At 50.4% G+C, this 140,573-nt stretch overlaps 5 protein-coding genes across 12 annotated transcripts; 1 reads left to right on the top strand and 4 right to left on the bottom strand.

Moving 5' to 3' along the window:
* Positions 1-5,097: 5,097 nt before the first annotated feature.
* On the bottom strand, positions 5,098-18,692 carry LOC106490851 (BPI fold-containing family B member 4-like). The gene is made up of 17 exons (XM_067307655.1): positions 18,619-18,692; positions 17,696-17,788; positions 16,885-17,015; positions 15,975-16,089; positions 15,303-15,407; positions 14,883-15,038; positions 13,341-13,404; positions 12,853-12,916; positions 11,898-11,989; positions 10,855-11,028; positions 10,009-10,062; positions 8,945-9,112; positions 8,768-8,835; positions 7,248-7,290; positions 6,666-6,729; positions 6,175-6,251; positions 5,098-5,556 (listed from the first exon to the last, which is right to left on the bottom strand). Exons 3-17 carry the CDS (start codon positions 16,994-16,996, stop codon positions 5,533-5,535), a joined length of 1,380 nt encoding a protein of 459 aa, XP_067163756.1. The 5' UTR covers positions 16,997-17,015; positions 17,696-17,788; positions 18,619-18,692; the 3' UTR covers positions 5,098-5,532.
* A 12,745-nt stretch (positions 18,693-31,437) lies between these two features.
* On the bottom strand, positions 31,438-64,973 carry LOC106490847 (BPI fold-containing family B member 3-like). Of its 5 annotated transcripts, none has more exons than XM_067307813.1 (19): positions 64,960-64,973; positions 59,766-59,869; positions 57,598-57,683; positions 55,340-55,470; positions 40,765-40,880; positions 40,145-40,235; positions 39,467-39,571; positions 38,916-39,071; positions 37,962-38,025; positions 37,408-37,471; positions 36,503-36,588; positions 36,067-36,243; positions 35,373-35,426; positions 34,730-34,900; positions 34,338-34,405; positions 34,175-34,217; positions 33,598-33,661; positions 32,944-33,023; positions 31,438-31,904 (listed from the first exon to the last, which is right to left on the bottom strand). In XM_067307813.1, the coding sequence occupies exons 5-19, from the start codon at positions 40,862-40,864 to the stop codon at positions 31,860-31,862; spliced, it is 1,368 nt and encodes a 455-aa protein (XP_067163914.1). In that variant the 5' UTR covers positions 40,865-40,880; positions 55,340-55,470; positions 57,598-57,683; positions 59,766-59,869; positions 64,960-64,973; the 3' UTR covers positions 31,438-31,859. The 5 variants fall into 5 exon arrangements, with proteins under 5 accessions (XP_067163914.1, XP_067163912.1, XP_067163913.1 ...); XM_067307811.1 differs by lacking the exon at positions 64,960-64,973 and adding an exon at positions 62,695-62,757; XM_067307812.1 differs by lacking the exon at positions 64,960-64,973 and having other exon boundaries at positions 59,766-59,872.
* Positions 64,974-65,843: 870 nt separating this feature from the next.
* Positions 65,844-76,278, bottom strand: MAPRE1 (microtubule associated protein RP/EB family member 1). The gene is made up of 7 exons (XM_067307683.1): positions 76,184-76,278; positions 75,280-75,403; positions 72,221-72,366; positions 70,801-71,005; positions 70,296-70,405; positions 69,463-69,615; positions 65,844-69,066 (listed from the first exon to the last, which is right to left on the bottom strand). Exons 2-7 carry the CDS (start codon positions 75,398-75,400, stop codon positions 69,010-69,012), a joined length of 792 nt encoding a protein of 263 aa, XP_067163784.1. The 5' UTR covers positions 75,401-75,403; positions 76,184-76,278; the 3' UTR covers positions 65,844-69,009.
* Positions 76,279-79,782: 3,504 nt separating this feature from the next.
* DNMT3B (DNA methyltransferase 3 beta) lies at positions 79,783-103,518 on the bottom strand. Of its 4 annotated transcripts, none has more exons than XM_067307648.1 (22): positions 103,452-103,518; positions 102,381-102,496; positions 101,543-101,891; positions 96,975-97,119; positions 95,651-95,757; positions 94,330-94,482; positions 93,703-93,909; positions 91,918-92,076; positions 90,666-90,773; positions 89,786-89,927; positions 89,047-89,175; positions 88,295-88,339; positions 87,766-87,845; positions 87,490-87,602; positions 87,055-87,238; positions 86,720-86,804; positions 86,022-86,167; positions 85,748-85,838; positions 85,498-85,596; positions 85,206-85,354; positions 84,396-84,481; positions 79,783-80,013 (listed from the first exon to the last, which is right to left on the bottom strand). In XM_067307648.1, exons 3-22 carry the CDS (start codon positions 101,645-101,647, stop codon positions 79,872-79,874), a joined length of 2,475 nt encoding a protein of 824 aa, XP_067163749.1. In that variant the 5' UTR covers positions 101,648-101,891; positions 102,381-102,496; positions 103,452-103,518; the 3' UTR covers positions 79,783-79,871. The 4 variants fall into 4 exon arrangements, with proteins under 4 accessions (XP_067163749.1, XP_067163752.1, XP_067163750.1 ...); XM_067307651.1 differs by having other exon boundaries at positions 101,639-101,891; XM_067307649.1 differs by having other exon boundaries at positions 101,543-101,870.
* Positions 103,519-111,323: 7,805 nt separating this feature from the next.
* On the top strand, positions 111,324-117,612 carry COMMD7 (COMM domain containing 7). The gene is made up of 9 exons (XM_067307826.1): positions 111,324-111,498; positions 113,230-113,283; positions 113,366-113,468; positions 115,101-115,157; positions 115,235-115,272; positions 115,863-115,953; positions 116,098-116,147; positions 116,652-116,700; positions 117,225-117,612. The coding sequence occupies exons 1-9, from the start codon at positions 111,415-111,417 to the stop codon at positions 117,299-117,301; spliced, it is 603 nt and encodes a 200-aa protein (XP_067163927.1). The 5' UTR covers positions 111,324-111,414; the 3' UTR covers positions 117,302-117,612.
* Positions 117,613-140,573: the final 22,961 nt, after the last annotated feature.

Below are 140,573 nucleotides of genomic sequence, written 5' to 3'. Positions count from 1 at the left end.
GGCAGTTGGTTAGTTTTTCACTGGGTCAGAAAAAAGAAAAAAAATCACTATCTGTGCAATGGTTTCTAATTTCAGACTTGAAGCCAATTATATTTTCAAAAAATACACTTTTGACAAAGCTTAGACACAGAGAAAGTGTTGAACAAAATGTGACTGTGTACGAGTACATGCAATGTTATGTGCACACAGAGGTATTTGCACACTGGGTTCTGCATGTTTGAGCACTGAACGGAAGCAAGTAGGTGCATTTGCCACTGACTTCAGTACTCTACTGTACTGACCAAAAGGTCCAAATACGTCTCTGCAGTGGACTCAAGAGGTTGCTCAAGCAAACTAAAAGAAAAAAATAAGGAATGGAAACACAAATAGACCTCAGTTTCCAAAACTGAACCTTGGGATGATAAGGCAGCTTTAGAGCAAGGCAGAGGCATGCCTGGGGAGCACATGGGCACACCGGGTTGTGGCAAGATTTCATTGATTATTGGATGCTTTTGGCAACTTTCTCCAGACATTCAGGATAATTTCATTGCTGTGTTGATGCCCAAAGAGCACCATTGTTGCTAACTCTGTAATTTTCACGAGCGCTATGATAGTGATGTCTCACTTAATATCCCAGCCCATGAAACCATACATTACACATACATCTGCTTTCACTTACAACAATTATGCACGTCATTTCTAGCCCTTGGAGTTGCTGAAAAGCACTTGAAAACCTCATATTTCAAAGGCTCAGAAATAGGAAAGCAAACAAAACAAGCCAAGCTGATTTATTACAAGGAGAAAAAAACCTGAAGGTTTATATGCCCAGCCTGGGGACCTGACTAATGATTTTAATGCCCGAAGTTGGCAATAGCAGAAACTGTTCCTAATACAGTTTGCTGGTAGAGCTACAACCATTATTCCTTGGCTAATAAATCTTAAACCAGTTCCCCAGAAGGAATAAGCTACAGTAGTAAAAAGATTTATTTATTTGCCAGAGGATGTTCTGGCTTTAGGCTCAACCACGCTGCTCTGCATCTTCAATATACAGCTGGGTTCACAGGAGCTGTATATCCAAACTCCTACCCCCACAGCCATGCCCACACAAGTCCTACCTGGAGATCAGCAACAGCCTCAGAAGCAGACCTATTTTATTTTGGAGGACTGGCATCTCTGCTTCTCCCTTGTGTCACCCGATTTAGGGAGCCCCTTTGCTCTACAGCACAGCTGCATCCTCATGAGGTGGCCAGTGTTTTCCCAAGCAGTCACTTTAGGTTCAACCTGGGGGGAGGGGGGAAAAAAAGCTGAAAAGAAGCATTTGTATGTGTCTTTGGCATAAACAAAATCCATAATTTTCTCGTGTAGTAGCCAAGGCTCCAGCAGGAAGATCCACTTAGCAATGCAAAGCTGCCCTTACTTACTAATGCACATAGAATGTCACATAACAGCTAAATGGTTCAAACACCAGAGAAATAAACAGGCGAGACCCTTCATCCAGCTCTATGAAGGAAACTTCCCAGAAGAGCACAGTGACACCAGCTGGCAGCTCCCCGCCCCATGCCAGGGTGCCCGTACCTGAGGAGCATGGCCCTTGGAAGCCCTCCTTCCCAACGGGGCACCAGAGACACCCAGGCTTCATCTCACCTCTGCCCAGGGCACAGCCCAAGTCTCAGTTTCTGCAGGGCATGACTTACCTGTCACCTTCAAAACCGATCCTAGAAGTCTCCCTTGGCCAAAACCACCATCCCAGCCTGCCCCGGTAGAGTCCTCCCCAGCTGCAAGGTTACAAAAATAGGAAACATTTCCAAGGACGTTCTGGAGGCAGAGCTGGAGCGGCCCTTTGTCTCTTGCACTGCCCAGGCAGAGCAGAGTCAGTCCTTCACAGCCTGGTTGCCAGAAACCCATTCTCATTTTCAGGCAGAAAATGATTTTCATACAGATTCCAGTTTCTTCAAATATACAAATTATCCATAAATATTTGCCAAGCACTCAGGACAGATCCTCAGCAATTATAACTCAGCCTAGCTCCATCGATTTCCTTGGAGCTATGCCACTTGTGTTAGGTGAAAATTCAGCTTATCACTTCCAGACAAAGGACCACTTGTAAACTGCTCCATTTTCCTCCTCTGTCACTGACAGCCTAAGTTACATGGGGCTGTATCGCCAACTACATGTCTTCTACAGAAAGAGAAGTATGGACTAAGAAGCAGTGGTAGCAAGCTCCCAGAGTGAATTTTCATCTTCACAAAAGACCACAGGAAAAGCACTGTGATTAGAGAGCTTGTTCCTAATTGCCCACAAGCCGCCCAAAGTAACAAATGGTGACAAGTCAAACCTGAAACTCGCCTTCCCAAACATGGATGCGATTCTAAGGTTTTCCGCTATTTGCTCTGGACCAACACTGAGCAGATGTCAAAGTACAGCTAGGTGGTTATTTCCATGATGTCAGCTAATCAGAGGACAGAGCTAGCAAGCTGTCCCAAGCACTTAACAGATGAATAGTAAAGAAAGATGTAATTGTGCGGACAGAGCCTGATGAATAGCTGGCATGCATTATAAATTAAGGGTAATTTACCCTGATTTGCAACAGGCAGAGGAAAGCTTTAGTTATGATATTCTAGAGACGCTTGATGGACTCACAATTATTGAAGGAGTGGTCCCATGAGAATGGATTAGGACACAAAGTAAAATGCTCAAAGCACACATCTTCATCCATTCTTCCTCCGGACTCCACAGCACCCGGGGCAACGGTGCCAGTCAGCCAAAAGACAACGGGCAGGATGCAGCAGCACCCAACTAACAATACCTGTGATAAAGCACAATTATTAATGGACACAAAACACCTTCTTGACAAGCAGAAGTCCTTTTCAGGAAATCAAGACCATCAGTTCTAGCATAACACAGGTTCCCCAGCCCAAACTCTTCGCCCAGCACAAGGAGGTGCTGGCACACTGCAAAAGGCATGTTTAATTGTTTTTTTCACCATTGACAGGACCTGGGTTTTATGAATCTGACTTACAGTGTCCTGCTCTAGATCTATTCCTGGTCCCACTAGTGATTCACAGTATTAGATTTACAAGTTACAAAAGTTACTTGCTACACTAAGGAACTGCTGCCTCTCTCTTTGGAAAAGGTTCCTTTGCTCCTTCCCATTGAACCTGGTGCTATAAATGACACAACAGACTCCAGGCCCCAAAGGAAATGCTGCTTTCAGATATACAAGAAGGTCAAGAAGGTTTCCCAGTTCTCTTTGGGATCCCGCAGGCTCACACACTCCTGCCCCCAGCTCTGTGAGAAAGCGTACTCTCTAATTACACACTTCCAGCTGTATTTTCTTTCTCAAGTCAAACAGAACCCTGAGATGGTGACAGATCACAGATTATTCTGCTAGTATGCCAACAAAATTAATCCCCCCACCCCCGCCCCAGCAAACCAGAAAGTACACAGAAGTGCTTGCTAAGAGTGTGCAAAAGAGGTGCTAAACTTTACTTACTGTACAATAGGTGTTTGCTTTGGAACCAGGACAAAACCTTCTTCATATAAACAAATCCCTTCCTGCAATAATGATGGATGAAGAGGCCAAGCTCACATGCTTCAGATTGCCCGATCAATCTAGTAGCTCCCAGATAGCATAAAGCAGCTAATAGAGATCTAATTGCCTATCTGGCTGTCCAGGTGTCACCGGGGCTGCACAGCTGGTCCTTCTGCCCGCTGGTTAGCGTGAGCCACATAACCCCAGTTACACCGACAGCAACCCCACCGCCAGCCCTGACGGCATCCCAGGCATCAGAGAGCAAAAGGAGAGGTGCCTCAAGTCTTCTCCTTGCTCATTAGCACGACCCGATCACCCATGTTGTTCCCCGTTGCTTAAATCCAGCCTCAGAAACTTTTCACCCTGCTTGGTTTAGTTTGTGACAGGACTGCCACTCAGCACGGTGCTCGAGAGGGAATTCCCTCCAACGTCACTACACGAGAGCGCGGTTTCTCCAACCTGGGACTGAGCACGGTCCATGTTATCAGCAGGTGAAAGGCCTTTGGAAAGCACAGTCCCACCAAGCGCACATCAGCCTGCACACCACCTAGGGCCTAGCAAGCAAAGCAGCCCTTCGGATTTGCTGAAAACTTGGTCTTCGGCATGGCTGTCGATTTTCACCCACCCAGAACACTTCCATAGTTACACAAGACATGACAGGCCATGTGATAAGGGTGCCCTATAGCAGATTTGACATGTAAAACAGCATAAGGAAAAGTTCGTTGCATGAATTGGGACAGCTGGAGGGTCCAGTGTGTTCAGCTGCATTGTGTAAGAAGGAGCTAAAATGTGTTGAGGATTCCTCTCCGCAACATCCCACTATGATGTTGCTGAAAACCAAGGGTTTGGCCATGCAGATATTTAACTGTTCTTACCTTTAAATGGAAATGCTGAAAAGGATATTGCCCTCACCTTCCATACAGCCAGTGGTAAAATTCATCCATCTATCACCCATGCATTAACAGTGACATACTTCCATTAGCTCTGGGAAAGCTAGTAATAATTAATAAGCTAGTAACAACATCTACTGCTGGGAAAAGAAAAAGGGCGTTTGAGAGATTTAAGACCTCCAATGTTTTCTACCCAAAAACATCTATTGTTTTGAAATCAAAAATGCTTAATTTCTTTTCCCCATGATGTGCAGAGATCAACTGACTATTACATTAGTCTAAGTAAACACGGACTATTACATGCGGATGAGCATCCTCCAGTGTTATCATACTTCTCTATTATCTGGTAATGGTGTTTCCCCCTCAGATTCTATTAGGAAATGCTTCACGATCTTTTGAAATTCAATTTCCTTCTGATTTCTGCTTGTGGATTAGCACCTGTTCAAAAGGAATACAATCAGTTACCTAGCCAGGAGTAGCTACTGAAAATCATGTGCTTTTTCCTCAAGAAGTTTGGGTGGAATAAGTTTTCAAACCAAATATTAAAATATCACTTGCCACAGAGCAACCAAATCCCATAGCAGGAGGCAGGACAGGTACTCTGCCTTGAAAAGCATTAGAAATAAGAACCTCATTCCAAGCACTAAAAAAGTAGGAACATTTATTAAAAGAGCTGCATGAAAAATGTATCCTGAGCCTCCTCCTGCTCAGAGCTTCATATTCTTCTGAACATGGATGGTGACATTTACTTAGAAAGCCACATGCAACAAGTTCTCATTATATCAAGAACATTTTTTCCTCAGGAACAAATTTTTCAAGGAATTTAACCATTCAACTGCAGCATCACATACAATTGCTATAACCGTGTCCTCTAAGTTATGCTAATTCACCAAATTAAATATTTGTACACCGAGCTGCCTATCTGTTTTTGGCTTATGCAAGTATCTTAGTACTCACGTGAGCCAGTTAGATTTAAAGTGCCTTTAAATGTGACCAAGAATCTTGAATCAAGTTTAGAAAAGGAAAGAAGATAATGCCAGTCTTAATGCTTCATCCTTGCTGGTCTTTCTTCCTTTTTTTCTGCCCAGTGGTACAATCAGAAAGACCTCTCCATGCCTTGTACTCCCCAGTTCACACAAAAATTGCCAACAGGCCCTGAAGAAGTGCAAAAAGTGACACATGTAAGTTATTTCCTGACTTTAAAGCTGTTGTGAACCAACGTCCTTCAGTAAATGATATAATGTCAGCAACATACAGTGAGCAGGAAACGCTCTTGCAAAAATTCTCACATTAAGCTTATAAAAAGGAGGGTACAATATCCTTCAGAAAGTATCAGAGAATATCCCAGCTCCTCTGGGATATCACCAGGCTGCAGAGGGCTGGGACTTGGTGTGATTCAAGACACTTTGACCAGTGCCACTTGAAAGGGCATGCTAGGCTCCATGGACCAACATCAGCAGCGTTGATCAGAGTTGCTCAGAGAGTTCTCAAGAAAGGAAAGACAGTCTGGACAGGGGAAATCAGGATCTACTCCCAGAAGGGCTGGACATGGCTCATTTTGTACCTTGCTTGAAAATGTGCATGGGCAGGAAGTACTCAGCAGTATTTTCTGACGGCACAATCCTTTCTTGAACTTCTAGGCTTAAAATCTATGGCTCTTGCACACTAAAACGCCACTGGGCAGGGTCCTATTGCAGGAGCCATGTGTTAGAAATAACCCCCATGACCTACACCGGTGCCTTGCAGGAGGAAAGAGCCTTTCCAAACACTTACCGCTGATATTTGAACATCCGCATTAATAAATGGAATGCCCAGCACGTTTGGTAGGGGGATTCCGACGCTCAGAAGACCTACAGGGAACAGACTGGTCCTTAAACACAGCGGGAAGGATGCATGCTGCTGTTTCACCCAGCTCCCCACCAAATTACAACCGTTGGTCCCAGCGAGGATGAAGGGAACAGAGCTTCAAGAGGCAGAGTGACTCAGAGCACCACTGCTCACAATGCATTTTGACTTTCCGTATGTTCTCTAGCAGTAGTTGTTGCCAGAGCCCTAAGGACTGACACTGGAGTAGATGCAAGACTAAAAGGCTAGCCTGGGGCTTTTAACTACAGCCCCCAAAGGGGGATTACAGACCTTTAACGACTCCAACTGGAGAGCTGAAGTGTCACTGCTACTTTCAAACATGCACGTGTACCCCTTCCCTCCTCCTCCAGGACTCAGTCAAAGAACTCTAAATTTTACAGCTATTCCAGTCACCTTACCATTGAGAAGTGGCAAGAACTTTTCCACCAGAAGAGTTCTGCAGTGTGGCTTGAGACTTGAGATCTGAACCAGAGAAGAAACAACACAATGAGAGGTCTGCCAGGCACACGACAGCAGTAAGCACTGCAGCTGGAAGACGGCCAGTCTTAAGGACTGGAAATAACTTCCTCCTAACACAGCAAAAGAACAAATACTCCCTGTCTTCTCTGAAGCAAATCTACTTTTCTTCCTCAATTTGTATTTGGTGCTTCCTTTGGGAAACCTTCTACCAGGTAAAACTCCTCCTGGAGTTCAGTGTAATCTTTGCCAAAGTAGGAGTGAATAAACACTGAACAGACTTCAGGCTTTACATTTGCATTATGAGAAAAGGCAAAAGCAAAAAAAAAAAAAAAAAAGAGGAATTGCTACAAAGTGTAACAGCTAACAACTAAGACCTTCAGCAGACAGAATCCATCACAACCCAGACATTTGTAACAACATCACGCAATGACATCATGTTTTCCTCTTTCCCCAGAGCTGCAGTGCACAGCACTTGGTCGCTCTAACCACGTACTGAGATTTGCTTGGTAAAAGAGACTTACGTTACTGATGCCAACATCAGAAGACTCCAGGGAGAGGGCAATGCTGCAGAAAAGGAAAGTAAACAGAACTTCAGACACCTAGTCATCTGGCCAGAGCTCGCAGATCCCAGATCCCTATTGTAAGACCACTGCAATCACCTAGCTCAGGTGATCATCTCAACCCACAGCCCAGGGACACCTAAACAGCATCATCCAGGCATCCACAAAGGGATTGCAGTATTTTAACACAAGAAGCAGACACTCCCACACTTACAAGGGAGCAATAAATAAATAAATAAATAAAAAGAATAAAATAAAAGCAATAAATCAACATTATAAGTTTAGTCTAGTTTTTATTTGCTTGTAAATAAAGCAGCATTGCAACAGTGCACACTAGTTGCCAGATTGTCCTTCCTTCTCCCGTGGCCAGGCAGTCATTCAACTTAGAAAAGCTCAGAAATAATTGACTGAGTCTATTCTCCTGCTTAGCCCAGGCCACACAACTTCCTCCAGAATCAGTGCCTGTTTGGCCAAGAGCAGAGCTTCTAGAAAAAGCATCCACTCCAGATTTAAAGATCACAAGTTCTGGAGAATTTGCTACAGCCCCTAACCTATCACTTCACTCACCTAATTATCACCATAGGTAAAACGTGTGCTTTGTTTCCACTTTGAATTTCTCCTTTCTACTTCCATTGAAGCTTGTTATATCTTTGTCTATTGAATTAAAGAGCCCTTTAATGCATTTCTATTCCCTATATTATTGCATACAAGCTATGCCAATGTTGCTTCTAAATCTAACTCTTTGACAAGCTAAATGGCCTGAATTCCTCGAACCTCACACTATAAGAAATGCTTTACAATCTTTAATCATACCTTGTCTGTCATTAATGATAGCACTTTCCTTTACTCCTTTATCACTCATGTCCAATACTGCCCAGAATCAAAGTCAAAATGACAGTCTCAAAATTATTCAGGTTACCTCATTTCTTCTTGTTATAAAACCAACACAGAGTTTTCTTCTAGTCTCCTAAAAAGTCTCCCACTGCTGCAATGTTTTTGAAAATCAGTAGTACCTGTCCACCTCATGACATCAGCCAGATATAAAATTCTTGGATTCAAGAAATCTGGGGTTCACAGACATTGAAAAATATTTTAAGTTAGCACTTGCTGCATTAATATTGCAATGGAGAGAATTTCATCAGCATTTAATAGCATTGCACTGTCTGGCTTTTTCACAGAAGTGTTTATGTAACAATCCTATTGTTTCTCCCTTAATTCAGATAGTTCTACCACTGCCATTTTGTCACAGAGGAATACTGTACTGCCATTAGCATTTGTAGTGTCCCTAATAAACCATTGTCCGGCACTCTTCTGGCCACCGGTTCCCAGAAAATTGTGTATCTGCATGTTGAACTCCAGGAAAGCTGGAGGTTCTCAGCACTGTTGAAAACCCACGACTAATTCAAGAGAGCAAGCAGAATTAGGCATTTGTGGCAGACTGCTTTCAGTACTCGCATATAACCGCTACGGAGACAGATTACCTGCTCAGGGACGGTGCGAGCAGCAGTCTTCTGCCAGTAATCGAAAAACGGACACTTAGACCAAGGTCCTGCAATCAGACAGTGAGGATTAGCCTGCAGAGATGCCATCATCCCAATTGACGGTCACTTAGCCAGCTGCACACTGCACCAGTTTGAGGTCTTTACATTAATACTTACTGCCTTCAGGAGCAGAAGGCTTAGGACAGATCCATCTAAACGTTGAATGAACAGCTGAATCATGACAGAAAGGTTGATAGTGGCTTTCTTTACTTCCAAGAGGAAAAGTGGGTTCCCAGAAAATGCAATCTCAATGCTCAGAGGATCAGTCCTAGGACAGCTGGAGCACTGCAGAAATTGGAGAGACACAGAGCTGGCCACCTTTGTGCACCAACACACCTGCCCAGCAGAACCTAAAGCTCAGCGTGAGAAGACCAACGGTCTGCAGGTGGACTCACACAGTCCCATAACTCTTTAGGGCCTCTCCTTTTGAGGTGCATGGATCTTGGACTAGCATTCCCCAGATTTACAGAGCAGAAAGGAATTTTTCAGAAGATTGCATGTAATTTTAGCAGCACGGAGAAAAATATGAAATAAATCCTAGATAAGAGAGGTAAATTAAACCTCAAGACTCTCACAGCAGGTTGTAAATTTGCTGATTGACTGGTTAGTACTATCTCTGCATGTTCCTGTAAATCCAGCAGCAAAAGCCAACACTCTTTGCTCTTGACAGTAACAGACTGAGGAAGCAAAGGTGGACACTCTCTAAGAGGGCTGTGGCCATACAGGGGGGTCCATGGTGCCTGACAGCAGGCCCAGGAAATGGGAGATGCAAGACATTTATTAGCTGTTTATGCCAACAACTGCAAGCTAAGAGGGAAGACCTTTCTTTTGCTTAGGGAATGGGAGAAAGTTGGCTACAGCTCAAGTGCCCCACAGGAGAACACAGATGTGAAGCAGAGGCTGCAGACAGCCCACAGCCTGCCCTCAAGGGGAGCTGGGTGGAAGCGTTGGTCATACAAGCCCCTTCAATTCATTCATGTCAGGAGGCCTTTAAGCAGGACAGTCTTGGGTTATACTGACGTGGCTTGGCCACAGCACGCATTCGACAGGGCGAAGAGGAGGGGAACAGAACACCAGAGACCTTAGTGGCAGCGCCCCAGCACATTCAGGTGGTTTCACTTGGATGGACTCAGACCCTGGTGATATTTACACAAACCCTCGCACCAGCGAAATTCACTCACCCTAGCAGCAACGAGGGTCATGACAGCTTCTCTCAGTTGTTTGGCACCAGAGAACTGTTGGAACAAAAGTGCAAACAGCCGAAATCAGTGCTCTCAATGGATTTCAGCAATACCCATCCTGCCAGGAGCCACTCCTCTGCATTTGTGTCACCATCTTCAGCCAGTTTGTTCACATTCTTGGGGCCAGTCCCAGAGTCCTCATTCATTCATTGTCCCCAGTGAAGTCAAGGGCAGATCAGTCACACACAGACCTATGTTAGGGCAGCACCTGCTGTTATCTAAGGCCTCAGTCTTTTCAAGTGTTCCACAACTGCTCAGGTGATTCTCAGTCAGTTGTTAAGGTGAGGCGAGAATAACCAGCAGCAGAAGACAACATAATCTAGAGGTGTTTAACATTTTTCAGTGTATAGACCTCTGATATTTTCCAGTGGAAGTGCAGACTAGAGGTATAGAAAATGCACATGTGTCGAGAATTGTGTTGCATATATGAAGTTGTTTTTCTTAGTGACATTTTGAAATGGAGTGTAGACCCCCAAGAGCCAAAGACATAACCAGTACACAACTGGATTCAACAGGCATCCCTGGACATGTCCACACAGAAATAAGAAAGGCTGATGATCGCATGCACTAGTACAGATTTGTGAAAAGAGCAGTAAAGATGCGCTGGGGCTTTAGCATGTACAAGTGAGCAAAGTATAGACTCATGTCCTCAGAAAGGCTGAATGTCGAATGCTAGCACAGGCTAAAACCCATGCCACAGCTTGCTACCTCAGCAGAGCTAAGGTCAAATGGATACGTATCCTCCTCACTTCCCCTAGCATGAAGCTCAGGCACTGCTGTACTCACAGCTTCTGGCATGCAGATAAACGTCTGAGACTGCTTCTGGATTATGAGGGACACAGCTGCATTGAGAAAGCTCTGGCGCAATCCCAAGACAAGAAGCTTGTCCATCAGAGGAGGCAAAGCAGAGGAGGATGAGTCATGGGGGATGATGCTGCCTCCCACCTGTTGCACTGCACCCTGCAAAGAGAGATGACAGAGTCTTCAAACCGACCTACAAAGCCATGAGGTCTGCCCAGACCTTTGAGACAGAGACTGCTGGGCTTATACCAGCTGAAACAGCCATCCTCTCATTAAGAACTTAGGGAAAGCATTGAACTCAGAGAAATTCTCTCTATATTTAATACATGAAAAGAGCTGATAAAGACCAGAGTGCATAACGGAGTCCTTCTTAGCTAACAAACTCACCCTGTCCAAATCACTATCTCACTGCTTCATTTCATCCTTGAGGTTTCACTCCAAAAACAAACGAGAGGTAAAGATGTTGCCAGCAGAGAGGTCATAACACTGCCTTTCCTCTTCTTCAGCACTCAGTCAAGCATGAACCATTGCTCTGACTCTACAATAAACCTGTACTGATACTATCAATTCACTAAGGACACTAGCTCTGACCATCATTGTGGCAGGCAAAAACTAATCCCTACGAAGACCTGCACTAAAGAATGAAGTAGAGCTGATTTTACAGACTGGAGCATTTGTTATTTAGCCTTTGCTATTCTTTATTGCTTATTCCCAATTCTCCTTGCTAGTTATTCACTTTTAATTATTTAAGCTTGCCTGTTTGAAAAGGGGGTTGTTTTTTTGTTTTGGGGGTTTGTGAACAGAAGAAGTGAAGGCTTGAAGAAAAGCACACAAAGTCACTTAGTGGTGGGTCTGCATCAGGGCCTAAATATTTAGCTAGCATTTCCAGAAGAAATCATTCATTTAGCTCTTCTATTTCATTGTACTGAAAGAAGACAATTCTCCCTAGGGGATCAAGATAAATAGTGCTGAAAGAAACCATGCTACAATCAAACTCTCAAGGTTTTGTTACCTAATATTTAACTTACATCTAAATCCAACCCAAGGAACAAGCCAGATGTAAACGGAAGGCTGGCGAGCTGATATTGAATCGTTCCTGCTGTACCAACTGGGATCACCGCTTCAGAGAGAAAACAAGCAATAAAACATTAGGAAATAAAAAGCAACACAAACTCCTTCTGTGATCCCTCAGGTCACCAACCAGGCCTCACACCCACAAGCAGATCTCAAGCATTCATTTCCATGGGATGCTCTGTAAAAGCGTTGCTACTCAAAAATGGGCAGAACATTAAGTCTTGTGGGATATGCATTTAGAATATAGCCCCTAAAAAGTGCCAAAGACAGTAAGCTAAATTCAAGGATAATATGTTAAAACAGCATAAGGAAGATCCAGGTGAGAGCAGTTCACTGGGACTGTTTAGGTGCGAATTCAGTGTTGAACAATATTCTTAAATATTCAGTGGATAGAGATTTAGTCTGGAACATGAGTATCTCGGGCCTCTTTACCTACCCATTTACAGATCTGAATGCCCACAAAGGGCAGGGTTGTTCTGGGATGCAGTACACAGCTGTTACTCCCAGTGAACACTCTGTACAGACAATCCCCGAGATACAAGCCAGGGAGCTGAAAAGGTTGCAGTAAGAAAAACAATTTACACGAAGGCTGCAAGAATGAAAACTACTACAGGCTCTAATTTATTCCATTTCCAGCTTTCACCAATGACTCCTGGATCCTCTCTCCTCTCCCCCCTCCCCACTCTCACCCCTCCCAGGAACCTCTTCAATCCATTTACTAATATATAATTTGAACCACTGCAGGTAACACATCTGAACTTAGCTTTGCGTTCAAGGGTGTTTAGGGAACTGCAAAAGTGACATCTCCCCGATAGACCTTATGGACTAGTCAGGGAAAAGTGCACTTCCCATCATGGGATTGTAGAGGAATGGGGAGAAGTAATACCGGAGCTTCCGCAAGAAACATACCATTGAGAGTGCCCAAGAGCTGGATGTTCACAAGATTGACGACTACATTGATCACAGAACACAGCTGCAACACAAAGCAGAAATGTGACCACACAGCCACCCTTCTCCACCCACCAGCCGTGAGCTGCCACCATACACCCTGACCAGACCCACTCACTCTAACCTAAATCCTCGGGGAAAAGTGCTCCATGGCATTAGGGTAGCAGGGTCTTTGTGAAGGATTTGGGAACAGCGGAGAACCCCTGGGGTTAGGAACTGCATCTAAGGGGACTGCTTCGATCTGAGCAATATTTAAGGGCATTGATCTGTTGGGAGAAATACTCCAGCAGTGACAAGACTGCCCATGGGCCCCCTGCAACATGGTGCATTCCACTAAAAACATGAGAAAGCGATGCAGAAAGATCATGTAGTACACTTGAGCATTGTAACATGTTGTTCCTGATATTTCTGCATTTCAACTATAAAAAGATGGCAATCTGTGGGCTTACCAAACCAGGCAGAGTTCCTGCCAACTGGTTATGCACTAAGTCATTTATTGATAGGGACAGTAAGCTGCAAGAAAAAGAGAAGAATGTATGAGAGCCAAAGCAACTCCCAATCAGTACAAACAGAGCTCCAGGACAGGAGACCAAAGGATCTCCAACCTTTGTTTTACACACTGCTACATCCTTTATCATCCCTTCAGAGACACTGCTGCAAGCAATACTGGAAAGAGAACAGGGTGCGCAGAAGGCAGGGAGGGTAGTGAACTGCTAGCCCCAAGGAGGGGAGAAGTTGGCTCATTTCTGAGAATTGAATGCTTCAGCAGTCAGGGTGTGCAGACACCGTTGTACCAAAGGGATGAACCTCTCACAATATTGCTTGAGCCTGGTCTTCTTGCTCTGGTATTTAAATCAGTGCTGTAGTTAAGGGAAGGTGGAGTTATTTTTAAACATCTCCATGTTAGTTATGCGAAACAAACAATTTACATGTGGGTTAACAAGAGGAGAAATCTGCTGTGTAACGTTCCAACAGTGCTGCTAAATAGATCACTCTGGGCTACATGCTGCCTGCAGGCAGCATAGAGCCATTTAGCTTTGATAATCAGTATATTTCTGGGCTATTGAGTTAGAACATAGAGCAGCATATTCTGCAAGACACAAACAGCAGGAATTACTAATCTATCTCATTATTTATGGCAGAATTTTGTCTATAGATGTATCTGAGGAACTGCTGTGAAGTAAATTGTGTACATACACACTCACTGTTACCCCACAAAGAATTCATTTCCTCTGCACAGGCATTTTAACTCTACTAGAGCTTAAAATATGGCCCCCAGAATGGGTGGGCTGTGTTCTTCTGGCCATTTATATAGAATCTTTCAAAGCAACTATTGCACTGATTAAAATATAATGCATAATTCTGGTGCAAAAACTAATTAGGAGAAATTCAAGGAAACAGAAAAGTGCATAATTCAAAACCGATAAAAGGAAATTTTTTTACAATAATTGATTTACCTGAGGCATTCATCAATACAAGAAGTCAGCAATGCCAAGAATTTAGTAAGACTGAGAAAGAGATGGGACACTTGCATGGAATTAAACATTGCCACAGAGGTCAGACCAAAAGTCTATATACCCGACATATTTTCTTGATAGCAGCCAAAGACTGAGTATAAAAACATGATGAGCAATTGGTGCTGTTTCCCCAGAACACTCTCCCTGCTGTATTATTCCTACCCCTTGGATACTAATTCATTAGTTAATTCTAAAGAAAGTGCATTGGAAGAGATATTAAACCTCATACTTCAGATCTCTAATTCAGGTAAGATTTCCGGGACAAGCAGGGCAGATTATCTCACATTTTCCAACAGCCATTTTTTTGCCATCTTCCACTGAAGCAACTGGTTTTGGCAATTGGAAATAAATTAGTTCTACTGAGGCCCGGCTCTACATCAGCTTAGCACTGTCTGAGTCCTGGCAGACTGTTTATTACTGGATAAAGAGTAGGGGATTGCTGGCAACGGAAAACATAAATCCACAGGCACTTACCCAGAAAGGAGCTTCACCTTTATGGCACCAAAAATACAGAGGCAGTCTTCAATAACAACCTGGACTGTTCCCGATTCATAATTCGTGCATTTAATGTTTGCAGTAATGGACATATCCGCTATGATATCAATTATTTCTGGGAGAAGACCAAGCAAGCTGAAAAAAGTAAACGAGTTAAACAGATTTAATCTCTCTGCCTCTGAAGAGAATATCAGAAAAGCCAGTAACAATGAACAGCACCTCCATTTACTGTAACTCATGACAAAAGCCAGAAGCCACCCTTTGTGCCTGTTCCACTGTGTGACTTTATTATAGGTAAAAAAAATATTTAGAAATCCATAAAAGATGCAAAATATCATGTAACAGAAAGCCTGTGGATAGGGGCTTCCTTTAACAAATACAATGAAACACAACATTCACCCGTTGCCTCTGAGCTCCAGCTTTGCAGCGATGGTCATCTGGACCCCAATTCCAGGCAGCAGCATCACTGACAGCTCGGGGAACTGAGCCTTGACAAGGTGCAATCTGTAGAAGAACAGCAAAAGCTGTGGCAAAGTGAAAGTGTCTTACAACAGCTAAGCAGCTTCAAGCACTAAGGAACCTACAGTGCCCACATCAGCACAGCCACTTTCAGCTATATGCACGGATATTTAAGCAAGAGATAGCAGCTCCAAGAGGAGACAGAGTCTGGAGCTGAAGCCCAAAAGAAGAAAATTGTTCTGAGTCTTGGAATCAGATTGAGATGGAAGCCACTCTTAAAAAAAAAAAAAAAAAAAAAAAAAAAAAAAAAAAAGAGTGGTCAGTTTTTTATCTCTGCTGAATCCTCTTTCCTCTCTCAGTGCTTTCAAGCATCTCAGATATCAACAGTAGTGTCAGAGCCATCATTCTGCATCTGGATCCACCACCTGCAACACACTTCACCACCCACTTTACCACCACATCAAAAACTCTTGTTGGGCTAGAATTTCAGTACCAACAGTATCAGCATCATATATGACTACTCAGGCCAATCACTGCAGCTGAAGCTTGGCTCTTGTCGCTTCCCTTGCTGGACAATGCAAATTCCCTAGGAAGCCTTCGCTCTCCACTTACCCAGTGATGCTGATGGGTGCATTCAGCAGACCCCCTTCATCCATGATGTTTGGGAGCACAAGGCTCTGGAGGTGCTGCTGGAGAAGCCCGTTCTGAAGTATGGCTCCTGAGAGAACTGGAAAACATCTCTGCATGAGGACAGACGCTTGTGGCAATGACCTCTCTCCACCCTTCAGACTCATAGCTTGGCAAAGTTGTTACACAGCACAGCCCCACCTCTTCCCAAAACTCCTTATTTGAGTGCATAAACACTGATAATCACACTGGGCACAATACTTTACAATGTGAACCAAAAAAAAAATAAAAGTCATAAAACAAAACTGTCCTTAGTGAATTAACCAGGAAAGGTAACAATACAGAGCATCCCAGACCTCTGACTTGAAGATTAGAGCACAACTGTGCACTAACAGAAATGACTGCTACCACACTCAGCAGGAACAGTGCTTGAACCTACAACTTTTGATTCCCATTTGTAAAGGGTTTAAAAGAAAAAAGTAGAAGTAACTGGAAATTAGTTGCTCTTTTTTTTGCTGAAGCATTGCAAATATTAGCATGGCTGTTAAACTTCATAGCAGTTGCTCAGTAAAAATCAGCTGCTCCATGACACAAATGGGAAACTAAGACAAAAAGAGGAAATAATCCACATGTGGCCCTAAGATTCTCTATGGCCATTTGGTGCTGAAACACGCCCCAATTCTGCATCCTAGAGACTTCCCTAAGAGTCCATGAATGCAACAATGGCTGTCAAAGGCTCTAGCAACGTCTGGAGCCATGAGGAACTATAAAAAGAAGAAAAAGAAAAAAGAAAAAGAAGAAAAAATAAAGATGAAGACAGTCAAGAGGTTTTATTCCACCTTCAAGGTCCCAAACAGCTTTCAAAATAAACATAACTCATGTTCTTGCTGTTTACCATTCCGCATTGCTCCTGGGCTGACTGCACAGGACAGACCAGGCAGTACTTCCTGAGACGGTGTCAGCAGGCCACAGAAAAAGAGAACTCCAAAAAGCTTGAACATCTTCATCTCCAAAGAGACCCTCCTGCTGGCAGGGGAAAAATGAGAGTAAGAAGTGGGAAAAAAACAAGCCTCTAAGAAGACAGCCGAGTCTCTGTACAAAGATACAGACCAAATGAGAGTTGTCCCCTCTACTCTTTATTAAGCTTGAATAAGACTGCTCGAACCTGTGGGAGGCAGGAACCCATTTGTGTTCAAATATGCGGACAGACTTCAAGTCTGGGTCAATAAAAACCCCTTATGTTTACTTTGTGACTTGCCCAAAATACCTTAGATGTTCACACAAAAGGGAACCAAACTGCTTTTCCTAGCAACTACCCTTAATTGATGTTTAATTAGTCATTACTTTCTATATCCTTTAGATGAGAAATTACACTTCTTTTGCAAGGATCTTTGCCAAGGGAAACATCTCAGGATTACTCTTATTCTTTTTAATTTTCAAAGGCAACAAACTAAAACTAAAGTAATAAAAATCATATAAGTTAATTCTATAGCTATAATTTAATCATTATTGACATAAATTTAATTATAAAGTTATAGACATAGAGAGATGATCAGCAGTTTGGTGCGCAGCAAAATCTCAAATTAAGGAAACCTAGCAATGAGCACACTATGCCTGTTCTTCAAGGATTATAATGCAATGACACTGTTTCCACATACTCTGCCCACCATTCAGCTTCACCAGACAGGCACACATGATGTTATTACCTGCATCAACTGTGGTGATCTGTGAAAGATTCTCAGGTCAGCTCTGCCTCTCTTAGAAGTAGTCAAGACTCTCTGCGTCTCCCCCTTTTGTTCCTGCAAATGAGATGGAAGAAGTTGCCCTTATATAAAAGTTGCAGCCAACCAGACACACCTTTTCCCCCACATCTAATAATCAGGCATTCCTCTATATTCTTGCTCTTTGCAAGCAACACCCAGCTGCCACCTGTATTGATTTATATGAAGTAACGTCACTACTGACTGTACTGAATGCTGTTTCTCTTCATGGTCCAGACTACTTACTTGGACACTGTTTTTTTCCTCTCTCAAAACAGATGCCCTGCAATGGTGGCCCCAGTGGGGAAATTCACATCTTGAGGTAACCAACTTTTTAGGAAATCATGAAGGAAATTACTGAAGGGTCTAAATGTGACAAAAGGCAGAATATGGATTGTCTGGATGAGGAAGACTGTGCACAGAGCTTCTGTTAAGCACGTGCAAACAATCAAAGAGGCTTAGAGTAGGAAATGATCTACTTTTCCCAGTCCCTGAGGAGCTGAGATTTATAACACTCATTCCTGTTTCAAGTGCAGCACTGGAAATATATTTTCTTTATAAAAAGCAACTTGGAAAGGTTGCAGAAACATGACAAATATTGGCTTTAAGACTGAGCTTCAAATTGATTTCAGTTGTATCTGTTAAGAGTTTCATGAATTGATTGCAAAAAATAAAGTTGCACCGAAATGTGTTAAAAACAACAATAAATATCATTTTGAATAAGTAATGCCTATGCTAGCTGAATGAGCTGAGGGCAGCAGAAACGTGTATTTCAAAGAAAAATAGCAGCTATCCAAAGAGAAAGATGTTTCTCTAAAAGGCTCCTAAGAGAACATTCCCCAGGCTCTCACACAGTCCCGAGTCTTTACCCAGAAGCAGTCGTTTCGCCTGGCCGCGGCGTAGCAGACACATCACGGCAGGACACCGGCAGGACGTGTCGGGGCCCTCCAGCAGCCCGCGCAGACAACACAAGGACGGCATCCTTGGCGTAGAGCTCTGGCTCAGCTTCGCGGAGTTTCCATTGTGCAGGGCCCTGGGAAGATCTTATCCGAGCACTTTGTTCTGGTCTGGTCACCCATGTTCAACAGGGATAAATTCAAACTGGAACTGGCAGAAAAGGGCTACTAAGAGGGTTAGGGAACTGAGGAGCCTGTCACAGGAGAGAAGAACGGTTGGCTTGTTTGGTCCAGCAGAACAAAGACTGGGTAGAGATATGATCGTTCTCCATAAACACAGGAGGGGGTAAACACCAAGAAGAGAGAGGATAGTTATTTAGGCTAATGGACAATGTTGGCACATGAACAAACATTAGTGAATAAATTCAGGCTGAAATTAGGAGAAAGCTGCTGCGACCACAGCAAGCTCTGGAATAGCTTTCCCATAGGAATACAAATGGCAGCAAAAAATAGTATTAAGATGCTATTCGACACTGCACAGTGTTTTCTCAAGGTAACAGAAAACTGCTCTCACTGAGCAGGGAGGTCCTTCTGTTTATGCTTCCAAGGCCTTATTCTATTACAGAAGCTCTGTATGAGCTTTTGTTTTATTTAATATACACTTAAACCTGGACTGCATTTGACCTGTTGATGACAGCCTAGTCCCAGAAACAGAGGATAAATTTAGCTACTCCAAGAAGCTTGGAGCAGCAGAATGAAGTCAAAAATTACTTTTTCCCCCAGAAGATACAGCCCATCCGTCCACTGCAATTGCGACTGCATTACTTGGTCAATACAAGGGCAATGAGGAAAAGGACACGGAGCAACGCTAGAGCCCACCTCCAGCATCTCCCAGAGCCAGAGCGCCAGGCAGGCCCTTCCCTGGAGGCGAAGTACTAAGAGCAACACGCGCGTGGTCTTCGCTGCCGGCCAGGCAGCCGGTCCCTCTCCAGCTCACCACAGCGTCCACATCTGACCAGCAGCTCAGCAGTTCTAGCCCTGCTTTTCCCATCTCCTCCCCAGAACTCTCAGGTTGATTTACACTTACCGATTTTATTGCTGACTTCACTGCTTGCCCTAATGTGTCTTTATCGCCTGGAACAACCTGCGTTTCCCTTGTTTTTGTTCCCTTTTGAAGAATCCCATTCAAATTTACAAGGCTGAGTGATCACCATAAACACCCAGAGTGAAGTCTCTGCTAGACTCTGCTCCGGCCTTGGACGTACTACAAGAGTATTTCTGCTACACTACTGGTAAAGGTCAGCTACTGAGCATATATAAAAGTAGATTTCCAAACTGGATTAGACACGCAGCTAGGTACACAACAAATATCTGAATTATTGTATATGCACAATATGGTTGCACGCACAAATCAGATAATCTTGCAGGTAAATGGCACGAGATAGACACCTGTGTCCACATCTGACACACATATATTGTAGTAACAGCAGCAAGCCTAAGCTGTAAGTAATGTAGTACATTTTATATATAGCTGTAGGTATTCCTTCTTGTTGAGCAATTTTTTTTTCCAGTCATATCCTTTGCTTCTCTCTCATTCACCTTTATTTCATTCTCTCATTGCAGCTGTGATTTAGATATCACTTACAAGAACATTGAATTTAGTTCTGCAGTGACAAGGGAATATATATTAAAATGAAGCATTGCAAGAAACGCTAGAAAAGACCATCACAGTACAAATACTGAACAGCAGAAAACCTATTGAAAGACTAATGTGAAGTGGAAAGACCCTACAGAGCAGCCTTCAGCGTTCTGAACTTTCCTAAAACTTGCAGCTCTGAAAGATGGCAGATTAAAAAACAGCAGGCAATTTAGAAGAGTAATATTTAAGTAAAAAAAGAATTATTTTCTATTAAATATGGTTATATTTTCTGATTTTTTCCTTTAGCATTCAGAATCACAAAAGTTTGGAGAGAAATTAGGAGCATTACAAACACGTCTTAAAGTAAAATATTAAGCAACATAAAGGGAAAAGAATTCAGAATCTTTCCTCCACAGTTTGAAAAACATCAGGGCATTCTGATGACAAGGTGCTGTTTTCCATACATTCTGGAGGCTTGCATGCTAGAGGAACACAAACTTTATTTATGTTTATGTGATGAATAAAAAGAAGAGTAACTTCAATCTGTAAAACTCCTTTTACAAGCAAATAGTAACTCCTTTTTAAGACACACACAAACTGAATCCTATCTCTCGAGGTGGAAAAAAAGCAACAAATCTGGTAGCATAAATTACAACCTATAATAGAGCAGACTGTCTTATACAAATATTCAGCACTTCCTAGTAAGTGACTGCTTTCAAATGGATGTCGTGAACATTAATAAAATTGCTCAGTTCAAATTTCAATGGAAAATAACTTCTCTGATGTCAACAAAATAAAGAAGCCAGCTCAAGAGAACAGTACTGTAGAAAAAAGAAAGCACTCGGGTAGGAAAAATAACATAGCAAACCTCAGACTCAGGCTACTAGAATAAACTCTGGGAAAAGAAAGAAAAAGTAATGAAGTAAGTTTTAAACACTATGACTGCATCCGGGCTGTGAATTTCCAGCCTGGTTTCAGAATGGTTAAAATTCCCTTTATGAATTGTTGTCCTCTGCCTGTCACTTCTACGGGGGAATATGGCAATGGTGGCAATACAGTAGCATTTGCACTGCAGTAAGTCTGATACCTTGGCCAGTGAGACGATCAGTGGCAATTCAGTCCAGAAACTGGAAAATAAATCCACGAAAAAATGTTTTGCTGCTGCTTCATTCACTCTGTCCTACTGCAAACAGTCACGCACAGTGGGGATTTTTTTTCCACACTTATTGAAGAAGTTGCCCAGAGAAATGGAAGGAGGGAACCTCTCTCTGAATTCTCTGATTCAGTGTAAAGCACTGAATTATGCTAACCAAAAGCCCTGCGTTAATAAAGCATTTTTGATGATAGCACATCTTTTGTCTTTTTTTAAGTTATTTGTATTCTTCTTTGGTTTGGGATGAATGAATCCTTCTAGAGCCAGGCCTACAGGGCCTTAAAAGCTAATTTCCAGCAACAGTATTTGTCAAACCATCTGCTAAAAATCCCCATGCCGTGTCCTAGAAAGGAGCTGCAGAGTTGTAGTAAGAATTGCTGAAGAAATCAAACTCTCCTCAAGCTTTGAGACCGGACTTTATCACAGGATTGTGGGAATCCCACAATTCCCACAGCCAAATTTACAGTTGTATTAGCAGTTTCCATTGTCAGCAGTCTACAAGGGCAGAGCAGCTCAATTAATGCTAATGACTCTTTACAACAATACTGAGCCTGCTGTATTGATTCCAGGCTCACCCTGACCCAGGACACGGAGCAATCTTCCGCTGAGCGCATGTACTGGGGACTTGTCGCATGCTGTGCGTAGGCAGACGTCAAAAGCATCCTCTTCGGATTTACTTGTGTCTGATCGCTCATCTGTGCAGTTTCCTACATACGGAATACTCAAGAAACAAACGTTATGTTGAGGAAGGATCGTGCAGAGAGCACAAGAAGGAAAAACAGGGAGAAGAGCACAAAACTCACTGCCAACAGTTCTAAGGAGCTGCCTGTCAAAAAGACCGAGAATGGCAGCATTGATTTCTGGATGCATCTGCAATGCTGAGCATAAACAGCAAGGCAGAGAGTAAAATCACTGCAATGAGATAACAACAAATCAATGTCTCTGGGAATTTTATAGACAGGAAACTTTCTGCTTCCAAGATGTGAACTGAAGCAAAATGAGTGGAACATTATCGGCTACTGAAAAGGGACAAACTCCATTAGCCAGACGCAACTGTGATGAGCTGCAGTGCAAGAACTGAGATAGAGAATCACAAGCATTTTGCAGACATGTCTTCAGGCCTTAACAAGATAGCAGAGCTCCACAATACAAGGCTGAAAGCTGCATCTTGTACCACAGGACTTACAGCACAAATCAAGCGACACCAGGTAGGAAAGTCTGGGAAGAGGCCTCAAGTACAGCCACGCTACAGACAAGAGATGTGATAATACAGACCCAGGCAAGCACTCCTTTGGACCACGCAGCATCTGCTACACTGGGCTGTGCTCCTTAGCAGCACCGCATCCCCGCCTGCAAATCCTTCCCCCAATACGAACACCAGATGCTTTGGGCAGGTGTTGGTTTTACTGAATTTTACAAGATTTAGTAGGTGCCTGTTGGTCACGGGGTTCCTCTGGAGACTGAGATGAGATCTAAAAGCTGTCTTGAACCACTCTCTGGACATCTTGTAGACATCCTGCATTTTGACTTTGTCAGGGCTGTCATACTGCAGGTTTCCCTAGGACATTCTTTTTCTTCCAGCACAAAAAAGACAAGCTTGGCTCCTTGCTGTGAATGGCCTGATGTTCAAGGGCCTGCTCAGATCAGCGGAAGCAGCCTTAACCTTCCTTTTGGACAGCCAGGAATCTCAGACAAAAGGCCATGGTGCGTGCACAGATTAGCTGCCCTGCATTTGGGGCACGTGGCCAGAAGAACCCCATGCAAGAGTTACCATGTGTCTGCAAGCAGCTGGTCTGCGCTGGGATCACCGCGCACGTGCTACATGCCGTGGGTGCACGTCTCCCTAGCAGAAACACAGCAGCAGACTTTTCAGCAATGCAGTCCGCATCTTAAAGTCAAATCTAGTCCCATCTTTTAAACAAATAAATACTGTACCTGCCTTCTTCCCATCGCTTCAAATCACTCGTGCTGCAAGCCCTGTGAACATCTCAATTCCTCTTCACTCTTCATTCTTCCAATTTATTTTTTGCCTTCCTTCCAGCCTGGAAAATGGATTTCTGTCCATTTTGTTGTCTAAGGAAATGTCTGGATCGCGGTGCCAACAGAGACTTTATTTAAAGACAGCTATTTCCATCTGTCTGAAAGAGAGCAACACAAAATCAAAGTAATGTTTCTATCTTGCCTCAGGTTTGGGAAAGCTTCACTTTACAAAAAGAAAAGCAATATCAAGCGAGATTTTCCTCGATGGTATCTCTTAATCCCAGGAAAGAATTAGCAGCAGCCTTTATTACAGACATATATCTTCCATAAGTGAAGATTTTTGGCTTTCTGGGTCGTTCTCAGCTTTTAGCAGAGATGCGGCACGGTGCCTTGGACTCACCATGGGCGCCGGCGAGGGAAGGAGCAGGGTGCTGTGGCCGGGGGGGGGGGGGGTCTGCACCCCCTGCCGCGAGCCAGGGTCGGAGCCGGCGGCGGGTGGGGAAACGCGAGTTTCCAGGGAGGCAGTAGCTGCTCCGAGGAAGCCGCTGCAGAGACAAGAAAGCGAGCGCACGTTAAACGGAGCCTCCCTAACGAGTCGCCCAGCCCAACGAGCGGGGCTGGGGTTGGGCCGCCCCAAACCCGCTTCCCTTCCACGGCCAGCCCGGCGGCGATCCCACCGCAGGCCGGGCTTCGAGGCGCCATGCCGCACGGACAGCCGGAGACCATGAGGCCGGACGAGGCCGGGATGGCGACGGCCACCGCCAGCTCTCGGCGGCCCGGTCACCGCCGAGGGGAGGGAAGCGAGAAGCGGCCGCGTTTCCTTAGCCGGTGAAGCAGGGGGTGGTCGGAGTCCCGGGGCCTGGGAGCGGCGCGGCGCCCAGGCCCTGTACGGACACCTCGGCCCCGGCCACACCGGGGGGCGGCTCAAACCCACCCGCAGGGCGACTCAAACCCACCCGCAGCAAGCGCGAGCGGAACCGCGCCGGGGCCCTGCCGGAGCGGCAGGAAGCACCGGCGCGGCCCAGTGCTGCCCCAGCGCCGCGGCGACCCGCCGGGGCCGAGGCTCGAACCGGCGGCGCGCCGGGGCGGGGCGCGGCCGGGGCTGAGCCGCCCCCGCGGTTGTACCGCCCCCTGGTGGCGCCGCGCTGCGCCGCAGCCTCCAGCGGCGCCTCCGCGGGGCCGCGATTCCCCCCCCCCCCCCCAAACCCGGGATCGGGACCTTCCCCCCCCCCCCCGGCCCCCGCAGCGCCCCCCACCGCCGCCCCCTCGGGCCCAGGCTCTCAGGCTTCGTGCCTTGCAGCCCCGGGGGGGGGGAACCGCTCTCCCGCCTCGTCTTTCGGGGGACGCAGAAGGAAAGTGCCCCCCCGGCACAGCTCAGCCCCGCTTTACGGGGGGGCAGCGGGACCTCGTGAGACCCAGGAACTTCCCCCTGACCCTGCGAAAGCGCTTCTGCCCCCGAGCACTGCGAGGGGCTGCCCCAGCTGCAGGGTCGTCGGGCGACTCGGGGAGCCGCGCTCTGGGGTCTCCTACCTGCACCTCACGCAGCACCGCCGTGGCGGCCACCCGCCGCGCTGAGCCTCGGTACAGCGCGCACCCAAAGGATGACCGGAGCAAAGGCGACGTCGTGGGCTAGCGCATGGCCACCGCCAGCGTGCACGGCCACCGCCAGCGCGCGCGGCCTGCAGCCCCTCTGCAAATGGGCACTCCTGCAGCTGCCAAGTCCTAGGAGCAGAGCACCGCCCTGCAAAAGGGATCAATCTGAAGCAGGGCAAAAAAGTTTTGTTGGAAGCCGATGCCATTTAATGCATGGATGAAGGAACTCATGGTTTCAAGGTTAGCGCTAGAACTGAATGGAAAATGGTTGGGAAAGTTATGCAGAACATTACCCCCAAAAGCAGGCGTGGGAAAACTTTTTTTAAAATAAATTAAATCAATTCCTGTGCGTAGAAATGTAATTTATATATTTTTATATATATTTATATAAAAACAGCACTCCCTTAATCCCCCTTTAACTCCAAAAAATGATACAGCATCAGACACCTTGCAGAAAAATAAACATCAGCCTTGAAGACAGACATAGCACATGGGAGTGAGCCACACTCTAGGCCCGCATATTTCACACTATAGAATAAACTAACTAAATAAATTAAAGGCCAATTTCATTCATTCACATAGTAAAAGCAAGACACTGGCAACGTCATAACAAAGTAGATGGCTCCATTAACAACATCCACTAACCAGCAGTGCTCCTTGTGCACACAACGGCAATACCCTCGGAGCCGCGGCTATGCTGGAGGTATCCGTCTGCGAGCGCGTGGCCACACGGCACTAAGCGAAAGCGCACTGTGCTATTCCCGTGCATAATAGCAGCGAGGTGTCACTGTTAAAAGCTTGCTGCAGTCTAATTAAAATCATTTGGGCTAACCTAAATAAGGTTCCACAGTTGCTTTTAGCATGTTATCATCTAACAAAAGAGACCCTTTATAAACATCTGGGAGCACCGAGGCTTACAGCTGGAATTTGTGCATGAAATTACACTGTGCTCTGCTGAGAGATTTCAGCTGGATCTCCACGGACAATGAAACGGCAGCACCAAACGCAGCCGCTAGTACCGTCTCCGGAACAAAGAACTGGATTCTTCAAGGCATCACCAGGCTCTGGTGACTTCCAGCAGCCTCTCCTGACTGCAGATGCTCAGGCCATAAATAATCACTACACATCTTTTGCTGCCACTGATGTTTTACCGCCTGAGGCAACCGCTTGCTGGTCTGCCTCCGAGATAAGGGCTGGGCGAGCTTCAGAGGGTTTGGGCACTTTGAGAGGAATCTTCTCAACATCAAAGTCCCAGTAAGGTTTTTAGTGAGACTTCAGAAACCAAGTTAAGGATTTTTAATGTGCCATACACCAACTAGCATCAAGGAGAGAGCTGTCTGCAGGGAACTGCTGCTTAACAAAGTCACCAATAGCATGGAAATGGAGCTGAACTAAACAGCTTCATCACTAGTATTTTGAGAAACTTGCGTACAGGAGCTGAGCACTCTGGAGGTTTACATGGAGCACAGAGTTTGGGTTAAAAAAAAAAAAAAATCGACTCCCCTATTTGACATATAAAATGACTCAGATGAAAATGAGGTCCGGAGATTCTTGGAGCTTGTGCAGCACAGCTCAGAATAAACACTCTCATTGAATTACGATACTTTGCAGCCTTCACATATGGAACCAAGGTCATCTCTAGCAGTTAGCAAGAGAGCTCTGCTCTCTGATCTTTGCTATTTCAGCATACGCTTCTTTTTTCTTTTTCAGCAGAAGTTATTGTTAAGCAGAGGCTATCTGGGTTGTCAGGAGAGGGACAATGTTTAATACGGCTGTAGGCATCAGCAGTATTCCTGCATGGAAGACGTAGCAGTGTTGCTCAGACTCAGACTCTGATAAGCCCAGCAAATTGTAAATCATTTTCCCCTGCTGTTCGTTGCTGCCCAGTAACCAGCATCTTGTCACCGGCACCGAATTCCCTGCGCGCCTGCGACGCGGCGCCCTTCAGCCCCAACATTTAAGCGGCCTGTGATTAAATACACAGGACTTGAGGGTCACAGCACTGCTTTCGCTAAATCACGTTGGCGGTGCGGGCAGGGCCCGCACCTCAGCGGGAACAAAAACCATCTGTTTTGTCAGCCAAGACGCGGTTCGGCACTGAGGAATCCGGCTGCTGCGTCGCGTTTAGCTTTGTCGCTCCCGGTGACGCGAGCTGCTTTTCTGTAAACTAGAGCAACCGTGTTTTCAACGTTTTCAGCCAGTTTTCTCTACTTTATAGAGAATAATTAAGACGAGCAAGGACAAAGAAATGCCGCTACGGATGAGCGGGATACATGCCGCTCTGCTGCAGCAACCCACACCCAAAATGAACATAAAACACCAGCTGCCCCCACACAGCCGACTGGACATTTAAATATGTAACACACAGAAAACAGGATCGCATCCGTTGCCTGTCTAACTCGCGATACGGTACCGTCTTCAAACCCATACAATGCTCCCGCTTGTTTTAGCCAAGCGATAACACCAGGGCGAAGACGGAGTGACATCTGGAGAGCAGAGTTAAGGAGAAAAGCAGGATTCCGATTAGATGCCATTTCCCTATCAAAGAAAACATGCACCCAGTCCTACACTGTGACACTCCTATTGGCTTCCTACCTTTTTTTATTTCCTCCTCAAGTAAAACTCTTTAGCACCTTGTCAGATTAGCAGGCAACATGCCTAGAGATGCCACGGCCCCATTGCTGAGTATTATAGTGACAACACTTGTGCAAAGCAGTGAGCCTAAATTCAAACGCTTCGGACAAAACTTCACAAACAGTTTTGCTTGTATGCAAGTAGCTAACTCCTGTAAGCCAAGAGCTGGGCAGAAACAGGTTTCCAGGTTGTCACACAGCTGAAAAAAAAAAATCAAACAAGTATTAATTTAATGCCAGCCCTGGATGCCTCCGCTAGCAATCAAGGCCACCTTCAGCTCTACCAACATGCAGCAACTTGTAAAAAAACCGAGCTGAAACAGTATTTCATGGATTGAATTGCTTCAAATCTCTAAGGAACAAGTGTCAGGACTTTCAATAGCTAAGTGTTAATAATAAAACAGGGACCTCTTCCAGTATCAGAGCACAAACAGTAGTTATTTTTCTTTCAAAGCTTTGATTCCTAAAACCTTTCTTACATTCGGCTTGACATCAAAACACCCATCTCATTCACTCACACTGTCACAGGAGAATTGTGTGCTGCTATTAGAAATAGCCCTGAGGTGAATTAAGAACAGCCTGTAATGATGTTCCACTACAGCAACTTTATTTCTAGCAAACCAAATAAATGAGCAATATTTTATCTGTTGTGTCTTGGCTCAGCAGAGAGCGGCAGCTGCTCCCCATATGATTTATTGAATGGATGCTTTCTAAATAGCCAAAGTCAGGCTCTGAAGCCAGTCACAGAATCTCTTATTCTTAATGGCCCAGTGTAGAGATAGGGAGAGAGAAATTCAGATTCTGAATAGTAGCAAGTTTGGGCATGAACGATTTTATTTGCCATTTTCCCCCTATAAAAACAACACATATGCAAGAAGCTGTGTAACAACCACCTATAAATATTGATGTTCAGCAGCTGGCAGCAACGACAGGGCACAAGTAGGCCTCTTATTATGCAAATGTAGGAGCAATCCAGCACCTTTCAGGGAACATCAGGTGCTACAAGGCATATACAGTGCCTCCCAAGGCACTGGTGGGTGTAAGGAAAGATGGACCTTGCCTGGGTTTTTTTTTTTCCTAATACCAAGTGAATAGCACAGGCAGCACTCCCAGCAGCGCAACCATACTGGTGTACGGAGCCTGCACATACCCTGCACACCAGGCTGCTGCACCAGTTGCTCCAGAACAACCAGCTCTTGAAATAATCACAAAACTCCGGGGTTTCAAATGTGCACGTGCACCGAACCGTCAGCCCCGGGCTTTGCGGTGAGAGGGAATGTAGCGAGATAAGCAAAGACGGAAAAAGAAATCTCATAAGCACAACTCTTCTAGCAAACAGCACTGTGGTATAAGCAGCCAAAGCAGGGACTTCTCCACTTTGGGGGAACCAGGAGGAGGAAATATATTTTCATGTAGGCAATTCTAACATGGGATATTCTGCCAAAGAAGATCTCCAAAGCCAAGACCTTATTTAGTTTCAAAAGAGGTCTGGACATTTACAGACACTGAGGACACACAGAATCACCAGTGACTGGTAACGTATTTCAGGGATATTTCACTTCTGTGGGCTCCAACTCTAAGCCAATCTCTTACCCCCAGAGACCTTCTGAGAGCAAAAAAAGGGAGGAGGCGGCAGACAGGTTCTCTCGGACGTGCTGCAAAGCTCTTGCACCTTCCTCTGAAGCTCGTGAAACCAGTAGCTGTCAGCAAGAAGCAACAGTCTTGAATGGACATCCGAGACGAGCCGTTCTGGGCATTTTTAATCTTGCTAATGACTGACGCGAGTTGCTGGGGAGCAGCGCAAAGGGAAAAGCGGACGAGGCGGTAAAGTTATTCAGTGCAGAATGAAATTCTGACGAGCCGGCGAGTGCCAGGGTGGGCAGCGGTGGGATACCTGCCCCGAGACATGAGAAATGCCCAAATATTTACAGCCCAAGGAACGCCAAGCGCCTGATTCCACTCACTAACTAAACGCTTGCTCTGGGACTAGAAGTGCCGTCACTGAAATGGTGGGGATGAGTGAGGGACCCGCCGGACTTCACTGAAAAGATACTGGCTCCAAGAACTACCATCTGTGGAACTGCTGATTAAATATAACCAGGCTGGGAGAAAAGTTTAAGTGACATTCCTTTGCTGGGTTGTACTTCACATGTTAGTCCTGTCTCTAATGAAACATCAGTGAACCTTAAGGAAAAAATAGCTTAAAATGTTTGCAAAATGCTCAGAGACAGCCAAAGACCAGTCCTGACGCCAGTTCAAGTCTCTCCGTACAGATTCCCAAACTGAATTAGTCTTTGATGCCAGCAGGGCACCTTTTCACCCCGGTATTCCACTCCATGAATAAAAATAAATAAATAAATAAATAAATTTTAAAAAAGGAAAGATTTTTTAAATACTTTGCACTTGACTAATATGCATTTAAAGAAATAAATATCCACCTGGCCTTACCACCACTGACTGGCACAAACATTTCCACAAGCAGATTATTGACCAGAAGTACATGAACCAAGATATAAACAGGTTAGTAATTCAACAGACAAAATAAAGCATTTCAAAACAAATCATAGAGAACTCATTTCACCTGCCCTCCTAGAAAAGTAGTCAAATATGTATTTATTAGATTAGAACCACCTATCTTCTATGCCATTCAATAAAGAGAAAAAAGAATCAAGATAAAAAGAGCATATTTTAGCCCATAAAAGGATTTATTAATTCAATTTACATTTGAATCAATTATCCAGACAAAGCTCAAACACTGCCATATGATTTAGATGACTGAACACACATCACAGCGTAGCATTCAAGTCATATAATCTGTATTTGCAATTTGTGGATAGCTTCACGAGCAGGCAGAATATCCTGACCTACGATGTACCTTTATTTTTGAGCAGCAGTGCACTTTGCTGCAGCTGGGAACAAAGCCTCTGAAACCTCTCACTCAAAGAAAACATTTAATTTTAAATTCAGCCCAGCGGACTAGCGATAAATACTTGGAAGGCTGCCTGACTGGTATCGGGTCGGTGCGAGCATCCCAGCTGGGACCAGCACTGAGCATGAACCAGAGGGGAAGAGCCATACGAGAGCAGGTAGGAGACTGACTGGGCTGAGCTGGGATTTTGCCTTTCCACTGAGGGTGCACCAAGTCTTCCTCGCTAATCGGGCTTGGCGGGGGTTCAGACCAAGAGAGCCCCTGGCGCATGCCGAGCTCAGAGCACGACTGTCTCTTGCAGGCTTTGACAAAGTTCCTGTAGACAACCATCCTTCCTTTCCCGTGATGCTGGCAACAGCCAGGAAGCCTGTTAAAGTACTCGTTGCGCCCTTGCTCACCTCCTGCACCTGCAGCCGGGCTGTGCGTGCGATCTCCCCCGGGCGTGCAATGATCACACTTGCGGGTAGCACAGTTTCACATCGGCTGAACTCCTCCTGTTTTGCAGGAGACTTAAACTGGTCTCTTTGAGGGACCCATCATTTGTTTTGTAAAAAGTTGGTCTCGTCCACTTTGTTGATCTCTGTTCACAGAAAAGGAGAAGGGGAGCAGAAGGGCAGCTAGCCCTAGAAAATGGCCTGCTGTCCAAGCAGACTTCATATCAACCTACCATAACGTTTTGACACCCGTTTGTCATGCCCGATCTCATGTCAAGAAAGGGCTGAGCACAATCACTTCCCGGCATACCTGTGCAGCTCTCCTGCACAACAGGGCGAGAGGAAATCCAAAGCCTCTGCCACGCTGCAATTCCTCTGCTACTCTTACTACTCTCTGTACACCCAGGGCCTTTGTGGTTTGCATGCAAAAAGCAGCCATTCACTCCCTCCCTGGATAACGGCAATGGGAAGGAACCAAATCCTGCTGTGGGGTAAAAGATCACAAGGAAAGTGCTGGCAAAGTACAGCCATTTATTTAGAGCAGCCAAAAGAAAGCAAGAACAGTAACCAATGTCCCAAACTTTCCCTTGAAGCATATAACCAAACACATCATTGATTCTGGAAAACAGCACTTCTAGTAGAATGTATTTTTAACAAGGAGACTGTTTGGATCCTCTGTGCTTCCTCAACTGTAATTTTAAAGCAGATGTAGGAGTTTTTCCCCCATTAAAAAAAAAAAGTAATCAAAGTTTTAGAATAAGGATTATATGAATTAAAATATCTTCACTCATGATGGTCTCTGTCTTTACTGTTCAGTGTAAGAGACGCAACAGCAAGCAACTCATCCTGTACGTCAGTTTTTCTTTTTCTTGTGGTAGTTATGGCACACGATACAGCGCTAGGAGAACAAATGAAAAAAAGCTCAACTAATTTCACAAGCAAAGAATGGATCCTCCCTTCTGCTAAGTTTCTTTCTTAGCTGAACATATCTATTCTGATACAATTTAGCCTTGTACCAATGCAAGAGGAGAGACAAAGAATTATGAAGCTATGAATCCCATTAGCATCAAAATGCAACTATGGAAACAAGGGGATTTTAGGGAGATAAAATATTTTTTGAAAGAGTTCTAGAAGAAGGAAACATTTCTTTTACAAAGCAAGCATTCTTCACAGACCTGAAATCCAAAGCACATTATAAAATTGAATTTGTTGCTGGGGGTTTTTTTTTTGGTTGTTTGGTTTTTTTAAACTTAACAGCATTAAAGGCTTGCTTAGGTGGGCAGGAAAAAAATCCATTTTCCATTGTATTAACTTCATGCATATAAGAAGCCTTTCAAGATCCATGTAAACGCAAGCAAACACTTCTGCCTAGCTCGTCCTGTGCTGGCCTAGGCAAATGGCCACACTGGAACACAATCAGCTGATTTGCCTTCTAAGGATATATCTACACTGCAGCTATAGAAGGGAGGAAGCATTCAAATCAGTACAGCTACATCTACCCAAACTTTGATTTAAAACTATCAGGAAAACACCATTTGCAAGACAATTTCCAATACTGCAGGGGCACAATTCTTTTTAAGGAGATGTCCTCATACAAGTGGTAGAATTCACATACGGAGTGAATCCACTGGGCAGAAAGCCTCAAATAAAAACAAATGGCGAGGGCCCCTATAAGTCCTAGACTGGCTGCAACACATAAGGTAGGTTTCAGAGGAAAATGACATAAATTGTTCATAAATCCTGTTAGTAGCAAACATAACAGGCCAACTACAGCTTACGGATAGCAGGAAGTCTCCTCAGAGGTATTTGGTTCTACAGAGCGTCCGCTGGACATTTTAAGCATGGTATTTAAATAAGTCACTGCACACCGAGACACTGCAGAGAAGAGGAAGAACACTACTGGAAGAGGAGGCTCACCCTGAATGCAGAGGGCTTACCTGTGCAGGGCGGCAGTCGACAGCTGTGTACGTCAGTCCTGGGATCCTAAGTATTGGGATTTTTCCAATTTTGAGATATGCTGAAATAAACAAATACAAAGATCAACACCTTTTGCCTGTCTTACTCTCCCTATTAAGGTTGGGCTAGAACCAGGATGAGGGGCAAAAGGATGTACCAGAAATGTGCAGTGCAGATATTTAACAAATCTCTCACATTTGCAAAAGCTTAAGTGCATTTATAATATAGGAAAGTTACTCCAGTGGAGACATGCTTTCTTTGCTTGATTCTTAGTACAAATATCTTATTACCACATGATGGGACAGACAGATTTGGTGCATGCATCTGGAGATGCTCCACTTTTGGACTTTACTGTTCAGCTCCTCCCAAACACCCACATCTTCATACAATATAAATTTATTGCTGTAGCACATTAAACAGCACATAAACAGCACAGTCTAAGACCCTCGTTGATGGCTGTGTATAAGCAAGATTCCAAAGACTCAGCTTGCCTTTTATGAATTAATACTTGTAGAATATGCAATTGCTCCAGCAAAGAGCATACACTTCAACTGCTCCAAAGAACACTCTTGGCTTGTATAATTCAGTTTTTGACTAACAAGAAATCAGTTGAGAAAACATCCCTAAGGACTTACAATTGATTTCATTTATTATAACTTCTCGAACAAAAGCTCTCAAGGGTTCCTGAAGAAGTTTAATCTGAAAAACAGAGATGACTTAGTAAGAAAATCAAAAGAAAGTATTGGGTAGGCTTTCAGCAATGCCATCTAATAGTAAGTGGCTTTCTGCTAGACAGGCTTTGCACATCACCGTCACGTTAGCAGAAGCCAGAGTGAAAGGTGTTTCTGCATCACGTGGCATCGTCAGAGATTTGACCCCCACTCCTGCCCTCAACCTGCTGTAAGACTGTTTGCTACAACCCTGTAAAAGCTTGGACACACTGCCTCTTTAGTGAAAGATCTTGGCTCCTAGCAGCTATAGGGACAGAAGAGCAAGGGAACAGAGAACACCTCAACTGCTCTCCCATTACTTTCTCTGCTTATCCCAATGCACCTTTAATCCCCCTCAGAGGCAAGGGAAGGACTCTCCTGCCTCCTGGGGCCAGTACACTGCTGGCTCACCGGAGGGACAGCATGGAGCCAGGTCTACCCAGCTGCCGGAGAGCTGCCTGGACTCCTGCATAGCACAGGGCTGGGAAAACATGGGACTTACATCAGTGGTGCCGTTGACTGAGGAAACCAGCGAGAGAGTCAGGCTACGGAGAGAGGAGAACAAGCAAGGTAGGGCAGCAGCTCACAGGGTCGCTCTCCGAACAGCTAGAGCTGGCTACGCAGGGGGGAGCCCATCTGCATAAAGGGCCTTAAGAACGTCCTACCTGTCAAGGGCCACGCTGAACTGCACTTCCCCTTCGGTAAGGTGAAGAGTGGCTGCCAAACCAAGTTTCTGTAATGAGGACAGGAGAGCAGATCACCAAAACTGCATCCAAATTGATCTCAGCACTACAAGCCATTACATAAGACATAAGCAACACTGGGCTCTGTATTAAAAAAAAAAAAAAACACCACAATTATCCATGCTTAGGTTTCAGTTATTAGTGCCTTTTTCAGCTGAAATTCGTCCAAGAGTTTCTACTCAATTTATTAATGCAAATGAACAAATCCACATTTTGTCATTTACCATCAGCCTCCACATGTGGGCTGCCCTCCCTCCCCTCTGTCCCCCACACTTAGCCACTAACTTTAAACAAGCTTTGTTCCCAGCACTTACAGCCTCCAGGACAGCAAGAACCAACAAGCTCTCATTTCCTTTTTTACTCATTATCTCCAGGTTAAGAGAAATATTCATGGTGCACAAGTTCACATCCAGATGGACCTTCAAAGGCGTGACCACTTCGACAATGATGACAAGTGAGAAAGGGGATGATGAGCACGCTGGGCACTGCAAGGCAAGGCGAGGCCAGAACTATGCTTAAACTGAAGCAGACATCCAGCAAGAGCGAGCACAGGGACAACGGGGACAGGCGGTGGGGGAATGCGACAGCACGGAGTGAACCCTTGGAGCGAGGCAGGGCAGGAGGTGTTACTGCCCGGCCAACCGCCCACGCAGTCTCAGTAGGAGTTTTCTCCCATTGGTGTCTTCAGCACAGTGCAAATTCACCAGGGAAGCTGAAAGACTGCCTTGGCCCCCTCCTCCCTCAATGTTCCCCACTGCTCCCACACTTCTGGGTGCTGTACAGCACCACGGCCTCTCTCACAATGGCAAGAAGCTGTGGAGCTGCAGGAAGATATCAGGTACCAACTGCAAGTCATGCAGTCAGATGAGGAGTTAGCGCTGCTTGGCAGTGGGTTAAATAATGAGAGGTTTAGGGTATAGCAGGGAAACAGCCTCCATGGATTTGGGACAGGCTCACCTTAGACACAATTGTATTGTTGAGGGCCACCTCAAGAGCACGAGTCTCTGGGAACTGTTTGAAGTAAACACAAGCATCAGCTGGAAATGCCCCGTTGCCTCAAACATTAAAGACCCATACACAGTCCACCTCCTCCCAGAAGGATTAGCTGGGGGGACACCACTTCCTCCAGCTACACGAAGCCTTCCTCACAGAGGATACATGCTGGTAACGAGAAGACCACAACGACCCACTGGTTCCCAGGCTAACTTCTCTTTACAGTGCTTTTTACTCTTCTCAATGGAGTGTGAGGGCAGTTTTTCTTTTTATAATCTAAACAAATCTAGTAGGTTCTTCTTCCTCAATCAGGTTTTCTATGGCTTTTCAACAGCTGCTTCCAAGCCATTTCAGGCAATTGAGGAATATATAGAAGCCTCAATTAGAATAGATAGCTTTACAATAGGCTCTCTGAGCTCTGCAGCAGCAGCTGCACAGGTGTTCAAAGCTGCAACTCCAGAAAGTCAGATATTTTATGCAAATAATGTAGTACCTGAAAACACACATTTAATGAAGAAGCAATAAGCATTGGAATGTTACTGGTCAAAAAAAACAGAAGACAGAAACAGGTACTTAGGACCAGGCATTGGTCCAAAATGCTGTGGTAAGAGCCACATTGAATGGAAACTCGAACAATCCAGACAGTTGCATCACTCACTGTTTCAGGGGTGCAAGGGATGGTCTTGGGTTTCTCAAAGACTATCCGGGAGAGGATAATGGTAAAGGTATTCTCCCCAATGGTTTCAGTTGTGCCATTTGCTGCCAGCATCACCTCTGGGCTGGCTGGCAGAGATGGAATGGGAATTCTCTTCCCATCACTGGTCTCGTATTGAGTCTGAAAGCAAAGACAACACCACACATTCACTCTGGGAGAAATCCCTTAATTACGTAGGTCTCAACAAGTACATGCTACTAGACGTGAACAAGAGCAGGAAAACCATTCTCCATGAATTCCAAGTGAATCCTGACAGCTGATAAAATGTTTCTTTGATTAGTGTCACAGAAGAAGTGAAGCTCTAAGACTGCTCAGAAACTATCAAGCAAAAAGTTGTGAAACTTCAGTCTCAGAAACGACACTCAAAGCTTGCACTTACCTGCAGAGGTATTTCAATGGAGTAGTTATGTACTTTGGGGGGCTTAGGCACATATATGATTTTCCCTGTCTCAAATGCAATTACAGCTGCATGGAAACAGAAAGAGATTTATGGGGAAAACCCCAATAGAATATCAGATCAGATGGAAGGCTATGATTTTGAGTTGCTGCTGAACTACATTAGACCACCTAAATTAACGTAAATAGGCATCAAAACAAGTCTGCTTGGTATATAGATTGTTTGTTTGTTTTTTAAAGAAAGTGAAGACTCAGTCCAGTTCAAAGAGTAGGACAAAATCCCGATCAACATAATCCCTCCAATGAAATTTTCAAAACTGCATAAAATATCTTGAAAGACAGGCCATCTCTCCCAAAGAATTTCTTAGCTATCCTCAAATTTATATAACGGGAATACTAACATTCAGCAATTTGTGGACAAAAACAAAACAGAAATATCAGTTAACAACTGATACAAGAGAAAAAGAAAAGACAGTTTGCGATGAAAGCTAACCTTTACATGCCTGAACTTCCTATAGGCCCCCCATTACAGCTGCAATTAGCTCTTCATAGACCTGGATTGAAACAGCCACATAGGAAGACATTACCTAGAAAGAACCACGTCCAGTCCGCTCCCCTCCCAGTTTCTCCATTCCATAAGTTTCTGGCAGTGTTTAAAAACAGAGTATCATCTCTATATAATTAGTGAGCATTCTAGTGATGCTCTGCCTTAAAGCTGGTAATAGATCAAGGTGTGTCCAGCTATACACTGTATACTGTCACATACAGTGTGCCCAACAGCGTCTCAGTACACAACATACATCTAGCCAGAATGGGAAAGCACCGGGGTATCTCTCCACCAAGGTTATCAGGTATAACAAGGAAAATGAAAATGAGTGCATCACTCACAATTTATACAATGCAGCAACTTCCTGTGCCCAATGGAGAAGCAACTTGAAAGTATTTTAGGTGCCTGAAATACAAGAGAAAGTTATTCCATTCCAGGCTCAGAGATTGTATACAGAGGTCAGGGAAAATCTAGGGCTGTTCTTTTCCCCCCTTTTAGAGGAGGCAGCGTATCACCCACACTGTCACATTTTGGTTCAGAAATGCTGTTATTGCTTAGCACTGCAGAACTGAGCAGAGGAGATCTCCTCTAGAGATGGGGCACAGAAGGACAACTCACGCTGCTCAGAAGGCTTTAAGGGGGTAACAGAACTACAGCTCACTCCCTTCTCCTAGTAGGGAAACCATTTGCTGCAGCTCTGGAGAGCTGACATCTCCATTCATGGTCAGGAAGACCAAACTGCAGAGCCAAGGCTCTGCTTCATTTCAGCAGTGAGGGTCGGTAGAAGGAGACCTTACAAAGTGTCTGCTCCCTGCCTATGCCTGGAGGAGCCAAGTAAGAGAAACTCTCTTTTCTTTCTCAGGGCTTAGGAAGTGTAATCAGAAATTAGCTGTACCTTGTTTTTTAACTCAAACAGGATGTTGTTTCTTAATGTGGCTTCCACGCTTACACCAATATTGCTGCAGACAAAAGGAAACTATTTTGAAACAGAACAAACCATCATCAGACAAAAGCACTGGAGAGAAATTAGAAGGAGGTGATCATCAGGAGACTGTTTTTAAGTGCTGCCACCAGGCTGCTGCCTCAGGAGAGGGCAGTCTTAGCATGCAAACGAATCTCATTCTTTTCCTGTGAATAGAGAGCAAACAAACCACAGCAGGTCTCATCTCATAGCTGTCTCTGGGCCAGTCAAGTTCATACCCAAAGGCTGGTTCATAAGGCTCATTCTCGAGAGCCTACCATGACAAGGGTTGGGCCCAGAGAGACCACAGCTGACAAGCCACATCAGTCAGGCTGTGCTTTGCACTGACAGTGTGTGCATTAGTCCTCCCTTTGCAGCAGCACGGACTGCATCTGCTAGATCCCAGTCTTCGCATCTACAGTACCATACAGCTTGTGCAATGCGGTGAGAAGTCTATATCAATCTAAACGGAGTATATGGCCCCTCTACATGGGTGTAGCCCAAGCCTCTCGATAAAATATATTGCTGTGAGTTAGTCTAAAATATAAAATAGTTTACACCTAAGAAAAGGATGGGGAGAATTGAACAGTAGGACAGTATCTTGGTGGACTGGCATCCGTGCAAGTCATTGTCCAAGCACAGAGGCACAGATCAACCTGCCAAGCAGAGTTTAAAATCAAAACAGTCTGTGACACTGATATGTAGAGACATGAAGAAAACCTTTCTCTGATCACTCAAACAGGTATGCAGCACAAATAAATCCAAAACAAAGGTGGTAAATCGAAAATACAAGCTGTATCAAATGGAGATTTAAAGGCTGTTGACATGTCTTAGCACAGGGCTCTAGCCCACACAGATTTCTGCTTGTGAAAAATCAGCAGCACTCACCTCAAGCTTATTTTGACATCTATCAGACTTGCATCACATGTGTAGTCCCTGACACCGACAGAGCTGTTGTCCGGTAAGTAGTCTTCCAGCAGAACCAGGGCGCTGCAGTTTAACCTCACAGTGACAGTGACCACGCCAGGCACAAGGGCATTTGCACTGTAGAGACAAAGTCACACTGAATATCTACCATGCACCATCACAGTTTCTGGGATCTGCTTTCTGTAGGCGAAGGCAGGTATATTCAGATTAAAACCCACCTCCCTCAAAAATTACCATCATTACTGCCCTTGCCAGAGTCTGCTCTCTGGACGATCCTTTTGGGGAACCTCAGTTTCCAATAAAAACTACTCAACATATGTGGTTACATTGGATCCTGAGACAGTGTTTTGTTTCTGTAGAGTTTCTTGAACAAAAAAACAAAAAACAAAAAACAAAAAACAAAAAAAAACCCACTCATTTCCTCTCCCTCCTCTTACCCATGCCTTCCTTATACTTCTCTTATGCTGCTGAAAGGAATTCGAACTCCACATGAGCCTTTGGCCAACACTCACCAAGTACCAAAGATACTCAGAAGAGCAGAAAAATACACCTTGACCCCAACTCCAGGGATGCACTTGGCCTTTATTGGAAGAATCGTAACATTCATGATGTACAACCTGTGAAATGAGACCAGAAAGTGTGAGCAGCAAAGATATCTAGGCTCAGAGTGTCAAGCCAAGCAGCTCCTGCAGGGCCCTTTATTTGCTTTTACAAACATGAACAATAATGTACAGTTAACACAGAGTAGCAGGAAGAACTGTCCCTAAATAGCTCAGGCGAAAAATGAAGTGTAAAGAGAGGACGGACAGAAATGAAGCTGGCTTTTGCAAGGCAGGTGTCCAAGGCTGCATCTATTCTTGCCAAATAACAAACATTTATCCAATAAAATGCTTTTGGTTTTATTCTGCCTTGTCATTTCTCTCCAGACAATCCCTTGCAGATGGGGTCTCAGATCAAAGTTGTTTGCTGAAGCCTGTCTCTCCCTCAATTAGCCTGTAGATCCCGTAGGCAGACTGTAATGAATGTACTTAACACACCTTTACCCATCACATACGCTCCTCCTGCAACTAACATTTCTGCTATGATGCAGACAGTGCTCAGTGCAGAGACACCTTAGTGCACGACTGGGCCTCTAGACATTGTCACAAGACAAATAATCATGCAGAAGCCTTATTCTGTTTGTCACTCACCCTTTGATAGCTATTGAATCCACTTTTAATTCTGGGAACGTGAATTTGCTCATTTCAGACTCAAAAAGGCTACTCGTTGAATCTTGACAAGCTGTAAAGAAAACCACTGCTATTAGATCTAGTGTGCTGGATGATGACCTGTAACTGCATGGAAGAGCATCTAAGTTGCCATTTTTTCACATCTCTTCTTACAGGAGATAACAAAGGATGCACTATCCAGGCAAAGAGTTTATGCTCTCAGTCAAATGAAGTTGCAAACAACAGAATTCAGATATCCATACACATGCCAGGGTGTCTGAGGAAGCATAAAGCTTGCTTGGTTTCTTAGGGGTGGAGGGAGACATTTTTGTTTTTAATTCAAGTGACTGCAGCTCAAAAATAGCTGCTGCTGTGGGCTAGATGGAAAAAATGAGACTTTCAAAAACTCTTTGGGGCTAAAGGAGGAAGGGATCTACAAAACAGACTTGCTCAGTTTCCTAAAAGAGCTGACATTTCCAACGGCTGAGAACTTTAATAGGAAGTATAAACAAACATAAGCAGAGCAGCAAGAAAAGGGTCATTGGGAAATGATCGTACAATGCACAGAATGGCTGGGATAAAACTGGAGAGGTTTTACTCACCCTTCTCATATGCTTCTTGAGAGATGATGGTGCTTTCTGCATTTGAACTTTGCAATGACATCAGCAGACCACACAGGACAAAGCCTAGAACTTTTAGCATCTTCAGTCTTAATAACCTGCCAATGACACACTCGGTCAGTACAAAGAAAATTCTCCTTTGCCACTTTTCTTATATGCAAAGCTTACAGGTCAAAAATCACTAATAATTCAGACAGAAGAAGAGGCATACAGAACTATCCAGAGAAGTAAACAGAAAAGCATTTAAGACATCATAATCTTTTATTCTTTTTCTCCAAAATAATCCACCCAACATCAGCTGTTTCAGGATCTGAAATAGTTTCCAAGGCAATTCTGAGTTGCTGTTTGAAGCACACTTAAGTAATGTGGATCTATTTTTACCTAACAAAATACTCTGGGCACAAAACGCTCCCTTAGATAGGGTAGAAGCTAGGTCTTTCCCCCAGACAGCTACTACAAAACGTAGCCCTGGCAATAGCTATTGACATGGCAGTCACCCAGCAAACAGTGCTCTGAGTGCACCATGGAAAATGCAAGCGACAAAGCTCATCTATGCAAGCGTTTCATCATGCGCTGTTATGACTCATGATTCCCCAAATCATGAGACAGAGATAATTTTTTTTACAAAATATTCATAATAAACACAACTAACATTAAAAAATAATAAGGACTCTGCCCTACTGCTTTACTCTCAACTCCAATGATCAGAGAAATGTGCTGAGTTCTGGGATGTTGAGTGATGAGTGGCCAAACAGTCCCACAGCACAAAAGCCCAGGAATACAAAAGACCAGAAAAAGGCACAAAAATCTCAGGAAAAGGAAAATGCAAAGCTGATGAATAAGTGTGCCCTCTCCAAGCCATGACACTCAGAGGCAGGCTCATCACCGACTTCTCAGCCACCCATCCTAGGCGAAGGTACCCTCGCTGAGCTGCACTGCAGACCATTCTGGCCACGCCAACAAACCAAAGACTGAGCAGGCAGCTTCACACTGCCTGCCTTCCCCCTTCCATTCCCAAATAAAATAAGCAAATAAATATACTCCAGTCAACAGCATGAAGTGAGTGTACACTCCTCCAGTTACAGCCAGGGAACCAAGAGCAAGTCCTGCAGCCCTTCGTCCTCCCTGCTAGCTCCAGCAGGTACCCAGAGCTGCAGGGAACCCCGCTTAAATAGAGACCGTTCTGCTCGAAATGCCTAGCCAGTGACCAGGCTGACAATAGTCTCTAACCACAGGTCACACTAACCTCTCGGGCCTATAGCAGTCACTAAAGGAGTGTCAACACAGAGAGGTGCCATTTCAAAAGAATGGAGAGATTCATGGTCTTTGCCTGGTGTCAGCTGAAGCAGGTGACAAAGCCTTTTCTGTAGGGGAAGCTCAAGACACTTCTGCTCAGGCAGGTTGCTCATTTCTACCACACTGTAGAGTCTACGGAGATACCACACCTTTAGTACATCTGCGGTCTTGCAGCCCTCCTCCCTGGCAAGGTGTGCTTGAGCCAGAGCAGGAGCTCGGTGCTCCTCTAGGGAGTCAGTCTTCCTACAAGTAACACTGATTAGCTGCACAGGTGACAAACACTCAATTCCACTGAAAACACGAGAGAGGAAAGGCCAATCAGCAAAATCACCCTTGGTGCAAAATTTTCCACTGCCTTCTTGGAGAGCAGGACTGGACCCTCTTCACAGGCCCACCAGCATCCTTACTTCTCCCCCACTGCCAGCACCAGCAATGTCAAGACGCACTGCACAATGGGGAGATGAACAAACAGAGTCACCAATTTGGCATGATACAGGCGACACGCTCCACATATCCAAACTCCCAAGCTACTTCTGGCTGCGATATTATCAGCAGCCATTGTCCAAGCTCAAACAGTTCAAGGCCACTCCATAAACAATACGACACTTTAAGGCAGACGCATAACTACATGCTAATGACACCTCCGAGAGCTCTGCACAGCAAAAGGCTCATGCACAGGTGTGCTAATTGCTCATCTGCCACTGCACAGTAATGTCACATGCTTGACTACAGTCCCAGGGGATATACCCCAATAAACCCATATTTTAAACGAGATTTATAGTTGAATTGTCAATATCCAGTATCTCCATCAACTGCAAGCCAACAACTTCAGGCAAACAAAAAACAAAACTCCTCCAACAGCCTTTCAGGCACGAATGGACACCATTTGGAACTAAGCACTGCTTCTTTTTCTGGACCCTACTGGACTTCGCAGGAGCCCTGCCTTACAAATCCATGCGACCAGCATCCCTGCTTTGAGAAGCTCTTCCCTCAAACCACACAGTGATGTTCCTCTGTCTCTTTTCCTTCTGCCCCTCTTGCCCCCACACGCACAGAGTAGCTTTGGAGGAAGTTAGCTGTAAAGGACGCATTTAGGCCACTCAGGGGGAAGCTTTCAGCTGCCTGCCCAGCAGAGCCCTGCGCATGGTTGAAGGTGCCACCTGACCTGCTTTGGAGCAGCACAGTCAGTTTAACACAGACCCATGACTTGCTATTTGGCTGACTGAGCATCTGAAGAGTTGCACTTCCGAGACAGCCAGTGGTTTGCCACAGCCAGAGTTTTATTTCACAGGTGCCCACTCTAGGCTAGAGCTTTAACCCCTGAATTCCTGCACTTTCACTGCCCTGTGCTGACCTGGAGGAAGGTTGCCCCACTGCAGTGCCATTCTGCCCGTGTTGGCTGAAAATCCCAGCACGAGCACACCAAATTGTGAAGGCAGGTATTTCTGTGCACACGCTCACAGTATCTAAACATCTGCATACAGTGCTGGCAAAAACACAGCAGCTAACTGCTACGATGCTCCTGCAATCACCTTCTTTGCTCAAACACAAGTTTTGCACACAGTTCCTCCTCAAACACACATTTTATACTCAGAACTTAGCTCTGTGATGTCTGCCAATATTGTTCGGGAGGATTCAATAGATAATCCTTCTGGAATTAAATGTCAGTCTTTGGGTTTGGTGCCCGTTTCTCCGTTTCCCCACTCGGAGGGATGACAGCTTCTCATCCAGCACAGCCAGCTCTGAGCACAGGAACGAACGCAGGAGCCAAGCGGACACGAGGGAGACAACCTGTCCTGGACACCAGCTAGTCTCGGGCAGACCCGCGGCGGCTGGTGGCAGCGATGTTATCAGTAGCCATTGTCAAGCTGCCGCTTAGCTCCCAAGTTCCAAGTCATTTCACTAACAGCGATATTCTTCTAGGAGAGGGATAATTATGAATTAATAGGATACCAAGGCACACTGTACAGTACAAAGCATTGTTTCACCGCTTGTGTTTACCTTTGCGTTTAACATCATAACTGCTGTAGAGCTCAGACTTAGATAAAAACACTGTCAATTACTTATTAGAAGACACGTATCTATTGCTCATCATGCATTTCCCCCATTATTGCAAATATAGGGAAGGAAATCTAAACGCAGTCATCCTTTCCTTTCTCGCAATCAAACAGAGAACTCAAACTTCCAGAGTGACACCTGCCTTCCAAAACAACCACCTCGGCCCTCTGACACATGCAAGCTGCTTCCCATTGTTTAGCACTAAAACTTTTTAAGGCTGTGATCCCAATTTTGCTGGTGCTTATAGTGATGATGTAGTGGAAGCTGCCACATGTTTAAGCTTTCCTAACTGTCCCCTATGGTCTACTAACTATAATTACCAAATAATGTGCATGAACACAAATGTGTCCTTGGTAATTAGGGTGCCGCCACAGAAGGAATATTAGCCACTCAGTTGTCTCTCTTGCTGAGGGTATCTATTCCACCACCGTTATTACAATATCTCATCATCTTACATGTATCGGCAGAACACCATGCAACCCTCCAACTTCCTCTAATCAAAGCCGCTGACAGTTTGGTGCTCAGGATTTTAGGCAATAAAAATAATGATCTACCAGTGTTTTAAGGACCAAGTATTCAGAGGAATGATTATGAGCCGGTGCAAATGCTGCATTTGCACTTCAAGCCAGAACACCTGCAGTGCTGTAGGGATCAGAAGGAGGGTCACAAGGCCAGAAGGAGGACTGCAAAGGAGATGTTTTAGCCATTGCTAAAAATAAACCTTTAAAGTCTTTATCTTGCTCTTACATCACTGCTCTTTCCAGCAATCCTGTACCTGCCCTCAACAGATTTCACTCCTGGAAAAACGAAAGAGTCAGCAACCAGTCTACACCATTCATGGGCTTTGAGCAACCTGCTCAGCCAGTTCTCAGTGAGCTTTGTTTTTATTGTTTGAGGTTTTTAAATAATTATTTCAAGGATTTCAAGGTCTTCTCTTTCACAATATTCTGGGAGGTTGGCACACTCATATTGGGCACCGGAAAACGCAACCAAGAAAGGGAAAGGCTGTTGTGGCTCCTTTCTAACAATGCTCACATGCACACACCCTCTCTTGGGAACAATCTGCTGCTGATGGAGTCTAGAAAACCTGCCTTGCCCAAACACCGAGCCTCATCAGTTAGCTCAGGGCATCTTCTCGCTGTAATAGTTTGCAACTATAGCATGAACATTGAGATTGGCTGTAATTATTCCCAATCGAAAATGACAATGTGAGGTAACAATTACAGCATTTCCCCAAAATTTTTATTTGTATTTTGGTCAGGCTGAAAATAATTTTTATTTGCTATAACTAAAATTACAAGCCTCTGCCCCTACAGCATGGTTGGATCCAGATCTGCTTGCTCAGACAGCAACAGATCTTAGAACATCTTAGGAAAACAAAAGCCAGAAGCCAAAATAACTGACATTTTGAGGGACAAAGCTGTAAGTTCTTTTTTTTTTTTTTTTTTTTCCTCCTTACGTATAGATTTTAAAAAAAGAAAATAAATATTCAAGTGGGAACCTATTGTAAGAGCTGTCAGGGACCCTTCAGAGACATGGGCTGTTCATGCACTTGTCTCGTTTCAGCCCTTTCAGGGTTTGCATGGCACAAGCTCTTTGGAGATCTCTTAGCACTTTATCTGGGATCAAATCCTGCTCCCTGATCTTCCATAGCAACCGACCAAAAGTTACTATCATTAAACCAACAGAAAAGAAAGCAAGTCAGGCAGAACACTTGAGCAACATGTCTGCATTCAGAAATTAGCAAGTATATGCAAGCAAATTGCTGTCACTCTTTTTTTTTTTTTTTTTTTTTAACTTACAGGAAATTCCCTATTAATGCAGACAGCAGGTCTTACAAATCAGCCAGGTTACAAGTCTGTTGGGACATATCTATAGCCAAAATGCTATGATTCAGTGTGATTGGGTTTGGAGCTCTGATCCTCTTGCTCTGAAGGCCCAGCTGTGCAGAGCAGAACATCAACTCTCCTTAGTGTCAATGGGAAAGGAAGGCGCTCAGCACCTTGCTGTTTGGAGTCTGAAAGCATCATCCCTTCTGTTTCAATTAAACCAGGCAGAAGTCAGGAAATATAAGCACGCAGAACATCAACTGATTTCTCCTACTGGTTACTAAGGTCTTTACCACCTAATCTCATTTAGGCCTGCCAGGTGGTACCGTATTTCAAACACACTGCGGCTCTACCATACCATCTCAGCCCCGGTGAGCTCTTCACAAGGCTTTCTTGTTGGGTTAGCACAAAGCTACTTATTCCCATATAGGAAAATTTGCGCTGTCCCTCTACAGAAAAATGGTTCCCCGGCTGGTTCACCCCCAGGGATGTGAGAAGAGTTTCTCCCACATACTGTGATCCATCCTCGCCACCACCATCCTTATGATCTAGAGGAACAAAGAGGCGGTGACCTTCTCTATTTAAAAAGGCCTGGTATGGGACGGTGATCTACTCTAGTTCAATGTTATATTTGGCTAAGATAAATTCAGAACATGCATTAAAATAGTATTAATTCCAACAAATTCTAAGATGGTAAAACCACAGACAAACTGGGATAAACATTTGTCTTTCTCTTCTAAAGAGAAATTCCTGGAAGACAAGGTAATGGAGAGAAGCCTGTGAGAAACTGGGGTTCTGTAACATCACTATTCTCATCACAAGCCCAGAAGCACTACACACCTGGCATCACCTGTACCGCTTCAGACACTGAAACTTTACTAAACCCTTCCTGCCTAAGTCCTAGAGCTATAATCTCTAACCTAGAAATCAGAATCCTACCCAGAGGGGTGTTGGGCATTTGCACATCATCTAGGCAGATAAATTCTAGTGAACTGCTACATTCAACTGCATCCCCATGCACTGGGGGATATCACTGAGTTTTACATAAGTTACCACTGGCAAAATTGGGCTGACATTTTGTCCTGTCTGCAGCATATTGACACATCAGAAGCAAAACCTGGACTGTATTTCCTGGCTTCATCATCTAGGTTTGCTCCCTGGAAATAGACCAAAATTATTTCCAAGAATGAAACCCTTTTGGTGGAGTCAGCCAAGATTCAAGTATGGATTGAGCTAAGAACCAGGCATCCTCCCACACCTTCAAATAAGAATGTGCAGCGTATAAGCAAATCACATGTTAGTTACAAAAGCACTCATAGCAGCTAATAAAACACCAACAGGTATATATCTCCTCAGATAAGATTATTCTGTCACAGGACCAAGGTCCCACACTACAAAAGGCCAGCTGATATTAATGGATGAAAATTCCATATGGTTGTACCTGTGCATCTCCCTGACAGCCTCTGCAATCTGACATTGCAGTTGCTGCTAGAAGTAACGATAAGCTTGAGACTTTTTATATACACAATGTAAGATATGTTCTTCAAATGACCCTCCAAAAGCTCAGAAGCTCTGGAGGGACCAGGGATGAAATCCAACCATCCACAATCTGCTGAACAGATTAAATTAATTCATGAAGATTCTCACTAAGGACAAGCTCAACAATTTATGGAGGTTCTTGTCAGTTTAACCTTTACATCTTTTCCACTATCTAAATTATTTCTGTGGCAACTGTCACTGTGACATTAAGAAACTGCAAGAAAATGATCTGCCAAGAAAAGACTTTCATCCCTTCAGGGACATGGACAGCACTAATGGTAAACAACTTGTAGGGTTCAGTAGTTCATGACAACTGTTAGACCAAAATCTACAGCTCTTGGACACAACACGGATCAGTTGAGCACAGTCTTGTTTTGAGATTCTCCTGATGTAAAGCAGGATCCTGCTAGACCATATTTTTACATTCAGTGCAGATAAGTATTTTAATTTAGTTTCTTCATGTTACTCATTACTACATCACCTCTTTTGGAAGATGAAAGGGCTGAAAAACTTTTCCTCTTTTGAGACATATGTGATGTCAGTGCTACTTCAGAAAAAGTAGCAGCTCTGATCATCTTATATGATGGCTACCCACCTATCTAGACAGAGAGATTAGTTAGCCTAACAACAATGGTCTCACATTGCCAGTATGCTTCTAAGAACATACATGCAATATTCTAAGAACATACACGCAAGACTGGATTTTCCAAAACAGCTAAGGTAACTGAGGAACACAACTCCCATTAATCCCCGAGCTCCAGTATCAGTGAAGAGCTCCACACATATCCAGCTGCAGTAGGAATGCATGTGATCATACTGGCAAAGATAAATGTGAATACTTCAGAAACAACTGCAAACATTCTCCCTGTGGCAGGTAAGAGTTTCGGAAATACTAATCCACATGAGCATGATAACTTACACTCGGAAAACTAATAAAGCAACTCTACTATTAATTAACATGAAGTACAAGGTATTTCAACAGCACAACGCTACTGCCTTCTTGTTTTCCGTGGATGAGTTATGTCCAGAATGAATTCTGCAGTACTTTGCAATTAGGTGCCAAAACTTGTTCTTTCCTTTGGTAGTTTTTGTCTTTCCCTCTCTGAAATTATTCTTTACTTCTTTTGACCTGCAGCAATGCTCAGCGTCCCAAATCTAGGAAGAGACTTAATATTTTTTATTTCCACCTACAGAAACGTGCTGTGTTATATATTCCCTGAGGCTGGCTGGAAAATGAACAGCCTTACCTTTTCCATTCACAATGGCAAGAGCTATGCAAGTAACTCATCCCCTGTTTTATCCTGAGATTTCAGAAATATTCCTTTTCTCTGCAGTTTTATTCATTCATTCATCAGAATAAAATCCAGACAAAAAGGTCTTCTTCGTTACCTCCCAGCCTTTTGACAGGGAACAAAACAGTCAACATATTCTGAACGACACAGATTATATATTCAGTGATTTTATTATTTTTTGTCTCCAAATCCAAGCCAATTACATTAGCCCATGACATGTTCTGTGCTACTACTGCTGGTACTTAAACTAGCTTGGATATTTATACTGCAGTTCAGTGCAGACAATGTGCTTCACTACATAGCTTAAGCCATCTGAAGTTAGGCATTTAGACTGGGATCACTGGATGCCTCTATAGAGTCAACCGAGAGAGATAAACAACAGTTTTTGGAAGGGATGGGGTAAGACAAGCAAGATTATTTGTGTTTTGGATGAGCTCTTCTCTCTGTTGACTATAGTAGCCTATGAATTGGCAGGGAGGTCCTGGGACCTCCTTCAGGTCTTCCCAGCAGTGGAAATCATCATATCAAAAAATCTCTACGACTCCACAACTAGACTACTTTCAGTACACGTATCTCATTATTAGTCTGCTATCTACCTGGTAAATGTAACCAGAGTATTGCTCAGGCATATCAAACATTCACCTTAACATAGCCCAGGAATCCCCAGGCAAAAAGATTTAGCCATTTGCATCTGTGGGCATGGCTTGGGCAACTGCACTCATCTTTTCAGTGTGCTGCTCTGAATTTGCCCAGCATTCCCCTTTCCTACCTACTGATGAAGCATAAATGCAGCCATCCTCAGAGCTGGCGAATAGGATAGTTGTGTCAGGATTTTGTTCACGTTTCTGCAGAAAAGTCACCTAGAAGAGAGAACGCAGAGCAACTCATTCCTTGTCTGCTCTCCTTCCTCCGTGACCAACAGGTAGACTGCAGAGCAGAACTAACACCTCCAACCTTTTGCACAGTTACTGCTGAACCCCTCAGAACTTCCTGCTAGTTTTGTTCATTCCATTTTTCCTGATAAGCTTTAGCAGCCGCTCGCTGGTTCTTGAGAGAATTGACACATCTTGGCATTTTCACCTTCTGCTGGTTGGGCTGCCTGCAAATGTCAGAAGCATCATCACATGCCCAAAGCTCCTGCACTTCAAATCATACCCTGCAGACCATTTCAGCTCTGCTTTTATCTGAAGCATATTCTGCATGTTTGAAGAACATGACAGCGCTTTTGGGGGAAGGCAACATTTCTTTGAAGATTAAGCATGAAAGAGAGAATTTCTTATAAAGACACATTCTGCAGCAACTTTACTGAGACAAAAGGGTAAGAATTGGAGAGTCATGCTGCTAACCAGGAAGATGCAGAGAGAAGCAAGAATGCTAGAAGTGAAGAATGCTGCTTCATTTCTGAAAGAAGCTGTTGCTTGAGGGCAGGATTCACGGAGAAGAAACAGTGCACATACAGTGACCACGATTTGGATCAAGGCTGAGTTTGCTCTGACTCTTGCTAAATCACAGGGGCCTGCACAGAATCACACCTGCTGATGTCCTTTAGCTTGAGCAGTCTCCTCTCCTTTGGGCTGTTTTATGCAGTGAAGCAGATGCCGAATCTTCGCAAAAGTAAAAACAGGAAGCAGAAGCCTCCTTAGCACTTTCAGGCATCATTGGAGATTTGCTATACAAGTTAATCCAGCATGTTTTCCTCCTATCAGCCTCACTGACGGATCATACTAAAATCACTGGTTTCTTTTGCATTCTTCTCATGGATACCTCTTGATTCTCAGTAAACTTCTGACCGCTGGAAATCAGTCAAGTTTCATTGTGAAAGCTTCCACTGACATTTCCTACTTTTTTTCAGTCATGATGCATTTAATACCATCCGCTGGCTCCAATAAGCACTAAGAGCAAAGCAGTATCGACTGTTAGAAACACTTGGAAAAGTCAAATCACTTGTTTAGAGTCAGGATGACTGAAGCAGTTTCCACCAGAGTCAACTTCTAATGGCTTTAGTGAGAACAGGACAGAGTCCTCAGCCCTGTCCCACTGGAGGCAGGACATGATAGCAATCAGTCAAATGTAGGGGCATAACTACTTATCTGAATTAGAAGATGCCTAAATATGGCTTGCTGGAATTGAAGGCTTGGTGACAGTTTTAAAGGCGAAAAGAAACAATGCCTTAAGGACACTGGCATTGCTGTTTTAGTAATAAGGGTGCCATTAAAGCCTAGTGTATACTGAAATACTCTATCATTCACAGTGTTTCTAAATGATTGTCTTCTTGCAGGGACATTGGGAAGTTTATCTCTTCTCTCACCCATATCCCCCTTACCCTTTCACTAAATATTATGGAAGTGTCACCTCAATAAGTCTTTCTCCATTTTTGTGAAAAGAAATATATTTTTAATCAAATATATGTGCAATCAAATAACTCACTAGGAAGGAGGTACATACGAAGAAGTTCTTTACTGTACTGTAACAGGCATTAAGAATAGGACAACAACTTATCAAAACGTTCCTGCCAGCAATGGTTTGCAGACAAAAGTGATCCATCAAGTACAACACCGCAAAATTGCATTAATGAGCAATAAACATTGTAAGGGGGGGGGGGAAGGGAATCAGAAGGCAGAAAAATTCTAATTGCATGAGCACTACTTAATTATTTTGAAGGTTATAATAGAACCTTGACAAAATATAGCCTTCATACCAGCCTTTGCAGATATTTCTAATAGGGTAGAATTTTGCTAAGTTCGGTAGAATGGTACTACCATTACTACAGACCAGTTTCAACTAGCTGATTAAGACATAAGCCTCCATATTACTAATAAAACAGTGAGTGTCAGAAATAATAGCCATTATAAGCATGTATGATTTCAGCTACAGAATGGAAAAAAAAGGTTTTTATGGCATCTTACGAATAACATTCATCTCTGGGGAGCTATCAAAACAGAGGATGCCTTTCTCTAAAGCAATCACTGATGATCTATGAGCAGAGGAAATATACAGCTATGCATGAAAATTAAAGCAGGTCATTTGAAACACATTGCAAGTTCTCAGAGAAGGCTGTGTAGGACATACCTGTGTTTGAAAGACATTCTATATGAAGGAAGAGAATTCTAGGGTAGGTAAAGAGGGCACATGGGGGAAAATAAGAGAAAAATCAGAGAATATGAAAGAGAAAAGGTCGGATAAAAAGAAGGAAAGGCAAATAAAAGAAGCAAACAAGAAATGTTTATATAAGTATCCAAACTGAACTTCTGTAGTGATCACAGACAAACTCCTGATCTAAACAAATTTAGGAAAAAGCTTCCATCTGGCAATGATGGAAGCTAGATCCATTTCCAGGTAAAAATGGTTACAAAAGAGTAGAGGACCAGTGCTGGCCCTCAGTTCATGCAAACCTAATGCTGCATTCAAGTGCTATGTGAATTCTTAACTCTGTTTCCAGAAGCAAAGCCAGAGAAACCCAGCACACAGCTGATCCCTTTGCTCCTTTCTGAGGAATAACAGAGGAAGAGAAAGACTGCTTTTGCAGTGGGCTGGCAGTAGGCTTTTGGAAACTGCTAGAGATGCAAGTAGAAGGAGAGACAAAGATAAACGATATCACGATCCAAGTAGAAAAAGCAACAGAGAAACAAGATGTGGAGAGAGAAGACTAGGAAAAGGATCGAGCATGTACCCATCCTGCTAGGAGGAAAGGAAACAGAGACCTGGAACAACTATAAAGCAGAAATACAACCATTCTTCATTCAACCCCCTAGATAGAACAGCCACCAGGACTAGGCTCTGGCAAGTAATATAGTCAGTGATTTACAGCCTAAAAGCAGAGGGTCCTAATAGGAAAATAACAGCTTGTCAGTATAAGTAATGGTGCCTGCAGAAGCCTGCCAGCTCACTTAGAGCAACCACTGTCAGGGGAAAGAAACGACCAATTTGGGCAATGGGCTCTTCTGTCGGGAGGGAGGGAGGGGAAGGGGACTCCTGTTTTGCTTTGGGAATAGTTGGTCTGTCTGGTTTACGAGTCCTGGAGATTCCTCTGACATATCACTTTGCAAGAGGCTCAGGCACCCACAAGCACTTCCCACCTCAGTGGCGCCTGGTTTCCTAGCGGAAGAAACACAGGTGTTAATAGAACTAGGACAATATCGGCCAAAAAGGAGGAGAATACTGTGAGCACAGGTGAAGGAGCAGCACAAGGCCAAATGATTAAAAAAAGCAAATCAAACCTTGGTTTTAAAAGGGGTCCAAGCAGGAAGCTTGCACTTAACTGATGTACCAAGATTCTTGGAAATGAGTATCTCCTTGCACTAGAGAAAACTGTTTTGCCAACAGAAAAGGCAGTTCTAGAAGGAACCTCTTTTAGACTGGGACTCCCCATCCGCTTGCCATGAAACACACATGAGGGATGGATCTGAGGGGCAATTCTGACCCTGCAGCACAACCCCAGGTTTGTTCAGTTGCTAAAAAACATGTTTGGAAAGGAAGCTGGTGTATAGATTAACAGCAGCAGATGGGCCCCAGTCAAGCAATTTAAACAGCCAATAGTACACCTCAAATGCCAAATTCTGAATAGCTAGGAAGTAGCTAAGGATTTGCAAGCCATTCACAGGCTAAAATTCCAGCATATACAAAGCTTCTGTGCTAATAACAAAACAAAAAAATCCGCAGAGATGACCCAGGTTAATCCTGCCATATAAATCCTTCAGTGAAAGTGGTGCACACAAGCTCAGGCTCTTTAAAGTGCAGACGAAAGCCCAACAGTACCACCTCGTGGTAATTCTTTTCTGCTGCAGCCAGAAACAGAAAAATCATTAAATTCATTTAAGGCATTAAATCCAGATGTTTTGAAAATGGGGACAGACCACAACACCACCTTCAGAATTCACTTCTGTGCACTGACAGAGGGATTGCCAGAGACTTTGGATTTAAAGAACACAGGTTTGTCAGAACCACAGAAAACTATCATAACAGAAGTTTATTTTGTAAGAAAGGCAGACAAGCCACGTGGAAAATACTCTTTAAATCACTGCACCATTTTCTTTAAGCTCATCTAACCAGACGCAAGAAAAAAAAAGACACAAGACTAAATTTACAGATTAATAAGTTATGACACACACAGAAGACTCAACATTATCCTATTGTGAGGATCAGAAACAGAAGTTTAGAAGTCCAGGTGCCAGCAATTGGGATTTTAGACTCCTGGGAGCAGTCATTTAACATCTTTGCTATTCCAGAATTGTTTGGACAGGAGAAACTGCAGTTGCAGAGACCTACAATTTCCAGGCAGACATTATTCAGCCAACTTTGCTAGAGAGCAAAGCGTAACCCATATAGGCAAAACAGAGAGGAAGCAGTGATTACCAAGGCTGAGGAAAACAGCATAAATGATACAGCTGTAGATAAAAAACGTGATCAGATGTCTCCCAAATTTACAGCAGACCAGATACAGAAGTATGTTTGGATGACTGCCAAGAGGCTAAATAGCAACTACGGGGCTTTCTGTTGCACCCCATTAGCTTTCAGGAGGTGGTGGACTGTTGCCAGGCTTAATGCACTATGAAAGCAGGGAAGGGGGATGGGAGAATGCAGAGCCATATGAGAGTAAAAAGTAAGAAACAGGACTGAAAGAGAGGAATAAGAGGCACATAAGGAAGAAACACAGGCAAGGAGTGTGAACAAAAAAAGCAAGAAAAAGATGGAAGGAAAAGGAAGAGGGGGAGTTAAAGTAATGGGAAATGGAGCTGAGTAAAATTTGCAAGAAAAGGCAGAAAATAAACAACTGAAAGGTAAACTGAAAAAAATGAGGGAGGTGAATGACCAGGAAGATACCCGGTTTGCACAGGTGTGCAAGGAGACCTCATGCATTCCTGTTAAACTAGCCTTTCCCAATGCCTGGGCTCCTTCCAAAACAGTCTCCTGCTCCACTCTTTTGGGAACACAGAGCCCAAATATACCCAGTGAGTATAAACCCCTCCTCTCTGGCCAGAGACCCAGCTTCCTCTGCTTACCTTACCCCCCTCATTTCCCTGCAGACCTCCAAGCCTCCCCAGGCCCAGACCCCCAAGTCTGGCTTCTGATCATCAGTTCTGCCAAGCACAACACCTCCTCCGTTGTCAGAAGATCATTTGCTCACTAGTTTGCTCACAGGCTTTCCCTGGACTGTAAAGCCCTCAGCGAATCCACTTAGCTTAGGTTCCTAAGTCAGAAACAAGGATATCTTTGGATCTCCTTCCAGGCAAGGGGTTGCCTCCAGAGGACAATGCTCCCTACAGTTTTCTACAGAAATCGATCCAATACCCAGTCATTCTCCTACTCTGCAGGAGCTGTCCTTACACAGCCTAAAACAACCTTCAGAAAACTTAAGTGATTCTTTAACCTGTAAATAAAGTAAGCCCCTTCCACATTTTCTCCATAATTCATGTTTCCCAGAACCCGAGTGTGGTACCAGTAGGTTTTACCTGGAGGGAAGGGAACGTTAAAAGACCAGCAAATTACCTGATACCATTGTGCAATGGAGAATTTATAGAACAGAAACAAAGAGACCTGTCTTACCGGCGTCTGTGCCAGTTATTTAATGGAAATTAAGCAATCATCATGGCTCTCTTATCAGTTGCTGAGCAGGAGGCAACAAGCTTGAGCTCAGGAATGAGCTTTATCTGATGGCACCAGTTCCCAAGGAGTTCCTGGAACAGAGGAAAGATCTCACTTAATGACATTGTGGTTTAAGCCTCAACGTGTTTCACTGCAAACATCTTACTTTTAGTGGAGAAGATGAGGGGAGGGAGTCTAGTCCAGCATTTCCAGTTCTTGCAAAAAGAAAGAGTCCGGTGGAATACAGTGGCTAAAATGTAAATCTGAGGAGAAGATGAAAACAGAAAAGGGCAGAGGGGACTGACCACAGAAGATGGAAAGAAGAAACACTGGAGAGAGAAACACAAAAAAAGCCAAAGCAGAACGGAGGAGGTACAGCATCTGCATGCATAACAGTGGTTCAACATAAACGGAAGACTAGGTGTGCATCACTGGCTCTGAATAAAGGTCACAAGAATGCCTCAACTCCAACAAGAGGAGTAACACTCCCTCAAAGGGATTTCTGTCTGCAACCCAGTAAGCAAAGGTTACTGTGAAAATGCATTAGCCATCTGGGGCACTGTGAGCGCTGCGTACATCAGAAGTGTTGGAGAAGGATCATACCAAAGTCATTCCTCTTTGAGGAGTCAGGCCTAAGGGTGTGCAAACAGCAGAGTCAGAGACATAGAACTCCATCTCCTGTTCCTGCAGCCCAAAAGGTACGGGAGCATCAGCACCAAGTATGTTTCCCATTTTGGTGTAGGAAGATGGTAGAAGAAAAGAAGTAGGAGTGCCACTGACCTACTGTTATTAATATTTATATCATGCAAGCGCCCAGAAACCCCACTGTGCCAGACACCCTGCATGCGTGTGCATGCCACATAAAGATATATGAATGCATGTAGCACATGAGGCACTGGAAGCTGAAAATGATTTCCAAAGAGCATCAGACCTGCAGACCATTCTGACAGCTAGACATTAGATTTGCAATTTACTAGTTCAGTGATAAACATCAGCTTTTTCTCACTGCCCTTTATAATAGTGAAGCACAGAGAAACAAGTTTGTCCCAAGATTATAGCATACTCAGCTCTCAGCTAAACTCACAGGTAAACACCAGAGTAAGGTCAGTGAGAACATGCTTCTTCCACACAGTGCTGAAGACAATTTCTTCATTTCAACCAATGAAAAAGAGAAACACTCTGGCACTCGGAAATGTGCATTGTCTGGGTTTTTGTTTTTTGTTTTTTTTTTCCTTCCTCTTTCAGAACTTGCACTAAATCCGGATCACAACACCGGATGGATGGCAGACGAAGTAGAAGCAAGACAACTGTTTCTATTCAGTGCTGGTCATACTCCTCATGAAAAGGTCTGGGGTTTGGTCTCTACTCTGAACAAGACATGTTTAAAGCACCACCAGCAAGCTAATCTCATTGGGCCCCCAACATGTCTTCATACTATTCAGTGGTGGGAAGTAAAAAAAATAAAAATAAAAGGCCTTACTACATGTAAAGTGTGAATGAGCAATGAGTAGGAACCTGAATTAATACTCAAGCAAAAGTGGTGACTACCTGGACTTTGCCACTGTCACTACATCGCATGCAATGGCCACCCCAGATATTGCAGCATGATCCATGTGGAGCTTAGTCCCCACCAACTGAAAGCACAAATTCTCACCCCCAGAACCGAGAATTGCCTCCACGAGTCAGGAGTGCAGAGCCTAGAAACAGTGAGCATTGTTTTTATACTCCAGGGAATGCAATCGGAGCTCTTAAGCACGTTTTTTTCCTCAAGGATCTCTTTCATAGAAGGGAGGCACAGACTTCTCATCCAAACTCCTGCTGTAAATAAGTCATTTGCCCGTTTGGAGAAGCATCCTACCCGTAATTCAAGGCTGTGATGCAGCTGTCCAACTCAATGAGGCAAAAGATCCTGTCACATTTGTTGCGACTGATACCAAAGAATTCTATGCCATATTCACAGAGAGAGATCCTATGAAACAGAACTACTGACATGTTGACAGCACTCTGTTTTTACACAGAGATAAACGTTTTCAACCTTGGGTATGGACACCCGTTTTGACAGCGATTCACAAGCATGCACAGTATTAAACATGCTAACAACATACTCAAATACAAAAATCACAAACCAACTGACAACAAGGGTATAGTTCCCTTTGACTTCAGAGGTCAAGACACTATGCCCAGCTCCAGAACAGGTAGTAATGTTTGTAAGTATTTACCAACAGTTCGATCAGTAGATGCTATCCTCAGCAAGTTGCTCCGACACCCACATCTTTTGATGCAGTCCTTGATTAGTCTGGTCAAGCTGTGGAGAAGAGGAAACCAGTTGTTCTCAGAATTCAGGCAAAAAGGGTGCCACCATCTGCCACTCCATGAACTTCACTGTCACTTTAAGTGACAAATGGGCTTCCTTGTGCCTCTGTTCTGGGATGAACTCAACCCCAAAAGAGTTGCAAGTCAGACATTTTTTATCCATGATAGCCTTTAGAGAAAAGCAAAAAGTTCAAGAAAAACCCTACAAAGAATATTAGTTTGAAGATCATTAATGACAAGATGGAGAAAAAGAGGATTCAAGGGTCTAACTGCACTTCTCCAGCATTCAAGGCTGATTCGTTATCCTGTGCTCAGTCCAGAACAGTTGACTTAGCAGGCAGTAATTTGAGCTGAGACCAGATGTTTCTGTTTAAACAGACTCTCCAGGGAAATTAATGAAAAATTTTCCTTATGTGAAAAATTGTTTTCCCTCTTATACTTCCCAAAAAGTTTTCAGGAAAGTAGTGGCAACACAGAAGGAAAGCATTTCTCGCACACATCTTCAAATATAAATTCACACCCCCTTCTGCCGCCTTGCTTCACTCTAGAGAGTGGGGAGAACACAGCCACCCCCCCATTGACAGGATCTCACTTAAAGTGACTTAGGAAAAGGCCACAAAACGGGCCAAGCTTCCTTTTCAGAGCTGCTTGCAACTGTTCCGTGCTGCATCTCCACCCTTGGAGCAGCCGCTCCCGACAAGATTTACAGACACAGAAACAGCAATAAACAGAGAGAGCAGACACCTGCACTAGGCACACGCTCCAGGCTACCATGGCATGAGCTCCCTGGGGAGAGGACAGGACTGCAGCTACCCCTTTTACTGCTAAACAGGAAAAGGGAAGGGAAGGTCCCCCAGTAGGGAAACACTGGGCATCGCCGCGTATGCTGATCAGAGAGGAGTTGAGACCTTCCCATCAGTCAGATCCGTGAGCTGTATACCTACAGCGGGAGCACAGAGCAGCTTGAATGCATCACGCCAGCAGAGGAGGAGTCCTTCCCTGCTAACCGTCAGGAACTGTCCTGACGGACTCCAAGCTCTTTCACCACCTATCTCACACTGCCTTTAAACCACCTCTGGCTCAGGAAAAACTAGATTTCCAAAGGCCTGGGACCCTGAGAGAGAGAAGGGAGCAAGAGAGGAGAAACGAAGCGGGGTGGTAAGGATGAAAAGGGCATAATCTCTCCTCTGCCTCAGGTGCATTTCAATACATTTAGACAGGAGCACATCTGCTTGTCCGAACAGAAGTTAACTGACTCTGGGGCCCAAAGCGCAGCAGGTTAGTTTGGTCAATTTTTGCAATGGGGCTTCAAACTATGAGCACTGTTGAGCAGAGCCTGTACGTGCAGCTTTACAAACTGCCACACAAGGCAGGAAAGAAAATGGCTCTTTTAATCAGTCAGTCAAGATCTCTCTCTGATAGATGTTTGTCAAACCTTTGCACCCTTCCTAGACATTTGTGTACTAGTATTGCCCTGCCTTTGATATTAGGGTTAAAAAAAAAAATCCTTTTTTCTCATATGAATATCTGAAAGGTAATTCCAAGATTTTGTGTGCTTTCCACCATAGACAGTCAGATTCTTCTTGCAGCCACTCGTGCATACAAAGACAAAAGTCTCTTCCTCCAGCCTCACGGCATTCTCCTCCTCTCCAGGCTAGCTTAACTTCAGTTCTTTTAATCTTCCTTAATAGGCCATGTTACCTCTGTAAATCTCCAAGCCATGAAGGAGAATAGCTGTCATATCTTATACTCTGGTTTGTTGTTGTAACAGACACAATCTACTAAATTGATGGTTTTACATACAATAGCCAAACCAAACTGACTAAACACAAAGGGGAACCAATTTCAAGCAGTCATTTATCACCAAATCTATTACCTTATAATAGACATTGTTCTTAAATTAGGGACTGGTTTATTAAACCAATTTCATTTGGAAGATGCTCATATTTTCTATTTGATGTAAAATGAATGCTTAAGTAGTAGGTATTTTTCATTGCATCACAGGAGAACCATTTAAGTGGAAGACAAACACAAGTAGCTTTTAGTGCACTATTGCTCCTCAAAAATGTCTTACCCTGGGATTACTTTTGTGGGCATCTTAAAGAGCAGCTGTGATTTGCTTTTCAGCATGTTATCCTTGCTTCTGAATTCCTGTAGCACATAGTCCAGCTATTCTTCCTGTAAGGCAGACAGTGATTTCATTAGCACAGTATCAAAGGGAGAGCAGAATTAATTATCTCAGGTTCTGTAGTGTTGACAGAGCGAGAATTATGGAAGATAGCTAAGAAAATAAACACTACCCTACTGTCAGTAATGAATGATGTTTGATTTTTGTGTTTAAAATAAATCAGGAAACTACTTTTGCAACTACTATTCCTTAGCCCTCATCTTTCATCACAGAGGACAGCACCATTACCCAGGCTGTAAAGCCATCACAATCAGTGTCAGTCTTCATGAACATGTCACCAATGTCTTTATCGTTAGTTTTCGCTATTATTTCTTCCATTGACATGCAGAACTTATTCATATCCAAACTTGTGAAAACAAGGATTATAAACTGAGAGCTATACTCAACCAGATAATTCATTACTGAGAAAAGAGATCATGAAGGCAGCATGTCATAATATTATTGTATCAAAGGCGACCCCAGAAAGAACCCTGTGGCAGATTTCTACAGTTTCCACATCAGCAAATGCATTTATTTGAAGTCTAAACTCTGCACATAGTTTCTTGTCATTATGCACCCAGAGAGGTATGGTATGCGGTTATTTTAAAACTGGCCGTTTCTACATGCCATTTTCCAATTTGCATGTGTATCTGCAATAATTTTGCACACAAAACAAACCACTATGTAACTTCTAAGTGTTAAAATTGTCTTGTGAATACCACCTACTAACCTAAGTTTTTCTAAATTTACCAAAAATGGAATAACAGGTTGCAGCTACTGCCTTGCCTTAGTATTAGAAATATCTACCTGGAATGTTATTGCCTTTAAATATTGAAAGTTTGAAGGAAGAAATGAAGTTAGATTTTTCATAAAGACCATATCATAAATTAATAGGCAGGGGGAAGCTCCATTTTCATCAAACATTTTGAGCAATGTTACCCAGCCACTTTGTTGTGTAGTCTATGTTAAATATTCCCAGTGAATCTAACACAGTATCTCCTCAGGAACATCCACTTTAAAGCAACTGTATATATAAATCTCAGAAATGATACTGCTACCAGTCTATGTGAATCAAAATTCAAAGACAGATCCTAAATCATATGAAAAAACTGTGCAGTTACAGCAAATACATCTTAATGGATATGTCTGGCAACCCAGTTCAGATCAGCCCATGTCAAAGGATACCTAGAAGCACAAAGACATGGGAAGAAAGCCTAACCGTCATAGCAGGTGAACATTAGGATACGTATCAAAAAAGTGTATGACGGGGAAACTGGAAAGTTGAGATTTATGTCTACATCCACTACTAAACTCCTGTATGATGTAAGATTAATCACAGCCTCCCTGAGCCAAGTTTCTCCATCTGTAAAACTGAGGTGATAATACCACAATAACCAGTCTGGGTTGGGGGAAGAATGAGAATTAACGTCTGCAGCAGAAAGATGCTGGAATGCTATACTGTACCTGCAACACCATTATCTTCATAGGTGACTTTAACGTGAATCACCTTCCAAAAAACAAAATCTAGAGGCTGTCAATTTTGTTCTTTTGACTTAAAACTTGCATTCTGGCTTCATATTATAGAATTAAGATAACAAAACATACATCTGTGCTATCCACTTTCACAATTGTTACGAATAAAGAGGAGTTACCAAACATTAGGATAACAAAAAGAAAAGCCATTAAATACTGAAATGCTCTGGAACAGAGCTGCATCACCACCTCCAGCCTTGCCTGTGTTCGCTTCCTGGAATATTTTCGCCAATTTCTGTAAGCACTTAGGATTAATCCTATCTTCTACTTATCAGGCATGGGAGACATCTACAGAAAACAGCCTTTGACCTCTGTCTGAAAACCTCGTAGGCTGAAAAATAGTAGGATTCGAAAACAGATCAGACTTTTTACGACACTCAGAATCTCATAATTATGTCTTGCAGAAAGGGAAGAAGAGTTGCAGGACAGCAGATATACTGGAAACACTCTTAAAAGGTTACTATTTCTGACAAACTATCTACAGCTATAAGAAATAGTCTCTGTTACAAAAGCTTTACAATCCAAGGTAACTGTGCCAAAATCTCTTACTAGGGTAAGCAGACTTTAAAGATAATAGCCCTGTGACAGCAGAACTATCTGAAGGAAACTTATGATAATGCAAACATTAAAACTCTATTTTGACAAGGCTTTATAACAAATTCCAACACATCTTTAGCAGTACAAGTTTCAATTTATAGCTGTGGTGCAGCTGCCAGAAAGTTACCTGGCTAGAGAGGGCATCAAATGCCGGTGGATGGAGCTGCCGTAGCCGCCTCTCTGGAGCGGCTGAAGTTCAGGGGCATCTCGGGGCTCGTTTGCCCAGAGAGCAACAGGGTGAAACTAGCAGAGCCCTTGCTCAGTGCTGAAAACAAGATCTTCCCTGCAGAAGCTTTATGTAAACATGGATGTGTCCTGCTCTGGGCACAGCCTCGAAAGCAGGGATAATCGGGCACAAAATAATTCTGATCAAAGAGCATTGCAGTAAGCTTCATGTACAGGAGAAAGCTTTTTTCCCTCCCATCTGCAACAGCTGCGAGAGCATCCCCCCTCCTGGAGATTTGGCTGCCAGGGTGCACAATATCTACTGATTTCAGTATATTAACGTAAGCTTGTAACTACTGATTCTCCCACAAAAAAACCTAAAGCAATGTAAGAGTTTTGGTGGGGGGGGGGTTGTTGTTGTTGGGTTGTTTTTTGTTTTTTTTTTTTTTTGAAAAAGTGACCCATTGTAGTTGTTTCATTGATCCCATCCAAACTGTGTTTCAACAGAGCTAAAGAATGCAGACTTTTGCACTCTACTCACCTACATCATGGCATTCATTTACCTCACGCTGTTTTTGAAGACAAAGATCGCTAAACAAAAGCAGACCAGGTCTACCCTGAAAGTTCAAACAAACAGAAATAGCCCTATGAACATGCTGCCATGACAATGCCGTGACCACAGCTCACACCCAAACTAGCTTAAGATTAGCCAGTGGAGATAATACTATCAGGGTAGCCACGGCAGTACAGAGCCCAACACATGCTAATCACCCGCACACTTAACCTCCCAGGCCCACGTGACTTGAACAAAACATAATAAAACTGCAGTAAGAATGAAAGTGATCTTTCATTCCCCTATTAGATATGGGGAAACTGAAAGCTCCTAAGCACTATGACATCCATCCAAATACCTAATAAGGATCTTCTCTGATTGGGATTTCTAGGCAGATTCAGAAAAAGAGAGCCTTCTCTGAAAAAGGAGGGAGCTAGCTTCCCCCAGCTGACGCGCTCTCCTTGCGTCCCCTCTTTCAGCACTAACCATGCCAGAGTAAAACAGCTGTTGCTTCTGGAAGACCATGGGACTCTTGTGGGGCTACTCACCACTGCAGCAACACACGTTTCTTCTGTTCCCGCTTCCCTTGTGTATCCGCTGGGGACCTGAACATGAAGTCATGAGTGAGGTCTGTTAGATCACTATTCCACAGATTCTGAACAACTAAAGGACTTCAAGGGAGACTCCTCCTTCCCGTCATCCTCTTGACCAATTTATCAAGGATTTTATTAATCCTGCCCCAGAGGGTCCTGATGGATAAAGGAGTTGCTCTTCAGCTGTTCTGTAAAAGCACTTTTCCATGTAATGATAGTTGGACACAAGAGGTCCTCTGAGAACACATCCCCACTGCTCCTGAGGTCCCAGGGAAACAGCTCCCAGGGTTCCTGCTCCAGCTCTTCGCCCTACTCTGTCTCTGTGCAAGGCTGCTGTGGAGTCTCACTCCAGTCCTCACGGCCACTATCACAGAACTCTCAGTCCATTTTCTGCCTTTTTCTCAAACCCCTCTGAGAGAAATGCCAAGATGAAATATGGCTTTGTATTCAGGTTTTGAAAATGGACCCATCTCCACTGTCCCCCCCCCCATTTTAGCCTCATTTGTTTATTCCTTCATAAATATCAATCTGCAGAGCTTTGAATAAGAGGATATTTATATCCATGCAGTCTCATGAGACTTAAAGCCTCCCAAATGTCCATTCATTCTTATGTATTCCCTGGGGACAAAACCAGAGCCAGAGCGCTATCAGAAGATTGACAGACAACCATTTTACAAAATTACTTTCAAGAGGAAGATGTCTGCAAAACATCTCTCTCAGACTTAAAAACAGAAACTTACACCAGTTCCTGTTTTCTACAGTTCCGAGAGGTCAGCCACAATTTTTATTTTTATACACATACACACACACACACAAAATAAAAGTGTGTGTGTGTGTGTGTATGTAAGGCCACTATTGAAAAGCTAGCAAGCCTTAGTGAGTAAGGGAAAAGAGTTAGTTTTAAAAAAAGCGGCCTTTGTCTCTACAGAGCTTTGAAGGATGCCCTCCAAGGAGGGGAGAAAAAGGGGAAGGAAAAAAGTTTGTCAGTTATTCTTCCCTTATGATATAAGGTTGGAATTGCCCTCTCTAGACTTTTCTTTTGGTCTTCGGAAATTTCAAGGACCAAGTTTAACTTGTTCCTGCTCTATTAAGGAAAAAAAAAAAAAAAAAAAAACACTTCCTTGGAAGATACAGATTTCTGTCTTAACGATAGTATAAGAATGCATAGCTTCAGCAAAAATGCTGTTTCTTCCAGACAGTCTGATCCTTCAGTTTAACAGGTATTACCCAAAAAAGATAACCCATTTGTTTTTCACCTTAGATGCACATTGCCTGTATTAAAACTCTAACTTTTCTGCAGAACTGCTATGTAATCACATATTCACTGTGCTGTACTTGTGCACTGATTATTCCTCTTTAAGAATAGAATATTGCACTTTTGCTTCCTTTCTTTAAAAATGTTCTCACATCAGGTTTCTTTCAAGTTTTATTTGTCAAGTATTTCATACCATGCTTGAATTTGTCCCTTTGCATTTATCCTGTTCCTTTATGACTGCGACCTTCTCTAATTTCTTATTCTCTATATACCCTTTGTGTTCTTCAGTCACATTTGTTTAACACACTTCCTTCCTCCATATTTGGATAGTTAATGGGCTTAGTATCAATTTCTGCAAGGAACTGACAGTCACAATTCCAAAATCTCATCCCAGATCTTACTTACCAACTGAGTTTGAGGCCTCCCTTCTGCAAAACCATGGTTTGTATTTTTGTTCCCTCTGTCCTAAGGATCATCAGCTTCAGTATTCCATACTCTCATCCAAGCTGCTTGCTGTTTCATATTCCAGTTAACCAGAACTGGAACTGCAACATCCTTGTCTTGTTGCTTTCTCTGTTCTCTGCATCAGAAGATCAGTAAACTCTTCAGCTCTCTTGCTAACAATCCACAGGTTCCCTGCTGCACTTTTTTTCCTCAGGTACCTGGGTAGCTTGCATCCCCTGTAATAATAAAGTCCTGTAGTTTGGTAGATTTTTCCAGTTGTTCACAAGATTCCAACCACCAAACCCCACTGATCTGCTGATCTACTATGCTGGAATTTTGCCAGAGCACTCATATTATTTTTCCACCTTAAGTCCCTTTATACAGTTTTACATTCCCCCAACTCTGAAAGGGATATACTTGACCTAAGGCTCATACATGAAGCAACATTATCCTTTTTTCATCTCAGCCTGTGCTTTGCCAAAAAGCTACTACCCTTGAATTAAAGTTCTAGGCACGCAAGTTATCCCATTAACCCTGTTAGGTCTATATTATCATTCCCTGTATTACTTGCACTACTATACAAATTGAGAATAGTCTGTCACCAATACAGCCCGAAAACCTCATTAGGTTTTCACACTGACTTGCTAAAAATCTTCCCCTTGTGAGAAGTAGATCCCAGCCTTACCCATAGGAGGATGTTGTCAAAGAAGAAAAAAGGGAAGGGGCAGGGAGGGAAGCAAACACACACCTCAAGGACACACTTGTTCTTGAGGACAGACATTTGTCTACAAGATCACCAAGTGCTTAAGTAGTCACATTAAATAGTGATATGATACAACAGTGAGTAACTTATTGGCCTTTATTTGAAGGCTTTTAACAGTTACAGTAAGAATTGTCATTGCAAACCAGGAATTTTGAAAAGATTGAACAATAAAAGTTAAAAAAAACATCCACAAGCCCACCTGTAAGACAGACATGTCGGTACAGAAAGGAGAGGTGAGCTTTTGGTTCTTCCATTCTGTTCACTTTTCAAATATCTGATAAAACTAAGAGCCTAAGAAAGGTTGGATGCTATCTGAATTGTTCCAGCAGGTGAGCATTTAATATTTAACAGCATATACTGTACCAGTGTAACAGAGTAGCTATGTTAAGTTTATGGGTTTGAGTTGGATTTGTTGTGGTTGCTTGCTTTCAAAAAAGACATTAAAAAAAGATTATGCCAAGGTATCTATAACATAGACAGGTAAGTTGACCATATAAGTTTGCCCATTCTATTTATAACTCATCTTGGTGATACAGAAGGCATGTAAGCAATTGGAAATCTTAGCAGCATTTGACTTACAAGACCGCCACTTCAATTTAGTTTTATAATGCACATCCAGTAGGTCCACACATTGAACAGTCTCACATGGTCAAGGAGAGCACCAGCACTATTTCTGACTCATCATTCTCTTAGCATTAAAGCGTATTTGCTTGCTTCTAGTAGCAGAGAACAAAAATTGACCCATCTGGTTATCTGGGTACTTCACAGTTTCACACATGCAATCTTGAGGGTGGGGGGACTTGAAGAAACCATGTTCCAATGTGCAACTGAACCATCAAGAGTACTGAAACACCCAAGAAGTCATCTTAAGTCACACATTATTGCCATCTTTTGCTTCGAGTTGGTGGAAGAATGGAGTTGAAAATAGTATGCTTTTGATCTCAAAGCGAACAAGTAATGGTAAAGAAGATTTTATGTGCATCAAAAAAACTTGTTTTTTGAAAAAAACCTCGTACAGAAGCGACTGTGCTTCTGTAGTCCAACACCAATATTGCAATATCAGAAGGCACTGCCAGCAATGCCTATTCTTTAGAATAAAGCATCTGTAGAACACTTAGGGTTCTCCATCATGATAGATAAACCTTTTGGGGAATGCTTCCAATTTCAAAGTTAGACACATCACGCAAGCACTTCTCTGAAGAAGCCAGTCAGTGTACACATCTGTAAAAATAACATTTAAGCTCATCTACAAAACATACTCCAACTGAAACAAAACTAAGTTAAGAGTCAATCTGCTCAGACTGGTGACAGATGCCACAATTAACATCTGTTTATAACCACTGTTTCAGCCATTTCACCACTTAGTCATGTGACAGTGTTCCTATTATCCAACCCCATTCTTACACCTTTAGAAGGAAGAAGCCAACAATACAGTCACATTTCATCTGCTTGGGAAAGAATGAAAAGTGATGTTTTCCCCAGCCTACTCCAAAGAAAGTTTCAACATTACTGCTACTCCAGTTAGCAAAGAATGTAACTAGGACTGGAGAATGAAAGCCGATATTCCAGGTCCTGCAAGCTTCAGAATGAAACTATTGTGATTTGCCTGATCATATCTGAAAGTACAAGAGACTCCAGTAGACATGACACTCTTGAAATACAGAACTTTATTTAGAAACTGCTTAAAATAGAAAAACCCTGTCAAGAAAAAATCCAAGTCAAATATGGTTTCTCAGTAAAATGGAGTTTCAGGGCAACAAAAGTCTAAAAGGCCACAAGAGAAATAGCACCACTGCAATTTTAAACAATGGCTAGATACTTGCATTTTTTGGCATTCACTGAATTTGGGTTTTTCTCTGAATTTCACAAAGATTCATGCACTACACAACAATTACCATAAAATGCTCTCCTACACACATTTTAGGACAAGCTACCACCAGAAACAAATGAATACAAGCACAACAGGACTGATCAATCTCAGTAGTGAAAGGGGAATCAGAAGTCTTGCAGGATCTTGTCAAACACAAAAGTAATGAGGGGCATGATAGCAAGAAAAAAAAAAAGACAGTTAAAGAAAGTACTTTAAATATTAATATTTAAGTTAGTCTCAGTACTGTATTTTCTGCAATAACATTAGCTCTGTTAGCCAGCACCTTTTTAGTTTGACCCCAGAAGATTACTGAACTGGCAAGTATTATTAGATACACCCTGGTTTAAAAAAAAAAAAAAAAAAAAAAAGACAAAGTTCATCCTCATGTGCTCAATTCACTTTCATTCTAAGATAGTTGCACAGTGCAAATCCTGTTATAACCATTTGATTTGACCAGCACTCCTTGGAATGGGGAAGAGAAAAGAACCAGTGGGAGACCAGAAGGTATACCAACAAAAATAAACAGAAACAGGACAAGAGCCAGGAAGAAAAATTACTTTTAGGCAATAAGACTAGATGCCCTTTTTTGTTTTTTGTTTACAGAAAACACAGTACATTTTGGCAAAGTCATTAGCCACAATGCCACAGAAAAAGGCTTTAGCGCTCTTCAAGGTAATTTATGTGTCTCAGCTGTTCATACTCCCTCTAATCTTGTGACAGGCAACAGTAAGGCCTATTGCAACGAGAACTAATCACTTAGTAAGCAGCTTTACATAGGAATGGAGTTTTGATTTAATAGCCCCTTTTGAGCACTTGCTGACAAAGTAAGACTGCCATGCAAGGCCTCTCAAACAGCAGTGTATGGAGTCAAACAAGTGTCTACCCCAGTATGAAGCACATAAAATCTCCTGTCACATTACTTCAATTTGGCATATGGAAGCATATTTTAAATACTCTTAAGGCATTTAATTATAATTTCTCTGCTGCAATTTCACATTAACTCAATCTTTCTGTGAGTCAGAGTCTTTAATTTCTCTACTACACACCATCTTAGATACAAAAAGAGTCTTTCCACAAACCAGTGTTTTACCAGCAAACCATTCTGCAACAAGTTCCAAATATTCAGCCTCTTGCTCCCTAAATATACCAACTAGATGTGAATACTGCTCTGCTACAAAGTGAGAAAGAGCTCCTAACTCAAACCCACTGTAAAAAGAGTGAAACTTCTGCAAAGTGCACTTTAAGAAGAGGTACTTTTTGCTTATGAAAAGAAACCAGTGAGTCCTCTAAGAATAAAGTGGAGTATTTTACAGTTAAGCACATGATCTGGGGCAAAGAATTCTGATGTTGCTGCTCTGCTGGTACAGTATGTGGTCTGTTAATACTCTTCTTGTTCCTCCTGCGGTGCTCCTTCGTCAGGTATCACAAAGCCTTCCTGAAGAGGGGATAAAACAAGGGCTTTAATGAAAAACTGATCTCAAACCAGTTCCTGGCTACTTTTAAGATATATGCACCCTTCCTTTTACTTTTCACTTAGGATAGCGGAAAGGAAATACCATCAAGTTATTTACAGTGTTAGTATATACTACCAGACAAATTATTTTCTCATCTTTGATCCATTTGTTACATACTCTTCATGTAAGCCTAAGCTTGTTTGCTGTCTGAATAGAATTATGTTATCTGTTCCTTTATTACAGGAAAAAGCTAGGCCATAAACCTAAAGGAAAAAACACAAGTAAAAATGGAGGGAACACTAGAAAACAGCCCAACTTCCAGTTATGGGAAGAAAAAAAAAAAGAGAGAGTAATCCAATTTCTGCAAGATTACTTACATCTGTGGCATAAAGAATTTCCACAATCCGCTGCAACACTGGATCATTCTCCCCTTCATTCTCCTGGCAGATCAATTCAATGTTTCTCAGTTTGCCAAAGTAGAAGTCTCTCTCCTTCTCCAAATCTTCAACAGTAAGTTTCAATACATTGATCTGCCCAAAAAATATCAACAGTAATTTCTCCACCAAGAAGAAAATAAGGTAGTGGTTTATTCAAATGGTGAGATTCCCAAAGTTATCAGGAGGGTATTCATATGCAAAGCACTTTAGAAATAACCAAAACTTGGGGGGAGGGGGGTACTATTTCACAAATCATAATGTTACTTCTACAGAAAAACATTCAGCCCAAAACACGCAATATCCTTTGGAAATTCTAACAACACAGGTAAAAAGCCAACTGCTTGCAGTTTTCATTGCTAACACATTCTTTCAAGTCAACTCTCATGCCAAAGGGAGTTTTAGTTGCACTGCATTCAGTATTGCAGTGAAGTAGCAGCTGCTCATAGCTCAGTTGGAATGCTGTGATATCTGCAACACAGCTGTGGAAATACTTAAAAACAATGCTATGTGGGATATGGCACATACTAGATGTAAATGTCTGGGTACTAGTGTACTGCATAAGAAGTTTCGCTCCTATCAGGAGAGTGAGACCACTATAATAAAGGTTTCAGATTAAGTGACTTCAAAGGAGCTTGCTACATTACGATCTCTTTCTTGTATCTCCCTGTCCAAGTCATTCAGCTCTATACATAATTAAATAAATAAATAAAACCACCCCACACAGAAATCCATAACACATAGATCAGTACACAGGGCCATTTTGATCAACACACCTGCTCAATCAATCCTGCTGATTCATCATCTCCTGGAGCCTTTTTGACCATTCCAGTACCACCTTTTGGAGTTGCTGAAGTTCTCTGTGTAACAATGGGCCTCTGTGGGGCTGTAAGATTAAATCAGAATTAGCTCCCCTCAGAATATATATATTTTTTCCTCTTCTAAAGGTACCCTCACCCTTCCAGACACATTTAGACACATAGGAACCTGTCTTTAAATTTCTCTATACAAAGTGTTCCTTCTCCCTGACTCCATGCAACATGGCTGTATTCTTCAACATGTGTTGGCACCAATTATTGCTATCTTTTCTTTTAGAGAAAATTATCCTTTCTGTAACTCCCAGATAACTGGGTACTACTGTTTGAGTCAATGTTTAAGACTAGCATCTCTGAAATAAGCTGCAAAATACTATAATTTGATGCGCTGAATTTAAACAGGCACTCAGTCTTGCTTTCCTGAAGTTTTTTTATGATCTAGATAACCTTTAAATATTTACTCTACCTGCACTGCCAGAGCCGAGAGCTTTCTTGGGTTTGTTCACAACTGGAGCAACGAGGTTTGGTGCTACTGTCTCTTGGCCTTGTCGAGCAGCAACAGGATCATACTCCTTCCCATCATAGTTTGCATCAAAAAATTTTTTGAACCACTGAACAAATTCAAAGTTGTCCTGAAATTTTCCTTTCACTAGTTTGTCCACAGGAATTATCTGAAAAAAGGTAAAAACTTGTATTAACAGTAAAGAATCTTTACCTTTACGTATAACAAGTTTTAATAAGAGTGCACTCAGGAGATACACAAATGCAGTTCTTCTATTCTAAAGAAAATCTTCCTTAAACATAAGTGCCTCTTAAATAGTAAGATTTTCCTAATAATTGGAATTAAAAAAAAAAAAAAAACCACACGTCATGGTTTCACTGTGAGTGTCCAACTAATTTTAAGCAGTTTTGCAGTAAGGCTTCTGCTGCACCAAGTTTCAACACCAAACTTCTTCCTGCACTTTTGAAGCCAGCTCATCCAGCACTAGTTTTCATAAATCTGAATTGCTGACCAATTTTTACAGACTACTAACATAAAGAACTGTTGCAAAATTTAAACACTGCCTTTTTCATAGACTCCAATTATACTCTTAATTCCAGAGATGCTGAAAAATAAGATTATTAAAAGGATGCAGCAAATTGTGACTTCCTGTCTGTAGGCCACCAGCTGAGAGTCTATCAGGTTTGGCAGGGGCAAAGAGTCATTACCCTTATATAGTCATTTAACATTTAAAAGCATGGCTGCCCAGCTCTGGACATATTGCACGAGTCAGGCTGTACTTTCCCTAAGTAGAAGCCTGATTAAATGTGTGCTGAAGCTATTAGCAACCACAGAATGAGGTACCTTCCAATAAATAAAGAACCAAGTTTTAACACCAAACTGCTTAGTGTTGATCAAATATGCTGTCAGTAACTATTACCTAGATAAATCACCCTTCCGTGAATATAATTATTTAATCTGAACAAGTATTTTCTCATTTCTCAGATCTAAGATCTCATTTTCATCATCTTAAAATTAAATAAGCTTGTAAAGAGGAACTTGAAGTCATTAAGACTACCATACCAACAGGTTATGGGATCATACCTGGTACAAAGTTGGTTCAAACAGGAGGCTTAAGTACAATTTATCTCAGATTTTCTGCATTAATTTGTATCTTATATAGAATTTAAATGGAAAAATTAATCATATCATTAACAGCTGGAAGCCTAACCTTGGCTGGAGTAAAGTAGATATTGTCCCAAGTCAACAAGAGCAAGAACCCTAATGCAAACCAGAAGCAAGCTGTGCTCCAAGATTTATTCAGGTCTGGAGATGGAAGTGCTGATAACACATTCCATCTACTTTGATGTTAAGAGCAAGGAGAATCAGTTATAACCCAGCTTACTTTGTCAACACCCATTCGTTTAAAACCTGCTTGTAGAATCTTGAAGTTTTGAATGTACTCATGCTCCAACTTTGCTTGAAACTTCACTTTCTTGAGTGCTACAGAACCCGGGAAGAGCATGTCCATGAACTGACAGTAGGCAGCACCTGCCAAAAGAAAAAGTTCATGTGCCATCTTATTTGAAGTGAAAACATAAGCAAGTTCTTTTGACACACCATTTACTACAATAGGAAATGGAGGTTCAGCTTACTACCCTGCTGTTCAGAAGCCTGCTTAACTGCAAGCTGCTACCAAAAAAATCTGTTCCTTCTCTGTCATTGTCCCCAGCCACACATTCTCTCTGCCTTTCCAGCTTCAGCTCTAAAGAATACAGGTCCTAGGATGAATCAAGTCAGCTCACTAAGCCCACAAAAGTTACTTTTCAGTCAGATCAGCAAACTGACCTGACTCACTCCTCAGCTACATGATCCCTTAAAGGAAACAAAAGCAAGGTATCAGGAGCCTTTAATCTTCTGTTTTGGTGCAGTATGGCCTTAAATAACCTTCAGCTGATTACAGGATCAAACTTTTGGTCTCATGACTTGAGCCCCTACGAGCAACAGCAATACTGTCTCCGAAAGTCCAAGAAACAAAACCAACATGTAATTTGGATTTCATTCCTTCATGGATATCAGTACAGATCCCAGACATTATGTGCTTCTAAGAGAGATATAATCTAGTATTATGAATATTAATAGATCTAAACCAGAACAGTTATTTTAAATAATTATATTTAATAATTAATAAAATTAAGATTTACTTAATACAGACTGAGCCTATCCACAATTCAAGATGCCCTCAAAGTTAAGAAGCCAAATTAAGCTGCGTTATATTTAAACCAAGTCTTAATCAAAAAAACTCAAATAAGCTAGTATTTCTTCCTATCCATTTTAAATTCTTTGTATACATCAATTCAGCTCTCACTACAATTAGAACAAAAGAAGGACTCAGTTAACCCATAAAAAGCAAACAACTGTCTCCCAAAAGAGAAAATTAGCTTTTGTAGAACATACATACTCCATTAAAAAGACATTTTTAAAACTATATGGGTGCTTGCAGTGATAACATGTAATCGTATGCCATTGAAAATACAAGTGCAACACTCTGAGAACCATTCCTCCCCACAAATACCAAAAAATTAAGTGCACGCAGAGAATAATAGGAGCCTGAACCTAAAACATCAGACAGCTACACAACAAGCTTTTGTGAGCAATCTAAAAGTCAAGAATTAATACATTACGATATAGGCCTAAGCAAGTCTATTCATGTCAATCCCAGGTAATGGAAAGTCCTATACTGTCCACTTTCTATCAAGACATTTGCAGGCTGTTTGGGACTCCTGATATTTACCTGTGATAAACAGAAAATTTCTGCTTCGCTACAGGTGCGAAGAAAAAAATACCTTGGTTTTGATCTGCGCTGTCTTTCAGTTCACTTACTGAAGGACTCCAACAGCCAGCTCAAAAACAGATGCCTTCCAGAGAGCAGTGTTTTGCTAACTATCTGGCAATCAGAGAGAAGCATGATTTAAAGAGCAGCAGCATAAGCCAAAGGCCTTCTTTCATATATTTACGCAGCACTGAATTGCTGCTACTCCCCTTACCAAAGGGAGCAAAGAAAGTCTGGAGACTTGCTTTCAAATGACTATGAGTGTAAGTGAAAGCCACTTCCATCCATGCAGAGGCACAGAGTATTTTTGCAGACACAGAAAAGGGACATTATTCAGAACATACCACATCATAAGCTCTCAGCCTTCTGCTGAAAACAGGTTAGCTGAGATTCTGCGCAGTCACTATTAATGTCCTCACTTCTCAGGGGCAGAGCCCCACAGCATTTGAGACTTGCATCAACTCTAAGCAATTGTTCTTATTTTAAACCTGCCTATCTGAAAGAGGATAATGCTTATCATTTCTCTTAATTCTATGATTCTAGATCTTTAGTTCCTTCATCCTTGCCGACTTTCTCTGTCATTTCACTAGACAAAAAGCTGTTCCAGTACTTGTCAGAATATTACAAGTACTATTCTAAGTTCCCAACTTCTGTTACCCTTGTGAATGTTTCTTCCATGGACTCAGCCACAGGCTGTACCGACAGTTCCAAATTTATTTTTTACTTCTTCCCCCTTTTATTCTGTCTGCAGCTTTCATATCTCCCATTGTGTGAGCAACATCTTATGTCAAGTTCACCATATGAGTTGAACTTCCACTTTTCACCAAATCCCCTTGTATTTCTGCTGCAGTTATCCAAATAATCATCTTTAAACAAGCCATGTTCTGAGCCTTGGTTTCCTTTTCAGCTCGTACTCCACACACTATTATTTTTCCTTCATTTTGACAACCCTCCTCCCCTATGTGTACACTCCTCTCTGACTGACACATGATTTTATTTCTGTACCTTAATCACTTCTTTTCTGCTTACAAGTCTATCCAAGATTCAGTCTTGCTAAAGTCAACTCAAGCCAAAGTGACTTGGAGTGACATAGATGGAGATGCTCCTTTATCATCAGGAGTTGTGAAGTCCTGAAGGTGAGCCCAAGAGAGTTAACAGTGTCTTCCTCATATCTCTCCTTCTGCCCCATCTGAATCTTTAAGCACCTTCCAAATCTCCCAGGTGTTCTCCTCTCCTCCATAAGACTGTTTATGCTAGTTACTACACTTAGAAGATTTGCACACTACCATCACAACTAAGTACTTAATTTCCCTTGAAAAACACTCTCCTGTAAGAATCTGTCACATCAACCTCCATTCCTTCTAATTCCTTTTATACTGCAGTGTGTCAGAAGAAGACTACACCTTTCCATTATGCTTAGATTGCTAAAAATAATTTAAATAAAACTCAAATCACAAGCAAATCATAACACAAAATGCTAGATTAACTTGACAGCGAATCTGTTAACACCAGTTTAGCCAACAACATTGCTATAGAGGGTCAGCATAGACGGTTTACACAGCACAGTTTTATCTCTATAAAGAGATAGTGCAAATCAAATTTAGAATTCTTTTTGCCATCAGTCCTCTTACCTGAGCATAACTGTTCAATCTTTGTCAGCGTCAGCTGCAGAGACTCATTGATCCACGCAAGCATGTCATGTCGACTCAAGTTATCACTAGTCACTGAAGTAGAATACACATTAACTGCCATTTTCTGAAAGACAGAATTAAAGGGGTAAGTGTCACACGTGGTAACGTCGCACGTTCATCACTTCTGCTAAGGCGAGCTCATAGTTACAGGCACTTCCTTTTAAACCTTCATGACGGAACAGGCAAGCGTAAGATGATTCACAGGAAACACAATGAAGTTGTCCACCACTAACAGGTGGAAAGACCTCGCTTCATCACAGCTGTAAAGGCGATGGTTTAGTGTTTTTCGAAAGAAAATTAACATTAAGCCACCACTCTCACAGAAACTCCGACGAAAGGAATCACAGCTGCTGCAAATTATTCGCCCTCCTTACCCACGCCGGCCGAGCGAGGCAGAACCGCTCCCCGGCAGAGCGCGGCGTCTCTCCAGGGAGAGACACCGAGCTCCCGGTGCCGCCCGGCCCCGGCGGCACAAAGCGGAGCCGCCGCCCGCCGCCGAGCCCGGGCAGCTGCCGCGGGCAGGGCCGCCGAGCGCCGCCGCACGCGCCCCGGTGGGCGGGGCCGGGCCGGGCCGGGCCCCCTCCCCGCCGCCCGCCTTCCGCCGGCCCCGGGCCCCGCGGAGGGGCGCGCCCCGGGCAGGGCCCGGCCCGGCCCTGCAGGCCTCACGCCGGGCTCCTTACAGCCCGCCGGGCGCCGGCCCGGCCCGCCCACCCAGCCGCCGCCGCCGCCGCCGCCGCCGCCGCCGCCCTGCGCTCCCCCGCCGCCCGGCCGGACCGGCCGGGCTGGGCCCGCCACCGCCGCCGCGGGCCGCGCTCTGCGCCCACCGCCGCCCCCGGCCCGTTACCTGCCCCCGCTCGCGCCCGTCTCCTCCGCGTTCAAACCGGCCCCGCCCGCCTGCCCGGGACCACGTCACTCGCACGCTACGCGCTCGCGTCACGCCTACGTCACGGCGGTTATAGCGAGCGCCGCTCGGCGGCTCGGGGACGAGCTCCCCGCGAAGGGGGCGGGGGGGCCCCGTTGCCAGGGGGCGGGGACAGCCGCTGCGTCGCCGCGGCGGGGCTCCGCCCACCACGCCTGGGATTGGTGGCGGCTCTTGGCCCCGCCCCCGGGGCGGCCCCGCCATTCGCACGCGCCGTGAGCTAGGCCCCGCCCCTCAGCTCCCGCTGCCCCCGCTCGGCCGGGGTCCCCCCAGGCGCCCGGTTCCCGCCGCGGCGCCCTCCGAGGGGCGCAGGGCCGCGAGCGAGGCCACCGCGGCCGCGCCGGGCGCCTGGCAGGGCCCCGGGCCCCAGACCCGCCCGGCCCCGGCCTAGGACCGGGCGCTGGGGCCGCGGCCGCCCCGTGGGAGTGCCTCCCTTGAGGGAGCGTGCGGGCCACGCGGCCGCGTAGCCGTTAAAAACCGTTAAACGGCTGAGCCACCGGGCCTCGAGGCGCCCCCGCCCCCTTCCTCCCGGCCTGCGCCGGGCTGACAGCGCTGGAGGGGCCTGGGTGCCCCCGCTGCAGCCCCCTTAGGCCTCCGCAACACTCGCTGCAGCGGCGGGGCTGCAGCCCGGGATAACGGCCCTGCCCGGCAGCTGCGGCGACCCCCCGGCGAGGCTCGCGGGCCAGGCCAGCTGGCGAGCCGGTTCTGCTTGGTCATTTTTTCCCCCCAAGAATAATAAATAATGTCCAGTCATACAGAAATACTGATTTTTAATTAGACAGTGATAAATGGTAAACTCTAGACATGGATCCGTTTTCTTTCCCATATGGAAATCAGTAAACTGTTTTAGACAAGGCACAGTTTTAAGTTTTTCATACTTTGGTACTGGGCTCCCAATACAAAAAGTAGATGAAACATTTGTTAACAAAACAACAATACAAATTCCTTTGATTTTTTAAAAGATTGTATAAAAACCCATGAAACTTTCAACATCAAAATCCTTACCCTAAAAAAATAGCACCAGGGAGAGTTACAGGCCTTTAAAAATTATTAAAAAGGCATTTCTGAAATCTCTCTCTCCTTACAACATTTTTATAAACACATAATAAACGGCAGCTCTTACAGGGAAAAATATTTCAAGGAAGACTTGTCTACTACAATTTTTATCACATAAGCTTAATGCCAAGACAATTATTCCTTTTATCTTTGTTTACTTTCTCAAAGTCCTTTTTTTTCCTCTTCTATTTTTCTTTTGATCTGACAGGAAAAGATGTGAAGAAGATGCCATTGAGCAGAGAATATGTATTAACCTGGTTTTGAGAAATAAAATTGTCATGGGGTAGAAAGATGGAGGGGGCCGCTGTCATTTCCCAGGGCGGCGGACCTGAAGGCCTCGCCATCGGCAGCTCCTTCCCCCACGGCTGATCGTGGTCGGGGAATGCCGAGCCTCCCGCTCGCAGCTCCCTGCGGCTACAGGGACCAAGAAACAGGGATGGTAAACTAGGGCCAGGCTGAGGCATTAGTGTTTTGATTCAGGTGCGGGTCCAGCGTTTGGCTGGAGGTCCACCAGGTCCCAAGCCAGTGGACGCACGACCGACGCTTTCCAAGTGCCGCCGGCACCGGCACAACGGACCCCCTTGGTCCTCCGCGTCAGCCGGGCAGGTCACGGGGGCAAGATGACTAAAGGTGGTGATGGCTTGCTACTGTCCCTGAGCAGCCTGCAAAGAATTGCAGATGCTAGCAGGGACCGAGGAGACTGCTTGGCTTTCTCTCCAGCTTTTTCTAAATTAAGGCTTGCTCAAATGTGTGTCAGTTGGGAACGCCTTAGCGGAAGACTTTCAGGAATAACCGCCAGGAAGGATCAAGGAAAATAAGCCTTTAAACTTTTCCTGGGTTTCCTTTCCTGCCAATTCCTGAGTGCGGCTTGGTTTGGAGACCAAGAGAAGACAGGGGGCAGGCAGCTTCCCCCAGCAGAGGGTGGGAAGAGGGGGTGGGGGGTGGAAAACTGCATAAAAACAGCTCCACAGAGGGAGGAGTGGAAAATGGGAGGCTCCCTCTCTGCTGGGGACACCACCACCTTCCACCGCCCAGGCAGGAGATGCAAGAGGGTCCCTACTTGTCAAAGAGAGGTAGAAGGAGCCGGGAGAGAAGCTCTCATTTCCCACTGACGCTTCCTGGCACATGCCATAAACACCTGGCGAGGCAGTCTGGGATCGGGCAGAGCACCGACCCAGTTGGCACAACAGTGGTTTGCAAATGCTTAATTTTGAGAATGCACCTAAGTACTCTGCCAACTTGAGGCTACAGTTTGTAGTGAAGAGTAGAGGTAGGGGAGGACGCAGGGACGGCGGGTGAACATCCTGAACTGCTTCAGTGCATTGAAAGGTGCATTGGAGTTAAGAGTTCCTGGAGGCGGCTGCCAGGACGGCAGCCGCTCCCTACGGAAAACCGAGCTTTGACAGGGGGAGTCCTGCCGCACGCACACATCTCCCCGGCACTGGGATAGGTACGGCGTGCCAAGGACGCCCCACGCTGCTAGCTAGGTCGCTTTGGGACCGGGGCTGGGCTTTTCCCTGCCAGGGAACCTGCATCAGAACTAACGCACTGGCACTACCGGTGGGTCACTGACGTTTTGAGGGGCTGCATTTTAAAGACAACGTTGGCCGCTGCACTATCCTTCCCGCTCCTGCAGCACGTTCATTTGGAAACGAACGGCAGGAGAACGTTTTCCTTTGCGGACACCAGAACCCAAATCCTGCATGCTCTTGGAGTACTGTTTAACCTTTCAAATCACTCAGCGGTATTTTTAAATGTAAGGAAAAACTTTAAATGCTTTAAAAAGGAAGTAGTGAATATTTGTAAACTACAGCCAAACTTATAAAACAATATTTCTTTAGTTCTAACTAGAAGAGTAATTCTATCACCTCACAGTTCAGTTTCAGCTACATTCAGGTCTAGGAATCTCCACATTCTTATGTAATGCCTTAAAGCAGCAATAGACGTTAAACAACAAAATCAAAGTTTAACAAAAAAGTCTTAAAAAAAAAAAAAAAAAGATTTGGTTTCTGTATCCTGCATGTTCAGTGTATGTAACCTGACCAGGGTCCTTTACACCTGCTGCTACAGTTTTGGGTTTTTTAGCAGTTGTTTCAAGAGAGGTTTTGTTTGTTTAAGAAAAGCATCGTTTCTCTGTAGTTCGAGTCTGTTTGCAGCACCCCAGCAGCTGCCTCCACACTCACTGCTCAGCAAGTTGTAGCTTTTCAGCTCTTAGTTAAAATGAAATACTTAATGCTCTGGAGAAGATGTCTCGTCTCATCAGCTATGCATACAGCTTCCTGTGCTGGGCAATTAAAGCTCTTTTGTCCATCATTTTCTAAGTATCACTGTCGTTAGTCCCTTTAAAGAGAAGTTACCCTACCCGGTTCTTTGGTTAAAGACATTTCCTAAGCTCTCCCTGCGGGGCCACGCTCCTTCCCGCAGCACGTGGCCGGGGAGGGATGGTTTCGAGGAAGTGGCGGAGCTTGCGGGAGGTCGGGGCTGTCTGTCCGTCCCTCTCCCGCAAAGGCAGTGGAGCTCTGCATCTTTACCAGAGAGACAAGGCAAGCTCTGCTCGCTATTCGCAGGCGAAGTAATCCTTGAGCGGGGAAAAGAGGTGCCGGATGACGGGGACGCTCCAGGATCTCCCGAGCACCTTCTGGCGAGCGCCGCGGCCGATGTTGGAGACGTCCGTGTAGTGGAGGGGGAAGCCGAAGATCCTGCAGGGAGAGGGCAACAGGAGACGCTCGGCTGCGGGAGAGGCTCCCGGCGCCGCGGCCCCCTCCATCCTCCCCGTCCCTCGGGCAAGGCTGGCCGGCGGCTCGGGGCTGCGCAGAGCCAGCTCCTGCGTCCTCGTCCGCAGGGGCTCAGCGCCACGGAGCGGCCCCGAGGGCCCCGTCCCCATCCATCCATCGTGCCTGCCAGCCCGCGGTCTCGCCACGGCTCTTTTCAGGCAGCACGGCCTCCGCCAGTGCGTGCGGCAGGGCAAGACACGGCCACTCTGCCCATCCGCACGTCCACGCCGCGGCTCTGCTGGACCCAGCGCTCCCCGTCAGCTCTCCAAGCTCCTTTCCTTTTGGGGCAGCCAATGGACACATGCCACTTTCCATCAGAAGCCCTCAAAGCACTAGGCAAAGGCGATACTGTCATTAGGCAAAGGCGACACTGTCCCTTTTTACAGGCATAGAAACCGAGGCACAGAGAAAGCAGCAGACTTGCCCACGCTCATCAAGAGGCAACGACAGAACTGGGAGGAAAATCCTAATCTCCTAAAGCCCAGCACTTGCAGAGCCAGGTAGCCTGAAAAATCATCCACGCACTAATCTGTGGAAAAATATCCACTCAGCAGATCTCCCCATATGACTTAACATTTGCAAACGGGGACCAAGCGCCCCAGCCCAGCTCTGCAGACCGAAGCCAGGACACTGTCAAGCTCGGGATGTGACCCATCCGGCGGGAATCCAAGGGAGGAATGAAGGAATCCGGCACTGCACCTGCCAACCCGGAGAAATCTATATGTGGCAAGTATGTGCACATGCCTCCCTCCGTCGCAGCGGGAGTCAGATGTGCATGTGACCAGGAGGACAGCGAGCGGTCCTGGTTCCTCAGGGCACCAAGAGCAGCATGTTCGTTTGCAAAAATTAACCAGCAAGAATACTAAAACTTGATATTAAGGCTCTGGAGTCTGCTAATGTTAAATTGCACTAATATTCTCTGTATTGTGCCCCCAGGCAGCAAGGAGCATGGACAAGAGATGTTGTTTTACACCCCCATCCAGGGCTGCTGCTTCTATGATCTTAGTTTTTGAGCCTTACTGATCTGAAAAGATAATCTCTCGCACCTAAGGTGTGGTCAGGGGCTCTTCTCCCACTGAAGTGCCCTGCCGTGTAGCCCATCAGATGAAACACAGCAAGCGTGCCGTGCTTCCCTGAAATATGGTAATGTATTCATCTTACTGATGGCCTCTTGTATAAACTACCACAGCTTTCCTACTGAAATACAAGTAACTACAGCAGATTGCTTGTCTCAAAGGCTGGAACAGAAGTGTCAAATACCAGAGATTCGCTGCTCAAGTCAGAAGGCAGGTGTCAGAGGAACCAGAAGCGCTGACTTCCCCTGAACTGCAGGGCAGTCACATCCCACTGTCACATCCCACCAGCACGTGCAGCAACGCATTCCCCTGGGACACACCTCAACCGAGCTCAGATTTCCCAGTTAAAGGGGGATGCTGGACGGGGATTAAGAACCTGGCACGCTGGCCCTATTTTAAAATTGCACTAGGAAAATAAAAGGAAAAGCTAAAGGGAAGAGCCACCAATAAGCTCTCAGCCTGGAATCAGCACTAGCATCGAACACTATCAAGTAAAAAACAAGCACGGCATATCTAAAGACGATAGAAAATCCCTCCTTCCAGCTTTGTGCATCAGGGCAGCCTAATGCAGGCTCTGGGCTTGTCCAAAGTCAATAAATCATTCTCATTGAGTCACTGCCAAGTTGTTGGAGGTCATTTGCCATAAGCCCACACCCTCCTGCCCGCTCCCACGTCCTCCTCCCAGGATAAGCGCAAGGGCCTTTCACCTCAGGGCCTCACCCTTCGAGTCACCGAAAACGTAATAAACTTTATGAGTCTCCTATAGGCAAAAGCCCCAGTCGCTCGCTGCTCCCCCGAGCGCAGCTTGAGCCTGTGGCTCTGCCTGATCACCCTCGGTTTAGCCCAAGCCTTGCCAGCCCAGCTCACCTCCCTAACTTGGAGCACCACAAACCGACGTCCTTCGTGAGACCTGGGAGCTGCAGGCTTCTCCCCTGCTTGCTTGGGTTGGATTTTGCCATTAGGGTTTGCACTTTTCTCAACTGAAGAGTAAAACAAGAGCGAAGCGAACCTAAGCGGCAGCCGGAGGAAATGGGAGCGAGGGCTCTCCGTGGGGGCGGCCCCCAGGAACAGCCGATGACCAACGACGGCCATCAAGCAGGTCCTGCATGCCAGCACCAGCTTTCAAATTAACGTATGCAACAGATGCCAGCGATGGAGTGGGCAACCCTGGCCCCATCAGCTCCCAAGGAAGTGGCTGAACTCACAAAAGAAGGTTTAAAAATATATATATACACACATGTGTGCATGAGTGTGTGTATTGGGGAAATACAGTCAGTAATTTTATCTAGGCACTTTTGGCCAAGACTGACATGATTAAATGTATCTCGCAATTTATGTCTACTGAAGGGACAGTCTGAGGACATTGAGGAGGAGGAAGAACGTAGCAGGGTTTGTGCTCTCCAGCAAGGCTGTTGCCACGAGCACGCCTCTCCCAAAATGCCTGGCTCTCTCCAAATGCTTGGCTCATGGCCTTTGCTGCTCTTCAGGATCAACGTACATAAATGCAACTGTCCCGCGAAACACGAGACGGAAACCCAAGCACCAGCTATCTCCTCAGATCAAGCCCATGGCTCAGAGAAGGTCTCCTGGGAGCGAGGACGAGGAAGTGTGGGACCACAGAGAAATGCCTGGTCCTGGAGATGGTGGAGTCACCGGGACGGGTACCTGGACAGCGTCCCTGGTGGGAGGTCCCACCTCAGGGGGGGGCACAGCGTTTTGAGAGGAAACACCACAAAGTGCTGGAGCTCTGACACCCATCTCTATCCACAAAGACAAGAAAACCAGACTTCCCAGGACCTCGCATCGGGCTCTTACCCGCTCGGAGACAACGGCGCGCGCGTGCCCCGTTCGCTTGCCGTGCGCCAGCCGTGCCGCCACCACGAGCCCGCGAGGGGTTCGCCGGCTCGGCCGGGCACCGCGACACGAGAACCACCACGAGTCACTCCGCATCCGCAAAACGGACCAAAGAACGCACCACCATCACTTCTTCTTCTCTCCCCCACCCCCTCCTCAAGCCTTTGGTTACAGCTCCCCTAAGTCCCTGGCAATTTTACCGCTATTCAGCATACTTCTATTAATAAACGGCAGAGCTGGCCTCGTTAATTAGCCGTTCTTCACAGAGGCATGTTCTAAACGGGGACGCGCATCGGTGCCCTCGACAGCTTTCGTGGCAACGCGTTCAGAGGCGCCCTGCAGCCGGCGGCGTCCCTCCGCGCCTGCCTCTGCCGAAAGCGGCGCAAAGGCACCTCGGGGAGCGTTGCCCCGGCTGCTTTACCTTTACCTTACCGAGAGCCCTCGAGTCATCGCCTTGCTTCTCCCCTTAGCTACAGTCAGATGAAAGTGCAAGTGCCGTTTCAAACGGCAGGACATGACAAAGGCTCAGTAATTGCTACTTAACTTTCAAATACCTGGACGCCTCTGTCTCAGCTTTAATTAGTTTTAACTCCTAAAAAAATACTGGCAATTTAAGCATAAACAAGCCAAAATATTTAAAACGAGCCTGCGTTTATCAGCCGAGGCTTTAGCTGCGTGAAAACTTCATCTTTCATTGCAAGCACGTTTTGTGCGCAGGACTGCTCGTAATCTAATTTTACTTCATTCCCAGCCCTTCTGCTGCATGTTGCCTTGCGTTCAAAGCAAGGAGCAGGCCAGGTCTGGAGGAACGCGGGGCCTCCCCGCCGCACGCAGGGCACCGGCTCCAGGAGCTCGTTCGGATTCATCCCGGGCAAATCTACCCGCCCACCTGAGCCGGCGGCACGGCGCTGCCATGCAGGACCCTGCGCACGCGGGCCTTTGCCCGAGCCATCTGCATCTTAAACAGGGGCCAGGGCACACATGCACCTCCAGGCACGGCACCGCCAGGGAACCTCGGCTCCCTGCAGCGGTTTTGCCCTTGAGGAGCACGCGCATTCGGTGGGGGCTGAGCGCTGCTCGCATGCACGTCCGCCCCTCGCAGCGAGCCATGCCAGACGCGCTGCAAAGCGGCCTGGGCAAGTCCAATTACTCTTCACTCCACAGGCTTCAGGTTTGGGGGCAGGGAACTCATCTACATTTTTTCCAGATTGTCATCACTGCTCATTAGTAAGCGCATTAGCATCAAAACACCATCACAGGGAAATCGCACCGTGTGGGAACTGCAGCCCTTCGGCTCTCAGGGGCTGCGCTTAGGGCCAAGGAGGAAAGAGCTGCACGAGCACCACAGAGCAAAACAAAACCACAGCAAAAGATTACCTGTTCATCCCCGGTAGGTTGCCCCAGAAATAGCGTGCTCTGTGGGCAGCTGATATCTTGATAGCGTCAATCATAACCGGGTTACACTGCGGTCCGAGAGAGAAAGAGAAAAAAATAACTAGGGTAGTTGGTGCAAGACGAGTCTTTTGCCGAGCCCTTCCTCGCGCAGCGGAGCAGGACCTGGCGCGTGCTCCCGTGCAGGGGCGGCAGGGCCCCAGCCGATCCCTCTCCAGCAGGGATGGACGTTCTCTGCTGCACTGCAGAGAGTTTAAAAAAAAAAAAAACTCAGCAAATCCTTCCCTAATGATTTAGCCCAAACGAACCCTTGTTCCAGCCTGACCTGCTACGTGGGCTCTCGGGCAATAGCCATGACCAACAGGTCCCCAAAAGCACAGCGATTTCTCTGGGCCACGACCGGAGCTGCTGACCTCGGGGCAGACTCTGCAGCACGGACTAGGAAGCTGCGGTGGGTGTTACTACCAAAACCAGAGCTTCTTCTTGGTTACCACAGAATTAAACTTGCTTTCCAGGCCCTTACCACCCTCTCCTTAGAAATAACAGCGCGTTTGCTCTGAAGAACAGAAGCTTTCTGCGAGGCTGGAAATAATCTCACCCTGGAGAAGCAGGGATCGGGAGCTAACGTGCCGAGGGTCAGCGGGGATCCCGCAGCACAGGCGAGATGAAAAAGCTGCTTCCTAGCGAGTGCATCAGGCAGGGGATTCTCCAGCGTTGGGGCTGCATGAAACCCCCGGCCGTACCCTCGCCGCCCTAGCAGATTGCTCCCAGGCCTCTCCCCGCAGCTATCCCTACCTCCAGAAACCGAGAAATGTCCCTCTTGTCGTTGACTCTCATGGCCACCACGTTCTCAAACATCCAGAAGAAGGGCCGCTCCTCTCCCGCCTTGGGACGAGCGTAGTTCAGGAGATGGTAAAACTCAAAGAACAGCCTGCCGGTTCCTTCTGCAGGGCAGGAAGGCAACGCGGCGTCAGGACCCGCCGCGGTGCCGCGCGGGGCTCCGTGAGCGCAGCGGGGCGAGGGCCCCGGCGGTCCCACCGGCAAGGGGGCGAGGGGCCCGTTTGCAGAGCTCCCCGTGCAAACCCACCTCCCTGCCGTGGTCCCTCCGGTCCGGCGGGGTCCGGCCCTCGTGGTCCGGCCGGTGCCCGTCCTCCCCGGAGAGCACCAGAAACGCGGCGGAGACAGCCTGCATTTTGCAGATGTCACCCCCATGGCTAGGGCAGCCACCGCCAGCGTGGAGCGGGGTCTTGCATCGTTCCCCTGGACACGGAGGTGGCCCCACACCCGTTCCAGCACCCGAGGGGTACCCAGCGCCGCCGGCGACAGTGCAGCCTTACCGTACAGACCCTTCCTGGCAGGGCTCACGATGGAAATATCGTTGCAGGGGCTTCCGCCGATCACCAAGTCGAAGGGACCCCACTCTTCGATCTAGAGCACAGCGACGGACCCAGTCAGGAGGCGCCACGCAGCCCGGTCTCTGCCCGCCGGCAAGGGGCAGGGGCTGCAGCAGGGGCTCCTTTGCTCCCGGCGCCTCCGCGTCTCACGGCGGGGGGGGGGCCGCAGCGATTTCGACCCGCGTGCCCCGGCCCTCCCGCGGGAAGCGGCGCTCACGTTTCTCTTGGTTATGTTCCTGACGTCGTGCACGTAGGTGATGTTGCCTTCGTGCCGCATGGTCCCCACGGCGATGGGGTCCTCGCAGATCTCCGAGGCGATGTACTTCTCCACTTTAATGCCCAAGTCCTTCAGCACCAGGTAGCCTGCCAAGAGACACAAAACGAGGTCTGCGGTGGCACCGCTCTGCTCAGCCTTCCAGTCTCCTTCGCAAGCACACAAGACCGATTTTGCCACTCTTGCTTGACCTAGGCGGGTACGGCCAAAGGCCGTTTTTAGATGAGCAGAATACGCGTTTTGGACCTCTCTCCTCCAGGCAATTTTCAGAGAGGCATCCAAAAAACCACAGCTTTGCTTTGCTCCCAGGAAGCAGAACGTCAACGCTGAGCGAACTGGAGTCAAACCAGTTGCCCCGAAATACTGAGACCAGCTTAAAAACGCTCGCACATCTCTCACTGCTCAGTGAGACCGGCCACCTGAGCAGGCGCTCAGCACGGCAAGAACGTCTGGGAGCCCCGTTCCCGCACGCTCCGCCGGCACCTCCTCCGCAGCCCGCTGTCCAGAGGGAAGGAGAGCGCTTCCTGGGCTCCCTCGGCCCTTCTCACCGGGCTTGCAGAGATGCCTTTGAGGCCACAGAGCTGCTCATCGCTGACAGCCGGTACCGCCACGCCGTCGGGACGGTGCTCCGAGCGCCTCACCTGTCGCTATGCCGTCGAATAAAGACAGCACCCTGATAGGCCTCCTCTTCGCGGGTGGGACCGCCGGGTAGATCTTGGGTGCATCCTGCAACGAGAGACAGCGATGAAGCCTTGGCTCCTCCTGCAGCCGTCTTCCCCCCTCCGAGCAGCACTGCGACGCTCTGCAAGGCCAGCGCAAACCTCAGCTCTACGGGCCCCTCTCCGCCTTCGGGAGGGCGCCGGGCACCCGTAAAGAGCCCAGCGGCCTGGGGGATGGGCACGTGGGGACAAGCAAGGCGAGACAAGGCGGAGGGCTGAGGGGTTTTGTGCGGCTCCCCCCCGCCTGCGGCCCTTACGTATTCCTGTCCTTTGTCGCTGGTGAAGAAGTCCTGCAGGCGGACGTTCCAGTCCTGCCGGCGCTGCAGGACCCCGTAGCTCCGCTGCGGCTGGCACATGTAGCAGTTCCAGGGCTCTTGCTCCTTCGCCTTTGCCGACGTCCCTCGCCCCACCAGGACCTCCAGGCACTCGACGCAGAAGCACCTGCCCAAACCGCAGCGCCTCGTGCTCCTCACCCCCAAACCCCTCCAGCCCCTTTGAGCCACCCCTGGGACCCCCGCTCCTTCCCCGGCCCCGTTTTGCAGGAAAGGTGCATTTCCCAGACATCCCGCGCAGCCGGGTGCCAGCGCAGTGCCCCGCGCACGCAGCGCCTGCTCTGGCTCTGGCTCCGGCACGACTCCGAGCCCAGCGGCTGGGAGAGGGCGCGGAGGAGCGGGGACGGCGGCGGGGCCCACCTGCAGCAGCTGGCATTGCTGCAGAGCAGCAGCTCCTTGCCTTCGCAGCACACCGTGCAGTACGACTGGTAGCCGTCCTCGTCGTACATGTAGAAGAGCTCCAGGAATCTATCCTGGCGAGGAGGAAGCGGGAGTCAGCGCGGCCGCTCCTGCCTCCCTCCTGCCCTCGCTGCGCAGCCGCGTCCCGCCGGCGGCGGCGGTGCAAAGCACCCCGGGGTGCCTGCACCCCCCCGCTCTCCTCCGGAGCCGCCCCCATCCCATCCCGGCGGCGCTTACCCTGCAGGTCTGGCAGAGCCCCCCCTCGAAGAGCGGGTGGAAGGTGGCCGGGTTCCTCCTGCCGCAGGACAGGCAGCTCTCTGTGCGGAGAGAGCAGAGCCGCGCTCGCCCCAGCTGCCTCCCCTCCGCGGCAGCCGGGCGCCGCTTGGGCTCTAGGGATGCGCCCGGCGGTCACGTCCGGGATGCGCTGGAACAGCGACTGGGAGCACCCAGGGTGAACGGGCTAAACCCAGGAGCGCAGCGCTCCCCCCCCTCCGGACCACAGGCTGGAAAAGGCGGAAACCTTTTCTCTAAAGCGTTTGCAGGTCCGGGGCTCAGCTGGGGCTCTCCCAGGGGTCAGGCCCCACGGGGAAGACCTGCACAGCGGCCCCTTCCCCTAAAACCAAATGCCGGCCCAGCAGTCTGCGGTGCTTTCCCCGATTCCGCAGGGTGTATTTAAACAGGGAGACCAATTATTTTTGTCGAGTGCTGTACCCAGGCGCAAGCATTAGCCCAGATCTTCTGTCAAGAGAGAACAGACAATAATTACCTTCGAGACTCCCACTGTTGTTCGTAACTTCAGAGACCATTTGCTCTTTATAAAAAAAAAAAAAAACACACAGATTTATTCATTCCTTAGCGTAACAAACTTTAAATGTAGGCTAGCTACAACTGCCCTATTTCTTGCATTAAAACAGATGCAGCTTGGCTGAGCACTACATGGAGAAGGTAGACCGCTGCATAGGTGCAGTTAATACTAAAGAGAACGACGGTGGCGGCCCAGACACGTGAGCCAGGGAAGGAGCAATAGAGCTACCCGCACCTTGGCACAGATCCTGCCTGTGTGGATGCGCACATCGGGGCAGCGCCGTCGCAGCCGGCGCATGTGCAGTGCATTCGGACACGGGAAGGCGTTGGGGAGGACGGTGCACGGAGGACCGCGTGCGCATGCATGTGATGCACGCGCCGGAGAGGGGCGGCTGCGAGGGGTACGCACCGACCGCTCCGCTGCGCTCCCGTTTGCAATGCTCCGGCAAGCGGATCGTTTCCGAGCTGAGCAGTTAATGAAGCTCAGCTCATGGCCCTGCACCTCGCAGTTTGGTTTGCTGGGGTCCTTAAGGCACAAACCGCCACGTCTGCTCCCGCGACTGGGGCGCAGCCAGAGCATCCCTCCTCCGTGTTCCCTCTTTGGTGCTGCCTCGACCTGAAGCTATTTCCTCTCTCCCAGCGGTTTCTTCTCGTGCTTTTCACACGTGCGGGGCCGGGCCCCCGCCGCTGCCCCCAGCTCTCGCGCCCCGTTACCTCGGGTCTGATCCTCCTCCGCCCGCTGCTCCTTGCCGTTGTTGCAGGGGTTGGTCTTTAGCCTCTTGGTGGGGGGACACTGCTCGAGGGGCAGCACCTCCTCCGTGCCGTTCCGCAGGGCGCCGTTCTCTGCAAGAGCAACGCGGGGCCGTGGGGGCCAGCCCGGGGCGCGCGGGGACCGCTCCTTCGGAGTCCCACCGCGGCCCTTCTTGGCTGTCCTGCAGCCTCCTCCTCCCGCGCGGCACAAGGGCACCGGCGCAGAATCCCCCTTTCTGCTTTCTCCTTCTCATCCTACACGTAAGTAAGCGCCCTCACGCCCCATGCCACAACCGCTCCAGGCTGGCAAAGACCACGAGGAAAAGACCTAGCCAGAGCCTGCACACACACCGCAAAATAGTTCCTTGGAGCTGGGAAGTTTCTTTGCCCCTCTCCAAAGGGGGGGCTGCGTTCCCCCTGCTCTTCCCCAAACCCGCGGTCCCCGAGGGGCCACGGATCGCGTTGGTTTGCAGGCGCGATGGTTCCGAGGCCCCAGACAGGTGCTTTACCCCGGCCTTTTGCTAAGCCGCTCCTGGGGAGCTCCATCCCGGATAGAGTGAAGAGCAGAGGGGCGGCCCGGCCGGGCACGCTGCCACCGCGGAGCACGAGCCGGCTCAGCCAGGTGGGCGCAGCTGGCGGGGAGGGAGCGTGGTGGCCCGCTGCCCAGGCCAGCTCCATTGCCCAGCTCATAAAACCATCAAACCTGGTATTTTAGGTGGTTTCAGTCCCTTGAAGCCTAAGGGTTTGAAGCCGGTGAGCGCCCAGTCGATCATGGGCTTCAGCTGCTCCTCCAGAGACTCCCCAGGGGCGGATGCAAAAGTCTTCCCCGAGCGGCTCCTTGCGACCTGTCCGCAAGAGAGGAGAAGCAGATGTGGCTCAGAAAACCTCCGCAGGACCCTGTGCCGCCGGGGACCCCGAGGCCGGGCAGCAGCTCCCCGTCAGTCAAGAGTAAGCCAAGAGCAGGCAGAAGATGTCCCTGGGGGTTGCAGTGCGCTAAGCCGGAGCGCAGTGCATCGCCCGCGGGGGATCGGCTCCGCGCCGAGGACAAAGCACGTCCGTCATCAGCACGGCTGCTCCCGGATCACGCTGCCGGGCAGCTGCAGCGCTGCCGCCGGTCAGAGCCCGGCTCCGACCTCCACCACACCGGCAATTCCTGGAGCAGCGAGGCTCCGGAGCCATGTCCAAGCTGCTCCCCATCCCCCTGGGAATGCAGCAGAGTCTGGCCCCAGGTCTGCGCACGGAAACAGTCCCGGCAGGGATGGAGCGTTTTCCTGCAGACGTCTGCCCACGTAACGCCAGCCAGGTGATACGGATGGGAACAGCGATTAATGCCGGATGGTGGCATCAGCCTCTCGCCGATAGCTCTCAAAATGCTTTGCGCACGTTATCCAGCGCCGCCCAAACACGGAGCAAAGCCCAGCCACGCGCGCGGCGGAGCGGGAAGCGCTGGCCCCAACCGGCTCCGCACAGCAGGGCAGGCCCAGCCTTTGGGCCGAGGCACCTCTTCCACCCCGGCTGCTTCCCCCGCTTCCCTCGGTTTGCGTCCTAACCGCCCCTAAAGCCCAGCTCCGCTCTCCAGTTACCTCCAGGGCATGGTATACGGCTCGCCGATAGGAGACCAGCTTATTGAAAGTGGAAGAGTTGAAATGCTGCCTAAACGCCATCAGTCCCACCAGCTTGTCCGCAGAAACCTGGGAGAGAGTGATAAATGCTTAATAACGGCTGCTAAGCAGCACGTCTTGCTTCAGGATCCGCGCACGCTTTGCAGAAGGATCGTCATCTCCGACGTCCCCGCGGAGCTGGGCTGAGCTGCGGCACCTCCCGAGGGAGGGCGAGACAGGGCGCCCGGGACTCGTCCCGCTTGGCCGGCCCGAGAGTCGACAGCAGAACCAGGGAGAAAACCCCGGATCCAGGCGCCAGCCCCCGTGGAAGATGTCGCCCCCTCGTTAACACTGCCGAAGAGACGGATGCTAGTGGACAAAACAGAAATGCGTCCCCATGGCTGCCTGGGTCCTCATGCCCACAGACAGTCTCGCACCCTGCCCTGGTTCCGGGTCGTCTTTCTCCATGGAAAAGCCCTGCCTAGACGCGGCAGCCAGCTCTCCATGCCCTCCACCGCCGTGGTCTGTGCCACGGTCACGGGACACGCTCAGCCGCAGGCTGGAAAGACGGTTTTGGCACAGGTTAGCCTTCCAAAGGGGGGGGTCTTGCAGCCCAGGAGCGACGCCTGCGGCCGGCACCTGCTCCGGCAGCGTGTGAACAGGGCTCCCGACTAAACGCGAGGGCTCCGCAGCCCCCGTTCTCTGCAGCAAGAACCAGCACCAGCAGCGCCTGCAGGCACCCTGCACGCGCCAGGGGCTCGCCAGACCTTTGTGCCGGCGCATCCGCCAACGACGGGCTTTTTGCACCCTCTGCTGGGCGCCCGCACCTCTGCCAGCACGGCCGCGCGGCACCGGCACCGGCTGCATCGCAAGGTGCTCGGCGCGGCGCCCGGCCCTGCTCGCACGTGGGCAAGGGGATCTTTGCGCCCCAGGCATGTAATTCCCAGCCGGGCAGCGCGGCACGGCGCGGAGCCACGCTGATCGGCTGCGTCCCCAAGCCTCTCTCCTCCCCGCACCAGGCGGGTTTTGAAGCCCTCTGCCCTTCGCAGAGACCTCGGAGGCCGACGGGAGAAACCTGGAAAACCTGCACCGATTCCTCCCGTCTTTGCAGCCTCCTCTTCCCTCAGCTAACGCCGACCAGGCGGGCGAAACGGCGCGGAGGAAGAGCCGGGGGGTCTCCTCCGGCTCCGAGCAGCAACGCACCGGGTGCAGGCAGGGCAGCCTCAGGCCTTACCTCCGAGAACTTCCCGTCTCCGAACCACTGCACCCACCGCATGCCGGAGACAGCCTGGCGCTTGGAGGTGGCTCTGTAGGAGACGACGATCGCGGGCCACCAAGAGAAACCTTTGATCTTTCCCCACACGAGCTCCCCGATTCCAAACTCCTTCCCATCCTGAAAGCCAAAGGGGACGACACAAGTGAGCCACGAGCACGCGCCACGTTTCGCCAGAGCTCCCGCGCGGCAAAGCCCGGGAACGGTGCGGCGCAGGGGAACTGGCAGGAGCCGGGACCCCTGCGCCCACCTCCGCGCAACGGCGCGCTCAAAGCTGCAACCTCCTTCCTCCAAGGCTCGGCACAAAGCTCTCCCGGACTTTTAAACGTGAGCAAGGCCGGGGCCCCACGCCGTACTGAACGCTGGCTCCCAGCCACCGTATCGCACAACGCGTTCAGAAATCCCGGGGAAAGTCTTTGCCTTGCCAGTTTTGCAGGGAGCCGGGCGCCCGGCGCATCAGCACGCCAAGCGTGCCATGTCCTGCACGGCAGCCCGGCCGGGCGGGCTGGCATCAGCGCCCGCCGCGTGCCCGCTCCTGCCTGCGCCCGGGTGCCGCAAGCACTGGGAAGCCTTTCCCTGCATGCGAACAAAGCCCAGTCTGGGAAGCTCCCGTTTGCACGAAAAGGACCTGCCGCCCCGGTGACGGGAGCTGGCAAGGCGCTGCCTGGAAGTTCTCCCACCTCTCCTCACCCTCTGCCTGGAAGAGCTTGGCTCACCACACGCTGCTCCGCAGCCGCGGCGCACAGCCCAGGGCGCGGAGCCGCGGTGCGGAAGGGTGCGGGAAGGCCCAGCCCGGGATGCTGCACGCCCTGCCTTGCTGCAGGGAAGATCTTCTCGCCCTGGGATCGTTCCCGGAGCCGACTGGGTTGGTCCCTGCTGCGGTAAAGGCTTCACGGCACAGCATGTGCAAATAAGCTCGGCACGTGCAAATAAGCTCGTCCGGCTGCGCCCCCGGGGCAGGGCGCCCACCCTCGTCTCCTTCCCACAGAGCAGAACAGAAAACAAGGCAGGACAAAAAAAGAAACAGGGGAGCCGGGAATTTAGACACGACCGTGCCGAGGGCCTCCGAGTTGTGCCCTGCCTCTCCAAGGGGCGGATTAAGGGAGACCCCGCTGACGCCTTCCCCCTCCGCGACCCTCCGCGGCACTCGGGAAGGCGTCCTCGCGGCAGGAGGGAGGGAGTCACCTCCGCGGGCAGAACCCTCCTGCCCAGCTTCGTTCTGCAATTAGGCACCTAATTACGCAGCGAAATGCAATTGCCCAACTCCTGGGAGTCTCCGGCCCTGCCCTGCCGCCCCGCGGGCAGTGAGTCACTCCCGTCTGCGGGTCCAGCAACGTCTTTCCTCTTCAGCATCTCCCGAGAGAAACGCTCCGGCACATGCAACCGCCTGTCTCTGTGGGGCACAGTTCCCGGGCAGGCGCGTGCCATGCGCGTGCTTCCCGGCGGGGCCGTGGCTCGGCACCACCACGCGCCACGCAGGCAGGCTGCGGCTCGGCAGGGGCCGCGGAGGCCGGTCGGGAGCGGGGATCCCAGGGAGGCGGCGCTGACCCAACCGCGCTGGCGGAGAGCCTGCGGGAGCGCGGCTGGGGAGCGGGGAAGGAGGAGAAGCAAATCCAGGTGAGGACTCCAAGGCTGCCCTGAGCGAACGAGCCAGGAATGCCCGCTCCTGCCCTGCACCTTCCCAGGACGCCGGATCTCCGTGTGCTCAGGGGGGTCTGCCGAGCGCCAGCCGCCGCTCCGCCGTACCTGGTATTCCGGCGCTATCCCCGGGTCCCTGCTCTCCGGGTCTCTGCTCTCGGGCTCCTCGGCCAGGAGCTCGGCGGCGCTGTTCTGGCCCTCCTGGGAGCTGCTCCCAGAAATCGTGCTGCTGCTCTGGGAGGAGTCCTGGGAATCGTCTTCCGTGAGGTCGATGGTGGGGGCCTGGATGGACACGGCCGTTCGCCTCTTGGAGCTCTGCGGGGCAGGAGGGAGCAGAGCGTCAACGCCCGCCGAAAACGGAGAGAAAAGGGCCCAAAAGGCGGAGGAGACCCGTCCCGCGTGAGCCTGCCCCGTCCCGTCACCCTCTGGCCCGGGATCGGGGAGCGAGGAGAGGGCAGGCGGCGCCAGCGACTGGGAAAGGGGCGCCCGGAGGCCGAGGTTTCGGCAGGCTCCTGGCCAGGGACAGGCTGGCCGTGGGGGGGCCCGGCCGGGAGCACCGGGGACCGCGCTGCCAAGGCGGAGGAAGGGGAGCACCGCTGGACCGCTCGCTCTTCCCTTTTCCCCTTCCCAGCTCATCCCAAGCAGTCAGAACTGCTCCCAGTCCCTAGCAGGGGCTCTGAGCAGCATCCCCCCACCTCGCAGGTGGGGAAACCGAGGCACGGCCCCGGCCCTCACCCGCGCCGGAGCCGGCAGCTCCTTGAAGCCCTCCACGCTGCTCGCCTCCTTGATCTTCATCTCGTGCCGGGTCTGTCCCGCCTGGAAGATGAGGCGCACGGGCGGCTTCTGCCTCAGGCTGCTCTCCCAGCCGGCGCTGCCCCGCGGCCGCACCTGCAGCGCGGGAAGGGAAGGAAGGGAAGGGAAGGATGGGTCTCGGTGGCGCAGCCCTGTGCCGGACACGGGCCGCTGCCGGCAGCCACGGAGGCGCTGGAGGCACCGGAGGCAGCAGCCGCGGCCCCAGCTGTGCGCGGGAAAACGCGGCGGCACGCCAGGCGATTCCCGCGGCACCACGCCGGGAGGCGGCACGGCACGTGCCGGGAGCTGCTGAAACCCGCGTCGGCGCCCGGAGGCCGCGTGCACCCTTCCCGCATCCTCCTTGCCAAGAGCTGCGGCGCGGCGGGGCGCCGGGAGCCGCGGAGGCGAGGAGCTGCCCCCGCACCCCAGCACTGCGGGCTCCCGCGCGCCGGCCCCGCGGCGGCGCCCAGGGCCGCTTTCCCCTGCGGTTTGCGGCAGCCGCAGTTTACAAAACAGCCTGAACCAGGCACATTTCCTGCATCCGGCGTCGCCGAGTGTGAAAATGAAATGAGGTTGGTGTAGCGGCCTGCTCCTAAGCGAACGGCCCCCGAAAACAACACGCCGGGAAAGCGAGTTTGCCCCAACTGAGTTTTCAGCTCTTGCTCTTGGAAGCTGCAGAGTCACAGGCAGACCTCCAACCTTGGGGTTTTATTTCAAAGTCAAAGCAATAAAAACAGAAGCCAAAAATGCTCCCAGACACTGGAGGTTTGTCAACCCAGCTAATAAAAAAAAAAAAAAAAAAAAGGAGGGTGGTGGGGGCAAAACTGGGATCCAGCGCTCACAGCTGCTGAAACCAGGCCACCCTGATGGTGGGAGACACGAGATGTTTCAGTCCATCAATGCAGCCAAACCTTCTTGAAGAAAATATCGATATTAGTAAGAATTACAAAGTAAAAATTACTAGATCGTTACAACACATAGCGGGCATAGCTGCACTATAGACTACACCCTCCTGCTGCTGCACAAGCACAAAAATTAAAAATGAAAACAAATATTAAACTTATAAGTGAAAATTGCATCCTCCATTGAAACATTGCCCCCAGCACCCAGCGCGGGAGCCACCCCGGAGGTGACTCGCTCTGACACAAGCGGGACGAGCCGCATCTTGCAAACGAGCCGCCCTTCCACGGCGGCCTCCGCGAAAGCCCACGGGCTGCAAATCGCCCCCGGCGCCCGCCGCCAGAGCCTCGAGGGGGGCACTCACCTCCTGAGCCTCCGCGAGGGCGAGCGGCCAGGGCAGGTCCTCCTTGGAGAGGTCGCCCTTGCTCATCCTCTTGTTCCTGAGCGACGGCAATCCCAGATTCCCAGCATCTGCGGGAGGAAAAGTCAAAGCGGGCTCACCCTCAGCAAGCCATTCTGGCCGTGTCTCACTATGCCTCTGCACGCGACTCCGCTCAGAGGAGCAAGTCTTGATTTGAACAAGAGACTGAAACCTCATCTTGGAGAAATGTGGCTGAGAGCGAAGAAAAATGGTTATCTTCGAACCTCCCCATCGCGGGACTGCTGACACAGGCAGTCCCAAAATCACATCTCCAGCAAATCACAGACTTGCTCTAAAGACTGCAAGGGGTTTTAATAGGAAGTGTGGGGCTTGCTCTCTTTTTTTTTTTTTTAAACCTTTTTGTTTCAGAGAGCCTAGAGGAATAACGAAACCATACGCCTGCTATTCAGGTCCTGTCATCAATTCATTCAAAGCACTTTATGAAAGAGGCAAGTTCTGTCGTCTGCAAGCGCAGACTCACTGCAGCAGACCAGCGCTTGGCAAAGAGCAGAACGTGTCTTCCTGAATCCTTCCTGAACCTCAAGGTCCAAAGGCCAAAGTCAACCTCCAGTCATGGACCCACCAAGCTTTGTTTCAGCTTACTGCAGCTGGAGATCTTCCTATAATCTCATGAACCAAGGAACCAAGGACCAAGACTTGGGGAACATAACGAGAGCATCACAAGACCCGTGACACAACCCCTCAAGCTGGCAGCTCTCCTCGTGTGTGTAGCGATTCCTCCTCTGCCCCCTTGCTCTTGGCGTGGTTAATGAAATGAGTAAGGGGCAGAGCCAGCCTCACATGTGATGCAGCGTGGCACAGGGTTTCCATAACAGCATCTGTTGCCGTTATGTTATTATATTTTCTTAAATAATAACATAATGGCAACAGATGCTGTTACAGATGAGCAACTTGCATTGTTGCCTTGGACTTACGGCCAGCAGAAGTTTGTGGTTTAGGGTGTGAATTTAAGCAGCACTAATGAAATACATTATCTTCACCAAATGCCAGAACACAAAGTACCCCTGCCGCATCGCCCGGCCCTGCTCCAAGACAACTCCGGCAGCAAAACTCCCGCAGTCTTCAGCGCGCAGAGGGAGAGTTTCTCTTTACACCCCACCAAGCCTCCACTTGCTCCTCAGTGCAACGGTCCCTCAGGCTGGAGGTGCCACGGAGAGCAGAAAGCCAGCGGAGTTGCGCCCGCGCGGCCGTCGGGAGGGCAGCCGGAAACCCTGGCCCCGCTCCGGCACGGCAAGGCAAGGCTCACCTGGAGCATCGGGCTTCCCGTTTGCTTCCAGAACAAGGGAAGGTTTGTCCTTAGCAGGATCAGTGCAGTCTCCGTTGATGAGGATCAGCTCTGCCCTGCAGTCTGCCTCCTCCCTGCCGTGGTTCTTGTCCTTTTTCATGCTGGCCTATGCGAGCAATAAGCAGAAAGGAAATTTAGCCACCCAGAAAGCCCCAGGAAAGGCTAACCGGATTGCCAAAGCTACTCAAGCAAGCCACAGCTGACCATTCCCTCTCCTAAAGCACCCAGGGAAGCAAACACCAGGGTCGGGGCTGGGTAGGTACCGTGTGCTAACGGGAACCTGGACACGGCCTTCCCGCAAACGGGGCCCTAAAGATTCACCGGCTTCAGCGAACGAAGGTCCCGGGCTCAAACCTGCTTGTTCATCCCTGAGGGAAACAGGACGTTTCTCCAAGGACTCTGCACACGTGGCAGGACAGGCTCCCCCAGTACGACCCAGAAAGCGCTCTTAGACTTTAACTCAGCCCAGCCTAACTCCCGTGGAGCCAGTCGTGGCCGGGGACCCCTTCCAGAAGGAGCTGCAGTTCTCCGCCACCCAGGAGCAACAGGGGACACTTCTACTAGCAGGGACGTTGCTCCCCAAAGCCTCGCTGGCTGCTTGCCCCACCACGCTCCCGCCGATGCCCTGCAAAGCTCCAGCTGGCCGCGGCTGAGCTGTCACAGCCACACCGAGACGCTGCAGACGGGCCGGCACGCGGGGCAAAGTCCCGTCGCCCGCCGCAGGTTCAGCTGCCCCGACGGCCAAAGGGGTCAGGCTGCACCGGGCGCCGAGCGAGAGATGCAGCATCCGTCCTGGGAGATGGGAGACCTCTCCAAGGAGGACCGCGCCGGCCGAGCCGCAGACCCCCACAAGCACCCTCCGCCGCCGCGCAGGCCCCCACCGCGGGCGGCTCTGGGAGTGTCCAAACGCCCCGATTTGCGGGCGTTTGCACAGAGGTCAGGCGCTCGGGTGCTGCTCTTCGCACACGACCAGCAGCCCTCCGCAGCGGTTCAGCTGCCGGTAACGCCTCGAGCGGCCGCGGCTCTGCTCCCAGGGGGAAGCCAAAAGCTCCTGGGAGTTTCTTGGACAAACTTCTCTGCAGACAGACAGAGCCCAGAAAAGCAAGGTAGGAACGAGCAGAAGTCAAGAGACATTTCCAGGCCTTCCTACTGCTCAAACCTCTCCCTCACCCCCTGCCCGGGGGAAGGCGGATGCTGCACAGGCAGGAGACATGGGGCACGCCTGCGCCTGGATGCTCCTGCTCCCCCCGGTGCCTCCCGCGATCCTGTTTTCGGAAGTGGAAGCTCCCAGACTCTCCCAGTGGCACGGCACCCTGGGCGACGCTCACCGAGCTGCCTCATTGCCGGGCGCTGGGTCTGTGCTGCAACTTGCCCCGTCTCCAGCGCGGTTATTTCAGCAGCACTTAGCTCAAGCAGCAGGTTTCGAGGGCCATTAAGCGCCTACGGAGCAACCAGGGAAACAGGGTTTCTGCCCCTCTGAGGCCCTAGCAGGGCCGGAAAGCCGGCACTCTGGGAGCAGGCTCCGGGCATGGCTGCCCCTTCCCGGGCTCGGCTCAGCCTGGAGACGCCCTGCTCGCTCGCAGCGTTGGCTCCGACCGGCTCCCGAACAATTGGGATTTCTGCTCTCGCATCGCCTGTCAGCGCCTCTCTCAAACAAAGACCAGCCGGGGTTTGATGCTTTCAATGCAGGAGGGCAGCGTTAAAACGCTGGTAAAATCCCAACGCAAAGGAAAACAGGTGTCCAGGCGCCACCTTTGCGGGTGCCGGGCTGGGTGCGCGTCCCCCCTCCGCAGTAGCACGTGTCCCCTTAACAAAGGGACGAGCGGCGGAGAAACGGCAGGAGAGCTCAGCAAACCCCTACAGCTGCCTGCAGCAATCCCACCGCTCCAGCACATCTGCTCCCAGGCCCAGCGAACAATTCCTGGGAGCTGCCCAGACTCGCCGGATCCCCCCGGCGGCTGACGGCTGCCCTGGCTCGGCTCGGCTCGGGGAGGCCTGCCGCTGCGGGGGCTGCTCCCTCCCCGGCCCCGCACGCGCGGGGCCCTTCTGCGACACCGCAGAGGAGCGGCGCGGCATCAACGGGAGGGATGCTGCCGCTCTCGAGAACAGCGGCGAGCAGGGCACGCTGCTTCCCCCAAGCAGCGGCGCGGGCGAAGGACGGGGAGACCTCTGGGAAGCGCGTCTTGGGAAAGAGGTGGCCAGCAGACATCCACAAGAACAGCAGCTTTAGGAGGAGCGACAAGGGAAGGGACACGCTACGGACACGGGGTTTGTCCAGCTCCAGGGAGGACGCGGCGCCAGGCACAGCCACCTCCAGACCCTGCACCCTGCAGAACATCTGCGCCCGCAAAGCCGCGCTGAGACCTTCGGAGTGATTTTGCATTCGGCCCTCGGTCAGGGCCTGCTCGGGGACCTCAGCCCAGGAGGGCCACAATTTGCACCTCGAAACTCCTCCATTACAAATCCGCAGCAGACGACCAGGGCGCTTCCCCCCAGCCAGCTCGGCTGCTGGCCACGGCCACGCCGCGAGCCCATGGCAAGCAGCCGAGCAGGCCACCGCGCTGCCGCGACAGCCGAGCACAGCCCAGGAGAGCAAGAGCAAGCGAGGCGGCGGGGAGGGCAGCACGGGGGGTCGTGCTCCCATCCCTCCCCGCTGGAAAAGCGACTCTTGCAGCTGTCCTGCAGGACATGTAACCAGGACTCTGAGAGCATCTGACAGGCCAAGCTTAGCTTTGCCATGCACTTAGGGAGCTCTGGCTTCAAAAACAATTTTTTTTACTGTTTGGTTGGGGAAAAAAAAAAACCTCACTTTGATTGGAAGTAACCGTTGTGTTGCAGAGCTGGAAACCCCCCCACACCAAGGCTCTGCCCATCCAGGAGATGAACCCAGCACATGGGCGCAAGGACAGACGTTTCAGAACACCAGGTGCATGCAGGACCTGCAGCGCATGCGCATGCAGGAGCAGAAGTGCTTGCTGCCTGCACTTCTCCAGTCGCACCACCCGAGAACGCCTCCAAAAGGACATCCCATCACCACCTTCTGATACGCAAGCGGAAAAGGAAGGGTATTGCAGAGCCCGGACTGTGTAAAGCTACCTAAACTCAGCCAGCCAGATTGCAATATCCATCCCTTTTCTTATTACCGCAGGCCTCTGCACCTAGGAATGAAGCTGCAACCTCCAAACCGTCCTGCCTGGTGGAGAAGAGGGCAGTGCACCCCGTCAGCCCGCCGGGGAGCTCCCGCAGGACGGGCTCCCGCACCACCAGCCTCAGCACCTTCTGCTCAAGAGCAAGGCGCGTTCTTTGTCCTTGCCTCCCCTCCCAGAAACACACACCAGCGTGTGCACACAGGGCACTAAGAAAATAATAAGAAACAGCACTCCCCTCGCATGCTTCTCGCTCACGGCGGGAGGAGGAAAACAGCACAACAGTGTTTGCACTGCTTAATGCACTGCAAATACACCGACATACACCGCAGCAATACATGTCATAGAAAAACAAAATAACCCAGATTTCCAGCTCTGGTGTTTAAAGCTCCCCAAGAGGTTGGCTCTTGCTGCAGCCCACGACGCTCTGCCTCGGTGACCAGGCCATTCCCTGCAGCTAGACCCCACCAAAACAATGAACCCGCTGACTTCGGATCCCGCCCTAGTTTTGCAATACCAGTTTCTTTAAGGTTTGCCAAACTGGGTAAAGACCACGCCATAACATTAACTGCTTCGAGAGCCTCTCGGCTGGAGGGGGACTCTCGGGTCCCTGCCTGGCCAAGCCGGCCGGCCGCCCCGGTGCAGGCAGAGCCTCTGCCCTCACCTGCGGCCGGGCTGTGCCTCCAGCCCCAGCTGGCCCCTGGGACTAGCGCAGCTCCCCGGCCTGGCCCGGGGCTGGTTTCAGTTTTCCTTCTTGAGAAAACAAGAATTGCCCTTATCAGGTCCGTTTCCCCAGGAGGTGGAGAGATTGCAAGGGAGACAGCCGGACTTTGCCTCCAGACACGGGGCACGCATATCAAAAGGCTGGAGGGAAGCATTTTACGTGATGGCTGGGATGGCAGCCATCACCCAAGCCCTGTTTGAATAACAAAAAGAAATAAAGGCCCCCGATGGCTGGAGTAGCTCCCTCCAGCCCCAGCTCCCGCCGACGGCTCTGGGCTATCACGCACACAAATGGCCTTTAACTCGCCCCAAAACTGAGCATTTCCCTCTAATCCTGGAAAGAAAAGAGTTGCTGGGCTGGCAATTTAATAAGAAAGGGAACCCATTCTGGCAGATATGCTCATTAAAAAGGCCGGTCTTTTCCCTCCCCTGCCCGTTTCCTGTGTCTGGCCCCTCTCCTGGCTAATTCCCTCCGTCTCGGCAGTCCCGGGCTCCAGCACTTCCCTCCATTTTCCCCCCGTTTCCTTTCCTGCCCTCCCTGCCCTGCTCCGCTCCCCCGCGGCAGCGCTGCAGCCCCTTTGTGGCCACCCCCCCGGTCCAGCACATTAGCCACTTGCGTTCAGTAAAGCTTGGATGAAAGAAAAGAAACAAAAAACAAACCGGCCCCTCCTCTCCCAGTGAAGACCAGGCCTGAGAAGTCTCCTGGGCAGCCACCATCACAGCCAGCCGCTGCTCCAGCCGCTCTAGGCTCTTTACCATGCTCATCTCGGTCACATCCACAGCTCTCCCCGCAGCGCGCTCAGTGCTGTCACCGCCACGCCGGCTCTCCCCAAATCGCTGCCCAGGTAAGTCCCCAGCGTGGAGAGGCCCCGGCTCCCTGGGGCGTCCGGGGCCGAGGCTGCCCGCGGGCAGGGCGCCGGTCCACGGGCAGCGTGTCGGCTCCACCGTCGCGCAGGTGGGACGTGCTCAGCAGAAGGAATTCCTGTTTCTGGAGTTATAACTGCGTCATCTTTCCCCAGCACAAAAGGAAATAAAGCGGTGACACCTCACTGTCCCCGTCTCCCCCCTGCCCTCCGCCTGGCCTTTCCTGCACCAGGGCATAAAACCTCCAGCCCGCTTTCCAGACCCAAAGGCTCGAGAGCTTTAAACAGCCAGCGAGTCACTTGGTTAGAAAGTGGTGGCAAAGGCAGCAAAGGAAAGCCCTGCTGCAGGGAAGGCGTTTCGCAGCCCTTGTTTCTTTTCCTGGCCCATTTTTGAGGGACATGGTGTGCACCCTCAGAGCCCAACGGCCAGCCCTCGTCCTGCCTTCCCATCCGCTGCTTCCCTCCCCTGGGGCTGCCGGAAGCTGTGCCACCCACTGGGGCCACTCTGGAGTTTGCTTCTCCGATGCGATCCCTCCTCTGCCTCTACCTCCGCAAGGGCTTCTCCCCTGCCTTCGGGAGGAGGCGGCAGGAGAAGGCTCCCTCCCGGCACATGTGTTATTTAGCCATGTCACTACCTGAGGCTTTGCCTGCGTCGGGAGGCTCAGCGGGTGCCTCGCCTCCGAGGCGTCCTCCTTTCCTTTCCCAGGCCAGGGTAACTTCACGCCTGCGGCACCGGCCGAGAGCTGCTTTCCTTCGAAAAGGGAAAGGAAAGATGTACTTGCAGAGAACTGACCCAAGAAGAGGAAAACAGAGGTGTTTATGCTGGGAACAGCGCTGGTGCCATGCCTCGGCCTCCCGGAAGCCCTCCCAGCTGCTGCTGCTGCTGCTGCGCCTTTGGAGGGAGGCAGCGCCGGGAGCCCCGCTGAGAGCGGGCAGCACCGTGCTGCGCCCTCGGCCCCGGGGCAAGACTGTTCCGGGCCTCAAATCCCCCCTGCCCTGTGGGCAAAGCAACTGCTGGCCCCATTTTACAGATGGGAAAGTTAAGCCCCGAAGGCTAGAGGCGCTCCCCCCCAGCGGCTCCGGGCTCTGCCCCGGCACCGCTTCCCTGGACGGTCCCGACGCTTCCTGGGCGCAGGCAGGGCCCCGCACCGCCTCCCTCCAGCGCCAGGACCGAAGCACAGAATCAGGCTGTGACATCCCGAGACCCACGGGGCCACGGGCAGGCGGCTCCGTCCGCGGGCACCTCCGAAAGCGCGGACGCCTCCCCCGGCAGCCGCGACGGATGCGGGCGGGGAGGGGCGGCGCGGGGGGCCGGGTGCCCCCGCGAAGCGGCCCCGCAGCTCGGCGCTGCAACAAGTGGCTGCGGGGCAGCCCGCGCCGCCGGCTCCCACGCTGCCGCCCCGGCCCCGGCCCCGGCCCCGGCCCCGGCGGGGGGGGGGGGGGGGGGCGAGGGACCGGCCGCGGCCCGGAGCGCGGCTCGCCCCGCTCCCGGGGGTGGGAGCAGGAGCAGGAGCAGGAGGAGGAGGAGGAGGAGGAGGAGGCGGCGCCGCGCTCCGGTGCGCCCGGTGCCGCGCTCGCAGCCCGCCCCATTGTCCCCCGGCGCCGCGCACAACAAAGCCGCCCACGAGGATGCGCGGCGGCCCCGGGCGGCCCCGCTGCCCCGCGCGGCCCCCCGCTCCCGCCGCCGCCGCCGCCGCCGCGCTCACCTGCGCCGCGGGCGGGACGCGCCGTCCAGCGGGGCCGCGCCGCCGCCGCCGCTCGCCCGCAGCCCGCGCCCCGGCCGGCCCCGACGAGCCCCGCGCTCCGGTTACATGGCGCTTTAACCCTGCCCGTGCTGGGCAGCCCCTCCTCCTCCGCCGCCGCCGCCCCACGCCGCCGCGCCGCGCCGCACGGCGGGGGAGGGGAGCGAGCCGAGGGGAGGGGACGGGACGGGACGGGACGGGATGAGACGAGACGGGACGGGACGGGACGGGGGGAGCGCGAGGCTGGACCCGGCCCCCGCCCCGGCCCCGGGCTGCCGCCCCCCGAGGAGCAACGCCGCCCGGCAGCATCCCCCCGGGCCCTGCATCCCCCCGGGGCTCTGCATCCCCCCGGGCCCCGCATCCCCCCGGGGCTCTGCATCCCCCCGGGCCCCGCATCCCCCCGGGCTCCGCATCCCCCCGGGGCTCCGCATCCCCCCAGGCCCCGCATCCCCCCCGCTGCCCGGCGGCGCCCCGTTGTCCCCCACTGCCCAGCTCCGGTGCTGCTCCCGGAGCTGCCGGTGCGGCAGCAGAGCTGCCCCCAATGGGGAGCCGGGCACCCCCTGCACACCGGCCATGGCACCGTGCCCCACCGCAGCACGCAGCGCTTCCTGGCGTGGACAGACAAAGCCTCGCAACACTTTTACAATCCTTTTTTTGATTGTTTGTTCTCTTACTTTCCCATACGGAGGCGAGCACTTGCGAGGGCTGAGCTGCAGACGGAGGAAAACAGTCTGCAGGTCTCCTGCCCAAGACAAAGCATCCAGAGTCCACGTGGGGTATAATCTCTGCTCAGTTGTTACTACTTCTAGATACAGCAGAAAACTATGTATCCATATGAAAAGAAGCGATATTATTACCCTGGTGTTATAGAAACAAGCTCTCTGGGCCGGGAGGAAAAAGGAGTTAGCCAAAGTGTTCGAAAGCTGTGGGAAGTGCCTGGACCAACCCCCAGGCCTGTACAGCAGGGTTCCCTCCAGACCACCCCTCCATTTGCACAAAACACCAGCATGAAAAATGTAGCTGCACGTGCAAGAAAAACCTGCAAGTGAACAAGAGAAGGAGCTGAGGAATCTGGTCTGGATAAGCCTTCGGGAACACTGGAGATTACAGTTCAAATAAACACACACCAAATAAACCTAAAGCTAATTTGCAACTCTGCTGAGTAGATTAAATCCAAGCAAATAGATTTTACTCGTGTTTGTTTTTCCAATTTTGGAAAAGCAAAATGCTTTTGTGGGTTGAGCTCTTGAGACTTTCTAGGCCACTGTTAAGAGTGGAATTAGCCCTTGCTTCAAGGATCCACGGACTCCTCTCCCTTTCTACTAAAACGTCCCTGCCTCTGTTTGCCCCACTGACCTGCCATCAATCTCCCATCTCTCTGGAAACGCCCTCTTTCTCTCTCTCTTCCCCTCAGTTATCATTTAATTCAGGAGAGCACTTTGGGGAATACTGTGTGTAAAACCAGCATGGTACCAAACAAAGCCCCTTTGACCAGATGATGAGCTAAACCCCGACCCTTCCTCCTGTCTCTGCACGCAACAGCAGAGAGATGCTGCAAGTCTTTTTCTTAACAGTCGAGGGAGTTTGCATGTCTGCTCACGGGAGGAAAAAAGGTACCTTTAAAGAGGATTTTATACTTAAGCGTCCTCCAGGCATTTCCAGTACCTTGAATTAATCACTCAGCCATTCCTGGTGAACAAGGGCTTGACCTTGCAACCTGTTTCAGACGGGTACCAGAGCAGACCACCCCACCCCACACCGCTCCCCATGAGCCCTGAGCTTCTCCCTGCAAGGACCAGCTGTGGGTTGTGGGTCCGGGAGCTAAGCTCCTCCACTCGCGCACGCCGGAGCGCTGCGAGAAGCCTGGAAGCATGCCCAGGCACGGGTTTATCAGAACAGGGACCAGGGGCTCAGGAAGGCTTAAAGACCCTCCCCGCTCCGTGAATGTGGTCTGCATGTCCTCTGCGCTCAGTGTCACGGACACGTCCCGGCCCTGTGGCCGAGTGACTTGTCCACCTGCAGCACTGCTGGACCCTGCCTGCCCAATACTTCTGCAAAAAATCATTCCAGCAAGAAGAACCATTTTCACACCTGGCTGGTCTTCCTCAGCCATAATTCCAAATCAATGGAGCCTGTGAGCAGCCAGCTGAAAGAGGCACTATCCGTCACCATCACAACCGAGTTAGACAGCATTGGTAACATCCATTCACATCAAAAGTGACTCCCCATCGTCAGGTTTCCAGTAATCAGCCAGCCCTTGCTCGCATCACTCACATCACTCCTGACCCTGAGTTCTCCTTCTCACCAAAGGCTACCTATCCGTCACCTTCGCCGCAATATCGCTGGGTTGTGTCACTGCACCAGTCCCAGTTCCTGTCTGTCTATCTTACTCTCCTCCTTCTAATCTCTTCTTAAAACTCTCCTTTGCTATCCTGGCCAGGCAAACCAATATTGTTTCCTCCCTCGTGCTCTGTTCTGCCTTTTGCTTTGCAAAGAAAAGTGGTTGAGTTGGGAGCTTTTTGCTCTGTGTTTCTTAAGCAACATGCCTGGAGATCTTAGACAAATAAAGCAGCTGAGTAAATATGTTTTATTACCTACAGGCTTCAGCAGTGCATCCTTGTCATCTCTGGAGTCTGTACGGCCGAGATTCCTAGACCACCGTAAAGGCTAGGCGTTTCTTTAGTCTTCTAACAGGTAGAGAGATTCACCTTTACATCGCCTCAAACAACATCGCTCTGCAGTTGCAAGTTCCTCTAAAAACCTTGAGGCAGGGAGTGGGCTGAACTTCTGCCTTTCACTGAAGTCAGAGGCAACGCTCCTACCGATGGCAGGGGCTGGGATTTCCCAGGGTGGTGTGTGCGCACTGCTTAGCGCAACGGCTCTTCTCCCAAGCCATAGCAGGAAGCATTTTCATCGGCTGTTACTCTTCGCTGCAAGACCCCGTCCAAGCGCGTCCCCCGGGATCTTCCACGACCTTGCTGCGTGCTCCTTGGCCCCAGACCTCGCCCCAGCCCCACGCCGCCCACCCACCTCTCCGCCAGCCCCGCGGCACCCTTCGCCTCGGCTGTGCTCCGCCGGCCTCCGTCGCTCTGCGGCATCCCGGCGGCCTCCTCGCCGCTCCCCGGGAAAGCTCTCGCGCCCCCCAGGCTCTCTCCTTCCCAGCACGGTGCAGAGCTGTGTTAGGAAGCAGCGCGGTGACAGAGCTCCTCTGCCTCTGGCTCCCGAAGGCAAGGTCTGTCCCAGCTGCCCGAGCGTCCCATCCCGCTGCCGCGCGTGCGAATGCAGCCTCTGGCCTCCTCGTGAAGGTGGGCTGGCTTTTCACATCTGGGGGGAATTGCTGTTTACACGGAGATAGGAAGCCTTATCCCTCCTACATGAAGTTTCTAGCCCTTCCTGTGGGCTGGCCAGGACCACACGATACAACGCCCTAATAAAAACGAGGTTAAAAATAAATGTCACCCGTGCAACCAGAATGTCTAGAAAGACTGCAGCAACCAGTGTGCGAACTTGAAACGAAAAAGTACACAAAGAAAAAATCTTCAACGCCTCTCTAACAAAGCCGGCCACAAAATCCTCTCTTTCCTAGAAAACAGGATACGCCTGCTACAGCCTCATCTGAAGTGCCGAGGCCTCCCCAAACCGCCCTCCCGAGCGCACGCTTGCGCGAGCAGAAGGGCTGCTCCACGGGAGAGGCTGCGGGCAGAAATCCCACTGCTCCAGGCCCGGAGTCGTTCTCGCCGTCGCCACTCCTGTAGCCACGTCCGCTTGGGAGCAAACAGTCCCGAGAGTCATGGGAGAGAGGAAGGGGCAGTTAATTGCAGAATGAACTGAAGCTCCTGTTCTCAAAGATCTCATTTATAAAAAATCTCAAGGTCCTTGTGGGACCAGAACTGCCCCTCTCCAGTGTTTCAGTTGGGCAGTAGCAGCCACAGGAGCTGCTCCTCAACCCTTGGAGAGAGATGTTCTCCCAAATCCACACAGCCCAGAAGGAGGCACTGCGGATCGGAAGAATAAACAGAAAACAGATGGTCGGAGCCCTGGGCAGGGTGACAGAGGCCTGGGTTTAGCCCTGGCTCCTTCAGGGCGTTTCTGCAGCCAGCAAGCGTGGGTGATGTCTCCCCACTTCAGGAAGGGGCTGCAAGGCTGAACGTGGAGCGGCCACCGAGTGCTCCGGGAGGGAGGTTTGGGTAGAAGACGGCATCACAGAGCGGGGCAGTGACACCCGGGGCTTGAAGACACAGCACCAAGGAGCGAAATGTCCCAAGGTAATGCTCTGACTGCTGGGGGAATTCAGAGAGGAACGGGCAAAATGAAGCTGAACGATGCATCCAAAGCAGGGGATATTGATGCTGTGACTCATTTTGGAGGGCACCATTTGGAGGGCACCATTTTGAACACCTTTCTCCTTGTTCCCCCCCCCCCCCCCATTGCTTCTTGTTGCTGTTTTGGCACCAGTATTTGTGGTTGCAAGAAGGGTTGTCCCCAACACTGAAATGCTGTTGCTTGTCCTCAACTCTGATGAGTCAATCAGTGACAAATTCTGCATGAGAATGGCCTGGCAGAGGCACCCATCCATGGACCTGATGGCTGCTAAGGAGCCTTTCTTTGGGCCAAAGTCTCCCTGCACCCACAGGAGGGAAAGCAGGGCGGGCGAGAGGGCAGCGGGAGAGCCGGGAAGACGGAGGACGGGGGGAACAGACTCTGCCCCTCTGCCCGGCACGCACATCCCGGCTCGGCCGCCTTGTCCTCCCAGGAAAACGCTCCATTCTGTTCATGGCTAGAACAGACTTTTGCAGTGTTCTCTCCCGTTTGAATAAATCCCTTTCCAAAACCACCGTAGCCGGAACCAGTCCTGCCCCCGGCGCAGAGGAGCCGGCGCTACACGAGCGCTAAGGCAGCGCAGGGCACCTCAGCTGAACGCCGTACCTCAAACAAACCGGTATCCGAAGAGGTGCGAGTGCTGCCCTTCCTGTTGATGGTTTCGACAGGATGTTATGAGCACGTACCGCAGCTTAAACTCTTCTTCTTGGATCCCGTCACTCAACTTTCCCAAGAATTTGGTTTGCTGCCTGGGAAATTCTTCTATAATATTGGCTTCTCCCTCCTGCCGTACCTCGTACATGCTCGCACAAGCACATACGCGTGCGGCGAGACCGTCTTTCATTCGTTTCCTAAAGCGTCGCCCTAGAAAGACACAGGGAAGGAAAGAGCTGTAGCTGCATGGCTAATGCCAGCATACAAACCCAGGCTGAAAATTGCCTCTTTCCTTGTTTCAGTTTTTCTGCCATGCAGTCCAAGGTAGGTGAATTTGGGGTACGAGACTGCACACTCACCTACAGTTATTCATTTATAGTTATAAAAATTTACATAAGACTTTATGTAAAATTCCAAGTCCCCAAAGCAGTATTACGTTCACATGCTCTGGCCTTCCCGTGTTGCACAATCCATAACTTTCCCTGAATAAATTTTAGTTAATTATTTTTTTTTAGAGAAAAACATATCCTTCCGGTTTTAAAACCACCAGTGTGGCCAGTTCACCACAGAACTTGATAAATTGTTCCAATGGCCAATTACCCACAATGTAAAAAATCTGCACCCTGTTTTAAGGTGCATTTAATACTTGGGGTCAAATCATGCAGGCACTTCCACATGTAATTTTTTTACATCACCAGTCCTATTAAATCGAGGTACATAGTCCCACCCCATTCAAAGTACATCCGAAATAGCCACACTGAACTAAGAGATACTGGAGAAGAAAAGAAAGTGTGAGTGGCATTTCCAGTCCGACGACCAGTAACTATCTCATTGTTAGTGGTGCTTTGCTGCTTAACTCCTTGTTTATAAACGACTCTTTGGCATATCTTCACAGTGAAAAGCACTATAAAATTCTCTATGCTCTCATTTGCAACTGAAAGTGTCAGGAGGAAAACAGCAGCATCGCCGACCGCAGCAGTTTTGCTTCTCACAAGGGCTTTTATACAGGATCCACTCGGGCAGCCAGCGAGCGACTTCCAAAATAAAATGGATCTGGTACATTCGCACCGAGAGTGAAATAACTTTTGGAGATCTTATTTTCCGGCGCTTGGAAAGTTGCAAAATAACAGCTGAGGGCAATTGAGTCTTTAAGCATGTGACGGGCTCCATTGTCTTCAGCAAGAATACATCAAGTTTTAATATTTTCTGGATCAAGGCCTGCATCCCGCGCACAAACGAAAATGAGACCGTCCAACAGAGAATAAGGTGGCAGTGATTTTGCAACTCACCTGCTTTCCTGCAGTTCTCTGAACCAAAGGCAGGTTCTGCTTATTGATTTTAGTGAAAACTGGATCAAAATCTTTACGCGAAGCCCTGACCCCTTTGAAATGCAGTTGTGTTCCACCAGGGGCCTTGCAGAACCGCACACCCGAACTGTCTCCTCGCCTTCCCTGCACAAAACCTATCCATATTGCAGCGCCAGCCCAGCTGCACGAGATTAACCGATTTTCTTCCAGATAATGCACCAGCAGCAGCATTTATCAGGCTAAGCAATTAAACCGTACGAGGAGTGGCAGCCAAAAGAGGGAAAAACCACGGCCGAGTTTCAGGTCCTAAGTGGAATCTGGAGAAAAGAGAAATCAGTCTGCCTAGAAACTCTGCTAACAGTTTGAGTTTTTAGTACTGAAAAACAACTGACAACACTCAGTGGCCATCCGGATGCCCATGCAGCAGTTTAAGGCCTCTCCACACCGCAGGGTGCCTACCGTGCTCCCCAGTTTCACCTATATTTAAGGCTCTGCACCTACGAATGACAAATGGAAGCACTCAAGTGCATGAAATTAAACATGTGGATAAATCTTTCCAGGATAGAGACCGTGGAGGAATGGACACTGAGCTGCATGGATGCACACGTGCTGGACACTGAGCTGCACAGACGCACATGCACTGGACACTGAGCTGCACGGATGCGCACGCGCTGGACACTGAGCTGCACGGATGCACACACGCTGGACGTGACACTGAGCTGCATGCATGCACACGCACCAGACACTGAGCTGCACGGATGCACATGCACTGGACACTGAGCTGCACGGATGCACACACACTGCACACTGAGCTGCACGGATGCACACATGCTGGACACTGAGCTGCATGCATGCACACATGCTGGACACTGGACACTGAGCTGCACGCACGCATACGCGCTGGACACTGAGCTGCACGGATGCACACACGCTGGACACGACACTGAGCTGCATGCATGCACACGCGCCGGACACTGAGCTGCACGGATGCACACGCACTGGACACTGAGCTGCAGGGATGCACATGCACTGCACACTGAGCTGCATGCATGCACGCACACGCGCTGGACACTGGACACTGAGCTGCATGCATGCACACGCGCCGGACACTGAGCTGCACGCACACACACGCCGCAGCTCTAGCTCCGGGGTTCTGCCCTGCTTTTGGGCAGGGAGGGACACACACAGGGCACACGCGGGGCACACGCGGGGCACACAGGTCACACATGGGGAACACGCGGGGCACACACAGGGCACACGCAGGCACACGCGGGTACATGTGGGGCACCACATAGGTCACCCGTGGGGCACCCGTGCACACGTGGGGCACACGCAGGACACACGCGGGGCACACGCGGGACACGTGCACACGTGGGGCACACGCAGGGCACACACAGGGCGCACAGGTCACACGCGGGGCGCACACGCGGGGCCCAGCAGTCCAGGCACCCGGCGCGGGCCGCGCAGGCCCGGCAGCCCCCGGGAGCGGGGCCGGGGGCCGCTGGTGCCCGGCGGGGGGGTCCCGGCAGCCCCCGAGCGGCGGCGATGGCGGCGATGGCGGCGCCGAAAGTGCGTCTGCCAATGCCGAGGCTGCGGCGGGAGGCCGAGCCGGGGCCGGCCGGGGCGGGACGAGCGGGCGGGCGGCCATGGGGCTGCTCAACTTCACCCGCGACCCGGTGCCGGAGGCCGTGAGCGGCGACATGCACAACCTGAACCAGCTCAGCGCCGAGGTGCGGGGCCGGCGGCGGCGGGGGCGGCCGGGGGGCAGGAGAGCGGCCGGAGCCGCTGCTGCGGGAGCGGGGAGTGGGACAGGAGCAGGATGCAGGGCGGATCCCAGGCCTGCACCGCGGTGCGGCCCCCTTCCCGGTAACGGCGGTGCCTGGGGGCCCGGCAGGTCCCGCACCCCGGTACGGCCCAGTTCCCGGTAACGGCGGTGCCCCGTGGCCCGGCAGGCCCCGCGCCCCGGTATGGCCTTGTTCCCGGTAACGGTGGTGCCCCGTGGCCCGGCAGGCCCCGCACCCCGGTACGGCCCCGTTCCCGGTAACGGCGGTGCCCCGTGGCCCGGCAGGCCCCGCACCCCGGTACGGCCTTGTTCCCGGTAACGGCGGTGCCCCGTGGCCCAGCAGGCCCCGCGCCCCGGTACGGCCCCGTTCCCGGTAACGGCGGTGCCCCGTGGCCCAGCAGGCCCCGCACCCCGGTACGGCCCCGTTCCCGGTAACGGCGGTGCCCCATGGCCCGGCAGGCCCCACACCCCGGTATGGCCTTGTTCCCGGTAACGGCGGTGCCCCGTGGCCCGGCAGGCCCCGCACCCCGGTACGGCCCCGTTCCCGGTAACGGCGGTGCCCCATGGCCCGGCAGGCCCCGCGCCCCGGTACGGCCCCGTTCCCAGTAACGGCAGCGCCTGGGGGCCCGGCAGGCCCTGCACCCCAATACGGCCCCATTCCTGGTAACGGCGGTGCCCCGTGGCCCGGCAGGCCCTGCACCCCGGTACGGCCCCGTTCCCGGTAACGGCGGTGCCTGGGGGCCCAGCAGGCCCCACACCCCGGTACGGCCCCGTTCCCGGTAACGGCGGTGCCTGGGGGCCCAGCAGGCCCCGCACCCCAATACGGCCCCGTTCCCAGTAACGGCGGTGCCTGGGGGCCCAGCAGGCCCCGCACCCCGGTACGGCCCCGTTCCCGGTAACGGCGGTGCCCCGTGGCCCAGCAGGCCCCACACCCCAGTACGGCCCCGTTCCCGGTAATGGCGGTGCCCCGTGGCCCAGCAGGCCCCGCACCCCGGTACGGCCCCGTTCCCGGTAACGGCGGTGCCCCGTGGCCCAGCAGGCCCCACACCCCAGTACGGCCCCGTTCCCGGTAACGGCAGTGCCCCATGGCCCAGCAGGCCCCGCACCCCGGTACGGCCCCGTTCCCGGTAACGGCGGTGCCCCGTGGCCCAGCAGGCCCCACACCCCAGTACGGCCCCGTTCCCGGTAATGGCGGTGCCCCGTGGCCCAGCAGGCCCTGCACCCCGGTATGGCCCCGTTCCCAGTAACGGCGGCGCCTGGGGGCCCAGCAGGCCCCGCACCCCGGTACGGCCCCGTTCCCGGTAACGGCGGTGCCCCGTGGCCCAGCAGGCCCCGCGCCCCGGTACGGCCCCGTTCCCGGTAATGGCAGTGCCCCGTGGCCCGGCAGGCCCCGCACCCCGGTACGGCCCCAGTAACGGCGGTGCCACGTTTAACCAGCTTTTCCCCTTCCCAAGTTAGCCAGGTTACTCTGTGGGGTCCATGAAACACGAGGGTGGATGTTCCCATCGTCTCCCATTAGGCAGGTTTGGGACTAGCTAGGGCAGAATAGCAGCTCCCGGTTAGCTGCACCAAGGCGCGTTCCCGCTGCCATTTCGTGGTGGCGCTGGGGACCGGCAGGGTGCTGGGGAACGTCCCCTGCGGATGCCCAGCTCCGTAACACCGTCCCGTTTCTTCGCAGCAATTCTCGGCGTTGACTGAAGTGCTCTTCCGCTTTCTAACGGAGCCCAAGGAGGTAAGGCCCGTGCAGAGCGGCCAGGAGGCTTTCACTGCACGTGCAGAAATACGACTATGTGCCTGCTTTTTCTCCTGACCAGGTGGAAAGGTTTCTGACCCAGCTCTCAGACTTTGCCACCATGAATAAAATCAGCTTAGGCCCTCTGAAAAACATCGTCAAAAGTATTCTTCTGGTACCTAACGGTAAGTAATATGTGTGCGTGTGCTGCCCTGTGACCAAACTGTTGTGTCCCTTCCTGCAGGCTGCTCAAGTCCATACATCTTCAGAACTGTGGTGCATTTGGTTTGCACAGTAAGTGCTAATGGTAGCTAATAAATGACTTAGTATTTAAGAATCAAAAATGAACTGTCAAAAATTCCAAAATTGCCCTCCTGTTGAAGCATCTCTTTTACTGAGTCAGACTTTGCCTTCTTCACACCCTGCCTGCACACAGGTTTCACAGGTTTAACTAAACTGACTTAAATATCTATTTACTAAATGCATGCACAACATTGTGTCACAGTTACAGAGCTTGATCTAACCTGTAAATCCACATGTTTTGTTGCACCAGCTCAAACTTATGTTGGCACTAAATATTTGTGGGAACTACCATCTAAGTGACCCAGTACGGTAATTCCCACAAGGACAAAGTGCTGCTTGAGACAGAGGAGACAGTATTCACACCTCTCTAGAGCAGGCTGGAAACCGCCATGGTTCCAGGTCATGTAAATGAGACATCTGTTCTTGAGGTCTTGTTTTAGAAAAACACTTACGTGTCCAGTGATTTCTCATTCATAAATAGTGAAGGAGGTGGGAATTCCCTTTGAATCCCCCGGTCTGGCTCTAGCACTGTGGAAGGCTCCTCTGATGGTAGGGCTGCCAGTTGACTGGATAATATGCCAAGCACCTCCACTGCGAGCTCACCCCACTGATCCTTCCTGTTATTAACAGTCTTCTTACTGGCATCCTTCAGGCCTGGCTTTCCCATAGCTCTCCTCGCAGCCATGCACAACTTTGTTCAGGTCTAAACTTTCATCCTACTACTTTGGGCCGTTTCTTCTGTCCAGGAGAAGCTCTGAATAATTTCCTTTCCTACAACTGTCTTGCAGGCATTTAATCTGGAATCGGCAATTTCCAAACCCTTCCTGTTTCTGGAGTAGGTACATTTAGTCTTGTCTCAAAGTTGCTGCTTATGGGCACTAGCTCCCATCCTTCTGTAACTTTTGGTTAGCTGTGGGATGCCACAGACGTATCAGAACACATTGCAGCAGATAACTTTGCCTACGTGCTACACAGCTGCAAAGCCACGTGGGGCCAGCAGTCGCTTTGAATTTATGAGATTCCTGCTCCTGCCTTTGGAGAACAGGATCCTTGTAAACTCCCATGTGCTGCCCGCGCCCCAGAACAAAGGAGGCAGGCACAGCAGGGGCAAGTGCTACATGCACATGTTCACACCCATAATCCAAAACACAGCAGGTAGGTCAAATTAGTAGCCTGCCAGCCTTAACAGTTTTCCTTTAACAAGCAAAGCTTCTATAGGAGAAAGAGCAGTAACTTCAAAACAAGGCTGCTGCTGTTGTTACCATGGAGACCTGCAATGAAATCTCTCTCTCAGGCGCTTAAACATGGGACTGACTTTTAAAGCACTGGCATCTGCAAAGGTACCAGCAGATGCAACTGTATTTCCTATTCTGGCGAACTGCAGTTTGTTTCAAAATACAGTCCAAGAAAAGAGTCTTTCTGTTGCAGTTTCTCCATCTCTACATTTATTTAACTCGGTAAAGACTGTTTTGACTCCGTAAAACTGATTTTTCTTCTTTGCATTGTTTATTCAGGTGCCCTGAAGAGGAATCTGTCTGCTGAACAAGTCAGGGCAGATTTTATTGCTCTAGGTAGGCCACCTGACTTTCACTAAATAAAAGCTAATTAATATTTATCATTTATTAATCTCATGTGGTTTCTCCCACAGGACTCAGTGAAGAGAAAGCTAGTTATTTTGCAGAACAGGTATTAATATTTTTTGTTTGTTTCTAAATTAACAAAATAACAGTCTTGGACTGGGAACTTGTAAAACCCCAATGTGATAATGAGATATACCAGCACTTTGGGCAATTGCTTCAAAACCATCTCAGAATCCTGAACTGAAGATCCTAGGATAATTGCTAACACTTTGTCTAATGGTACTTCTGGTCTGGAGTGGCCTGTACGCACAGGTTTACTGACTCCTGTAATTCTGTGTAGCTTTCATTTGATTGCTTTTCTCCTTCGCATGCTTCGAGCCCAGGGGTTATGCAGTTACATGAACACATGATTTTTTGCACAGATATTGTTACACTGAACCAGTGATCAAACAAACAAACAAACAAAACAAAACAAAAAGTTTAATTGCCAGAAGTGACAAGGCAGATGGAGTTCCTAGCAGCGCTAAAACATCTTTGAGAGCCCTCCCGTCTGCATTAGTTTGTCCCTTTACACACATCCACTTTGCACTTTTACCATGATCAGCTAGTCAGCTAGCTTTGGGTTTATGCTGAACTTCCAAGTAACATAAATAGAGGTCATTCTGAACTGATCGTTCATGTCTTTTGCCCTTGCAGTGGAAGCTGAATGCCCCCACTCTAACACACCTGGCTGTTGGTCAGACACTGATGATTAACCAGCTGATAGATATGGAGTGGAAGTTTGGAGGTAACAGAGCTAAAACAGACTGAATGGGGTGGGAAGCCTGCAGAATGCAGAGACTGAGACGCAACAGCAGCTCTCAGCCAAAGAACTTTTTATTTCACAGTTTAGGTAACAGATTATCTCCCTTCTCTTCTTTCTGACTCACAGTGACTGCTGGGAGCAGTGAACTGGAAAAAGTGGGAAGTATCTTCTTACAGGTAAATCTCCTACATCAGAGAGTTCAGGTTATAGTGCAGTTAAGGCACAATCTAAGACCAGGCATGTGGGAAGTACTGGCTGTGAGAGGGAACACAAGAAAGCTAGATTTCATAGGAACAGGCCCTAGAACCGTGCATGTTCTCTCGTCTTCTCAATGCAACTGCCAACAGAAAGCAGGCACACGCTATTTGTTTCTCCTCTGAAGACATCGTGTATCACAGAAGCGCAGCCCACTCTGAAAAGCTGTTCAAAAAGCTCAGTCTAGCAAAGGTCACACTATCTTGGGGGGGGGGGGAAATCATTTATAAGGAGTTCCAGAGAGCCTCCCAATTCCTAAGGAATCTATTCCTACAGTGACATTTCCTGAAAAGCCTGCCAGTCAACAATGCATATGCCTTACAGCAGTCTACACTGTCTAAAACTCACAGCAGAACGTCTTATCGTGATGCTTGGGATACAGGCCTGTCTTAATTAAAACATCTCTGCTTTTTTCTCCCCTCAAGCTGAAGCTGGTGATCAAAAAAGGGAGCCAAATGGAAAATGTATACATAGGTAAGTTAACTGTTCTAGAAGAGAAGCAAATATTTAAATATGTGAAAGCTGAGTTGCACCTCAGAGAAGCTGTGGGCATTAGTGGAGAGAGAGGAGCTTTGGGAGCAGACCCAGCAGGGGTCACTGCGAGAGCATCGCCGGGTGGATGCTGGCGGCTATTCCAGCCCCGGCCTCTCCCTGCCGCAGTCACTCTGGGAAATATTTAGGGACGCTAATTTTGGGGCAGTCTTTACATAATTAAATATAGATTTGCCACAGAACTGTCAAAAGCAGTCAGAAAGTAGCACGGCAGAAGAAGAAAGTAAACAATAAAAAAATTCCAAAGTGTCGGTTCATGTTATGAAAATCCTAGCCTGGAATCCCCATGCAGACCAGCTAGAGTAAAGAAGAAGCTGCTGAGAGTCAAAATATCTAATCCTGTTTAGCTTAGGTGAATATAAGTTGTTCTGCAGCAGCACCAGAATGGCTTTTCCAGTGTTGGAAGCGTAACCTGAAATCTAAGATTTTATGCGTCTCTTTTCTAGAGCTAACTTTGCCCCAGTTCTACAGTTTTTTGCATGAGATGGAACGGGTCAAAACCAGTCTGGAAAGCTTCAGCTGAAACTGCATGGGCCTGAACAGACATCTCGCCAGGATGTTTTAATTTCTCTTGTGGGCCTGCAGATCTGCGCTTTCCTAGCTGACTCCAACAACTTGATAAAAAAGACAATGCTGTGTAGCAAGCAATGGTGTGAAGACCCAGAAGGACGCATCAGTCTTTTAGAACGTGAAACTTCTGCAAGTGTTTTGAAACAGCTACGAGAACAAGTCCGTTCACCTCTTTTTTATACTATTATGAGAAATTGTTTTCAGAGATATATGGACCCTTGTATTGAAATAGCAAAGAAATAAACCCATTCATGTCCTGCTCCATTTGTATCAGAATCTGATTTTTTGAGAAAGAGAGGAACACAAGCAGAGTATTATTTTCAAACTTGGAAGAGTTAAGCAAACAGGACAGAGAAGTGAGGAGAGCTCCTAACCTGATGAATCACTTAATGTTCACTTCCAAGCCTCTCATTTCTCCAGGAATGGACTGATTACATCTGTCCCAATCATGCCTCATTATGGAAAAGTATCTAAGTGGTAGATGATTTTAAATCTTAAACAGTCAAGCATCTGCCTCCACGCAAAGGGGAAAAAACATCTAAGGGGGGGGGGTGACTAGACAAATCTAGCTTTGTATATGTTGGGCTCTAGTAAACATCTATTTAATCTGCAGTTTGTGTGAAATAACACAGTTAGATGCAGCCCATTTCCTTGTGGACTTATGCCCAAGCCCCATGAAGCACCATTAGCTTGGCTATTCAGTTGTCTAATGGCAGGATGAGCTTTTCACTGGGAACCAGAGGGGTGCCCCTGACCTGGCCACGGGGACAGTGAGAAGAAGGTGCCACGTTCACCGAGGTTCCTCCTGTGTCTGAACTGTCTAGCTGTCCAGGGTTATAGTTCCTAATACCTTTTGGCAGCCTGAGTTCAGTATAAACTCCCCCCCACAGCACTGATCCGAGAGACGTTCCCTCTTACAGCGCCTGCTCTTTCCACCTCTGGGATTTCCTGAGGAGCTGGTATGTCCCTGCTGAATTCAGCAGTCATGGTAGAGGTGATGAACTGCAACACTGTGATAGGTGCCGGTAGTTGCCAGCCTACATGTGAAGTAATTCACTGACTGTGGCATGCCACAAGTCTGCTGTGACACAGCAGCACCACAGCTCCCTCCGTGTGGTTTTGCACCCAGTTAAACCATGCACAACAACAGCTGCAGAGCTCCAAGCAACCCGCTGTTCTAAGTGCAGATTTTCAGTTTACAGAAAACTTAGCATTTTTCTGCATTGCATGCAATTCTGCATGAGTAACTGGAACCAGTAATAAATACAGGCTGTGCCATGTGTTTGGAAAACAGCATGGGGAATCCTGCTGGCAAACCCATGGACAATATTTGCGTATTTGTTTTCCCATGTAGCGGTCCATTCACAAGCACTTCAAGTTTTGTCACATGATTATGGTAAATTTAAAAAAAAAAAAAAATCTGTTGAAATAGTGTCCTGCAAAATATTCCCTCTTCTTTCGGGTGGCTGCAAAAGCTATTTCAGGAAGGAAGAAGGGGTCTGACGGGCTGTTTTCTCAAGACAAAAGGAATTTCTTTGCTTTACATTTTCTGCTGCCTGTTTCTATTATTTCTCCCAGCCCTCCTGGTGCCAGGGCAGCATCGCTCAACCGTGTCCAGCTACAGCGGGAGGCGGCCCACGGCCGCGTTCAGAAAGATGCCACTCTCGGCTGCGGGTCAGGAACGCCGACCGCTGCCACCCTCGCCTCCCCCTCCGGCACGGCCGCGGGGAGTGGGATGCTCGGGATGGGGCCCGCAGGGCGGGCAGGAAGGCGGCACCACACGGAGAAAGCCGAGGAGGCGCCGCCGCCTGCGCGCACAGCACGGCACGGCTCCGAAGGCACGCCAGGCGCCGCGGAGGCTGCCGGCCGCCCCCTTGCAGCACCGCGGCCGGGTGGGCAGGGGCTGCTCCGGGGGCCGTTTCCCGGGGTTTCCGGGCCGGCGGCTCCCCGCGACCGGCTTTTCCGGCCGCTGGCTGAGCCCAGCCAGCCGAGCGCTAATCTCGGCGGGACAGCGGGCGCGGGGGGAAGCCGGGGCCGCCTGCAGCGCCAGGGAAGTCAACCGTGCGCCCGCCGCGGTTTTGGCTCCCCGCGGGCTTTCTTGGCCTGTTTCCGCCGGGGGCGGCTGTGCCCCGACCTCCCCCCCGGCACCCGCTCCCACTGCTGGGCCTGGCTCCCGGGAGCCCGTGCGCTCCCGCTCTTCCCGCCGGAGCCGACTCGGTTGCCATTATCAGCCGCGGCAGACGCTGGTAGCGGAGGGAGGCAGGAAGGTCCAGGACGCGGTGTCTTCTCCCTCCTGGGAGAGGCTGACGCCGCTTCCCCCCCTGCCCGCGAGTATTTTGGAGGTCGGACCGTGGGGCGGCTGGAGCGCTCGGAGCCGGCCCGGCTGGAAACCCGCCTGGCAGGGAAGGGATAGCAGCTGGGTTACGCAGACCGGCCGCCCGCTGATCAAATCCAATCGCCGCATTTGCCCTGCTCCGCTTCTGCTCCCGGGCTGCACACCCACTCCCTAAGCTGCCTCCAGCATCCCAAGCCCAGATTATTTCCACCAGCAAAACCAAAGCGGATTTGCATTCCCACAGCAGGCAGGCTCCTGCCGCGGCTGTCGGCAAGGGGCTGGGGCCGGGGCAGAGCCGGCCGCAGGAGAGGTGCCGGAGCCCCGCGGCGAGGCTCGCGCCACCCCGGAAGGCTGCCATGGCCCTTCCGCACCAGAAGCGGGACAAGCCAGCTGCCCGGGAACGCGATTGCAGCCCGGTTCGGGACAGGCCTTTCCTGCATCCGCCCTGCTCTCCCCGAGACATCCAGGGAGTCACTGGCCTGCTGCCTCCGTTCCCGCGGGAGGGGAAAGGCAGCGGTGGTTGCAAGGCAGGGGAAGTGTTCCCAGCGCGTCCTCCTTCCCGAGCCTTGCCGCCTCCCTAGGCCTTTCTTTGTCCGTGCACAACTGGGACTGCGGAGCCAGACCGCAGGCTGCTATCGACAGCGTGGACGAATGCCCGGGCACGAGGATCCCATCTTCTCCCGCGCACCAGAGAGGCGGCCAGCAGAGAAAGGGCCTGTGGCACGAAGGCACACGAAGCAAATGGTCCCCGGGCACCCGAGGGCAGCACCGGCCACCGAGAAGAGCGGAGGGACGTCACCAACCCATCGGGGAAGCTGCAGGCTCTGACGAGGGAGTCGGGCTTTCCCCAGCCTCCCCCGCGGGGCCGGTGCTGTCAGCTCGCCGGCGGTGAACGTGCAGCCCGAGGGGCTGTGCCGGAAGGAGACCCCGCACGCGCGTGCTGCGGGCCTGCGGCACCTCGGCCGTGCAGGGATGTCTCGGAGCCCGGCCCGGAGGGGAGCCCCCAGCCCGGCGGTGGGGACGGGGCTGGGGCTGGCAGAGCAACCAGCACCATCGGGGACCGCCCCATCCAGGCGCCCGCTGCGCAAAACCCCACGAAGGTCGGGTGAATCCCACCCGCCTCCGGCCAAAGCTCACTTCAGCCGTGTTCCCGAGGAAACGAGCCTTTCCCTGCTTTTTCCCATCCTCCCAATGTGCAGAAATGGCCAGAGGTTCTGGGCAGACATCACCCCGCCGTCGCTCGCCTCCGCACTGCAGCTGCCTCCCTGCAGGCCCAGCACCGTTACGGACGCCCGGACCATGCAGCGAGTGTGCCGGCCTCGGCAGAGCTGTGCGGCTCCCAGCCCACGTTGCAGCCGGGCTAGGCATGGCACGGCCTCGGCATCTGAGGAACCGTCGCGACCATTTCCCAGTGCTTCCCCGCAGCTCGCGCAGCTCCATTTTATAGGTCTGCTCTGTCCCAGGGGCATCGCACGCTGCAGCGCAGCCACTAACGAGGTTATCCCGGAGCACCAGCACGAGCTCGGCCCCGAAAGAGAGGGAAAGCGGCGTTAACCCTCGCGCTGCTGCTCATTGCACAGCACCGGAGGAATATCTTTGAAACCGCTCCCTCAGCCACCCCCGCGGGATCCACTGCTGCGGCCACCGGGCAAGGAGCCCCCACGCCGTCCCGGCCCCGGCACTGCGGCACCCCCAGGGCTGTGAAAGCGGCGCCGGGACCCTGAGTTAGCGGCAACCCCGCGTGCTGCCGCGGTCTGGGACCCGGGGTGCCTTGTTGGCCCCCAGACCTTCTGTCAGTGCCATTTCGCACTGGTGCGCGGCAATGGCAAAGGCGAGAGGGGTGCTGCCGAATCGCAGACGAGGGGCATCACTTGGATGGGGACGTTGTAAGTGCGACCGAGGCCGGGACCTCGTATCCGCACCCGATCTTAGCATTGCTGGCCGCTGGAATCATGCTGCCCCGTCACCCATCAGCCACCCCAGCCACAGATGTCCAGCCCCACGCGGGGGGCCCAGAGAGGTGCCCCCACATTGCCGAGCCAGAGCCCCAAGAGCAGCAGCGCAGCCCCCCGGGTGCCTGGCCCTGCTCCTGCGCCCGTTCCCAGCAGAGCTGGCCACGGGGTCCAGCAGGATGCGGGAGCGGGGTGGGCACAGGCAGCGGTTCCCGGCGCCCCAACCTGCACCCACGTTGCCCGCTCAGCCGCGGCGCATCCCCCCTCCGCTGCGTGGTGGGGGCTGGGGCCCCCCTCGGGGCGGGAGGGGAGGAGAAGGCCCATTTCTTCCTCCGTGCCTTGCACATCACCTCTCCTGAGCCCGGGCAAACTCATGACACCGCCCTGGGTCCAACCCCCCCCCCCCCCCCCACCCCAACCCGGTACCGCGCCCGGGTCCCCCCCGCCGCGCCCGCCAGGGCCGCGCTCGGCTGCCGCCCGCTGCGCACCACCGGGGCCGGCAGGGGGCGCCAAAGCACCGCGCAGCGCCGCGCCGCGCCGCGCCGCGCCGCGCAGCGCAGCGCCGAGCCCCGGGCGGCCCCCGGGCGGCCCCCAGCACCGGGCGGCCCCCCAGCACCTACCCCCTGGGCAGCCCCCCAGCCGCAGCCGGGAGCACCCAGCCCAGCTGCCTCCAGGCTGCCCCGGGCCCCGCTGCAGCGGCAGAGCCCCCGGAGCATCCATCCCCTGCTGCCGGCTGCGCAGCGCCACCCGGGGCCGCTGGGAAGCGGAGGCGCTTCAAACCTTGCCGCGGTGCTAAACGTGGGCATCGGCCTCGGGAAACGCGGGCCAGAGCAGAGCCGCCGGCACGCGCCCCGGCTCGGCTTCCCGGCCGGCGAGGGCAGCAGCTGCTTTGCATCATTGCAGCCCCTTACTCATTTTGCGAGCTTACTGGAAACGCGATGAACCTGGAGGCTGGATGTCCCCATTCCCTTCCCCAGCCTGCAGACGGGCGCCCATAACAGCAGATTAAAAAATACCGGCTCACTGGGGCTGTCTCAAGGCATCCAGTTCTAGAACCAGGCAGGCTGGTATTTTTAAGCTTCCACTGCCCAGGAATCAGCTTTTTTATATATAAAAGTTACCATCCCCTCATTTGTTTAGGGATGGTAAGACACTGCCAGATGTCCCCCATGGGACGGCCGCCCAGGTCCACCGCCGGAGACGGAGCCCATTCCCCTGCGTGCGTGGGGCAACGCTGCAGACAGAACTGCTCCTAGTTTTGAGCAGGTTTAACGAAGTACTGCTGGAGTAGATTACCGGCAGGAAAAGCACATGCCTTTCCACAAGCTTTTCTACTAGATCCATCTCCCGTATAAGTGAATTCTAAGCACACAATACAATTATTGAATAAAATTATGCTTTTTTTAGTACTGTATGCATGTCATTTTTAAGGCTCTGCCTAGAAACCAGGCTTACAAACAGAGGAGCAGAAGGAGCCGAGGCCTCCCCCCGCACCAGCAACGCCGGGCACCAGCCCGAAGGACGAGTCTTGGCCTCCCCTCTGCTGTCTTGGTCCTGAGCCATGACTGGCAACTGCAGGGCCGAGGGGCAGCGCCCCGTGCTCGCGCAGCCACGGAGCACATCGCGGTCCTGCCCCACCCCGGGCCCAGGCAGTGGCGTCAGAAATGAGTCACCTTGGTGCAGCCGCCGGTGCCAAGCGCAGGTCGCTCCCCACCACCGAGCCGAGCCAGGCCGGCCTTGCGCTCCGGCCTCGCCTCCGCCGCTCCCGAGGCTGCTTCCTGCTGCCTCACCCCAGCCTGCCCCGCCGACCTCCTCGCCCCGGTCACACTCCCCTTCGTCCCACCTAAGGGCTCGCCTATCGATACTTCTCTCTCCTGCGATTAATTTGGATTCGTCTATCATACTCCTCCCAGCACAGGGCTCCTGGGAGCTGGGGGCACAAAACCAAACAAGAACCCCCCCAAATTGCAGGACCTGCTCCCCTGCAGCAGACACCACTGCCTAAACACAGTGCAACACAAAAGGCTTGCGGAGCATTTATTATCCTTACGCTGCTGCCCAAGACCGGCCTGGAGCAGAGACCGGCCTTGGAGATGGATTTTTGCAAGTAATCCTCCCTGGGACTCGTTCCTTGGATGGCTCCCCACTCCTGCCTGCGACCAACCGGCTCAGCGGCAGTGGCAGCTCTGGGTGCAGCGGTGCCGTCTCTTGAGGGGGCACCCCAATGCCCTGCTGCACTCCAGGAGCAACATCCAAGCACCCCAGCTCCGCAGGTCCCTCCGGGGCAGATGCCCGGGGCACAACCGCGGCGCTGCGGTGCCTGCATGCACCAGTGGGACCACGGCAGCACCTCGGTGCACAGGGCTGCGAGCACGCGAGGCAGCCCCGCGGTGCAGGCCGAGCCGTTATCCTCCTTCCCCCACGCAGACGCACTTCAGGATGCGGCTCCCCTGGCTGCCCAGCCCTGCTGGCGCACGGCTTGCTGGCACCATGCATGCACTGAGTTTGAGCACGGTGAGCAGGCTCGGTTTTCAGCCCGAGTGAAAAGACAAGTGCACGGACACAAGCAGCTGCCTTTCCCCGGTCCGTAAATGAGCCACACGGGTGGATAGCCAGCAGACAACCTGCCTGGAGGGTTGAGCAGGAGTGGGGTGCCGGGTGCCCTGGTGGGGGTCCCCTGGCCTGTCCCCAGCCCACCCATCGCCCAGGAAGGGGGCTGCTCCACAGCGTCCCCAGCAGCAGCACCAGCACAGCCCAGGGAGACCGCAGCGCTTGCCAGGCTGCAGCCACCGCGGGAAGCCTCGCGCCAGGCTGAATCCTGCTTTTCTTGCTTGCGAGTGAAAGGATTTGTCAACAGGTCGCTGATGAGTCCCCAGGGGCAGCGAGCTCCTGGCCTCGGGCCGCTCCTGCCTGCCGGGTGCCCTCGCGACGGTGAGCAGAGCCAGCACCGACACCAGAGACCAGCCAGGCACCCTGCAGCCGAGCGCTCCGGAGGGCTCCCGCTGCCTCGGCCTCCCCGGCCAGGACCCTCTGCCACAGCCGCACGGGCTGTGCCTGGGGTGGGGGCCCTGCGCGCAGGACTCGTCCCGCAGCCGCGCCGCGGGGCTGCTCCCAGCCCTGCTGCCCCATCGACCGTGCCAGCGCGGGGGCTCCCGTCCTCGCTGCCGGGCTTCGCTCCAGAGGCTCCGACCCGACAAGGCGTTTCTAAAAGATGCCCCACATGACCCGAGCACCGCTTGGCATGCAGAGCTGCCACGTATCGCATGGAGAGGAATATTCTTTCACTTGGGAAACAAGAAGAGCTCTCTGATGGCTGCCGTGTCCCTTGTAAACACCAACTTTGAGAGCATCAAATTACAGCCGCTGCAGCGGCTCAAAACAAGATGGTAATCAGGAGCGCCGAAGCCCACGCAGCACCCAGCGGGTGCTGAGGGCGAGCGGGAGCACCGGGGCCGTGCTGGGACGGGGCAATGCCAGCGAAGCTGGGATGTGCCATCGCAGCTGGACCACCACCGCAATGTCTGCTCTGAGCAAACGCAAGGGCAGGAGCCCACGTGCGCAGCGGGGTCCTTTGTGGGGACCTCACAGGTCGCCCTCCTCACTGGGCAATGCAGGGTGGAAGCTTGGTGGGCAGGTGCTCATGGTCCCCAGATTGCACAGCATCGCCCTGGTCCTTGGGAGCGGGGCAGCGCCCTGCGGCTCAGGACCAGGGTCACCAACGCACGGCGCGCACGGCCTTGGAGCGAGGGCTGCGACGGACCTGAGAGCTTGCCTGGGATAGAGCTCGCCCTGCTGCTGCTGCTGCTGCTGCCACCACCGCGGGGACAAAAGGGGGCTGCACCGCCACCGCACCCAGCTTTCCCTCACGGAATTACACCGGATAAGACGAACTGCGCCTGCAGCCGGGGGCTTCTCCCCCGAGCATCAGCCGCCAGCGGGCTGCGGCCCGGCGCAGCGGAGGCCCCGGGGCGGCGCAGCGCAGCGCTCCCCGGCCGCGGCGCCCGGCGGGGGCGGCCGCTGCCTCCGGCCCCCCCCCCCCCCCCCGGCGCCGCCGCCCCCCGCGCCCGCCGCGGGAGCCCCGGCCCCGCTCCGCCCGCTCGGGGAAGAGGAGGAGACGGCGTCGCCCGCCCCCGCCGGGCTCCCCCCACGGGGAGGCAGCAGGAGCAGCCGCAGGCGGCTTGTTCCTTCCTGCCCCCGCACCCCACCCCCGTCTCCGCCGGGCCCGGCTGCGGGGTGCGGGGCTCCGGCGCGCCGCTCCTGCTCCGCTCGGCCCCTTTCTTTTCCCTCCTGGCACTGGGCATTTGCTTGCCGCACGCCGGCCCCCCCCCCCCCCGCCGCCTGCCTCCGCCGTGCCCTCCCCTGCCCTTCACCTGCATTTCCCCCTCCTGCCTCCCTGCGCACCGCCCCGCGGCCCCTGCGCGCTCGGCGGAGCCGGGGGCGGCCGGGCTGCGGAGCCCCAGCCCCGCGGCGAGCGGAGCGGAGCGGGGGCGGCCGGGGGGCGGCGGGGCGCGGGGCCGCCCCGTCTCGGCGCCGGCCCCCAGCTGCCCGGGCGGCGGCAGCTGGCGGGGGCGGGCGGGCTGCGGCTCAGCTGCGCGCCGCGGCCGGGCATCAGCTGCGCTCGCCGCCTTCAGCTGGTGCCTCCCGCTGCCCGCGGAGGCGGAGAGCCGGGCCCGGTCCCGCGGGGGCCCCCCCGGGCCGCTCCGGGGCGCCGCGGGGCAGCGTCCCCCCCCCCCCAGCCCGTGCCCCCCCCCCCCGGCCCCGCTGCTCGCCGCCCCCTCGCAGCGGAGCAGCCCCGGCGCAGCCCTGTCTCATCTCGGGGGCACAAAACCCGCTCTGCGGCTTTTGCCGTGCCGGAGACGGAGCGACTCCCGAGCGCCGTTTAGCTGTGAGGTCTCTGGACAGAGGGGACGAGAGAACCGCAAGGCAGGAAGGAGAGAGATGCTTGCAGTTATTATCCGGCCAAACCCTTCCAGCATATTGCAGCCATAGCAACAGAGATGGGCTGTCCCAGCCGGAGTCTGCAGTGCAATAAAGGGAGAGAGAGGGACGCAGGGAAAGAAAGAGCCTTGCATTGCACTGGGCAATCTCCTAAGGGGTTGGCACAAACAAACAGCAACTGGAAGCAACTGGAGCCAATCCCCCAGCTCCCTTTGTAATGCTTTCTGACACAGATTCCCCCTCCATGGCTGACTTTGCAAGTTTCCCCATCCTCTCCACTCCTTGCACAGCTCCTTTTCATGCGACTAAATTATACGCGAGAGGAGGGACATGCTGGAAATTCTAATAAAAAAATAAAAATGTGCAGGTTGGCGGAGCTGGCTGCAGCCTCGCTGCCGCCAGGGCTCCTTGTTCGAGTGAAGAGGGACCGGACCGGGTCCCAGGTCAGTAGCATTAAAGCCTGCCGGTTCTGAAACCACCGGGAAAAAACGTTCCCGTTAAGAGCCGGCGCGCGGCAGGGTCCTGCGAGCGTGCAGAGCAGGGCTGTGGCTGCGGCGAGCCCCGCTGCAGATGCCAGGGCAATGTCCCTTTAACGCGCGGCTCCCGCTGTCCCAGCAGCCAGAGCACCATCGGGACGGAAGAAGATGCGTGCACTTCCCCTTAGAGATGTCTCGGTTAGGGGCTAATAAAAACACATGCAAATCGTGCAGGGATGGGCCTTCGAGCCTTTTCGTGCAAACGCCCCCCCGCCCTGCCCCCCACCCCCAGTATCTGTAGTCAGACAGCGGGGAGGGAGAGGCTGAGCGGTGGGGGCAGAGAGGCGCAGGGCCGGAGGGGAGCGCGGGGGCGGGAGGCAGAGGCTGGGGGCTGAGGTCTGGCATGACACGGAGCGAGGCCGGGAGGTGCGCGCGGGATAGCGGCTCCTCCAGGCAGCAGGCATGCGGAGAAGGCTCCTGCTCGCTGCAAGCCCGGGTGGGCGGAGCGAACTGTCACTTTTTGGTGCTGGGCAAGCCCAGCATCGCTGTCGCAGAATTGCTGCCTGTGCTCTGATGAGTCAGTTACAGCGCTGCCACATTTTCCTCCTACCAGTCAGCGTCCCGCGGCGGGTCCGCCGTGCTCTGCATCGGGATGCAGGCGCACACGCGGTGCCGGTCTGGCTCTGGAGCCACGTGGGCGATGCTCGGGAGCGATTCTCCGGGGAAGCCCCCACGGAGCAAAGCAAGGGCTGCTCCGCGGTTAGGACACCGACCTGCAGCCTGGGTGGGAGGCACCGAGTCCCCGGCTCAGATGGAGATCCCCTGGGACCACGGGCATGTTCCTGTGCCTGCGTCCTGTCTCCTCTTGCAGACAATGAAACGCTGCCCTCCTTCCCGAGGAGCAGCAGGACGAATAAAGCAAGCGCCATATGGTGCCAAGACACGGTGGAAACGGGGCCAAACCCAGGAGGCAGAGAGGATGGCAAGGCTCCATTTCCACACCGATCCCCACCTCGAGCTGGCCAGGACTGTCTCCAGGCGAGTGCCTCACCTCCCTGGAGCCGCTCCTCGTCCCCCAGCAGTCGCTGCCCCGAAGCCCGGCTCCCCATCGGCAGCGGCGCAGCCCCTGCGTTTCAGCCATGGCTTTGCAGTGACTCACTGGCCTCCTCCCTGCTTGCAGCATTTAGGAGCGTGGAAACCGAAGCTGTCCATCCAGAGCCCTACCTCCTGTAAGGGCTTGGCTAGCAATGCCAGAGCCAGCGCCCCGGACCAACCCTGGGGCAGCACTGATGACTTTAGGAGGCAGCAGCCTACACAGGACAGTGCATGTTCTCCTATCCTTCCCCCAGAATTACAGAGCACAAATATTAGCAGAGGCTGCAGGCAATTTTTCTCCTAAAGCATCTGCGGCCCCAGAAGCTGGAGGGGAAGTTTCCCCCCAGCATGAGGATGGCACAGACACAGGACCCTCCGGTGAAGAGAAAGCGGCGCCTTCTCCCACCGCCATGGCGATCCTCCCCCTGGACACGCTCCCGGAGACCCGCAGCTCACCGCCCCGCGTGCCCCGTGTGCTGCGGGCGAGTCGCTTACCTCCAGACACGGGCACCTAAAAATGAGATGCCTCCAAGCACATGCGGGCATCAGGCTGGCTGGTTTTTCAGAGGTGCTGAGCGCCTGCAACTCCCTCTGCAGCCAACTCCATGGAGGAGATTCGCATCTCCTGGAGAACCCAGTCCGCCCTATGTGCCTGGGGCTAGGGCTCAACACAGGACAGCAGATCCCAGATTTTCTGCAGCTTCAGCAAACGGAGGCAAACCTCGGCCATGCCTGGGAGCCCCCTTTGCAGAGCCGGCATGGTACGTGCAGTTCCACCCTCGTCTGCCCCATTCTCTGTGAAATGGCCTCAAAGAGGGAAGCATTTGGCTCTGCCCTCCAGGCTGGTTGAATCGAAAGTAGGATCTCTCCAAGGTTTTGTAGCCATGGGGTTCAATTCCACTGCTTGCTAATGTGAGCAGATCATTTGCACCTGAGTCATGCTGATGAAAATCAAGTAAGTTGTGCAAGCAAAAGAGTTTATTGAATCATACACAAAAATGCACGGATGATAACGATCAAACAGGACCCGCTCAGCAGCCCACAGCTTTTTCTGTGCCACCCTCCTTTCTTGCTTAAAGAGGCAACGTTGCCTAACGGAAGGAGCCGCAAGTACCTGCGCCCGCTCGCTCCCCGACACCAGCCCAAGCAAGCCACTCTTCTCCATAACTCCGTGCTGACTAATGTTTGCCGAGCACCTTGCAGATGTGAAGCGCGGTATGAAACGCACTGTGTTATTATTTACTACCAGTGTTACAGATAACTTGAAAAGCAAGGGGCAGTCTTGTCCCACGCAGCCTACCCAGGCTGCTCGGGAGCTAACGCGTCTTCGGCGGAGGGTCCCCGGCTGCGCCGCTCTGTTTATTGGCCAGCGGCTGCGACGGTCCGTGTTCATTGTGATTCCAGCTCCGTTCCCTGACTCGCTATCCCGCCACTTGTTGATAAACAGAAAAAAATTGTACAATGGACGCATTGAAGTTGCATAGTTAAGCAAAGAGTACAACAGTATCTAGTCAGAAGGGGAACGTCCGTATCATTTTTTGCTCTATTAATCCAGAAGCGGGAATCGGCCGAAACAGGGACAATCTGCAAATTGCAAGGCCAGGTCTGGATTTTAAACATCCCCCAGGGTTAGACCAAGGGCAGGGTTCAACACTTGCAGGCAAAAAGACCAAGAGCAAAGTCAGGAACGGAGGCGGCGGGGGTGCTGCTGGCAGGCGTTTGCCGCATGGGCTACAGGCAGGCTAATTCCCGGGAGCGCAGGAGGGAGCTTCCCGAGGGGCAACGTGTCAGGGACCGGGCTGCGGGAGGGCTGCCGTGCGCAGCGGGGCGAACCTCACCTTGCAGAACGACCACCCGCCTTTGCTAGCGGGGTCTTTGCACCACGACGCGTCGGCCGCCCCGGCTGCCCTGCATCGCTGCTGCATCGCGCCCGGGCCCCGCGGGGGAGACCTGGTGGCTGCCCGCCCTGCCGGTGCTGGTGCCGATGCCGGCTCCACGCGACGCCTGCGTGCCAAGGCGGCTCTGGCTGTGCCAGGCAGGCCAGGGCCCGGCCCAGCAGGAGGTGCTTGCAGGATCGGGCCCGGAGCAATCTGTTCGGATAGAAGTGGGTGGTGAATTAATGGAAACGGGAGGACAACTGCCCCGTAGCTCCAGCCCGGGGCGTTAGCAGAGAGCAGAGCTCGGGGAGCCCGGTAGAAGGCTGGAGCCCTCCGTGCCATTTTATCGCTGCTGCTCTGCATTGGATTTCCCAGGAGCCCTGCAGCCTCGGCCTCATTAATTATGCAAATGAAAGGTGTTGCCAACGCGCCATCCCGAGGTAGGATCCCCGGGACCGAAGTTCTGCTCCGAACCTCCTCGCCGTTGCCCTTTCGTTTCGGCACGAGAGGGTCCGGGAGCGCATCGGCAGGATGGATGGTTGCAATAATTATCCAGTCATCCCCTCCAAGTATACTGCAACCATAGCAACAGACAGATGTTCTGTCCCAGCCAGAGTCCGCAGCGAGCTGGGGAGAGAAGCACAAAAATTAACCCCTTCAGGGCCACGACGATACGGAATCCGTTTTATTCGGGGACCAGAGCGGACTTTGACTTCTCTGAGAAAATCCTAGGGAACCAAGCAAAAAAAAAAAAAAAAAAAAGGAAAAAGAAAAAAGAAAATAAACAAAGCCCGTCCCAGTGCTCACTCAGCCGCTGCCTCACAGAAGAAGTTGAATGCAGGAAACCAGCATCCTGCAGCGTCCTGCAGCGCTGCGGGGCCTGGCTCCGCGAAGCAGCCGGACGCCACCCGGCCTGCTGGGGCCAGCGCGTCCCGGGGCAGGAGGGGATGCTGCAGGTGACACGGCAGTAACGAGCGTCTGGATGAAGGGACCTGTGCAGGCACGGCTGCGAACAGCTCGCTGCGGTCAGCAGCTACGTAGCAGTCGCAAAATAAACCGCATCATCGTGCACCGAGCGGAGCAGGGAAGGGAGACAGGGGAGTCGCACGGAGGAGCAGCTGCTGCTGAAGCAACCGCTGCGGCAAAGCATTTCAAGTTCTAGGAGGTGGGAAACAGCCAGGCCAAAAAAGCGCTGGCATTTCACTATCCCACTGCTAAGCAGGTTTCCAGGATTTAGCCCGAGTCCATTAAAACCCACCCAGGAATGTCGCTCCATGGGCCTTCATGCCCACCACGCCACCGCGGAAATTTAAACCCAGCTTCCAGTGAGGGACCCTTGCGAGAGGGCAGCCCTCCTTGGGCACAAGGTCTCTGCTGCCTTCTTCTTCCTCCACCAGCCAGATTTCTTTAAGCAGCGGAATTTAAATGTTTTAAGCTAAAATTGGCCTCTGCCTTCCCCTGCTCGCTATTGCCCAAAGGTCCCACGGAGGCAGCACACCTCTGCGGGGAGGCGACGGGGATTCCTCGCAGCAGGCCAGAGCAATCCCCTGACCTCACGGGAAAACCCCATCCAGATGTTTGCAGCTGCAGATGCTGCTGGAGCGCACCCACGGCGAGGATTTCAGAAGAGGACCATCGCAAGGGGGGAGGAGAGCCCAGACAGATGTGCCTAGAGGAATGAATTACACCTAGAGGAAAGGAGACGACCCCCTTCTCTCGCCTGGGTGAGCAAGAAAACCTACCGCCCTGCGCACGAGCACAAGTATTAGAGGTCACAGGAACACGGTTTCACTTCCCAAACTGCAAGACTATTTTTGATTCATATTACTTCCCTTCTCATCCTCTGCCACACAGACAGTGAGAACTCCGGTTTGCAGAGGGCATCCTGCCTCTTCAAGGTTTGCCTAGTGACAATTTGTACCGTGTTAACACAGCCCAGCCTGGAAAGCTTTGGTCTCCTGGTTGGGCTTTTTCTTGTTTCTCTTGAAGAGAGAGGAAAAAAAAAAAAAAGAGAGGGGTAAATTTGCTGATTGTGAAACTGAGGGAGATGTGGCATCATGTGCAGTCGCACAGGATGTGGGCAGGTGCCATCAGACTTCCCCACGCAGCTCTGGAAATGTAACTCAATCCTGTACAACTCCGTGGCTGTTCCAGCCCCAGGCTCCCACACGACTCTGGCAGCTGATGGGTATTTCAGTCCTAACCAAAACATTTAAGCTACTGTGCTCCTTCTTCTGCATTTTTTTCCCCAATCACATCAAATGACCGTTCACGTTGTTCGATTCCCAGACCTCGGAAGCCAAGCTGGAGAGAGAAGGTGGGAGAAATGTCCATTAGTTTCACAGATCCCAGTTCAATTTGCACCAGCAGTTCCTCTGCTGGTTTCAGTCCCAGGCCTCTCCAGAGCAAAAGACACACCAAAAATGTTTTGCTGCTGTGACATGGACAGATATTCAATAGGCTCCAGAAGGAATTCACCCTCTTTGCTGACTACCCTTAGGTGTTTCAACTTCTTATCTGACCTGGATCTAAGTTAGGTTTTGACTAAAGTCAAGAATAATTCTGCTTTGCAAAAATCTCATTGTTCAGGTTCAGAGTTAGCAAAATCTACAGGGAATTAAAACTGATTTCTCGCGTGAAGGACACAGCTCTCGAAGGGACCTGCTAGACGGCACCCAGTCCCCTGCTGCAAGAGGCAGCCACATCACGTAACGCCATTCGCAAACCGACCAAGCTCCATTTTCACCCCGCTCAGATGCTCTCCCCAGCTCTCCTCTGAGACGGTTCCTGTAGAAACTCCCTGCTCTGACGCTCGGTTACCATCTTCTGATTTCAAGCCTGAATTTATACATAGTCTTATGTCATAGTTTATTCCCATTTGTTCCTGAACCAGTGTAGTGTTGTTTTTTAGTTCTTTTCCCTCCCTGGCGTTTTGCTCTTGACTGTCCACAAATACATCTCAGCATTCATTTTACTGAGATCACTGAGCCAAGTCATCTCTGTAAGGTACTGTCCTTCCTCCTAATTATTCTAACAACTATTTCTGCACCTGTTTCAAGCCAAATTCTTTAAATATAAGTAACCAAAATTGTACAGTAGCCCAGAGTTTCTCCAGATCCGTTTATTTTTCTCTGTATCTCTCTTGAAATGACTCTCCTGAGACAGCTTGGGATCACATTCTCCTTTTTCTTGACTGCATCCTGTTGGTGGATCACAGTTATCTCATCTAGCTTCAGGTAGCAGAAAGTCACAGATATAGTCTATGTGAGATATTTAGGCTTGCTTTATATTTGATAGAAAGGATAAGGCACCTCCAGAGAGCGATTCATCTCACTCCACGATAGGTGCTTAAAGCATCTGGGATGAATCATTTCTGGAGGTGCTCATCTTCCCCCATGGACTACAAAGGGAGTCTAGACAACCAGGTCGCACCAGCTGCCCAACTTTTAAATAACTGAAGTTAAGCTCATCCTTGGTGATCCAATAAGTACCTCAACACTTCTCTGCTATATTATTTCCAAATGAGGAACTCCCAACTCATATCAGAAACGATCGTTAACTCCTCCGTTCACTTTGCACAGCATCACCCTGTGTCCATTGAGACGTTCGGTTCCTCCTGTACGCCACTCCTCTGGTTGCCTCTCTTATCCCAACCAGCAACACTCAGGAATATTTGATAAATGGTTTCAGTTTTGGTCCAACTCTAAGTATGAATCCAGATGTTGACTGATAAAACCAGAATAACTCAGGATACTGCAGGGCACTAGCTGTTGCTGTACAATCTCTAACTGAGATCTAGGGAGCACTTGCTGCTGACTTGTGGGAAATGACTTTTTAGATGGTTTGAGCTGCTCTTGTTTCCAGCTGATAGATTGCATTTAAAACAGCAGCAAGTAGAAAGGTACTTTCCAGCTATCACTTTCCCACGTAAGATGGAAATGCAACTGTGGGGATGTCTGGGGTATTGGCTGGGAAGTGCCCACGGTGCTACCTCATCATTACGGAGTGGCCCATACGAAGCTGGAGCTGGAGAGTCCCTGGCGCAGGCACGCGCAGCAGGGGCCGGTGTTCCCATCCAGCTGAGAAGTGGTTGCTTTTCCACCTTCTGACTTGCCTGGAGTTAGAAGCCCAGGTTTTTGCAGAACTGTGGATAGTAGCAAGGAAAGGCCCATTTCTCTACAAGGAACTTGGTCCCTTTTTCCTTTACAGCTTTCATGAGGGAGGTTTTACAGTTGCCCAGAGTACAAACACCTTGTGACATTTCTTTCAAAATACAACTAACCTTACTGTGATTATTAGCGCCAAACCATTCCCATTCCTACTTAGCCAGCTCAGGTGGGCACTGAGTAGGGGCCAACGGCACTGCGCACTCCGGAAATGGTGCTGGATGCAGAAGCAACGCAAGGACCCCGTTGAATAGGGGCTGTTGAACAGGGCAGCTGTAGGAAATACAGGAGACACGGGAATACTGCTGAGCTGAATCAGTCCATCTAGGCTGCTGTGTTGTCCCTGACCCTGATAAACATCGGATGCTTCAAAGCAAGGCCCAAGTGCTACAGTGAAAAACTGCAGAAGGAAATATCCACAGTGGAAGCATCTTTCTCGCTCCTGACAATCAGTTTTAGACTTATCCCCTAAAGCATGAGCGTTCATCTCTCCCTCTCTTTCAAATCTGCACCTTCACGTGTTTTTCTCCTCCAACAGGCACCCAGTCCTTCTGAATACACAAACATTCTCTGTGGTGGTGAAGTCTACTATAAGCTAGGTAAAAATTATCTGTTTTTATCAGTCTGGATGACTTACAGTTTTGCAGATTGTCCCTTTATTCTTGCACTGTGAGAAGAGACCAGTAAGAACATGCCATTTACCTTCTCTGGACGTTCTCCGTTCTGTAGAATTGCATCACAGCCTTCCTGGCTCATCTCCCACCTCAGCTAAGCTGGTCTGATATTTCCAATTAAGTATTTTCTAGGTATTATGATTGCTCGTTCCCGGTTTTCTTATTTTTCTGTATACCTCTCTGGTGAGAGAAGAATCACAAGGTAGTACAATAATCTGGGGGCTAGGGTATCTCCACAGGAAAAAATGCTGTTACAAAGAGAACTACTGTCTTGTTTAGAATTGCTGGAAGTTCCTAAGAACCATTTTTATTTATACAGTATAAATAGCAATGGACCTGGAGTTATCACGTTTGTCTACAAAAAAGCCTGCAGCAGATACCCTATGCTGAATGACTACTGTTTCTGTCACCCAGAACTGAGGATATAAGGTCCAGCTCCAACTAATATTTACACTTTTTTTTTCTAACCTTAAGGACAAGAGCGGTCTCATTTGCGTGCATTAAAATCTGGCATGTCATGAGGTTACTGATGCGCTACAGCTTAAACCCTTGTTGAATGCATGCTGGGTTGGGACCTAAAATGTTGATCTGAACACTCAACCCACGGTGGAGATGATCTTCCCAAAATCTGCATTCAGAGAATAACAGTTCTGTTTGTTTTCTGTTCTGTCCCTTTCTTTTCCTTGCCTTGTTTTGCCTTTCCGAACTGGGGAAATTCATTCCCATACTCTCAAGAGAGTGATCCTCTGTATCATCTCTAGGTAGAGCCCCAAACCTGCTTGGCAGAAACAATAGACAAATTCAGTTAGTCATATGAAAGAGCAGACACAGAAATTAATTGGAACAGTTAACAAATCAAAACAGATGGAAGACACAAGAGAAATCTAGTCAAATGACAAAGCTAGCAGGACACAGTTCTCAACATCTAGAATACTGAAAGCAAAGAAATCAAGCCTAGCGAGTGCCGTACCTCAGGTTAAGGACGCTCATTGCAAATACTGCAGTTTCCAGCAATTTTCTACAGAGGACAGCCATTGCCAGAGAGAAGACCACTGAAGTATTTCCTTCCATCAGCCGATCCCACCATGTGGTTGGAGCAGACTGGCTCATTGCATGCCAAGTATATGTCTACCCAAACAAATTGCTGTCTATGAACGGTCTCAAGGAGCCTGCGACTGCTGACGACCAGAAACAGCACCTCACTCCCCCTCCTCGCAATCCCCTCTTTGCCAATGCCTTCCTCGTCCCTGGGTCAGATTCAAGCTTCCTGTCCCATGGATAATCTCTTCTCCACCTGCCTTTTTGCCTCTGGTCCTGAATCTAACCCTGACGAGCACATGCACACACGCAGAGGGCTGCAGCTAAGTTACCGGCCATGAAATTGCTGTAGTGGGTCCAGTGGGACTTTACTGCTCCTGTACATCGGTGGCTGCCGGCCAGGGTACCTGAGATACAGTAACACATGCACACACCTTTACTGAGTAAATAATGAAAGCAACCAAACTGCCCATGAAAATGAAATCACTCAAAAGTGAATCTTCACACGGCCAAGCCTCAAAACGCTGTCCTACATAATTTTGCGCACGTGAGTACATGCAGACGGAACCGTTCTAATTTACCTCAGCAGGTCTGCTCAATCCAGTCATTTCCATCTAAGGCAGGACTGGTAACCTTCGGTTTTTAAAAGGCTTCTGTTATTTATCGACATTATGGCTAGCACTTCACCAGTGCAGTACGAGCGAACAAGTGACAACATAATAGTACTATGGTGGAAATACCACCGGTGAAATAACCAACTCACTTCTGAGTACAAAACAATAATCATAAGCCGCGTGTCGTGGCCCTCACAGCTCTTTTCTTCTTCTTCCCCCTCTTGACTCACCCCTCTATTCAGGCTCTCCCTACGCTAGAAATTACCTCCCACAGCCAGTTTCTCCAAAGAACTTTTTCTTCTTTCAAAGCCTTGCTGGAAGCTCTCCTTTAAGCCTTCCTACCACTTGCCACCGTCATGCTCGCAGCTCCCCCGCACACCTCTTCCTGAGGGGCTGCCCTGGGGTCTGCCCCATCCGTGCTGGGTCTCTCCAACCCAGCGGGCAGAGCCCAGGTCTTACTCCGCCAAGGGCCATGCAGGTCAATGACGGGTGTCTATTAATCACAAAAAATAACATAACGCTTATGACCCTACGTCATGGTGATGGGGCTTAAGTTTGATGGTCACCATGATTTGGCAGCGATAAACACCAAATCAGCACTGTTCATGGGAAAACATCCAGGTTCTGTAGACATGGAAGCTCCTAACTCAGCCCCAAATGCATGAGCAGAGGTAGGAAAAGACCTTTGTCCATGCCTATTTTCTGGAAGTGACTATAAGAATTCTGTAATTCAAAGTAGTAAAAAACAGTGGTGTGAGAGGACATTCTCCTCTTCCTTGGCAAAAAGCTGCTCTTCACTGGTTAAACTGCAAGGTGGGAAATTCAGTAATTTATCTCAATCAAGAGGCCTGGGCATGGTAAAGAACGGAGCACCACCGCTGGTTAGAATAACAGGCAAATGCACGCTCCTAATTTTCTTGGCAAGAGTGAAGCTTCCTTTTACTCTCTTTCCAGCTGAACACTTTCTGCAGAATAGGTGGACTGCAGTGCTTGCGTGCTTTTCCGACATTCCCAGACAGCTAACTCTCACCATACTCCCCATCAAGGCCCTATTTATGGGGTTCTTATAGGAAATCTCATCCACTCCTGCCTTCATCTCTTGTGCCTGCCAGTTCTTGACACCAAGTCCAGCTGGTCTTCGCTGCTTGGTGTTGTGCAGGCAGGATGCCCGCGTGCTGCAGCGGGCTAAGAGCTGAACCTGACTTGATTTACAAAGTCTTTGTGAGAGAGTTGGCCACTGAGTCCCAACCACACACAGTGTTTTTTTCTTTTCTGCCATTTCCACCCTCGCTGCTGCTCCTCGCAGCAGTCCCCCTGAGAGAGCTGTGCTTCCATGCTTGGCTGATGCTTGAAAGGATGTCCATTTTATTTTTAGTGATCAGCAGAAAAATCACAGTGCAGGAGCAAGTTCCTCTAGGCATCCTATATTACAGGTCTTTGGGGAGAAAAACCAAAACAGGGAAGACCTTCTGCACTCCAGAAGTCCCTCTCCACCAGCGCCAGGTTGGGCCCAGTACGAACTGGACGATAATGCCGGGAATTTTTTGAGAGATGCCCAGAGATCCAGTGGGGTAGAGAGGATCGACATGATTTGTAACGGTGCATTTCAGTAACTAACTTCGGAGGTTCAGTGTCACAGGCACCGTACCACGTCTAGACCCATTGCCCAGCTCCTACAGCATTTAATTCTCGCCTCGAAGGCCTGTCGGACTGGCAGCGCGGCTGGCACAAGGTTGGGGGCAATGAAGGAGCAGTAACGTGCCCTGGCTCCGACTCGGGCTCCGCCGCAGCGGCTCCCTTCACCTCCCGCACCAGCCTCAGACACTTCCCTGACGCATCCGATTCCTCCTCCAGGTTCCCACAGGCTCACGGCTCCCCCTTCCTCCGTCCTCACAGCGGCCCTATCCCTGCGGACAACGCGGGCCGCCCTCAGCACGCGCCGCTGAGCACAGAGCGGACGCGTGGCACTGCGGGACGGACACACAGCACGGACACATGTCACCACGGGATGGACACACAGCATGCAGGACAGACATGCAGCACAGACATGTCACCGCAGGACGGACACGCAGCATGGATGTGTCGCCACGGGATGGACACGCAGCACGGATGTGGCACCATGGTATGGACACGCAGCACAGACGTGTCACTGCAGGACAGACACGCAGCACATGCCTGTCACCGTGGGATGGACACGCAGCACAGATGTGTCACCATGGGACGGACATGCAGCACAGATGCGTGTCACCATGGGATGGACACGCAGCACAGATGTGTCACCATGGGACGGACACACAGCACAGATGTGTGTCACCATGGGATGGACACGCAGCACAGATGTGGCACCGCGGGATGGACATGCAGCACAGATGTGTCACTGTGGGACGGACACACAGCACAGACGTGTCACCGCAGGATGGACATGCAGCACAGACGTGGCACCGTGGGATGGACACGCAGCACAGACGTGTCACCACGGGATGGACACACAGCACATGTGTCACCACGGGATGGACACACAGCACGTGTGTCACCATGGGACGGACGCGCAGCACAGATGTGTCACCGTTGGACGGACATGCAGCACAGATGTGTCACCACAGGATGGACACACAGCACGGATGTGTCACCGCGGGACAGACACACAGCACAGATGCGTGTCACCACGGGACGGACATGCAGCATGGATGTGTCACCGCAGGACAGACATGCAGCACGGATGTGTCACCACGGGATGGACACACAGCACAGATGCGTGTCACCACAGGACGGACATGCAGCATGGATGTGTCACCGCGGGACAGACACGCAGCACGGATGTGTCACCGCGGGACGGACATGCAGCACGGATGTGTTACCACAGGACGGACATGCAGCATGGATGTGTCACCATGGGACAGACACACAGCACGGATGTGTCACCGCGGGATGGACATGCAGCACGGATGTGTCACCGCGGGATGGACACGCAGCACAGATGTGTCACTGCAGGACAGACATGCAGCACGGATGTGTCACCACGGGACAGACACACAGCACAGATGCGTGTCACCACGGGACGGACACGCAGCACATGTGTCACTGCGGGATGGACACGCAGCACAGATGTGTCACCGCGGGATGGACACGCAGCACATGTGTCACCGCGGGACGGACACGCAGCACAGATGTGTTACCACAGGACAGACATGCAGCACGGATGTGTCACCGCGGGACAGACACACAGCATATGTGTCACCACAGGACGGACACGCAGCACATGTGTCACCGCGGGATGGACACGCAGCGCGTGCCGTCCCAAGATAACACACGGACGCGTCGCGGCGGGACGCGGGGCCCCGCTCCCACCCCCAGCGCCCCGGGGCCCCGGCGCGCGTCCTCCCCTCGCCGCCGCTCAGAGGAAGCCCGGGCGCGGCGGCCCCCCGCGGCCGCAGCGAGGCGCCGGCAGCCGCGCTGCCCCGCCGCGCCGCGCCGGGCCGGGCCGGGCCGTGCCGGGGGTCCCGGCCTTTGTCTGCGGCGCCGGGGCCGGCAGGAAAACCGCTGCCCCGGGGCGGGCGGGGCGCGGGGCTGGCGGCCCGGGACGGGCGGCGCGGGGCGGCCCCGCCAGGCCGCGGACCTGCCGCTGCCCCGCGGCTCCTCCCCGGCTCTGCGGCAGGTGCCCGCCTCCGCCGCCGCCGCCGCCGCCGCCGCCGTCCCGCCGAGCGCGGCCGCGGCCCCGCGGCGCACGTGCGCCCGCGCCCCGCCGCAGCCGCCCGGGCCTTTGTCTGGGGCCGGCACCTGGCCCCGCGCCCCCGGCCCGGCCCCCGCGCCGCCCCCGGGCCCGGCGCCCCGCCGCGGCGGGGGGGCCGAGGGCAGCGCGGTGCCGGGCGGCCGCGCTGAGGGCAGCGGGGGGGGGGGCGCTGAGGGAGCCCGGCCGGGCCGGGGGGAGGGCGAGGGCAGCGGCGGGGCCGTGCCGTGCCGTGCCGAGGCAGCGCGGTCCCGGCCGGCCTGAGGCAGCGCAGCGGCCGGGGGGGGAAGGGCTGAGGGGAGCGCGGTGCCGCCGGGCCGTGCCGAGGGGAGC

This window comes from Apteryx mantelli, chromosome 18 (genome assembly GCF_036417845.1).
Source record: "Apteryx mantelli isolate bAptMan1 chromosome 18, bAptMan1.hap1, whole genome shotgun sequence".
Lineage (NCBI taxonomy): Eukaryota > Metazoa > Chordata > Aves > Apterygiformes > Apterygidae > Apteryx > Apteryx mantelli.
The sequence above is the reverse complement of the archived record's forward strand: the minus strand, read 5'-3'. Positions and strand labels throughout refer to the sequence as shown.

Coding starts and splice junctions, on each gene's coding strand:
- COMMD7 (XM_067307826.1), top strand. CDS start 111,415: ATGGGGCTGCTCAACTTCACCCGCGACCCGGTGCCGGAGGCCGTGAGC. Junction 113,469..115,100: donor TATTCTTCTGGTACCTAACG/GTAAGTAATATG, acceptor TTGTTTATTCAG/GTGCCCTGAAGAGGAATCTG. Junction 116,701..117,224: donor AATGGAAAATGTATACATAG/GTAAGTTAACTG, acceptor TCTCTTTTCTAG/AGCTAACTTTGCCCCAGTTC.
- DNMT3B (XM_067307648.1), bottom strand. CDS start 101,647: ATGAGCATGGTAAAGAGCCTAGAGCGGCTGGAGCAGCGGCTGGCTGTG. Junction 95,758..96,974: donor CGGGAAGCCCGATGCTCCAG/GTGAGCCTTGCC, acceptor TTCCTCCCGCAG/ATGCTGGGAATCTGGGATTG. Junction 86,168..86,719: donor ATTCGACGGCATAGCGACAG/GTGAGGCGCTCG, acceptor GTCTCTTGGCAG/GCTACCTGGTGCTGAAGGAC.
- LOC106490847 (XM_067307810.1), bottom strand. CDS start 48,792: ATGAGTTACTTGCATAGCTCTTGCCATTGTGAATGGAAAAG. Junction 34,406..34,729: donor TTCTTGCTGTCCTGGAGGCT/GTAAGTGCTGGG, acceptor TCCTCATTACAG/AAACTTGGTTTGGCAGCCAC. Junction 33,024..33,597: donor TATAATAAATGAAATCAATT/GTAAGTCCTTAG, acceptor TGTTTATTTCAG/CATATCTCAAAATTGGAAAA.
- LOC106490851 (XM_067307655.1), bottom strand. CDS start 16,996: ATGAAGATGTTCAAGCTTTTTGGAGTTCTCTTTTTCTGTGGCCTGCTG. Junction 11,990..12,852: donor GCTCTTGGGCACTCTCAATG/GTATGTTTCTTG, acceptor TTCTCTCTGAAG/CGGTGATCCCAGTTGGTACA. Junction 6,252..6,665: donor GTTCTTGCCACTTCTCAATG/GTAAGGTGACTG, acceptor TGTTCCCTGTAG/GTCTTCTGAGCGTCGGAATC.
- MAPRE1 (XM_067307683.1), bottom strand. CDS start 75,400: ATGGCAGTTAATGTGTATTCTACTTCAGTGACTAGTGATAACTTGAGT. Junction 70,406..70,800: donor TCTCGGCTCTGGCAGTGCAG/GTAGAGTAAATA, acceptor TTAATCTTACAG/CCCCACAGAGGCCCATTGTT. Junction 69,616..70,295: donor CAGCAGGATTGATTGAGCAG/GTGTGTTGATCA, acceptor TTTTTTGGGCAG/ATCAATGTATTGAAACTTAC.